This window comes from Sylvia atricapilla, chromosome 3, assembly GCF_009819655.1.
Source record: "Sylvia atricapilla isolate bSylAtr1 chromosome 3, bSylAtr1.pri, whole genome shotgun sequence".
NCBI classification, from domain to species: domain Eukaryota; kingdom Metazoa; phylum Chordata; class Aves; order Passeriformes; family Sylviidae; genus Sylvia; species Sylvia atricapilla.
In genome coordinates, this window is record NC_089142.1 from 96,713,375 (window position 1) to 96,847,074 (window position 133,700).

The window sequence follows — 133,700 nt, forward strand, 5'->3', positions numbered from 1 at the left end:
TTTTTGAACATGCCCAGTGTTGACCTTGCTGATGCTGCTGGAAAACCAGTCTACAGTGTTAGGCAGGAAAAGGTGGTGGGTCAGCTTCCACACCACCTTGGCTGTGGGATTACAGCTCCCACACCACCGGAGCTGAGGACTGCCACAGGGGCTGAAAACATGGAGCAGTACATAATTGTGATTAAGGGTAGTCTGAAGGTGGGCAGATTCCCTTCAGTATATTCTGGGAATTGTTAGCCGTGAGTGCTCATTTTTTTAATGTTTGCCATTTCAGGTGCGTGTTGTTCTCAAATACCGACATTGCGATGGGAACCTCTGTATCAAAGTAACAGATGATGTGGCTGTAAGTACAGAACACATTCCCCTTTCAGAGCTTCTTGTACCACTCACAGACTTGTGTTTTGCTGTCAGTCGGCTTGGGAGCTCTGGGACACTGTGTTGAGAGTGCTTGACAGTTTTCTAAAAACTTGTGTTCAGCCTTCATTCGTTGCTGTGTCTGTGATTGACACTGACCAGTTCAGGAGCATTTTCAAACAGGTGTTTACTAGTGTGAGTGTAGTCCTTTTTATTTGCTCAGAGTGGTGAAAACTTCCAACCATAGGTTAAGTTCTTTCTTTGTGACTATGAGACTGAATGACAGTGATGTTGCAGCTAAGGAGTTTTCTCTGCAGTCTAGGGTGAGCCACAGTATTCTGCCCTATTCTTGTCTTCAGACTTGGAAAAGAATCAAATTTCTTCTTTCCAGGAAAAGTGGTCTGGTGTTGGAATTTCAAGTGGCTGGAAGGGATGTGAAACTCCAGTAAAGGCACTTCTTGATAGGGTAATAGGGTTTAACATGAGTGAGATGTTGAGTGTGGGGCACTGATAAAGGGGAATTTAAGGGTAATTTTGTTGAAGTCTCCCATAGGGGAAGTTGGAGTCAGTTGGTTCACAAACATGAACTCATCTGGGGTATAGGCTGCCTTACCTGCTTTCAGTCACAGAAAGGTCTTACACTGGATGGGGGAAAATGAGGATTTGTTTCAGGGTTTTGGTTGGGTGGTTTTAGTGTTTTAGTTTGTTTGCTTGTTTATTTGGATCTTTTTAATTTTAACAAGATGCTGTGTTCCCTATTTAGGGCTGTCTTAGAAAAACATGTTTTGTTTGGGGTAGGGAATCCCCTTCAAAGGGAAATACTGAAGTTTGTGTCCCTGGCAGTGTAACATAGAAGACTGTGAAAGGCAAAATAAACTTGCTTTCAGAATATAAAGAATTGGAAAGTAACTTCAGGTTTAAAATCTGGTTCTATGTTTGGACAACACAAAAAAAGGACAGCTTTAAGACCCAAGTTTTAACAGTTTTTTGGGGCTAGAAGAAGCTAGGATAAATTATGAGTTCCCCTGTTTTCAGTATGGGAGGATTAAGCAGAAGCTTAAAAGTAAACACGGATACATTTGTGCTTTGAAACAGGGTAGATGTATTGGTGCTGCCTCCTGGTAACTGATGAACATTCAGTGCCCTCCTTGTTTTGTGTGTTCCGAGCACAAATGCACAGCAGCTCCAAACAAGATAAAGTGAACCTGAGTTCACAGCTGAAGTGGAATCTGATATCAGGAACTTTGTCTTGCAGTGTTTGCTGTACAGAACAGACCAGGCACAGGACGTGAAGAAGATCGAGAAATTCCACAGTCAGCTCATGCGGCTCATGGTGGCGAAGGAATCCCGCAGCGCTGCCATGGAAACAGACTGAAGTGCTGCGAATGAGATCTCTGCTCCGGTCATATTTCACTGGAAGCAAATCTTTGGGATTTGAATGAGAAACTGGGTCAGGAGATGCTTTTATGTACTGAAGTGGACTGATGGCAAGTCTGAAGCATTTTCACCCCTCAGACTCCACTTTGGAAATCTAGGAAAATAAGTGCTTTCAATTGAAAGCTTATATTTATTTTTGGGTATTAAGTAACTATTCTTACACATTAGGTATGCTAAGAAGACAAGTAAATATTTTAAATCTACAATATGTTAGTCCAAATTTGAGAGGCCACAGGCATACTTCTGGAAGGTTACTGTAAAATTTCACATAGATTTCATTGTCTTCATATCTTATGCTGATGTATTCTCAAAATGAGAGGGTTTATTAAACTAATACTGTAGCATGGTGACTGGGTCTAATAAATATTTACATACATTATATAAATCTGTTGGGTTTAGAATAACAGATGTTTTCTGAACTAAAATGTTGAAATTGCCAATTTGTATTACCAGTGTCACTGTCAGCACTCTAGCTTTTGGTATTGCTCTTAGTCATGAGATGTGCAACACCATCCATGATGCAGTTTGTAGAACTCTTACATTGGCTAAGTGATTAAACTTCTGTATTTTAGAAACTAAAATATAACTTCACTTGAATAACGCTAGAGATCTGTGAGAAACTGGGAGGGGTTTTTTCTGCTTGTGCAAATACTGTTACTAAAAAACAGTCAGTGGCTTTTTTTACATACTTGAACTATTTTGTACTAGCAGGGCTTCCTTTTCCCATCCTTGCTTCAGGCAGAGTTGAAGTATATCAGCAAGACAAATTCTAGAAGTTCTTGCCTGTTATGTTAATAGAAAATATCCAACCAAACGCTGTCCAGATTCTTTATTCTAGTAGCTTGTTAACTGCATTTTCAAATGTTACATGTGGCAGGTGGGTGCCTGCCAAATGAATAAATGGATGAAAACAGCTTAATAAATACTTTAATACCACTGTCAGACCAACACTCCTGTAGCTTAAATGTGTTTCTCACAGTAACCTCTGGTAGGCTGCTGGAAGCCTTAATTGTCCCTTGTAAGAAAGCTTTTTGTTTGAAAAGCCAGTAGCTAAAATTGATGCTTGCTTTGACTAGGTCTTGCTTACTTGAAAACAGATGAACATTTTCATGTAATTAGGCAATTGGTATAACTAGGTGCTTTCAGAACTGACTTTTTTGGGTTAAACCAAGCCACAAAAGTGTAAAGCAGGACCATACTTGTAGTGGCATTTCTATATAACGAAACAATCTACTTAAGGAGCTACCTGCTGTCACTTACATAAAAATAATGGAGCTACTGGGAAGCAGTGGAGTTTCCACATTTGCCAAAAGCTTGGAAAAAACCCACCAGGCTTGAATATTGCATTAGAGTACCTTTTCAGCTGAACATAGAATGTTGCACGTTGTTGGAGAATATTGCAGCACTGAATTCCTGGTGAGTGCTTAAAATTCTAGTCAGCAGCAGTGACTGGTATGTGTGTAGCATTTTTGTATTGGCTTTTGAAATATAAATAAAGCCAGAGAGAAGGCTGGACTCAGTTCATTGTTAAACTTCCATGAGATACTGTAATACTGGAATTTTTCTTTGGTGCTCCAAATAACTTTTCTAATATTTGCAATATAGTAGTAGAGAGACTGGGTGTACCAAAAGGCTTTGGCTTTGTACTCCAGTGGGTTTTAGAGGAGGAGCCATTACAGCACTATATATTAGAGCAGCAGTTTTCAAGCAAAACAGTCAAGGGAATGCATTTCTACTTTTCAAAATCCAGAAATTATTTCCCTAAAACCCTGGGGAAATACTATTGCTACTTTTGTAGGAGTATGTGTTGTTAAGCTTGTTCTCCATATACTCAGAAAAAAACTAGAGTGGTTCTGTGCAGTCAGAATGGAGAAGAAAATATTACAAAGCTTCTGCTTAAATTTAAATGGTATGAAAACTTGTTTAGAAAAACATAGGAGCTTCATAACTTTGTCCTGGAATTTTCAGCCATTTCCGTGCTGTGTTCACGGGCCGTAGAGAAGCTCTGAATTCCAAGTCCTGTTTCTTTCATGCCTGTACTCTTGCTGAGAGTATGTGTGCTTGTGTACACTGATCACTTCCCTAATAAACATTCGCTGACTTGGTCCATCATGTTGCCAGCTACTTGAATGTGTCCTCTGGTTTGTGATTAAAAAATCAGTGTCTTGTGGCTGCTGCAGCCAAGGAGTGCTCACAGTACCTGAATCCCTGCATTGGGCAGCCCAGCTTGCCAGAGGCTCCTGCTCTCCAGCCAGGAGCTGGTGCCAGTTACAGGCTGCAAACAGGGCAGGAGCACATGGGCAGCCTGTGCAGTGACAGACAGGTGACCTTTGCAGAAGTGGAATGATAGAAAAAAAGAGGATGCTTTTCCCTGCTACAGCTAATTTTGTTGCTGCGTGGTAGTTATCATCAGTAATTGTTCTGTCTCGTGAGAGTAGCTTAATAAAAAGATGGGGGCCTTGTTATTGTTCCAAGAACTTGGCTTAGTTTACCCATGGAATTTATTTTCTCTGGTGTTCTCACCACCTGGGTTCCCTGAGTGTCTTGATTTCAGTTCTTTGTGCAAGGCATTTAGGCTGAGTTGGTGTCTGAGCTCTCCCTTATGTGCAACTACACCACTTCTGTTTCCAATTTTAGGGATTTGAACCCTGCTGCTCCATATGTAATCCATTGTGGAAGTGTATTCTGGAGTGCAGGGAGATTTTTAAATTATCTGAAGAAGTGAGAAGTTTGGTCACAGGACTTTGTTTTAGAGAGCCTTATGAAAGAGGCCTTCCTATTAAAGTCCTGACCTGACTTCTAGGAGTGACAGGTTCATTCTGAAAAACTGGTTGCTTTGGTGCTGGAGTGTGTCAAAGTGGGAAATGGAACCAAAGCCAAGCAGATGCTTTAAAAAATGTTTTGACTTGTCAAAAGAATTATGTTTCATCTCAATAAGTTTCTTCCCACAATATAAAAGTGGGTAATACTCAGCATTTTGCTGTAACAAATGTGAGGAAACTGGTTTATGTCAGTAGGACTGGGATGATCACTTGTTGCTCTAGGCTGGTCTTAAAGGATTAAGTCATTTTAGGTGTTCTTAGGGATTCATCCTGCTATAGGTAGGATGAATCCCCTCACTTCGATCGCCTGGAAGAAGGATGGGAATAGTTACCTTAACCAGCTGTGCTCTCTCACTTCTGGCTTAGAGGGGGACAAGCCTCTCACAGGGATGATACTGTAACCACCTTTCAAATGAAGTTTGGATCTGAAGTGGAAGTACATAGAAAACAAGTGAGTTTCTTTTCTGTAAACTTACCTAGGCTGCAGATGATGCACAAGTCCAGATCCTTCAAGATTCTGTGAGCATTAGTGGGTGTCCTTAGGGAGTAGGAGCTTAGCTGAAAACTGGTATTTGTACAGTGCTGTGTGCTGAGGGACCTTCCAATTGACTGAAGCAGAGCTGTTTTGATCAAATAAATCCAAGGAGTCCTTTTGTTAGGTAACTGTCTTAAAGAATCTTCACTGGTTGTTTTTTTTTTTTTTAGAGGAAAATAGTCTGTGAAGAACTACATTTAATTCCTTGCTTATGTTAATAGTGATTAGCTTTTCAAGATGAGGGTGTCTATTCTGAAGTGCTGATACTACTTTAAAGGTAGATGCTGTGTGACTCAACACAACTTTTGTTTATAAAGATACTATCTGTTAAAAGAGCTTTGAGAGTTCAAGGATTGGTGTTTAAATACAAGGACGGTTGAATTGTCTTTGTTGCTGGGGATGACATAAATACATGCCTTTCATCTCTTATTACTTTCACATAAGCAGATCTTTAGTCTAAGTAGACTCTTCAGGCTGGCTTTCAGATAAAGCTCCCCACCCTGATGCTGGCCTGAAGTGTTTGAGTCACTACAGACTGGAGACAGATGTGGGCTTTTTAGTCTGTAGAAATGTTATTTTTGAGATGAGAATGATGCCGCAGTATTTTAGCAGCAGATTAGTTACTCAGCAGAATGCAAAGCGTGGTAGTTTGTTAACCCCTGCTTATTATGCAAGCCTGTGTGTGTGCCCACTACAGGCTCCACCAAAATAAATGCTCCTGGGAGAATGTGGGCTTAAACTGGACCGTGTAAAACTGAAGTCTGTGGGAACTGAGCAGATAAAAACATGGTCATGGCATGAAAGCAGAGCTAACTGCCTTCATGCAAGCCCAGGCCCATGTTGTTGAACACTACCTTTGTTTCTGGTGAAAGTAAGTTCTTATGTTCTTATACTGTGCCAAGGTAGTTGTAGGGGTGTGTTCTTGGAGTCCTGTGATGGGAATGCAATTACTTTCTGCCATTCTAAAAGCATCTTAAGCCCTGAGTGCCATCTCTGTTCTTGGAAGTGCCTGGTCTAGCAGGAACCAGCGTGCTCGACCCATTATGACTCCTCAAACAGAAGTATTGTGAATATTTGGATTACAAAACCAAGAGTATAGAGTTTCTCTTAAACTGCAATGCTTGTATTTATGGAAGTGTTTTCCATTTAAATCAAGACCAGCTCTGAGGACATTTTGCTTTGTTTAGTGACTTTGGTTTTGTGCTCACATTCTTTTGTCAGCTTTTTGGTGACAATTCTTAGTAAATTTTTAGAACTATAACCATCAGCCATAATGAGAGGTGTGGAATAGGTTGATTTTTTTAAAATTTAAATTTTCTTTGAAGCTTTCTCTCTCTCTTTTTTTTTTTTTTTGTCTTTTTTTTTTTTGTCTAGAAGAAGATGTTGTTTTGTTCATGCAAGGACTGGTCTGCATTGTCCTGCCCTTACAGAGAACCTTCATGAGCTACAGGCTTACAGGCTTGTGTTTTACAGCAAGATTCCAAAGACTGGTTCCTTGCAGAGGGGGTTGAGTTTTCTGGACACCTCCTGAATGGCTGTGCTGGCTGGTAGTGAGCAAATGAGAGTTCGGGTCGCTGAAATATGCATTTTAACTGGGTTGCTCATGCATGTAAATACAGCCACCTCTACTGCCGCTCTGCTATCATTGTGTGGCTGGGAGATGAAAGGCTCGCCTCGGGGCGCTGACAAATGAGCTCTGGCAAACCGTGTGCGGCTCAAAATGTGATTTTCCAAAGGCATCTGCTCCGGTAAGGAGTCAGCAAGGCAGGGGGATGAACTAATGCCTCAGACACGTCCGTGTGAAATTCGGTGTCTTGCACTAAATTGCCTTAAAAGATAGCTTTTAAATTTGGGGGCGAGATGGAGACTGACCTTTCAGTGATCGACAGTTCGGGAGTATTTGGGTTTTTTAAACACATTTGCTGCGGCAGTGCTCCCATATAACTGGGTCAGGAACCAGAGGAATAAACAAATTTCATCAGGGATTGTTGGTTTGTGCCCAGAGGCGAACCTTCTGTGCTCGGTCACACAGCAGAGCCGGGTGACACGGGGGTAAAACCGTGCAAATAAGCAGCCGTGGTTTTAGCAGAGCAAACAGCTGCTTTGCAAATAGCTCCTTACCCACCACAGATGTTGATCGTCCCTTGAATGTGTGGGCTGGGATTCCACAGCAGCCTTGGTCCACAGAGCAGCTGACTGCTGATCCCTCTCGCCTCGAGCACCGATTCCAGTGTGTCTCTGAGCCTCAGCGGAGCTGTTCCCATTCACCAGAGCATCAGAAAACTCCTTGGAGTTCTGGAGAGGTGCTGGTGTGGTGCTCGGCCCGGTTAGTGTGCCGAGATGGCTTCGCAAAAGGTCAGCTGAGTGCTGCCAGGAGAGAAATGGAAGGGTTGAGAGCTCCCGAGAGGGGTGAGGAGAACGATGGGAGTGAAAGAACCAGTTAGATTGGCTTGGGTTGCCATGGAACCACAGCCTAAAAAACTCTTACCTTGGAATTCCCCTGACTTGCTTGTGAAAACCTCCTGTCTGTCGCATTACGTACCCTGCAATGTGCACGCTATACAATATTTACCTAAAAACTAGATGTGTCTGAATTTGTTTCAGCATTTTTCTAGTTCGTGTGGATGATACAGAAAGGGTGGAACCAAAGCCTGTAGATGATGTTCTTCCCAGAAGCCACTCTGGTAGTCTCTCAAACTGAGTAGCCAGACCTGAACACATGGTACAAAGTGTAAATTATACCATGGATTTATAGAACTGTGTTGTAATTCCTAACATTTTTGAAGTGCCAGTGTTGGGGCAGGGATTTAAGCAGGGATCAGCTGTTGAGGGCTTACTCCAGCAGTAATGGTTCAGTGAGCTGTAGCTGCTCCAAACCAATAAATTCTTTAGATGCCTCCAGAATGCATCCAGGTGGCCAACCCTCGAAACACAAATACTGAAACACCTCCTGGATGTGATATCACTGGTGGTGAGAATGGACTATTTTGATTTTGTGGAGAAGAGTTTTCTTTCCTCGTTCTTTTGACTCCTGTATTAAGCTTCCTTCTTTTCTGACTATGCAGTCCCTTCCTCTTTTGCATTTGTTTTAAACTTACTCTTTCTCTTTAGATCTTTCATGCTCCCCTTATTTTCCTCTTTACCGTTGATCATGGTGATGTTATAATTGCCTTAGGGGAAGAGGATTGTTATGCAGTTGTTGCTTTACCTTCGACTTGTGGGTGTTGATTGAGGATTTTGTTCTCAAAGTAGAACTTCAGTAGAGGGACATTCTGCACTGTCACACTTGGGAAGAGTAGGTCTGTAGGTGTCACTGAAGCATTAATATTAAACTGCATGGCCACCTTCCTCGGCCAATAATAGTACAAGAAAATGGTTTTACTGGATATAAACAAATTACACCTGGATTTTAGCAAATAGAAAGATCCTTCAGCTCATACTCTGTGTTGCAGTATCTACATAGATTGTAGCAATTCATTTGCTTTCCTATAGTGCAAATTGCAATCCTCTTGGCATTATTTTATTTGGCTGATGACTGTCTGCCAGTCTACAACTTGTAAAAGATGAGATATCAGCAATTCTCCATAATAATATTTATCAATACCTGTCTTACAATAGAAAGAGTGATCTTTAAAGGTAAAAACCTTTGTTTTGTGTGTTGTTGTCAGTTTCTCTGGGCTTACATGAATTTTAGTTTGAACTCTCTGCAGTTCACCTCCCACCAGTAGTCCCATAAGTTTCTATTGTGGCCACATCCTCCCCTTAATTTCTTAACAAATTCCAGCTGCTTTGAAGGTGGATATTTTGTGTATTGTTCCTCTATGCTGTGTATTCTTCCTCTACCTCAGCCCAATGCTAAAGCAAAAATTACTTTGAGGAGTGCCAGACCATGGAGTTGCTAATGTTTTCCAGTTGTCTTATTTAGAATCACAGAATATCTCAAGCTGGAAGGAATCCTCAAGGATCATTAATTCCAACTCCCTGCTCCTCACAAGACTACCTAAAGCTGAACCATATGATTAAGAGCATTGTGCAGATGCTCCTTGAAATCTGACAGGCTGGGTGCCATGAGCACTTCCCTGTGGCTTGGTCCAGTGACTGACCACTCTGTGAAGAACCTTTTCCTAATGTCTAATCTGAATTTCCTCTGATGCAGTTTCATTCTGTTTTCTTGTGTCCTGCTGCTGATCAGCAGAGAGAGATCAGCACCTGCTCTGTGAGGAAGCTGCAGGGATGTGATGAGTTCACCCCTCGCCTCTCCAAGCTGAACAAACCAAGTGACCTCAGCTGCTCCTGAGTCCTTCCCCTGAGGCCTTTCACCAGGCTGGTCACCTCTTCTGAACACACTCTAATGATTTATTGTCCTTCTTGTGGTGCCCAAAACTGCAAACAGGACTCGAGGTGAGGCTGCACCAGCACAGAGCAGAATTGGGCAATCACCTCCCTCTACCAGCTGGCAACGCTGTGCCTGATGCACCTCAGGGCACGGTTGGCCTTTTGCCTTGAGTGGCATTTGCATTGCTGTGTTCTCCTCTGCTAGGCTGTGGGAGTTGTCTGATTTCCACGATAAACAGCCAAGCCAGTTCACTTAGGAGGGATCCATGTAAAGCTCTAAACCTGGTGTGATCTTCCTCTGTTCCATGCCGGTTTGAGGTACCCACTTTGCTCATTGCTCTTTACTGCTGCTACTGCTTTAATTGCTTAGGTTGGAAAAGAGCCTCTGAGATCATCAAGTCCAACCATTAACCCAGCACTGCCAAGCCCACCACTAAACTGTGTCTTTTAAGAGTTCAGTGCTGCTAAAGCACAGAGAAAAATACTATTAAATGAATTGTCAATTTAAGAAGGTGGACACTCTCAAGAAAACATCTCTGCCAGAGGGATATCTCCACAACAGGGACCTTGAACTACCCTGTCCACTTCAAAAAAGGAAGAACTGGGAGGCCCTCAGTGGTAACAAGGTGCTTTCCTGGATGTCTGAGCACACTTGTTTTCAGAACATGGGCCAGCCTGGATAAAGTAGGACACTACCTCTTCAGCAAGTTACAGAGGCTGGAGTCACTAACTAGAGATTGGAATTGGCATCCTTATAACAAATAGAAGACAGAAGAAATGCATATTTTCATTAGTTAAACTAGTCAAATAGAGTATTGTGTTGGGTTTGGGTGGGGAAATTTTCTTTGCAGTGGCTGGTATGGGGCTATAGTTTGGATTCGTGCTGAAACCAGTGTCGGTAAGAGAGAGATGTTTTTGTTATTGTTTATCAGTGCTTGCACACAGCCAAGGCCTTTCCTGCTGCTCACCCCACCCAGCAGTGGACAGGCTGGGGGTGCACAAGGAGCTGGGAGGGGACAGGGCCAGGACAGCTGAGCCCCACTGACCAAAGGGCCATTCCACACCACAGGGGATTGTGCTCAGCATGTAAAGCTGGGGCAACAAGGAGAAAGGGGGGGACATTTGGGGTTACTGATTGCCCCAGTAACTGCTGTGTGTGATGGAGCCTTGCTTTCCAGGAGATGGCTGAAAACCTACCTGCCCATGGGAAACAGGGAATTCATTCCTTGTGTCGCTTTTCTCACATGTGCATCTTTTGCTTTTCCTCTTGAAGTGTCTTTATTTCCATCCAGGAGCTTTCTGACTTCTACTCCTCCAATTCTCACCCTGATTCTGCTGGTGGGGGAGTGAATGAGTGACTGGTACTTGGCTGCCAGCTGGGGTTAAACAGTGACAAGGATCTGTGTGGTAGCTGTAATACAGGGTTATGACCCTGGCGCACATCACAGTTGCATTTTTAACTTTCATCCTATAGAAGTTATGTTTACTATGAAATTCAACACAGTCTTATTTGTCTGTAAGTGAAATTCCTCTAGTCCTACAGAAGGAAGATGGACTGCTACTAATGCTTTTGATGTCTCAAGAAAAATAGTCCAGAGCAGTTTGTAAGGATAGATGCCCCAAAAGGGGTAGAACTCAGTCAGCACATTTGGTGCGGAAGAAGAAAACAACAAAAAAGGGCTAAACTAACTTACAGAACAGTTTAGGGACTTTTTGCCCTAAAGAAGACTGATTTTTACTTTAGGTACTATTGCTGCTCATAACAAGAATGTGAGAGCTGCACTAAGGGCTCTGAGCAAAGGACTGCTTGAGCAGACTGTGATGATTGGGCTGAGGAGGTTGAAAGATGTGAAAGAAATCTTTATCTGTGATCACAAGTCTGTCTGTTGGGACCCAAACAATCCAAACAGGAGCTGAGATGGTGGGGAGGTGATGAAAAAAGAAGATGGGATCTTAGGAGTGAAGTGATAGCTGAAAACTGAGATTGAAAGGAAAAACCTCAGAGACAATGAAGAATTTAATAATTGCTTGTGTGCTTTTCCTGGTGGCATGAGTTGCTGCGGCTTGACCTTCGGGGGCTTGTTTAGATCTCTCTGCAGAAGTTTGAAAGACAAGTCCTTGGAGAACACGAGTTCAGAGAACAAGCAGCCCTGTTCGGTGCATTTTCGGCGTTTTCCTCCTGTTGGGCACAGTCTTGTGCTCTTTCTCTAGCGTTCTGCTACCGCGAGCCCGGCCAGCAGCCGCTGGGGCAGCTCACAGGCGGTACCGCACAGCGGCTGCTGGCCGTGCCCTCGTTCTGCCGGGCAGCCGGGACCCAGCGTGTGCGGCCTCGGGAGCCCCAGCGCCCCTGGCCGTGCGGGCACAAAGCCACGCCGCCCTGCCCGCAGCGGAGCCTCCGTGCGCCGGGCAGAACCGCAGAACTGCAGAACTACAGAACTGCAGAACCACAGAACTGCAGAACTACAGAACCGCAGAACCGCAGAACTACAGAACCGCAGAACCGCAGAACTACAGAACCGCAGAACTACATCTCCCGGCGGGCTGCGGAGCCGGGGCACGGCCGGGCCGGGCCGGGGGCGGCCCCGGAGGCTCGGCAGGCTCCGGGAGGCGCCGGGAGCGCGGTGCCCGCCCCGCTCCGCCCCGGCCCGGCAGGTGAGAGCGGCGGGCGCGGTCCCGGGATGGGGGGACGCGGGGCGGAGGGACGGGCTCGGCTCGGGAAGTTCCCCGGAGGGATGTGAGCGGTGCCCCGGCAGGGAGAGGAGCTTCGGCTTCCCATGCAGTGAAGGGAACTACTTTTCCGAGCGGTTCCGTGTGTCCGAGCCCGCGGGCGCTGCGCCGTAAATGCCGGAGATGTAAAGAGTGCGCGGTGCTCCGCGGCCGCTGCTCCACGGATTCCTAACAATGGGAATTGTTCAAGTGTGAATATCGCAGTGGGCCGGCTGGGGACTTTGTGTCCATTTCGGGAACAGGAAGGCCCTAATCTGCATTCCTGGTAGGGGAGTGTATGCGGCATTCCCAACAGCTTGCTGGAGCCAGGGGTGCTTTTCCAGGGTAAGGTCCCTGATAAGCGGGACTTACCAGTGCTTATGGAAACAACAATTTTATTTAGAGTTCCTCGGGAATGTGGCCAGGATTCCTTGTTCAGTTAGAGTTAAGTGGCTTTAACTATTGGCATGTAAATGGTTTCGGTTTGGTTTATTTGCTTATCTCTAAATGGGGGTATGAAATTGAAGTTTTATTTATATATGGATAATTTTACCAGACCTGAAAATGGTTTGATTGAGTACTTTATGCATAATACCCTTCTCTGAACAAGCGTTTTAGGCATGAGAAGAACACCTTCTAAGTTTTATGCCTGTATTTTGTTGCATAACTGAACAATCTGCAAAGAGTAAGCAAATTATGCACTCTCTGCTCAAGCTGGGTTTAGTTTGTCAGAATTCAGTTGGAATTTTGATTGCCCAGGAGTGAAAGCATACCATTATCAAATGTATTGCTTAATTTTCCAACTCTATTGAGTTAGGCTGCTTTCTCTTCCCTTCTTTTCCTAGCCTAGCTTTATCTAATATAAGAGAAATTGCCCAGTAATTTTAGGTGAACCTACGAGATAGGATCAGTCTTAGAAGCCGATGTCTCAAAGTTACTCAGAGAGCTACAAAAGCAGGGTTCATATTTTGATTGGCACTACTCTTTGGAGATGCTGTGCTTCTCCCCTGAAGCGGATATTACTCCTGTTTGAAGCAAGCTAAAGCTGAGGCTTGAGTGCAAAGATTGCTAATGCTTGCTGAAAATCGATGGAAGATAGGCCCCAAAAGCAATTAAGCAGCTTTGAAAATCAATCCACAGTTGAAGCTGTCCAAGGACAGGGATTAGATCTTTGTCAGAGCTGAAGTCTTTGTGGGAAAGGTCCTGGCACAGTGTCAAGTTAATGGCTCTTTGTTCTACATCTTTTCCAGTCTGAAATCATATAAAAACTTGTGTGTGATTTGCTTAAACTCTGCTGGCTTGTTATTTTTCCCAGAGTTTGTTATTTTATTTCATGTGATTATAGCGTTGAAATAAATAATTTGAAATAGAGCACTGTTGGTAATAACCAGTGCAGCCAGAATCCACGTGCAATTGCTCAAATTGCAAGGGGCTGTATGAATTGCTCAAAATAGGTTTTGGATTACTGGGTGTTTTAAAAGGCTATTTTTTGCTCCCTGTTGATTTACTGCACTGTAAGTATTTGGTCATTCTGTAGGGCAATGCAACTCTTTTCAGCCTGTTTGTTAATCCAGGGTTTCGACAAAGATTTCAGACCTACCCAGTGTTTTTAGGCATAAAATGGCAATGTTTTAATCTTGTAAGCGCTGTGAAACAAACTCAGGCTCCTTAGTGGAAGGACCATTTTGTTCTGAGTAATTCAACAGGTAAATGAAACGGTTTGAGATTATAATTCTGGAATGGTAATACTCCCAGAAATTCTTGTTGCTTCAGTAATAGTTTGTCAGGTAATTTGTCAGTGGAGAAGTAGCAAAGCAGGGCTGAGGGTGGTAGATGAAGTGCAACTTATAGCTCTAGGCAGAGGAAATCGATTATCTTACATATTCCTATGCACATTTCTTGCATTATAGTTGGAGTATTCAAATTCTGTGGCCAGATGAGCAGAGGTAAAGCCTTACCTTTGTGGTAGAGTGTGCACTATTTCATCGAGCCTGCAAGAGTATTTTCTTCATGCCATACACAATCCCAGAACCAGGGCAGTGTTCTTTAAAGTGCAAGTTCCAAATGTGGCAAATAGATCTCTAATTACTGTATAAGTCCCTGAAGAAAAGTCACTTGGAAAGTAGAGCATCTTGCTTCTCTCTGAAGAGCTTTGGTCTGCTTGTAATTAATGTTGAAAATACTTTTTTCCCCTTCTGAATACTACTGCTGAAAAAGTCCTGGATTCTTCCTCTGAACACATTATTTTTAATTAAAAGCATAATTGTGTGTGCAAATGGGTATTTACATAAATAGTAAAGCACAAAACATCTTCTTCCAAAGTGGCATTTGCTTTAATATCTTGGTCATGCTAGACATGGCAGGATGGCTGACAGTGATTTGAATATACTGGGGTTTATGGTTTTCTGAAGCAGCATTATCAGTTTTATATACATTTAAGCACATTGTTGTTGATTAAATGCTTTCTGATTGGCAGGGCTGGGAATATTTTTGTGGGAATTGTGGTAGCCATACTTTGTTAGTTGTTCTTTTCAATAATGCGTCTGCCAGAATGAAGAGATGACCTGGGATCATGTTTATGGAGGGATCCTGCTGGATTAAAGAGCAGGAGCTGTTTGCTAGGTTTCCTCTCTGAAAAGTGAGCTGTTACCTAACATTCCTCCAGCTTTTTGTTTTTTGAAAGATTATTAGGTGTGATCCGTGGAACAAGAAAGGGCTCTGCAAACTTTTGGGTTTTGTTGTTCTTTCTTTGTCTCATGCAATTTTCCTCACATTTATTGGACCCAGCAGACAAATTTTGTTCCTCTTGTGAATTCTGTAGTGAAGACACATAACTCTTGCTCTCCCTGTTTGTTTTATATCTGCAGCCTGGGTGGGCCTTGCTGTCTGAAAGAAGATAAGTCTTCCTCTCAGGTAGAATGCCCATGTGTGATGAGTCAAAACCCAAGCTCTGTTGGAGGACCTAGCCCTCTTGGGTGCTTCATCAAGAGCGTTAATTGCTCTAATCTGGTGGGTATAGGTAGTGCACTTTTCTAGATGAAGGCCATGAATCCAACCAGAACTTAAATATTGTTATTGAGAGATAAAGTAGCAAGAATTGTTCTTGTTACATGTTTACTCTGGCACATCCTTTCGGTGTTGCAGTTATTTGACAGAAAATGATGACTACCATCTGTTCCCCTCCTCTGGCATCATTCAAAGTTCCTTTCCTCGTTGGGAGTGAAGTCTTCGTAGAGAGATAACAGGTTTTGATCTCTTCCTGTTTCCATAGTCACCTTTAATATTCTTTCTTCCTTTTACACTTACAGCTCTAGGCAAAATGAATTGATTATCTTATATATGATGTTGCACATTTCTTGCATTATACTGGGAGTATTCGGGTTTTGTGGTCAGGGAGTTTGGTGTCCTAGAAAAAGAAGGAAATCTGAAATCACAGATGAAGAGTCTCATCAAAGAAGTAAGAGGGAGTCGGACTTCATCGAGAAAGGAGGAATGGTGGCATCAAAGAAAAAGGAGGAAATGTGGAAAAGTTGGATGTCACAGAGGATTGAGATCATCTCACACTGAGGAAGGAGAGAGTCACACACAGGAAAGAGCGAGTCTGGTACCATGAAGGAAGAAAAGAATCTGGCATCAATGAGGAAGCAAGGAGTCTGGCATCGCAGAGGTGTGATGAATCTGGACATCTCAGAGGTAAGAGGGAGTGTGGCATCAGGATGGAAGAAGAGAGTGTCATCACTGAGGAAAGAAGAGAAGGATCTGTCATCATGGAGGTATGACAGAGTTGGACATCACAGGGGTAAGAGGGAATGGGGGTATCCTAGAGGAAGGAGGGAGCCTGGTGTCAAAGATTAAGGAGAGAGTCTGACATCACTGAGAAAGGAAGAAATCGTCATAGAGATAAGAGAGAGTCTGACATCACAGAGGAAAGAAATAATCTGATGTCATAGAAAAAAAGCAGGAAATCTTCACTAATGGAGGATGGAGTCTCAACCTAAATGTAAGAGGGAGACTGGTGCCCCAGAAGTAAGAGGAAGTCTGGCATCACAGGAGATGGAGATCGTCTTGCATCACAGAGGAAGGACGGAGTTTGGCATCTCAGAGGCTAGAGGGAGTCACATCATGGGGGAAGGAGCACATTTTCATTCATGCTGCCCTTACTACTTGGAGTCACGATCCTAATTTAAATTCACAATGTGCACCTCATCTGTCTTGTTGTTTGCCAGAAAATTCCTCTGGCAGTCTTTATATTCATCATTTCTATCTCCACACCTTCTTTTAACGGAAGGGTTGTCATGTACTTTGTTCTTACATACCTCAAAGTGCTTGCAATCTTTTATTTTTCCCCTCTAAAGCATCACATATACGTCAATTCTGCATGTTTTAATAATTAAAGGTTTCAGTAACACAGTTTTCTAACAGTGCTAATACTGTAAGCTTGTAAATCTGCTAGCTGAAAAGATCTTTCCCTCTCCTCTCTGATTCCATGAAAGAATCTTAAGAGACTTAGACTAATGGAAGATCCTGCAGTAAATAGGAGGTGACATGCTGAGCTGTACCACCAAGCAGTTTGGGATGAAAAAGTCTTATCTGGAGATCAGGGCAAGCAAAACATTGGCAGTAATACCATTGCAGGGAAGGAGGGTAACCTTTTACTATTCACTACTGGAGGATTTGGTGAAGCTAAAAATAGAGACCAAATTTGCCTTAGGTCTGAGGAACAATTACCTTGATCTGATTTCCTTATCTGTAATATCTCACTCTTTTGGCTCTTTTCCACCTCCTCTGTAAAATGCAGATGCTGGCATAGGACAAGGAGGTGAACCTTATTATTGCTAGTAACTCTAGTGGAAGGCAAAACAGAACCATGTGCTGTTCATAATTTCTTTCCAGACGCTAGAATGAAATGTTGAAGTAAAGCTCAAGATGTTGTTTGGACCCTGTTGGACTGTTTCATTTAGTTGGCTGGATAGTGGCTAAGAACTGTTTAAGAAAACTTGTTACTGGCATGGTATCCTTCCCTCTTTTAACTGGAAGATGGGATTTGAGAACTTTCAGTTGTTTTCACCCTCCATTGTATGCCAGGCTATTGTCACCTCTCTGCACCTGTGCAAAAACCTGTTCTTGCTGGGATTTGAGGGTCATTAAATAGAGTAAAGGCTGGATAGGATAAATAGGATAAAATCTTTGCATGATCTAACCTTAATGCATTATTATGGTAGTTCGAACAATTCTTTCACCCTTAATTATCATGACTGAACAGTGCTGATTTAAGAATCCTTTCGTGGCTTTTCTGTCTGCAGAGTCTTAAACAGAAATTACTGCAGATGGAGAGTGCATGTCCTTTCTCCTGAATCATGCACCCAGTCGTTAGATCACAATAATGGGCATCACACAGATCCCAAGCTGGATTCTGTCAGTTTGAGTTTATGTAGCCCAAAGACTTTTTTTAGACTCTTGAAAGGAGGTGGATTTGTTCAAGCATAATAGAAGCCAAACAAGGAAAATTGAGATAAACAAATCACGTTTTTAAGGAGCACAGAAGAATGTATGGGGCATGGCTTTGAAAGAGCAAGTAATGTTGCTTAAATATGTGTTCTTGTATACTGAGTTTCTTCCCCTTAAGAAAGTGGTATGCAGTATTTTAAATAATGATTGGGATATGAGCTTTGACTGGTCAGTGGTTACATAAATATGCTGCCCTTGGGTGAGGCAAAGTGGATAGCAGTGAATTTAGTCCCATACTACTTTTCTTTTATGCTTAGCTAGACAGAGTCTGTGTGCCTGTGGGTTCCCAGTGCAATACTGGAGCGTTAACAACGGATTGTAATTGTAGGGAAAACGAGGTGGGAATGTGTTGTGTAAGGTGCTCAACCACTCCGCTGGAATAATGTGCCTCGAAGGATAAGTGCTGTAAGTGCAAGTTCAGGGTGATGCACAGGGGTACCCCCAGAGCTGAAACTGTTGCTGGTTCCTGTTGTCCAAGGGACAAAACAGGTGAAGAGCTGCACTGGGGGAGCAGTGCCTTAGTGCCGTAGGTGTGAGGTGTTCCTCAGCAGGGTATCCCCAAACCTGTCTTGAGAGCACCATGCCCCACTCCTGGGGGAGGCCTGGGAGAGTGTGGTTTCACTGCTTTGGGGACGTGACCTCACTCCTTGCTTGGAGCCTTCTAATTAAGTTCCTTCTGTACTGGCTAATTTCTGATTGTGAACAGTCAAGAAAAAAAAAATTGTAAAATAGGATGATATCATCTCTTCCTGCTGTTTTGGAGATAGCATTGTGTGCCACCTCCCTGTGGCAATAAAAAATGTAAATGCTAAATTTCTTATCGAGACAAGCCAGAAACTCTGTTGGATTTGTATTTCCTGTCTTTGATTTGCTTTCCTGCGTAGGACGCTTTATTTCATCCGATGCCTGCCTCTCCTCCTCCCCTACAATGTTAATGTATCATTTCATGCTCACCTGGGAGATGTTATCACTTGTAGGCAAAGCAATTTCTGCGTTGCTAAGCTATTTTCAAGCTTGTCATAATGCTCCATAAACTACAGAAATAGGAAGATTTTCTTCTACAAGTACTTGATGGTTTTCTGTCTGCTTCTGGTGCCACATGATGGCGAGAATGTGATGCCTGGAGATGGTAGGACATAGACTGAGGGTGAAGCTGTGGGGGCTGTGCCATGTCTTAGTCCCTTTTAGGCTGAGGCAGTGCTCAAGGACCCTGTTACAGGTGCCATGAGTTTTTGAAGTCCTTCGGTGGGGTTGTTTTTCCTTCTGGTCTTGGGAAGAGTAACCTGCAATTGCTGCTCTTAGGGCAAACTGACGTGTAAACAAAGATGCTGCAGCAGAGAGAGGTCTTCTTGGTAAAGCCTGATGTGGGACTTTATGTAAGAGAACAAAAATAAACAGAAAAAATCACTTCTAAGTTGAGCTGTTATTTCTCCTGCAGAGTAATTATTAATCAATAAACCTCAGTGTGCCAAATGCTCTGAGCTCCCTCGCAGTGTGCTGGTAAACCAGTCTCAGAGAGAAAATGTTATTAACCCTAAGCCATGATTAACTGGGGCGTGTGTCTGAAAGCAACAGAGCTCTTGCTTCAGCCGTGCAGCAGCAGTTCAGCCCTGGCTTTGAGGGTTTGGTGGCACCCTCAAAGCTGTGGGTGTTGTGCATCATTCGTTGCAGCTGGGTTGTGTTTGGGCGTTTCCAGGTTAAGTTGAAGGCCTGCACAATTGCTTATTTCTCCAAAAACATGTTTCAGGTGGATTCTGATGCTGCAAGGCTAAGATGGATGGTTACTCATAGAAAGGAGAGGAGGGGGTTTACCATTAAGCTGTTTCATAGATGACATCTCTGAAAATAAAGAGCACTGTTCTGTGGGGCATCTCTTCCTGTGTATTGATGAAAAAGCAAGAGACAGGACATAGTTTTGATGTAAATAATAATTGCTCCATTCCTGTGGACCCCTTAGCTCTGATGTTAATGCACAGATAGGACAAATCAAAATGCAAAAAGGTCCTGAAGGCCAGGAGTGTTTCTAACAGGGAGCTGTAAGACACTGTAAGGAAGTTTGGGGGTTTTCTTGCAAACATATTTCTCAAGATGTGCTTGGTCTTCTTCAAGAGGAGCTTGGTTTTGGGCTATTTACTGGGCCCATTGTATTTCAACATTTTTCTTTCAAAACATGTTTTTAAAACAGCAAACCAAAAGCATTCCTCCTTGAACTCTTTAGGATAAAACTGCTGTCTAAGGTATTTAAGTGTTGTCTAAACAATATCCACCCTGGGATACAGCAAAGTCTTGGAGCCTAAGGACCATGGAAAAAATGGAAGTATTTCCTTCTAAGGTCTTGCCTTTGGTCACATAAAAAGAGGAAAAAGCCAAACCAAAACATGAGCTCCCTTTGAAGCCGTCGTTTATAAAGGACGCATGCCAATTCGGTTGCATCAAGAGACTTCAGACAATAAACCCACCAGCACTTTGTTGTTGACATCTCTTAAAACTGAGGGTAGAAAAGTGTTATTGTACCTGTTTGTCCTTCCACAACCATGGTGCTGTATTGCTGCATCATGGAACAAGTGTTACGGAGCTGATAACTTTCATTTCACCACAGATCTCAGCAGTGATTAGCAGAGGAAATTCTGGTGCAGATGCGTCACAAGTGAGGCTGCTTTGTGCTGCTCAAACAACACACAAGAGTTCCTGAGAAGCAGCTTGAATAGTGAACTTGGGAAATCACTGCTCTGAGTGGCCTCCTCTGGGCCCAGGCTGGAGCTGTTGGTAGGCACATGCTGCATCCCAGCAGCTCATCCCTCCCAAAACAATCCCCTTGAGTGAACTGGGACAAGTTAAAATACTGGTGACGCACTTGGTCCTTCCCTTCCTGGGCACTCACAGAAAAATGTGACACAATTGGAGCTCTGGGCCCCCTGTTCATTATAATCGGGAATTTTACAAGCACTTTCAAGGGAACAGGGAGAGACTGAATACAGAGAGTCTCTCTGTTAGCAAAAAATAATCCAACCTGTATCAGAGGCAACTTCTTCCACGTCAGGATGACATCTTGTGCAAATCAATTTGTCACCACCCCAACTATCTGCGGTAGAAGACAGGATTTTTTGTGAGACCTGAAGCTGATTTTGGCACTTACTAGTGGATGGTAAACAAGCTCATCCTCAACTCTGTTTGGAATTCACTGTAAAAATGGGCGTGTGTTCTTTCCACACGCGGTCCAGGGCAAATGCAAAATACACACATTTGCTCTCACTCTCTCCCCAGGTCTTCTGCTGCAAAATTTCTGCTTTTTTGAGTGTTCATGAGAGCAGATAGGAGAGAGCAGAAATGGTTCTCTAGCTCTGGGTACTCCAGTGCCTTAGGACACGAGGGTTTCTGGTTGAGGTTCTGCTCCTGGGCAGAGCAGCTGGGTGTTGGGTGCTGTGCCTGTGTCACTGTGCTGGCAGGGGCCATGGTGCTGATGCAGCAGAGGCAGGAGAAAGAGAGCTCTGTTTTTGGAGGTAGCCCAGCCTGAACAAGGGGGCTGGCGCTGACAGCAGCGCTTCTGTTTGTCAGGGGGCTTTGTAAACAGGTGGGAGTTGGCCAAGAGTTTGGATTTTCCCCTGTGGTGTTTACACAGTTATGGTGGTGAGCCTTTCTAGTCTAGACATGGCCCGAGTTGTGTTGTGATTTCAGGGAAGTTGCTGTTTTTCTCCATGAGGGCTTAGAGTAGAAATGTTATAAAATGCTGTGGTAGGTATCATTTCTGTGTAAAGTGCTCTGAGGTTTCTAGAAGCCCCTCCAGTTCTGCTTTGCAGTAAAATTTAATTGTGCTCAGGATGCTCCTAAACTGCATTGGTTTGTGTGCTGAGGCAAGCTGAAATTGGATAAACTTTTTAATTCTGGGCTAAGTTATGGCCTGGGTGTTGTAAAGGTGGGAAAAGAGTGTAGCCTTGCCCTCCAGGTAACATTGTGAAGAAAAACAAGCAGTGAAACAAATAAATCAAGTTTTTTCAGGGCCTATCATTCCCAATAGTTCCAGCCTCTGAGGATTCAGGCACTTCCAAGGCTGTAGCACTTGAATGTGTGAAAAATAGGGGGTTTTTTTTTGGTAGCTTGTTCAGTCTGCACAATGCCTGGCTTCTGTACAACTGTTTTAATGGGTGCTTATCTTGACTTATTTATTTATTGTCAGACATTAGAAAATTAAACTTAAAAGGTTTACTAAAACATGTCCTGTCATATAAAGTCTTAAACAATTTAATTCAGTTTCATTCCTCCTCTAATCCTATGAATTCCTGTTAACTTGTGTTAAAATTCCTGTTTTGATTCAGGAGTAAATTTGGTGCATTCTGATGACTCTTTGAGCCATTCCAGAGCATCGAATTACTCTGCAGCAGCAAAACCAACAAAACCTTCTGGCTCTAGAGAGAATGAAGATGTTCTGGGTCATAAACAATCCTTGCCCTACAGAAGTTTTGAAATACTTGATGTCTTAGCAATTCCCCAGCAAATGAGTGTTTGAAGCACAACATTCTTTAAAACTATGCATTAAAATGATGACAGTTCTGTTTCCCAAACCACCTTGCAAACGTTTCTTACACTTACAGGCATGCTTGAGAATATTAAAGACGAGTCTAAATGTTGCGGCACATAACAGTCCAAAAATATTCAAAATGGATTTTTTTTTTTGTTTTTTGTTGGGGTGTTCTGTTTGACAGAAGCACAGCAGCCCTGCATCTGGGTTATGTGCTGTGAAATCAGGTTGTTCTGCACCTTGACAGAATTTGTCACTTGGCAATGTGATCACATTTTAGAGCATGGGCTTTTTTCCTCTTTAAAACAGTTCACAAGGAGAAGGAAAGGGAAGGTCTGACTACCCTTTGCGCTGCTGTTCAAAGGTTGTGCAAATATATCCCTGTTCTGCTTCCTGGCTGACTGAGAGGTAAAAGGGGCTGCCCTCATGCTGTTCGCTTTTTATTCTGTGTATATGTCTTGTTTTTCTTTCCCTCCGAATCTACAGCAGTAGATGTGTAAGCCTTGCTGAAGAGATGCTCTGCCTTGGGATTTGTGGGGAATCTAGGCCTTCAGAGGAAAAGAAAGCATTAAATGTGAATTACATAATTGTAATTATTGAGTTAGGTTATATTTATGTTATATTTACATTATAATGAGTATTTAATTGCCACATAATCTCTTTACTTGCTTCGACTTCTGTTTTTATTAGGTGCCTTTTATTTAAAACAATTCTTCCTCATTTGAGTAGTTTCAAACATTCTATTTCAGAAATTTCACAGTAGTATCGATATCATGTGAGTGCCAGAACATCCTGTAGCTGGAATCCTGTCTAAAAAGGGAAAAGTCTTCACAAAGAATGTGTGTCTCACTGAGCTGATTGGGCTCACCAGAGAATTCTGTTCTTTTCTTGCAGGCATTATGCTGCTCGAGGTGTTCCTGGTCCTGGGGACACTCCTCGTCTACTTCTTATTCTCTAAGAAGAAAGAGGAGACTCTGCCCTTCAAAGATGGGTGGTGGGGCAGGGGACAAAAGCCTGTGACTAAAGAAGACTCAAGTATTCGGCCATTTAAGGTGGAGACTACAGAGGAAGAGCTGAGTGTAAGCAAATCTCTGTGCTGGGGGAGGGAAGGAAGAAATGGCCAAATAGATGCAGAACGTGTTTAGAGGTAATTTTTAAATTGAACTAACAGAGTGCCAGTGATGTCCAGGTCTTGGGGGAAGGGATTTTTCAGTATTTCAGAAGATATGTATGAATAGGCAGATATCACTGTATAATTTTGTTCTCAGCTGGCTCTTGCATGATTGCTGGTAAAGAAACCTACTCTGCAAAGCCTAATAAACATAAAAATCATATTACAGATTACTCAACTCTGTTTTTCTGTTTGTGCATTTTCCTCAGTTTGTGTAGACCAGAATAAGAACAATGTCTTTTTTTCCCCCTTTCTTTCCAAAGCAATTACAAATACCTCATTTTCTTGACTGCTTTATGTTTGCAGCTGTGTTGGATGCTGATTCTTCTGTAATTAATAGTCTACTTTGGTCAAACACTAAATTACTGTGGTAATTACAGTAAACACATACGTTGCAGAATTTGTTGGATAGAAAGATTTTGATTGTGTGTGTTTAAGCCTGGGATTGAACGATTTCATAGATCTTTGTGGAGTCATGGTTCAAACAATACTCATGGGATTGCTCATATTATTAATTTATAATAGATTCCTAATTTCTCAGCAAGGCCTGGGTTTTTTAACACTTTGATTGCCCTTCTGAGTAATATCAAGGGACATTGGTCTCCATTATGTTTACCCCTTACACTGCAGACACTAAAATGGATAATTTCTAACTTAAAAATGATTGAGCAGGATTAGATTTACAGACCTGCCTTTCAGCTACTCTATGGTTCTGTTGGCAGTAGGAAGGAGCTCTTGGCTGTCCTTCCCTGCTGAGCGATTTTGGAGTGATCTTGCAATATCACCAACATCCCCTGTATCCCTGAAGTGCAGTGGGAAGGTGACTGTCATTGTTATTCCACACTGGCAAACTTTAATTTCAGTCTAGTTTCACCAACTTTCTGTCTGTGCAAAATCCTTCTGAATGTTTCCTGGTGAAGACCTCCCACCACTGGGTTTGGGAAGGAAAGCAAAGGTTTGGGCCAGGTCCATGCATTGACTGTGAGGAAAGTACCCTGGGAAGGCAGCAAGACTTACCCTTGGAAGCCACAGCAGTGCCAGCAGAGCATCTTGCCCTCTGTGGTTCTCAGCCTGGCAGACAGGTTAGGCAGCCCTGCAGAACAAAGGCTGACAACAGCTGGGAATGGAAGAGGAAGGAGGCCATCTGGAGGAGGAAAACAACAGGAACAGCTGATGGAGCATCAGCAAAAGGCACAGGTGTCTAATTAGAGACGTTATTTCCATTGTTCTTGTTTCACGTGGGAATAACTAGAAACTATACACAGCCCAAGACAGCAGACACAAGTGCTTTTAACGTCTCGTCTCTCTTTTTCCCTGTAGGATTTATTTAGGAGACTTGACCAGGCTCGATTTACTGAGCCACTGGAGAACAGTTGCTTCCATTATGGAATGAACTTGGTGCATCTCAGGAAGGTTGTGTCCTACTGGAAAAACCAGTTCAATTGGAAGAAACAAGTTGAAATCCTCAACAAGTACCCACAATTCAAAACAAAGATCCAAGGTTTGTAGATTTCCCCCTTAAAATAAAAGCAGCAACAGGTAAATTTGTCTGCAAGGGAGCTGGGTGGGAAGAAGGCTCTGGATGTACCACAGGGCCTTCCCTCCCTGGCTGCCATAGTCTGGATCATTGGCATCACTGCTGAAGGAGCAGGGAACTCCTTCATTGTAACTGAAGCCTTTAGGACAAGGAATGACAAATGGAATTCCCTGTGCGTGAGCGGGCTGTCAGCTGCTGTTAGCAGGAGCCAAGCACGGGTGTTTGGAAGCAGAAGTGGATCCTAAGATGTACACATGTTCCCTGCCTCACATGCAGTCATGCACAAACTCCCACAGATGTCTCGTCATGCTCTGTGGGGCTGCCCAGCTGCTGCTGTCACAGCGAAGCCATCAGCCTGGCAGCCCTCCTCAGCTGGGCACGGTGTCCCTGCCTGGCAGGGCAGATGTGCTCTGCTGCACCTCTTCAAGCATTCCCAGGCCTAGGAATGCACATTCCCCTGGGGTTGATGTGCTGCCAGGTGTGAGGGAATGGTTTCTTTTCATCCACAGTGCACTGCACCTTTCCAAAGAGTTCTTTCAAGACAAGTTCTGCTGGTGCTGGAGCTTGGTCAGACTGGGCTTTTAAAAATGCCTGATTTAGGGTGGTGCTTGGGTCCAGCTGTAGATCTAGAGCACAGCAGGCAATTGTCTCACTTGATGGCAAAATTCAACCTTAACAGAGTATTTTGTTATGTTTTTAGTTTTTTACTTGCACCCGTAATTGCATGTTATTTCAAATGGTGCAGTTTGCCATAATATTTTAAATGGATTGGGGACACTAAATGGTGCTGTATAGTGGTTAGAGCTTAAGGCATTTATTTAGGTGATGGTTAGTGCTGGAGAAGATAAAACCAGAAAGCCTTCCCTTAAAAATGAAGAAAAAAGCACCATTTGAGACAAGAAAGGGAGAAGCAGCTAAGGACAATGCACTATGTATAGCAATGGGAAGGGAGATTTCTGTGTTGGGAGAGATCACAGAGAGGAGATATGAAAAGACAAGGTCAAACATGCTGTGTATCAGATTCCTACCTTCTGTCATCACTTGAAAGCTTTTCAGAGAATACAGAGATTCACAGAAGTGTCAAGGATGGGGAAATCTCAAGTCAGTGGAAGACGGTGGGATTGCTGGTGAACTGGAGTTGATATGAGTAAAATATGAAACGAGGCATTCAGGCTCTGCTGGGAACAAATTCCTGTTTCCTGGAAAATGAAGCCCTGAGTTAGTTTGAGGAAGAGCAGCTCACCTGAAGCAGGTAGTGCCATTCTGTGTGAAGCTTTCCTGCTGGAAAGAATCAAAATGGGAACCACACTGCAGATTTTACCTTTTACTGAACAAGCAGGAGACTGGTACTAACTAGAACATAGGTTCCTGGTTTTGCTTACTCGCTTAGCGATACTGAAAGCTTTGGGCAAAAGATAGGAAAGAACAAAAATGAACACTTTAATTCTCTTTTAGCAAGGCATAAAATCCTCAATTTGGCATGATTGATTTATCAGCAGTTAAGATGTGTGAGATGATTACAGGAGGCTTCCACAGACAGAATACTTAGTGAAGGCTTTAAAAATTCTTTTTTTTGTGTGTAGGATTTAGAGTCAGTGGCTGGCGACAGAAGCCAGACGTTCAAATGGAAAGTAAGGCATGCACAAAATGAGGAAAGTGACTCATGCCCCCAAACAAACAGCTGCAAGTTGTGATGGATTCTCTATCTCTTGGTGCCTTCAAGGTGCAGTTGTAGGCCTTTCAGGAAGAAAAATCTCTGGCTGACTGAAGCCTATCCTGTGCCATGTAGGGACTATTTGGGTAAAATTTAAGGGCACTTGGACTAAATGATGTAATTGTCTCCTCTGCCTGTAAGCTGTGTGAGTCACTGTGTTACCGTTGGTAGATTGCTTCACTTCTATGTCTTAATTTGCCAATTTATTTTAAAACAGAAATAGCCAACCTCATTTGGCTGCTGTGATACTTAATTACCCATTATAAAGTACTTTAAGGTCCTTGGATAAATGTATCCAGAGAGGTGCAGGATGTTTGCAGGCTCACCGAAAAACAGGACTGGAGAAAAGCTTTATTCATAATCTGCTCTGTGATTAGTTTCAGTGTCATGGTAAATTTGGGCGTGCTAATTAATGATTTTATTTTTACAGGCATTGATATCCATTTTGTTCACGTAAAGCCTCCTCGTTTGCCTGAAGGCCAGGCTGCAAAACCACTATTAATGGTTCATGGTTGGCCTGGCTCATTTTACGAGTTTTACAAAATTATCCCTCTCCTGACGGATCCTGCGAGCCACGGCCTCGGTGACGAGCACATTTTTGAAGTCATTTGCCCATCTATCCCTGGTTATGGTTTCTCAGAAGCACCCCACAAAAAAGGTATGACACAGGAGAAGAAACTGAGCCCCCACGAGCCCAGTCTCACAGTGAGGCAGCCTCTGTTAGCAGAACAGCAACTCGTGTTACACACTTCTTGTTTTCCCACTGAGGAAACAGAGATCCTGAGTGTTGTGTGGGAGGAGGGAGATAAGGGGGTGACTTTGGGTGACATCACTGGCTAGTTTCTGGGGCAATGTGTAGATAATTTAAAAAGAACCATTAAAAGCTATGAAGTGACAACTCAAGAGTAGTAATTGCTTCCATGAATTGTCTGTGAGTGAGCAGGCAGGGTAAATTTAATTTATTACTGTTCCTTTTGGGGGCTTTGCATCCATATTTGGCAGCCTCCATATTTGTACAAGTGGATGAGAAGGAAGAGTTGAAACAAAGCAGTTCATGTATCCACATGGCAGATTGCAGCCAATACCTGCTTTCTCAGCTTGAGCTCTGAGTTATACAAACACAAGCTGCAGCAAATTGGAGCAAGGTAGTGTTTAAAGTGATCCTGAGTTTAGTATTTATTTGCATGTACAAGTGAATAATGTGGGGAAGGTTGGGTTTGCTTTTCTCTGCTTCCCTGGCTACCATTTTCATGGTCAGTGTTCAGAGCAGTGGAAAGGTTGGCAGCAAAGGCTGCAGTTTGTCCTTCTCATGGTTTCTGCTTGGTCTCTACTCTTGGATGCTGAGCAAGGGCTTCCATAGAGTCAGACAAGGAGAAATGGACTTGTAGTGTTTGAGGAACTTGAATGTTGGCCTTGATGTGGAGAATCAGTGCTGCAGGGTCAGAAGAGTGGATGGGATTAATGCAACAGAAGTGTTCTTTTCTTTTCATGCAGACTTCAATTCCGTGAGTGCTGCTTCTGTTTTTTGTGAATTGATGCTCAGACTGGGATTCAATGAGTTCTACACCCAGGGTGGTGACTGGGGCTGGCTCATCTGCACCAACCTGGCCCAGATAGCTCCTAAGTGAGTACCCCCTTGGTGCAGCTGGTTTACTCTGTGAATAGTTATTTCCTGTGCACTTGGGAGTTCCTGCCCAAATCCTCAATGTGTAGTTTCTTTCTTTGATGCTCAGTGTTAAGCAAAGATCCAAAATTACATACCTTAGTTTATATTAAATGTTTTTTCTTTTAAACAGTTGTGCAGTAGTTTTGTAGTGGCCTTGCTGAGGTCTGAGGTGGGACAAGTACTTGCAGAGAAGGAAAAGGAGGAATTGTGGCTTAGTGCCCTGGAGTGTGTGCTGATTACTGACAGTTGACCCTTTGACTTGTCATTTTTGTGTGAAAGGCCACACTGCAAAGGGCAGCTGAGGTCATGAGGCTGGAATTCAAGTATGTTCATTTTTGTTAATAACATTTTAAATGTTACTGGTCTCAGCACCAAGCCTGGCAGAGTTCAAGAAGCATTTGGACAACGCTCTCAGGCACATGGTGTGATTTTTGGGGCTGTCCTGTGAGTCCAGGAGCTGGACTTTGGTGATCCCTGTAGGTCCCTTCCAACTCAGGATATTCTGTGATTCTAAATACAACAACTTTGAACTTTTGTTAACTTGTGGGTTTTTTTTGTTTTTGTCTTTAGCCACGTGAAAGGTCTCCATTTAAATATGGTCTCAGTTTCGAAGCTGGGACTCACTCAGCTGCTCTCCATCCTGCTGGGCCGGTACTTCCCAGGGCTCTTTGGATTCCAGGATGAGGATGTCAGGAGGATGTTCCCCTTCTTGAAAAAAGGCCTCTACAGGATCTTGTCTGAGTCTGGCTATGCTCACATACAGGCTACAAAGCCGGATACTGTTGGTAAAACAAACAAAAATAACTCACAACCTTTTTTGAGTTCGGAATACTTCAGTCTCTTCACTTTAATTGAACTTTCAGAGAAACAAAATGTCCTGCTTAAAATATGCAGAAAATAATTTTTTTTTTGCAGTGTATCTGCGCATCCAAACTGAGCATGCTTCAAGTGCCACTGACCTCATTTTCCAGTTTTCATAAATAAAATAGATTGTTTAATATTTTTCCACTTCTATTATCACTGGGGACTGTAATACCATTTCAAATGCAGCTCTGCTGAGAGCAAAAGATAATTTTTTTCTCAGAGAATGGATCACATTCAAATAATGTAAACTACAAGAAGCTTTTAGCTGTCTCAGCACACAATGTAGCTTATTTATTATAGCGATAAGTAATACCTGAGAAATAAAATCAAATTTACTTTTTACTCATTGTTCTGAATCACTTGCAGACTTCCAAGGGAAAAAAAATGTAGCTATGAATGTTCTTTTTAGATGAGCTAGTCACTCAGATGGTTTAACTACTTTATCTATCTGAGTATTAAGTGTTTCTATTTTAAAAACATCTTTTGTGACTGAATTGGACAACTGAGTCAAGAGTACTGACTACATTTTAGTTTGGTGGAGCAGCAATTCACTGATGGATTTTATTAAAAACATAGCTTAGGGAAATATTTCTTAATGGTTTTCCATAAGCTTACCTACAGAGGCAGGTATGTTCTTAAAATGTGTAGGCAAAAGGATAATTGTATGGATTTAAAATAATTTTGCTTCCGTTAAGTCTTGGTTTCTAAAAATTGCCAGTCATTCATGTTTTAGGAAAGAGAGAGAAGCTGATATCTGAAAGATGCCTAAGCCATACTCCTTCTCAGTCAGAAATTCTGGCTGATTCTTGTCCTCACCAGTCATGTATGGTCTCTCAGAGCAGACTGTGCAGACTAGGAACCAGCAGCCAGTTCATCCTTTGGGAGCTGGAGCATTTCTGCAGTTCTCCAAAAGACAAAGAAGAGAGGAGCAGGGCAGTGGCAGGTTCCTGAAAGGAGAAAAACACTGAAGAAATTTCTGGCAGAAATGCCTGCATTCCAAGTACTCTGAGGACCAGTGTCAGTTTTTCCTCTATGTAAACCGATGCACTCTACTCACAGTGAGCAGATGAGAACAGGCTATTGCTTGTCATGTCCAGCACATCTGTAAAGTGCTCAACAGAACTTTTCCAAACACTTGCCATTTCAGTTATCAATAGTAGTTGCTTAATAATTGAAATTCCACTGCCATGTTTAAATAGTGATCACTGATGAAATTGTGCCAGCTGCAGTGTTAGGCATGTTCCTGGAAGGCTGGGTTGCATGGGTGAAACTTCAAATACATTGCTGCTCCTTGGAAACAGCTTTTTCTCATGTTTTACTGAGAAGCTGGGACAGTTTATGGTCCCTGTATTTCACAGCACTAGGATGTGTGATCGAAGTTCCAAGTGCAGGTGTCTTCTTTCTGTCCAAGAAAAGCAAACCTTAAAATCCATGTGAAGGCTTGTTCTACATGAAAGCAGTTTGCTATTGCAAATTCAGAAGATAGACTGTTTAGTAGAGCCTTGCTGTTCCTTAATGACTTTCTAATAATCCTTAAAATGTTTTTGCTGTTAGATAATGCTGTAAATCCTCCTGGTCATGTGTAGGCATGTGGGGTTTGACTCTGTAATGCTGTTTAATACATGACAACTTCCAGATTAATGGAAGCAAACCCTCCTTGGCACATAGAGCTTAATCTTATTAGCTTACCAGAAAAAAAGGAGAGCCAGCAGAAATCCAATACTGTTACATCAGTTCAAAAATCGTTCAGTGTGAGCTAATGTGGAGCCTGCTCATTTGCAGATACTTTCAGTTTATGATTTGGCATTAAATGGCTCCAACTCATTGTACTATTTTTTTAAGAAAGCAGCTGATGGAACAGCTTTGTAAAGTTACATCCCCTGTGTTATAACAGGCGGCTTCTGTAACACTCTGAGTTCTGTAGTTGGATATCATTCATAGTTAATTTTTCTCCTCCTTTACAGGCTGTGGTTTGAATGACTCTCCTGTGGGATTGGCTGCATACATCTTGGAGAAGTTTTCTTCATGGACTGATATGGAATTTCAGAATCTAGAGGATGGAGGACTAGAGAGGTAAGCCCTTCCTCTCCTGCCATTTTAGATGAGGTGACTAAGCCCAGAGTCACAGCTGAAGAGGTTTGTCTGAAGTGGTCCCCCTCACACCTCAGCGCGCCTGTAGTGACCACAGCTGGTGCAAGGGCTGCACTCCAGCACACAGAGAGGCAAACAGGAGGCTGATGGATTCCCTTCACTTCAATCTCCTAGAAGAGAAATATACCCTGCAACTCCTGGATATTAAAAACTGACTCATTAGAACACAAAATCCAAAAGTTTAACCCACATTAAGATGCTGGCAACTCATGATTCATTGTAATACTAACAATTAACTCTGTGAATTGCCTTTGGATTGATTGTTACTACTTCATCTACCCACCATTTGCTAATAAAGGATTATGTCTAGTGTGCAGCAGAAATCAGAGCTGAAATCCCTTTTGAGAACTACCTGGCAGGAATGAAGAGAGGGAGCATGCTATGGAAAGGCCCAGTGGCAGCAGATTTGCATGGAATGTTTGCACTGCATACAGCTTATAATTAATTTTATATGAAACATGCACTGTTTACAGCACATGTTGGTGTGTGAGGGCTCTGTTGAAGGTTCACAGTAGCATTTCAGATTATCATTAATAAATGGCACAAGCTGTTGCATGTGCTGTTCTGCTCCCACCCTCCCAGTCTGTGGACAGGAGAAACAGCCATGCTGGAGCATAAGGTGCTTGTTGGAATCTGCCTTCTGTGTAGGAGTCAAAATGTGACTTCCTAGTTTGTGTCTGAAAGACTTTAGCATCCTTAATTGGTCACTGGCAGACAGAGGAGGAGTAATAAGTTTACCTCTCTACTCTTAACCACTATTTTTGTCCTGAACTTTTTTTTCCCCCTTACCAGGAAACCAAAGTCAAGTCCCTGCTAAAGTGATGCAAATCAGTTTTCAGTTCTAATTAAACAATCTCTTGGGCTTGCCTCTTCAGGAAGTTCAGCCTGGATGATCTGCTCACCAACATCATGATCTACTGGGTGTCAGGCTGCATTGTCTCCTCCATGCGTTTCTACAAAGAAAACTTGCAGAAGGGGATAGGCACACAGAAACATGAAAAGTAAGTGTGGCTTCTTCTCTTTAAATATTTTGCCCTGATATTAATTTTACAGTTGCATGCCTTACAGATTCTTGAATGCTGAGGAAAAATACTGTTCTATCACAATATTCCTCTGCAAGACAGACCAGGTAGTTGATGTACTGTGCTGGGAAAAGACGGTGCTTAGGTAGGAATCCTGAGCCATCAGAGGAGATCTGACTGGAGGCACTGCTTGAGGGCCTCCCATTCATGGTGTATCCATCTACTTCCCGATTTTATTTCAGTTCCTAAAGCAGCCTGTGGCTGAGTCAGGCAGTCAGTTTTCTTAATTTAGTTGGTTGTACTTTTAGTACTTTTCTGGACACACTTTGATTGTTTCTGCAAAAAAGCTTAAGTCCTTCCTTTGGAAGCAACTTCAGCCTGCTGTCAAACTGCATCATGCAGGAGTCAGTGAGACTGATGTGCCTGCTGTTGCTCAGACTTTTCAGACAGCAGCTTGGTTGTGTGTACTTGTGTCAGCTTGAGTATGAGTGAAGGCTTAAACCTGCCCTGAGGTATTTGCAACCACAGCTTAGTGCCATGGTATTTATTTAGCTGTGAAATGATGCTCCCAGGAAGCTGACTCAGTTCCTGAAGCCGTTGTGGCTATGCTGTGGGCAGTATCTTGCTCTGGTTCTGCCTGCATGAGATGAGCTGTGTGAACTTCTATGTGCCTAAAGGAGAGAGTCTCAGAGTCCTGTATAGAATTCTGACCTCAGGCTTCCAGTGGTTATGTGCCCAACGCTTTTTGTGTCTACATTTTAAAGTCTGTCACTTCTGACAATGCAGCTTATGTATAGGAATATTTAAACCTAGAAAATGTGGCTGTTACATCAAGCACAGATCATTCACACCCCTCAAATCCAGTTGCCTTCTTACACTTCCTAATGTGCAGAATGTTTTGTAGTGTGCATTTGTGCCAGTTAAAAGCAAGAGCTATTTTACAAGGTATAGTCTCACATATAGAAATGTTGCTTCTGAACTAGTCTAGATTATTAATATCCCTCTCTTCTCTCCCCCTATGAAGTAATTCTTCTCCTGCCTACCCTCCAGTTGTCCTACCAGGCTTAGCATATTTGAGTGGTTATCTTTGTAAATCTCTTTCCAGCTCTTATCAAATTGTGTGCTTGCCCCTCAAACTGAGCTCTGTTTGCAGCAAGAGGAAATTTGCTGCCCACCACTTCCTAGGGCTCTCCTCTCCCTTTCTATGCTTCTGAGCCTCGTGTCCTGGATCCCTTGCAAAATTGCCTTAATATCATTGCAAAAAACCCCCCAAACAAGGAGTTTTTTCCCTCAGGAATTAGAGTGTTGTCTCCAGTTTTAGGATCTGGAAGTCAAATTTTTAATGCCTAACAAGGGTGTGCCCAACTGTTTAGGAACATTTCCTTGGTATTTTTGATTCGTTGCAGATTTAAGTGTTTGGAAGATTACAGTAATTCTCTCTCCTCTCTCAGGCTCACAGTACAGGTACCCACTGGCATTGCCTCCTTCCCTAATGAAATCCTGCACATACCCCAGGCTTGGGCCAAGAAGAAATACACCAACATCGTCTCCTTCCACTTCATGCCTCGAGGTGGCCATTTCGCAGCTTTTGAGGAACCTGAACTTCTTGCTAAAGATATTCTGCAATTTGTTGACAAAGTAGAAAAAGAGCAACTCTGGAAAAAGAAAGGGGAATAACTTCCCCAGGAAGTTAAACAGCAGGGTAATTACTTTTAGCTTAGCTCATGTACAGGGCTTACTAAGTCTACTGTAATCCATGGAATTAGATCTTACTGTTGACCAGATGTGAGCAAGGACAGAAAAAAAAAATGCAGTGTATCTCCATGAGATACTGCCATGGGGACCAACAGATTTTGGGTTGGGCTTTTTTTGTGTTCAGCTAGGCTAAGAAAGTAGCATGAGGAGTACCTGTGTATCTTCTAAAGCTTGTTCTGTAGTATTGTTGACTCTTGCTTTGAGATTGAAAAATAGACCTTACAACTACTACGTACTAACTGTCCCTAGTAACAGTTTAATTGTTATGAAAGGCTCTTCTTTTTCATGGTAGCAGTAAAATTTGAGTTGCCGTGAGTATGAAGTTCCTCACATAAAAAGTGGGGAGCAACCTGGCAGGACTTAATTTGCATGAGTGCATCAATTAGCATTGATCCACAGAACCTTTAAACTGCCTTCTGCTGGCTGTCTTTCTCTTCCAGCCTGGGCTGTAAAGCAGTTCCCTGGCTGTGAAGAAGCTGGACTGCCCTGTGCCAGGCTCCTGGGATATGTGAGGAGCACTTGAAACACACAGGTGCCTGTAGCTCAGTCCAGGAGGAGGGGCTGGGTAAGAGTAACTACAGCCCCAGTTACTTCTGCACTCAATTCATGCTCTTAACTTAAATTATAGCCCTAGGTAGGCTCAACACACTGTGGCTTTGCACTGCTTTGGCAGGGTATTGCAAGTACCTCTTAGTAAAGAATAAAAATCTAATTCAAAATTAAAAGAAAAAGTGCATTCAATTTCTGAATAACTCCTGTGCTATTCTTTTAATTATTTTAACAACTGAGATTTTGCTTGGTACTAGCTGAGAGAAACATCAGTTCAGAATCTATCCATTCTGTACTGCATCTGTCACAAAGGTCAGATTGAAGGCAAACTGCTCAAAGAAAATTGAAGGGCCCTATGGCTTTACTAGCTCCTGTCCCTAGTGTGTGCAGCTGAGCTTCAAACAGGTCTTAAACCGTCTCCAGATGACTGATTTCAGTGTGGTTTTTTTCTCCAGTCACTTCTGATGTCCTTCTCTACTTCTGAAAGCACAGGGAAATACAATCTATCAATAACACTTGCATGGATTAGTATTATTTCACAATATTAAGTGAAATGGAAGCTAAGATCAGAAGCTCAGCAGATCCATGCTCCATGCCACAAGGCTTTAGACTCAAACCACATGCATGGTATGCTTGTTTCACAGCAGGCAAGTGGACTCTCCTGCTGGGCACATTCAAATCCTAATGCTGAAAGTCACCACCAACCCTGACAGAAAATCATTATGGCAGATGGGCTGTGGACCAGCCTGGATCGCTTTTCTGAGCAGAAGTGAGACCTCTTGCTCCCTTTCCTCTGCCTGCTGCACCTGGGTGCCAGTAGAGTAAGGCAGAGGAGCTCTCATGTCTCCCCTGGAGATTTGATCCTCTAGCTGTTCTTGAGTTCTTTAAGACAGCTACCTGCTTCCAGAATAGTAGTGAGCACTAATTCCATGCTTACTTGTAAATGCTTTACTTCGCTCAAAATTTGTGTTCACATTTGCAAAACATTGTGTGATGCAAGCCAGTCTGTTTTGAACACTCAGGAGGAAAACACAGAATCATTCCCTTTGAAATAGATTCTCTGTGGAGAGAAACTTGTTTAGGAGCAGTATAGTGAAAGAGGGTTCCTTATTCAGGAGGAGTTGGCTCACCTCTGACAAGAACAGCTGCTACAAGCACCACTACACACCGTCCTGCACAAGTCTATCCTGCCCTGCTCTGCACACCAGGTAACTGCTCTTCAGGGTTAGATAAACTACTGTCTGAATGAGAGAAACTTGGACCTAAAAGGTCTAAAATTTAGGAGCTTAAAAATGATAATTAAACTCTGCTATATAGCAGAGTTTTTGTTCTGAGTTTTGATGTCACGCTTCTCAAACCTGAAGCCCACAGCTATCAGCTGTTGCTCATCACCTACTTACCTACAATTAGATAAAAATGCAGTGAAATACTATGACAAAGTGAAAAAGTATGAAATTAGCTATACAGCAGCTATAAAACTGCCCTCAGTTCCTTTTCCCTTTTCAAAATAACTCTCTGGTTTTAGCAAAGCACAGCCAACCCACCACCTCTAGTGCAAGGTTTAATGAAGTGTCTGTGAGCCAGTGCTAGCATCTGCATCTTTTGCTGTAGTGAGCAACTCTCCCAGGAGCCTGAGACCTGGATTTGACAAGAACCTTGAGTAAATCCAGATTCACTTCTGATACTCTCTGGTACTGGCTACAGGCAATTATTTGGTACAGATTACCAGAAATAGTTCTAACATTTCTGTTAGCAACTAACTGCATGTCAGACTATTGCAGTAATAATAAGCAGTACAAAAGGAATTCCTACTCCATTACAGCTGTTCTTATTTATGTCAGCCAGCTGAGGATCTGCCATTTAGCCAGGGAATATTCTCTAAAAAGGCCAAATGTGATGCTCTTGGGCTGGCTGAGCTGTTTCTGGGGAATAAGGCTCTGAAAGAGTAGCTACAGCCTTCAGGATAACACAGAATCTGGTGACACAAAACTTTGTTTTGCTCCAGGGCCATTTTTTAGTGAAGGTTCAATTTCTGTCCCAAAGTTGCCCAAAAGTCCCTGCTCAAAGAAACTGTTGTCCTCAAAGCCATGCCATATTATTAAGTTGCTCCAAAACATGCATTTATCCCACGCTGAAACCAGAAGTAGCTGACCTAAAGCCTGCTTTTTAATTATCCAGTCATAGCTCATTAAGAATCTTGATAAGGGGTTTGGAACCATGGAGATGCCACTGAAAATAAACAACTGGCACTCTCCTTCCAGCTGAAGTGCTTTGGAAAGTGTCTGCTTCTGGTATGGAAAAATACTGGTAAGGTCATAATCTTCTCATTCAGCTCCAGCTAAACAAACTCCTACTACAACCAAATTTGACTTCTGATTTTTAAGCTGCAAACCATAATGTCCTGAAAAATCCAAGTCACCATATGCATCCTTTGGACATTTTACACAACAAGACAGGACTTCATATACATTAAACAAAAATGTCAAGCATTACTCAGATTGTGAATGGAAAAAAATATGAATAGAAATCACACTTTCATATGAAAAAGGAAGTGAAACCATTTAATGGAAATTAGGATGTGTTAAGCCTAGTATCAGAATTAGCTCTAGATCCATGAAGGGCACCAGTCATCACCACTGAGTCAGCTGCAATTGCTCAGGGGCAGGACTGAGGTTCAAAGCAGTCAATCAAATGCATAATTCTGTCTTACAGCAGATGCAATATATAATATGCACTACATAAAGATACATTTTTGTCTGAAAGAGGAGTGGAAAGCTCCTCCTGGGTGCTGTGGAAAGAGACAAGGAATAAATCCATATTGATTTCAGTGTAGCTTATTTTAAAACACTGAGAAATGATGCTGCTTGTTTTACTTGCTGTAATAGCACTTCAAGGAACATCAGTCACACTAAAACTGTCTTGCTCAGGATTAGTTTTCTTTCAGGGAAGAAATACCCTGTGCAGTGCCAGACAGCCCTGATGGTGTTATGCCAGTGCTGCTAGAAGAATTAGCCCCATTACAATTGTCAGTTGTCTTCTGGAGAGCAGATATTTATAAACAAGTCTGTGCTGAGTGACAGCTCCTTCCCCTGGCTAGGTGTAGTCCAAACCTCAGGCTTCCAAATACCTTCCTGACTGGGCTTAAAGATGCTGAGGATGATTGTGCCCTCCCTGTGTTTAATAACTGAATGTCTGCGGTTTTGAGGAGATGATGAACGATAAAAAAGATTTTAATGATGAGTTTCATCACCTTCTTAAATGAAAGATAATCCTTGGCAGCAGTACTTCAAACCATTGCAGGTGACCAGAGGGAGTGCAGCAGAGGGAAGAGGTGAGCAGAAACACAATAGGACAAACTCCAGTCTAGAACAGTTCCTAAGCTCTTTTTCAGCCAAGCCTGCATTGTTGGGTGGCTTTGTGTGCAAACACATTTGTACCTCATGAGTTCTAGGAATTCTTGTATAGGCTTCAGGGAGCTAAGGTCTACCCCTGCATTTTTGTCTCAGTGGAAGTTTTTTATCACCCCAAGTCTTCTGTGGCTCATAAATGTTTTTGAAGTGATCAGAAGGCAATTCTTAATCTTTCAGAGAAACCAGAGGCAAAGAGGGTTTAAGCAATATCTCACAAAAACTGAGCAGAAGAATCCACTGCAGAACATGGATGATGTCATTCTCCTCATTTCTCCACTCTTTTTCTTTTTGAAGATAAATAACTTAAATGATTCCTCTTAAAGGTGTTCAACTGATTTATTTCTCAATTTTTGCCCTTTTCTTCCCAGCAGATTCTGATTCTTCATCTGAAAAGGGAATAAATTCTTCCTATTTTAGGAACATTTTTGAAGTTTCAGATCTCAAATATAAAAGAACAAGAAAACCCTACTTCATTCTCTAAATCTAGAATCCTATCATAAAGAATTTCAATGCCTGCAACCAAATGATGGTACTTAGCAATTCTTTAAATCACTTGGTTTTTCCATTTTCATCTGTGGAGATAGCTGCTGGTTTTATTTCTCTGTGTCTGTAGATGGAGGAGAAAAAATACTGATAATTTGCCTTAGGGAAAAAATACCTATTTAGAATTCCAAATAAGTTTTGACATGGAACATCTTCACTTGAAAGAAGCAACTCAGTGCTTTACATTTCAGGAGAGCAGGCTATAAAAAAGCCAATCAGTCTGAAAATTCAAGCATAAACCAGCACCAAATGCATGAAAGATTTTCATACAGAAGGTAGGCCAGCTGTGTACAAAAAGACATCTCTCTTACATTTCCTTACTTCTCAGTCTTCCTCCTGTACTGCAACTTTTTTGTTTTTAAATTTCAGTGAACATCTAAGAAGCACAAGAGATAGGTGCTGGTTTTGAAAGGTACCTAACTTCAATCGCAAACTTTTGCCCTTTTGTGCCACTGCATAAAAATGGGAGGTTCACAACCACACAGCAGTAATGATGAGACAGCAACAAAATCTGGCTCCTGTTTTATTCAGGAGCACCTTATGACATACCATACATTAGATTCTAGAACTCTGTCTTCAATATCACTTTTGAGAAGAGTGCTTTCATTAATTATTTACCAGCACTTAGTTAACCACTGAGTGTGGGAGCAGATACAAAAATTTCTCTCTCTCCTTGGCTATTTACAGTCCCACCCACTTCCACTTGAAGTTGTATTGGCTGCAGCTGAGATGCTCCATTCTAACCAACAGGATGTGGGATATAGAGCAAATGCCAGGACTTCACCCAAGAACCAAAAAATTATAGGGAAGAATGTTCCATTATAATGATCCAATCTTCAGTCTCTCCACTTTTAGTTGTTTCCTTTCTGTTTTTATCCTTCAGACAGCTGTCCTCAGAAAGACAAAAAAAACACCTCCTGTACTTCTGAAATATCTGAAACAGGCACTTGCAGCTGTTACAGACAGGTGACAAGCAGAATACTTCAAGAAGTCTTGTCTAGATAAGACAGAGAAGGAATTTGCAAGATCACTTTCAGATAAGACACATGACCCTAGCTATCATTTGGAGTTAAAAGTGTGCATTTCCTTATATTATTGAGACAATAAAGAGTGTCTTTTCTCTGTAGTCAATAGACTTTGGAAAAAGCTCCCTTCTCCCCAAATCTTCTGCCTCTCACCTCACTTTTGCTAAAAGCCAGGTGAAAACTCTGTGGTCTGTTGCTTCTGGGACAATCCCACCTTCTTGAAAGGAAGGCTTCCAAACACTCATAACCAGATTATCTGTAGGACAGACACAAGAAAGCTTCAGTTGTGCTGCCAGCATGTGTGGGCAAGCAGAGCTGGGAACTGGACCTCTGTAAAGAGCCAGAAAGAACATGGCCTACTGCTACACTGGAGCACTTGGAAACTTAGCCAGCACAAAGATCTGCTTTTGGCTCAGGATATGGGAAAAGCCCAGAGGAAAACAAAGCATGAACGTGTGCACCTCATGCAAATGAGAAAATGCAATAATCTGGGTGTTGAGGATGTGTTGTAAGAGGGCTGGAGGTGAGCCAGATGGGCCTGGCACACAGAACCCTGGCACAGAGCTCCGTGTATTCAAGCAAGCCAAGGCTTCTGAGCCTCAGCAAACCATGCAGCTTTTTCCTCACCCTGGAAGAAATTCATCTTCCCTGAAGTCTTTGCAGAAGTGTACCCTGTTGTACAGTATCCAACGATCCAATGCACACTATCCAATCTTCCAAGTGTCAGAGGCTGCTGCCCTCAGCTGTGTCACAGAGAATCCCATCACAGACCTGGCTCTGGAGCTTCCTCCTGTGGAGGGAGAGTGTCAGACTGCCCGGGATTCCTGCACCCGGGAGCACTGCTGGAGGTGCCTGCTGGAATGTCAGGAAGGACCTAGCAAGGAGCAGGGTGGGGGAGGAGCTGCTCCAACTGAGCAATGCAAGGCAAGCAGCAGGCGCTAGATCCCAACAAATATGGCTTCTGGGAGCCACAATCAGCAGCTCCAGCTGGGCCATTTGCTTAGGCTGCCTGCCAAAAGGTTTATAAAAAGAACAGTAAAGAATGTGCCATGGCTTTAAATATGAATTTCAAATACAGTGCAGCCAATATCCACATTTGTTGAGGCGTCCATCCCTCAGCTCTTCTCTGAGGCTCAGTTAGGAATGCAAGGAGTTTCTCCTGTTGATCTAATTTTATCCCCTTGCAGATATCCACCAGCATGAAGGAATGAAGTAGAGCCAGGGCAGTTTCCTAATTACTTCCAGCTCTGTGAGAGAGACCCAAAAGACAACAGTGAAGCAAGCACAACACATCAAAGATGCCAAACCAGCCTATAATTTGTGTGTTGCTGTACACAGATCTTGTGATAATTTACTAATAGGTGACTCCAACCTTTTATCCAGCTGGTGCCTGTCCTAATACCAGACATTTCTATGAGTTTGACTGCAGCAGAAAACAGTAAGTGAAATATGCAGGTGATTTCCCTATCAGGCACATGAACTGGTTGAGGTCCTCAAATCCCAACAATGACTTTTTAGCAAGTTGCAACTTTCCATTGCCTTGGAGGTGGGTTTATTCAAGTTCACAGGAGAGATGGTCCTGCCTGTGTTGAACTTCTGCCAGCCACAAGGAATGTCACCACCAAGATTCAGCAGCCTTCCAGGCACAAGAAGGAAATCAAATCATTAAAGGAGTTTTTGTCCTCAATATGACACAAAGAACCTCACAGCGAGTATCAAAAGTCATCTGTTCAAAAAAGTGAGTTATATCACAGAGCATAAAACCCCACAGCCCCAGCACAGTAAACAATGTGGTAGCTGAATGATTTATTTGATTCTTCAATAAGCACACGCATAAGCATCCACTGCTGTTGCAAACACCTGGATGAGATGAGGGTAGTGCAGCTAGAAATGAGTCAGAACAATCACAGGCTTCTGATCTCATTAACACAACAAGCTGCCTCCTCCTTGTGACCACAGATGTGTATCAGAGACTTATAGATGAGTAAAAAATGTGGGGTCTGTTGGGTTTTTCACCTTCTTGGTTTGAACATCAACCTGAAATGGCAGTGTCTGCACAAGGTATGCACCACCTCGTAATGCCACGATTGCTAAAAATCAAAATGTACACACACACACACACACACACCAACCACTGACTAAACTGCACCACTAAAGTGAGAGTACAAAATGGTTTGACAAGTCCATGCCCCCCTCACTAGACAAGGGTCCTCACCTGCCTTTTAAGAATCAGGAGGTGCATCTTCAGCTAACAGGATGGGCTGGTAATCAGAGAGCTCAAAGCTTCACAGGGTCGTTCTTGCAACAGGCAGGTCTCATGCTCAGCACTTCTCCAAGTGCTGTTCTTGGGAAGCTGGAGACAGCCCTGCAAGACACTGAATATCTGCACACATTTATGGCACAAAGTCTCCTTCAATCTCAAGATGTTGCTGCTTTACAGACATGCTAGAAAAGGTCAAATTCAGGAAATAACAGTTTAACAACAAGCAAGGAAACAGAGGGTGAAAAGCTTCTCCTACCCATAGGTTGCCAAGATTCATCCCCTAGAGAAATCCAAAAGTATTCAAATTCCTCACGGGACATACTGTTATTCCAAGGCTTGTGGCAGTGCTCTTATGAAGAGTTCATGACCATGCTGTGAGGCAGCCAGCAAAAGGAATGTTTCAACACAAAGAGAAAAGACTAAACAAATCAAGACATTGAAATTTTTCTAAACTCAGTGTTTTATTGCTCTGTGATTTTTAGTTACACTTTGACACATTGCACTTCAGGACAGATTAGCATCTACTACATAATTTAAAAACTTAGTATCTTACAACTCATATAATTGGCACTATAGAGAAAACCCAGAGATCTGTCATTTTAACCCAAGACTAAAAGAGATAAAAAAATGTTTGCATCCTTTATTGTTGGCAGGTGAACTTTCATTGTGGAAGGCCCTTAAAAGTAGTGAACAGAAACTAACAACCTAAATGCCCTCCAAAAATATATAAAAACAGTATCAGATAAATCAATCCCTTCTTTACACCAGTCTTTTTGCTTTGGTACTTTTAGTACCCAAGTGCACAGTAATTCCCTCATCTCTTTTCAAGGAAAAAAAAAGTAACATGATCAAAACTATGCTGACTACTTTGGGTGAAAAGAGGAAAGACTCCCACACACCATTTCCAGCACCCACACAAACAGCATTTTCATCAAAAGTGGCATTGTCTCAGGATTTAACACATCCCAAGAGGTTTATAAATAATAAACGTTGGGGGCATTTAAAAAGGGAAGAATTATTTTGAATAAATAAATGACAGCTCTAATAGCTGCATTGGCTTTGGTGACCAGTTATCTATATGCAGCATAAGTTATCTTCATAAGGCAACTGATGAGCTAGCAGAAGTGAAGTCCCTGAGGATCAGCATCTCTGCATTCAACTTGTTTGTTTCACAACGTGTGTAGACAGCCTGGAAAACAATCAGTCCCAAGGCATCTGCTTTTTAATCTCCCAGCACAGCTGCAGACCACACAATGAATTATTTCTGTACCTTTTCTGCAGGCAGGAATACATAAATAACACCGAATACTTAGTAGGAGGTGGCAGGGAGTTAGTTCTGCGAAACCTGGGCCAAGTACTCCACCTTGTGTTCGTCCTCGGCACTCAGAGCGAAGCTCCCGGCGCCTGCTCCACAACGGCGGCTCCAGCGCTGAAGCTCCTGATTCCTTCTGCCTGGGAGCAGGTGTTGTCCATGGTGCCATAGGACTGCTGCTCCGCGGGGGTCAGCACCGTCCTTTCGGTGGCATGAGGACGCAAAACCTGCGGGACGTACATCTGAAATCACAAGTGAAGGCTTTTAGTGGTCTCTCAAAGCACAGTGCTGGGATAACTCACCCAGGAGAATTTTTCCCCTTGTCACTCTTCTTTTCATCCTTTTCCCATTCTTCACCTTAACACCTCAGGCCTTTTGCACCCTGCTGGAGGCTTCCTGGTGCGCCTGCACCTCTTGACTGTGGCACGAAGGCCTTTCCTTCTACCTCAGTCCTACATCCTTCTCAGTGACAGGGCAAACAAGACTTGCTACATGTCACAGCTTTCAGAAGCAAAGCAGTGACAACTGACTGCATTTGGCAGCTATCCAGATGTGAGGCTCTGTCTGGGGCAGGGCACAGAACACAGCACACAGAAGCAGTGTGTCTCAGCTACTCCTAAAACAGCAGCTGAAGGTACTTCTGAACCACCTGGGAGAAGTCAAGGAGCCCAGCTGCAGAGCTCTCTGGTCCCACATGCACATGGGAAATTCCACAGTCCATTCAAACTAATAGGTTCTACACAGGCTCTTTGGTAAGCAGGGTGAGAAATTAAGTTTTTCTAGGAAACGTAAGGGAATATTAATAACTCTCAGCTTCTTACAGAAGAAGTTGGGACTGTTGGTACATCTGTGTCTTTTCCTCTTTCACCTTGTGTGTCTTCAATCTGTAATCAGCAATAGGTGGGGGAACAAAGAGAGAGAACATTGAACTGGTGAGTGAAAACAATACACGCAGATCACGAGCACCCAAAACCTGCACAGACAGATCTTAGTGCAGTGCTGGCACTCTCTCCACCAATCCTTCTACACAGAATCACAGAAAGGTTTGGCTGGAAGGGACCTCAGAGATCATCTAGTTCCAACCCCCTGCCATGGGCAGGGACACCTTCCACTAGGCCAGGTTGCTCCAAGTTCCACCCACCTTGGCCTTGAACATTTTCAGGGATGGAGCATCCACAGCTTCTCTGGGCAACCTGTTCTAGTGCCTCAGCAACCTCATAGCAAAGAATTTCTTACTATTACCTAATCTAACCCTACTGTCAGTTTAAAGCCATTCCCCCTTGTCCTCTCACTACATGCTCTTGTAAAAAGTCTCTCTCCATCTTTTTTTGTAGGCTCCCTTCAGGTACTGGAAGGCTGCAATTAGATCAACCCAGAGCCTTCTCTTCTGCAGGCTAAAAACCCCAAAGACTCTCAGCCTGGCCTCACAGCAGAGGTGCTCCATTCTCTGATCATCCAGGTTGTCTTCTCTGAACTCACTCCAACAGGTCCATGTCCTTCCTGTGCTGGGACCCCAGAGCAGGATGCAGCACTGCAGGTGGGGTCTCTCCAGAGCAGAAAGCATACTCTCCTCCCTCAACCTCTTGGCCACACTGCTGGGGATGCAGCTGAAGGTTACTTTTACCATATTGCTCTTTTCTCCCAAATTCAATTCCTGCAGGCACAGAGACTTTCCACTCTGCCAAGCAGCCTACCTGTGCTACAGGCCCTCTTCAGCCATCTTACCATGAACCTTTGTGAACAGACACTGCCAGCAGGAAGGCAGGGACAACCCAGCAGGAATCGCTGGTGCTCCATTAAGCACACAGGTAGGTACTGAAAGGTCAGGTGTCCATCACTTACCCTATAATTCAGTGGACTCAGGTACTTGAAACAGCCAAAACAAGTGTAAGCCAAGCAAATAACAATAGTGATGTTGACAACCAGCAAGGTAAACATGGTTGTAGGTGCTTTAAAACCTAGAAAAATATCCAGAGAATACAATATAAAAATGCATAGAAGAAGAACCCAACAAAACCAAAAGAAGCTTTTATTTATCCCTCTCATTTTCAGAAGCCTCATGGATTTTTTTCTTTAGAGGAACGGGCAGCCCACTTCCAGCCACAGACAGGAGAATGTCATTATACACTAGGTTCTTCCACTTTTCCTAGAGACTAAGAAATGTTGCTGTAATATTTAAATTATTAACAAGACTCAAAGTGATTCTTCTCCTCCCTCATTCATCCATTCTGGACCAACTTCTTAAATACTTTCATTAATGATCTGTGAAATATAATAATAACTACATTGATTAATTACAATGATGGCACCCAATTGGATGGTTTGCCATCAGCTCAAGAGGATGGAGGTGAGGGGAGAGGAGAACCAAAATGGTCTTGGTGGATAAAACCACCCCACCTGCTTTAAAGGATCAAAACAACAACAACAACAAAACCAACAGCAATATAAAACTGTATGTATAAAACAGCAAATAAGTACAATTTGGAAGGAAGAATAAAATGTAGATATGAGGGATAACAATAGCACTGCAGCACATAACTGCTGGAAAGCAGTTAGTAGTGGGATGGTATCACAGAACATGGAAAGAGAGGAAAATGAAAAAGGACAAGCCTCTGGCACCTATACAAAATAATTCAGTGCTACTAAACCTTCAGCTGGGTAGCCTTGTCTACAATAAAATATGGACAGAACTGGGAAGAATCCAAGGAAAAAGGATCAAGAGAAGAAACAGTAAACACAGACTAGGCTGACAAGTAAGTTTTAGTTCAGAGAGAGTGCAATAAACTACAGGAAATGACATGGTTGCCTAGTATGGAAAAAGTATTAAAGATTACAGTGGCTTCTTATTTTCTAGGTACACTAGGGAAATATTCTAAAGAAATTAATCTCCTTTTGCAGCAAATATGATTTGAATAGGCTATTGGGAAAAAGTAAACATCACTGCAAATCCTAGCTGTTTCCAAGCTTCTTCAGACAAAAGAGGCAACACCAACCTTCAGACATTTTTGTGGTAACCCCACCATAGACAAGTTTTACACTTTAGCAGGTTATTGAAGCCCTGCACCGGTCTGTTCACAAGGGGAAAAACACCACACACATGCAAAAAACAAAACCAAAAAAGCCCTACAAACATATCACTATTCAAATAAAAAAAAAAGGAAGTGAAAAAAACCTCCCTAGGGGTATTCTGGAATGTCCTTCAGAGGAGACTGTTTTTATAAGCACAGGTTACATGAATATTTACCAGATGATGAGGTATGTCTACACCAAAGCCAATGTATGGTGCCAACAGCAGCAGGTTAGTGAAGGAAAAGTCTCCTACATCAGTTTTCCCTGCACTGTGTCCTCAGAAATCCTGTCTGCCAACAGCTCTGGAGAACATGGGACTCAAGTGACTGCCCCAGGAGATGGGGGTTGAACTGCAGATAGGATCTCACCTCTGCGGTGAGAGGCCCAGCAGTGCTGCAGGTGTAGGATGGGGGCTGGATGGAAGGGATGGAATAAGAGTTCAGAAAGAATACAGGCACTGAGGAGGAAAAAGATGAGTACAGCCTCTCACCTTCTATATGCAGTGAGGTGGTTTTTAATCCTGACTGAGAACTGGGGGAGAGGTCTTTCCAGCTTTACATTAATATACAAGGAGTGAGAAATTAGAGTATCATCACTGGACTCTGCAACCAGACTGAAACTTCCATACCAACCCAACTGCACAAGTCAATGACCAAGCAATCAAGTTTTACACCATAAACTGATCTATTTTGCAGATAAGGAAGTAGAGCTCTTACCCTTCCTTCCTTATTTTTGGCACAAGAAGCAGCAATGAAATGAACGGCAATGAAATCAAAGTATCAAATTCCTACCTCTCAGACTGCCCTGTGCACTGACAAACCACTGAACAACATCCTGTAAACAGGATCCTCTACACTGACCAAGCCAAACACAGTAATCCAGTCTGTGTTTTCCATTATTAAGATCCCTGACAAATGATGGTTTTACCATGCAGAACTAGAAAACATTATAATAAAGACTTAATTTTTACTTCACCAGGATTTCCTTTCTAATAATGGAAGAGCTGCATCAGATGCCGAGCACTTGGAGTTGATTTTTCTAAAGAATGCTCTAGAAATGTTCCTATTAATTTAGAAGTCCCAGATTTGTTGGTCTTCCTGGTTGCAAAAGCAGCTCCCAAAACAAGGGAAAAAAACAAGCTCTCAAACATACAGGCAATGCAGGAACATCTATTGAAATCCAAGGACAGCCTGAAGCAATAGTTTCAAGTGCCTCTTGCATCTACAAGAAGATTTCCCTACAGCTTTAGGGAGAGAGAAAGCTGGATGACAGCCTGCCAACAACATGTTTCTGACTACTGGTATGCTAGAAAACACAATGCAAACATGGGCATTTGCCATGAGGGCACAACAGAGTTAGCTATCAGGAGCTTCCTTCCAAAGAAGGGGAACCCAACCCTTCCAGCATCACTGACATTCCATGCCAAATGCTTCCTCCTGTATCATGGATAAAAACCCATAAGGTGCAGCCTACCTTTTCTGACATCTAAGCTGTTGGTACAGCACAGCCAGTACTATCAATGCTAAGTATTTGCAAAAACACAGAATGTCTCAATTTTAAAAATAAATTACACACAAAACCCATGAAGTTTCAAACTACAATGTGGGCAAGAAAATCACCATCTCACTGCAGTCTTCCACGTAAAATTTGATGGATGATGTGCTACTAGCATTAGACAACATTTTAGCATTTTTCCCTAAGTGATGGCAGTACAACCAAGGCAGCAGCCAAGTCACCCAGGAATATTAAATTTATGCCTAGGCTGCACAAATGTAGGTAGTGAAGCCAGCAGCCATCTTACTATAAGGAGCTAATTCTGAATAGATTTTTGTTTTATGCAATGATTTTTACTGTCTGTCACTTCACAGCCCAGCTGGCCAATTCCAGGTGTACTTATATAAGGAATACATAATCTCCTTTGAAATGAAGGAGATTTCAGTTTAATACATCAGCCATCTCCATCAAAGGCTCTTGTGCAAATCTTGTGTAGTTCAGTGCCACAGGCAACCACCATGACTCCCTCTTTATGGAAGGAAAAAGAAAATCCACAAAGCTTATGAAACTTCACATCTAATTCAGGGAAGGTGGCAAGGGAGCTGGCAGCAGCTTCCAGGTGGAAACAGGTAACACTCACCCAGCCGCACAAATGAGTAGAAGTAGAGCCAGAACAGGCAGAGGATGGGAGCTGCCAGGGCCTGATTGACAGCTGCAAAGTGCATCTTCTTCTCCAGCTTGGCAGGGAGATAGGCGTAGTACAGGTTGTGACGGTCCACCATGTGCTTCAGGAGGATGTAGATCAAACCTGGCAGGGAAAACAGGAGAGCCAAGCAGAGGCTGTTGGAGGTTTGATAAACAACTCTGTGAGGAGATCTACACGAACCAAGTGAGTGGATACAGCCCAGACACAGGGAGGGTACAGCTGCAAGACAGCACCTGCTCCTAAGCTTGTTCCAGCCCGCCCCTCTCCACACACTTCCTTGTGGTGCCTCTTGTGCTCCCAGGGAGAGCCCAAAGCTCCTTCCAGATGCTGGCACATGAGGCCAAGCCAGCAGGGAAGACTTCCCAACTCCCCTTCCACTGTGCTGGTAAGGAAGGCATGACAGTGGTTTAACATCTCCCTCTCAGCCTTCACCAGATTCATGAGTGGATTTCAAGTCAGCTATTCCTTATCCAAACAAACAGCCAGCAACTGCTGTGGCAGCCATGAACTGCAACTGCTCTGGGATGCAGCAGCACATTCAGATATTTACAACTGCATACAAAACGGAATGTAAGTAAATATCAATTACATTGTTACATAAAAATTGGCCACATTTTCCCAATAATAAGGTTGTTGATTGAACCAGTTCTGAACAATATCTGATTTAGATAATTATCTCTTATCTAGCTCTGTGAAGTTTTGGATTAGAAAATGAAAATACCAACTATATAAAATTATTTAGTACTACTTATGTCTGATCTAAACCCCTCACCACAAAGCCAGCACTCTCAAATCTGAAACATAAAATAAATACCTAACAGACATTGAATGTACTTTCAACCTCTAAAGGCAGTACAAGAGCTAAGTAATTCATCATGTTTTTCACTGTTCTTCCATAAGAAGGGAAGGAAACTTGGATCCAAGTCCTAAGGATTATCAACATTTGAATGGGAATAAGAATGCAGAGCTGGGCCTTCCACACTTCCCACATGCCCCATCTGACTCCCACAGTGCTCACTGGAAAACTTACCAAAAGGGACAATGATGGGACACGTGATGCTATAGGCCATGATGACAGTGAACACACACAGCATCCAGGCATACATTGCTCCAAATTCATATTCAAATGCCTGTTGCTAGGAACAAAAACAAAACACCCAAAACTCTCAAGTCATCCATCAATGTGTCAGGAGTTAAGAATAGATTCACTGAAGCAACAATTCACCTTCTCTTATTCACTCCCCCGAGAGATCAGTTATTTTCCTAAGAGGCAGAAATTATGTAATTAGATGAATTATTTTGTGTTTTTATTATCTGGACATACAGAAAAGGTGCTGTTTCTTTCCTAGCCTTAAAGTATTTTCTCAGAGAATCTGCATCTACAAGAAGGAGCTCCTCAAAAATCACAAGGCAGAAAACAATTGTGCCTGACTCAGAACCTTCACCTACACTGTGGCAGCTGTATACAGGCTTAAGTTCCCATGGTAACACCTGGAATTTCAAGCTATAGGATGAGACTTCACCTGGAAGTGAAAGTCCACCTCTTAAAATGGAATAGAGGCAAAAATATATATTTTGCTAGGTGTATGTTCAGTTTGAAGCAAGTTGTACACACCTGACAGCAGAAACTACCTCTTGACATATTTGAATTTAAAAAAACCCTGAAGTTCAGGCTATAAGACAAAATCAGAACTATTCTATAAAATCCAAATCATAAAACTCTGACTTAGAGCTATGAAGAGATTGATACCTGAAGCTCAGAGCCTGCGTTTTGATTTTTGACCATCTCTGACTGGAATAAATCCCTCCCTGTTATCTGTGCTGTGAATGAAGGGAATATGAACCTGTCCTGGACAAGCGAAACAAAGGCTAAAAAAAAAAAAAAAAAAAGATCAAGAGATGATAGTTAATGGTATGAAGAATGGGTACTCCCACTGTTTCTGACAAGGATCAGTCATGGAAATGCCTCCTGCTAAGGAGGGGCTCCCATACCTGTTTGATGTTTTTCCTCTCTGCAGTGGACTTGGCCATGATCATGCGTATGGTGTAAAGGATGAGGCCCGGCAGGCGCAGCAGCTCCATCCCATTGCCCACAAAGGCAGAGGCAATCACGTAGTTCACAAAGAAGGCTCCCTGGTCAGGCAGGAACACACATCTGCCAGGAAAGACACCAAACACTGACTGGGAGGAAGGCAAGCAAACGTTGGAGGTGTACAATGTATCCCTATTGCCTTTGGAAATCTCTTACCATAAGAATAAGTACTATATGCTTTAGGAAGTAGCCAGAAGAACTTCTGATAACCTTGTTGTAAAAGAATACTGCACAGCTATAAATGCAGCCAGGGGAGCATCTAAGAGCTTGGCTGAGTCGCAGGTCAGATGAGGAATAAACTGTTCACAAAAAGATGCAGCAGCCTGATAGGTGGCTGACAGCAGACAAGAGCATCCTCTAATGTCTGCAACAGCAACCTGACACAAGATGAGATAAGACTGCAATAGCATAATCATCTCTCCTAACTTAGTAACTCCTAATTGCCTTCCTGTTACTGATTTTGAAACAGCGTTTGGAAATCTATGTCCTAATAATTGCATTCTATTCTTTCCCTCCAGACACAGGCACAAGAGCTTAAAATAACCAATATCTGCAAACTTGTAATGTTAAGTGTGTAAAAACATACATTTTTCTTAAAATCAAGATTCACTGGTTTACAGAAAGAGAACTGCTGCAGCTCCTTGGTCTCACTGTAATCCTTGCAAAGATCCCCTGTCCATGATATGCAACAATCCTCATCCAATTCCAATATCTTATCATCCTTTCTGTGAAGCAATTTTTTCTAGTGTCCAACCTTATTGTCTCCTCCCCTTATTCAGAAACTCAACATCATCCCAGAGTAGCAACCCTGAGCAAATTTTAATAAACTATAACCAAGGACAGTAAACAGCAAAAAAGAAAAAAAAAAATCCTAAATATTCTTTTACAAAGGAATAGCAAACAGAATATTATTTAGCTAATACTTACTCCAGCCTAACTGCAGAATCAGATGATTCTCTGTCAAACAGCCAGCGGAAAAAGAAATCAAGGCTGAAAGAAAGATGGTGAACGTAATTCAGTCTCCCACACTTTGGTACTGTCTAAAATTACTTTTTTTAAAAGTAGCTTAAATCAAGATCGTTGATGAGAGAATTTAATCAAATAATCTGAACACTACTTTTTTAGCTTTATCACAGTTACTGACAGCTAGAAATAAGAAAAAGGGTACAAAACCAGAACAGAACAAAAATATCTACTTCATATTTAAGTTTTAATAATTAATTTTTAGCAATTATTATACAGATAGGACAAATACATGTCACCCAGAGAAACAGTCAAAACTGTAAAGGTGGGAAAAAAGGGATAACTCCAACTGGAGTACAAGATACAGTCAGGAAACTTGGTTTTCAGCTACAGTGGTGAGTATGAGCAACTTTTAATTAGCCATTGATCTTACAAGGTCCTAAATTTGTTAAAAGAAAAGCCAGGCTTTGGAAACTTTTAAGGGCTCTGAGAATCCCAGATGTAAGATGAATATTGAAATCTAGTGTGTAAAGATAACATAACCACACACATTGGAGGGAGTGGGGGTACACTGACTATACCTCACAACTAGAAAGCACAAGTAAGATGTCTCATTATAAAATTACTCAGCCATTATCTCATTAAACTATGATTCTTTACCTGGTCAGACCAAGGGAAGGCAGAATCAATACCATGAAGATCAAAAATATGTAGACTTTATGCATCATTATTCTGTTCTCTGCAGATCTATCAACATAAAAAGGCACTGAGTAACAAACTCATACAAAAAGCTGCCACATATGAAGGATCTTTCCTGGACTATGCCAGCACCTGTCAGACTTCCAGCTTCCCCTACCATATCACATTGCTACCAAGCTTCTTTGAAATATTCACCAATATGGACCAAGCAGACTTTCAGTATCTTCTTGGGCAACAAAAATATTGCTGAATGTTAATCCAGACTCTGGATGAGCATCACTACAGGTCTGCACCACACACCCAGGGATGTGCAACCAGCACAACTGGTCTCTCACCCAAAGACATCCAATCCTGCAACAGCTTGTAAACAAACAGCTCTTCAAGTGTCATGCCAGGAGGGATTAAGCAGTTCAGAAAAGGGCACAACTGCCAAGAAACCAGACACTAAGACAACCTCCCTCCCAAGTGTCAAGTCTTGGGGAAGGAATAACATGACACTACTAATGCTATACTCCTACTACAGTAGCAGGAACAGGGATCCAGTGACACCCTGTAGCCCGAAAAGTGCAGCACTGTGAACACTTCAGACTCTTAGAGGTGGTATCTGATAGGGCTTTAAAGCCAGAGGGGTTTTATTACAGGAACACTTGGGCTCTGTGAGACCTATCAGTGTAACTACACTGAAATCAGACCTGAGATCTCTAGTGACTTCAGAAAATTATTTTAACTGATTGAGAAGGGCTCAAAGTTCATGTGTGTAGCACAGCTACCAAAACAAAGTTGATGAAAAGCATACAACTGTTGCAAATAAACACTAGACTCTGGACATGGTGTTTTAGAAAGGAATTGTACAAAAATTCAAAAGGAAGACCATCAAGTTTACCTTAGAATATAAAAACAAACAATGACTACCAGCTTTATGGATTAAGACTGAGTGAAGCTTAGTGAAGATGGGACTGATTGTGAAGTACCATGCTTTTATCTGTGTTTGGGTAAACAGGGCATCAAATCTGGTACTCCAAATCAAGCTGTAGTGAGTTCTCCAAGTCAGCAGCACATTAATGGGGCTGACATCTCTGGGGTGCACCAGCTCAGTGTGAAAACCTTGCATTGACACATTTGCTGGGCCTTTGGCCCCATAAGTCTTCTCAGATCACCACTGATATCTAACAGATCTGAGCTGTGCACCAGGAGTTACATCCAGACCATTTTGTCATGCCAAATAACAAAAAGATGGATGCCCTTTTTATAAAGATGTCAGCCTAGAGGGGATCCAAACCACATGGCCTATCTTCCCAGAGAGCAAATTAATTATGGGATTAGAGGTACTTCCCATACACCTTGTTGAAGCTACACCTCCTGAACCTGCTCATACAAATTTTTTTCTGATTAAACACAAAGAGGAGTGAGGTGGGAAGCAGGGGAAAGCATAAGCAAATCATGTGGTCATGCTACACTTGCTGTGTGGGTTACAAATTATTCAAACCCCAAAGTGTGGTTATAACACTAGAAAGAGACAAGAACAGGAAATTCCCTGCTACGAGATGTCTGCAGATTTGAGAGCTCTGTCTAAGACCAGCACTTTCATTTATTTCAGTAGTTCAGCTGTTAAGGTAAAAACAGAGAAAAAGGTTGCTTACTTTGTCCAGTGAGACTCCAGCAACGTTGAATAATAGACAATTGTTGGTAGCAAAGCTGAGAAGGACCAGAGCAAGAGTGTTGGGAAAAACTGACTGATGACAGGATTCTAGTGGGGGAGAAAATAAATATTAAAAACACTTTAATGCAGTTGTGGTGGAACAGAGATGCTAATATTTTGCTTTTTGTAAATTATAGCAGAACAAACTGGAGAAATTATGTTCAGATTGTCTTAAATTGAGTAGTGAGTGCTTAGCACTGGCATGCAAGACAAAAAACCAAGTGAAATTGGGAATTAAATTCCATGAGAGTGTAGTCTCACAAGTTTTTATGTAGTTTACACTAGCTTGGGGAAATATTTAAAAAGAACAGCTTGCAAGTTGCTTTAGCTGCAATCAAACTAGGATCAGATATATATGCCATCCTGCTTTAAACCCTATAAACAAAATAAAACCAACATTTTACCTCAGAGTTAAAAATCTGAATTTCCCCCCTTCTTATCATAAAACTCAAAACACAAGTTGGACTTGAAATTCCATTTTTTCAAAGATTTTTTTGATTACAAAAGTCAGAATTATTTAAGATTAGATTTTACCACAAATACATAAATATGTTATAATAATATAAAGCCTCAGCTAAAAATTACTTCAGACTATTACCCAGGAACAAAAGATGGCTAAAGACCTGATTCTGGACTTATGGTTTTAATCAGCAGCTACATAAAACAATCCTGAGAATTTCAACTGAAGGTGTAAGATAGGAATTTCAACTGAAGGTAAGACAATGAGACCCTATCAATTTACCAAAATTTTGGTCTGATCCAAACCAGTTCCAAACATATATATATATATATCCAAACATATGGCAATACTCACATTAAGGTAGTGAATGGGTTTAGTGACATTGAACTTGTCCATGGTTGAGATGATTATGGAAGGAGTAGTAAGAAAAAACAGCACAATAAAAAGAAGCAAATTAATGCAAGCCCATCTAAACCACCATTTCAATCCATGCACTGAAAGATTTTTCCTGGAGAAAGAAGTAAAAATAAAAAAGACATTAAAACAAGTGGCAAGCATTTGCTGTTAAAAAAAAGATATATACACTATCTGTCAAGTAACAGGTGGCACTGCTTTTTCTAAACTGAGCTTTCAATTATATAACAAAGCACTACACAAGTTCCAGTTGCTATTAGAAATAAAGAGAACTGTGCAACCTCTCTTGAATGGTACCATAAATTGTGCTTGCAGAAGAACATATTTATTCTTTCGATACACAATAAGCGATGTCTAATGTAGTTAAGGTTTGGGATGAAACACTTCCACTGTTCAATAATACAGAAGTACTAAAAGAAATGGGATAAGAAGAGACAGAGATAGAAGATACAAAGAATTTCTGCAAGGAAAGAGGCAGAATCTACCAAAAAACTGTAATTTGAAATAAAATTACAAATTTGCAAACTCTGCATCCCTTCCTGCCATATTAAAACAGCAACTATAGTTTTTAAACTAATAAAGTTCTTAAATGTTATTTGAGATGGTTGCCAAAAGGACTGGAGTGATTTGAAAGCCAGGCAAAGCCAAATATTCAGAACAAACAAAACAGGGATACAGAGGCTCAGTAACATCCCTAATTATGACAAGCCTTTTTGTGAACTTGGCATATCCCTGTGGTCCCTCTTCTTCAAGGTGGGGTGGGAAGAAAAGAAAAAGAACAGGAAGAAGACAGATCAGAGTTTAGAGAGTGGATGAAGTTATGCTCACTATGTGGCTACTCAGGAAACAAAAAATATTTTAAGGATACTCAGCACTAACACCAAGTTGCTTCCCTCAGATCTCAAGAGTAGTTAAGCACTAGCCTCAAAAAATGGAAACACTGAGGGATAGACATAAACAGGATTAGGCTATTCTTTTTAAAATTTGGGATAGAAAAACTCTAGTCCATTCCCCAAGGTCAGTGAAGAACACCAGTAATGAAAAAAAGAGGCAAATCAGCCACATTCCAACACTACATAAAGTTCTAGTTTAGGGTTAAAGAATAACACTCTCATCCCTATTTGTCCTGTGCCCATTCTAAACCTACATAATCACGAACAAATGCATGTAAAACAGGTATCTTACCAACAAATATTCTCAGGATAAGGAGCATATGTAACCTTCCAGTTGGATATACACAGCTCCCTGCTGTAGGATGATGGTTGGGGTTCTCCTTTGCACTTAATGCTCTGACATTTGCAGGCATTGAAGTCCTTAAGGATGCTGTAAGGAAGAAGAGGATGATTTTTCCAATTTTTACACCTGAAAACGCTAAATATATAATGAAACAGTGTGGGAATAGTGATAAAGGTTTTTTTGTTTTTTTTTTTTAATTACTTTTGATCAAGATAGAGCTTAAACAACAATGTAACATACTATGCAATAATGACCATTATATAAACAGTTGCTACCACAGGCCTGAGATCTGTTTTGATGGAAATAAAAACCAGTCTTGGTTTAAACTGTTTACTGCCTTTACCAACACGAACAACAGCAATGAGTCATATTAAAAAAAAAAAAAAATTAGAAAAAAATCAAAGCCTGAAAAGCCTGAGAGCATGGAAAAAAAAAAATACAAACCCCAGACAGTTTCCTAAACACATCTTTACATAATACAGCTGTTTTCAAATCAAAGTAGACTAATGAAATGAGAGTGCAGACTAATCCTCTACACTAGTATTAAAACCAGCCAATTTTGCCTTGAGTACCAATTCTCAGAAGAATTTTTAGCATGCTGGTATTCTCACAATTCAAAATATTAGCCTCTTTCACCTACTCCTAAAATAATCACAGTGCTTCATTCTATCTTCCAGTCTTCCAATATTAGGAGTTGACTGACACTCAAAATATTTAAAGAAAATTTAAACATGCCCAGAATAAATGCTTTCAAAGATCTCTCAAAGGACAGCAGTAGAAGGGCGAGGCACTTTCAGAGACTATTTTATTGCAGTAAATATATATTATATTTAAATGGGGAGATTCTAAAATCTCGGAACATGCTTGTTTTTCAGTTGTGGTCTTAACATAAAGAAGACAGAGAACCACACACACAAACACATGAACACCAAACTAACAAAAATAACCCTCAACCCCCCAGATCTTTTCCTTACCAGAATTCAAGTAGTGATGTCAGATTGCCAGCATCTTGCAGCAGCAAGTATTTAAGACAGTTGATTATTCTTTGATAGTTTATTTTTAAAAATACATACAGAACAAGTTTTAACCATCGTTAAAAAGTTTCTACAACCACCTGAGGCCCCAGAACCTCACTTCTGGCATCCTGTTTCTCTCATCTTATTTCAGGGCTCTGCAGAGCAGAGCACCCTAAGGGCACCAAGTAACTTTCTAATTTGATGGGAGCCTCAGCTTCACACATAATTTAATCTAATTTCCCAGGGAATAGACTCCACCATAATAATTCCAAGCTAAACAAACTAAAATATTTTCAGGTCTTGATGATTCAACTCAGAGATGCCTGCAGTGCAACTCAGAACACTTGCTCAGGGAGGGACTATCCCGTCAACATTGTACACAACACACCAGTAGCTAGAGAAGGAATTTCAGTGCTTATTTCTTCTCTCATTTTCACATCTCAAAATGTTAATTCATTACAAATTTAGGGGAGGAGGCAGATTTCATCACACAATTAGTACTCAGTGAAAGAGTAGCAAGCAAAACCTTCTCCAGTATACCAAATTCTTGCAAGAAATTCTACATCCTGGACTTCCTTGGAAAATGGCCTGGAAAATCGTCTCTCTAACATGACTTGAAGGCCAAAAGAATGCAGTCAATTTAAACAGAGGCTAAGAATAGAAAAAAAAAAAAGCATAATGGGTTACAGTGTAATACAAATATTATTCTGCTTCTCTTTACCCACTTTGTGTTAGCAAAAGATGTTCACAAAGTGCCAACAGAACATGAAGGGCCACACACACTTTTCTCTGCAAATGACTGAATAAAAGCACAGAACAACTTCTGCTATTAGGTCTACAAATACATCTATAACAACAGGTAAGAGATATACAGAGTATGTGCATCTATCACCTGTGGCCAGGTCCCTCACTGACCCTACACTGCTGAGATGACTTTACTGGCATTGTAATTTGTACTCACTCTGATAGCTTGGTAATTGGACCATTTGCACAGTAGGAAATGGAGATGTCAGTAACTCATATTCAAGAACCAATTAGTCTGGCCTCCTACTAACCTACACTGATGGACTGGATCCTACGCAGAAGAGAAAGGCTCTTTATCCGATTAAATGTCCCAAGCCTTTTAGTCCCTTAGATAATGTCTTCATTCAAAGCATAGAGGCTAAAACACATTCATGGAAAAACTTACCAGAAAGCAGAGCAAATCCACAGAATGGTAAAAAAGAAGAAAGGAAGAACCAACATAAGCAAACAAGGGACACAAACAAGAGATCAGTTGTACTATTTTAGTAAAAAGAGCACAAACAAGACAACAGACAAAACTTACTAGGTTGCCATGGATTTCTCTTGAAATGTTACAAAAGCCATTCCCAGTGGGTTATTATGAACAGCTTGTTCCTCTTTTAAATATTCTTCCTCAAGTTCATTTCTAACTTCGGTATAATAATCTACAGCATCCTCCTGTGGGGAAATTGATGGCTGTTACATGCAAGTACCAGATGGCCAATATCCTCATTAACACACAGCATACACAAACCATAGTCACCCTTCCTCGTGCCACTCCCACAAATTACAAATCATGTCACAAGGCAAAGACAAATAGGAAGTTAGTACTTCAGTTTGTGCATAAAGATTACATTTCAAAAGTTTCAGGGAATTCCTTTTCTATGCAGTACAAGAACATGGCAGATGAGCTATGGGCAATGAATGAAGAATTTTTCTGAAGGTCAATGAAACATGACACAAAAACCATTTTCTACTCCCACTAATAACCCACTTATCCATAACTAAAAAAGAATACAATCTCTTACCCTTTCACAGCCTCTCATTTCACAGCAACAGAATTGACCACATGGCTTAGGGTTGATTTGGACCCTCTTGCCATACTTCTGATGCAGGTGTTCATAGTAAATCAGGCTTTTTTCTGCCTGTTTTCTGCACAGAAAAATACATCCATAACATTTTTCAAGAAAACAGTATCAAATCAATCTTAACAAAATTATAATCCGCAAGAGGAAAAAAATATGCCAAGGACTGATAGCAAATTAACCAGTCACCAAAGATATTTATATGCAGTTTATTTTGGTTACTTATATAATTTATTTGCAAATCTGTAATACCATTATACAGCCTACACTTGTATGGTGTTCCAGGAAAAAGAACAACCCTATATTATTCTTGAGAGCCCAGAAGATAACACTTGTCTCTCCTGTGATCAGCACCTCTGGCCAAAGAAGCAGGGTTAACAGAGTTAGTTATTCCATAGTTCAGTTTTTCACTTTGAACTGCCTGTCTATAAATAACTAAGTACACACACACACATAAATAATCAGCAAGTCAAAACTTAGCTTAGGCAACACACAACCTATCACACCAAAAAGGGATGGGCTGGACCCCACAAACCCCTTTAAAACACAACTGAATCTAACTGAAGTCTAGACCAGAACCTGAAGAGCAGAATCCATCTTTAGGAGGCACCAGGTTAGTACTGCTGGCACATGTTGATTAGCAAAACATTCATAAAATTAAGCTAAACTCATGTAGGTTACAAAAACAAGTACCTTTTTTTGAAAAGGTTAATAAGCTTGGCCACATCGTAACACAGCTGGACCTCCAGCACAGTGCAGGTTGGGTAGGCATCCCTGAAAGGAAGCAGCACAGGAGGGCAATAAGAACAGAAAGTAAGATGAAGAAACTGTTTCAAAGAGCAGCGTTGGTATCTAACTGATATCTCATCACTCATTTAGTTTCTGAATGAGGTATCAGAGAGCAGAGACTTCTACAGACAGCTGTTGGAAGTTACTTTAATATAGGATGCAAAGCTTTATTCCAAATAAATGCAGTGTGGGTGCATGAACGGAAAGTGTGGATACACAGACACTTTCTTAAACTCTGATTTTAAGATCAGCTAACTTCATTGAAATATAGTCTTTTCCGAATTTTAAACTGTGCAGAATTAAAAAAAATTATCTGCTTGGGCAGGGAAAACTACCAGGACAATTTTACATCTCCTACTCCTAAACAAAGATGGAAAGAAACTTTACAAGGGCAGGTAGTGACAGGATAAGGGAGAATGACTTCAAATTGAAAGAGAATAGGTTTAGACTAGATACTAAGAGGAACTTCTTTAGTGTATGGATGGTGAGGCCCTGGAACGGGTTGCCTGGAGAAGCTGTGGATGCCCCATCCCTGGAAGTGTTCAAGGCCAGGCTGGATGGGGCTCTGAGCAACTTGCTCTAGTGGGAGGTGCCCCTGTCCTGGATGATCTTTAAGGTCCCTTCCAGACAAACCAAATTCTATGACTCCAATGTTATTGCTCCAGTATGGAACTCACGTGAAATGGTTTTGTACCGCCTGTTCACTTGCATTTTTTGGCAGACCTGTTATGAACAATGTGCACTTAACCTGGGAGAGAAAATGCAAGTTACATTTTGATAAAACACATTACAAAAGAGAAAATAAGATCATAAAGAAGGCCAAGGCACAGCACACTTAGCTGTGTAGTAAAGTGGGGAGAAAAGGCAGGTAATTCTGATTTTGGTAGGAGCTTATCTGTTTAAGACAGCACCTTCTACACTGGTAATAGGTTAGAGCAAAATTTCACAAATCCCTCCCCAAACTCCTTCCCTCCATCCATTTTCACAATTCACTCAGTAGAGGGTTGCTTTCAGTCCATCCCTTCACATTTATGTCACATGCAGACGGTGCTTTTTTAGTGCTATCCATTGGCAAATACATTTTTTTTCACTCCAATACAGACACTTACTATGTTTTCTTCTTTATATGTGACATACTTCATGTGATGTCTCATGAAGACAACAGTCAGAATCAGGTAAACAACAGCAAAAACTGTGTGCAGCCAAAGAAGATTATTGCTGTCAGACAAAACATTGGGAATATGAGAAACAGAAAGAATGAATTGTCCAACTGATGCAAGCAGCTATCAAGATGATAATCAGATCAAAACCTCTCACTGAACACAAAACAAGAAAAAAAAAAAGGCAGTTACTGGTAGTCAGTCACTCCTATGCAGCTGCCTTGGACAGCCAACAGATTTATTCGCTTTTTATAAAATTCTATGGGTCATGGAGCTAAAAAGGAAACATATACTCTATGACATGGACATATTTAGGCAGTGTTTGGCTTTCACTTTCTCATTCAGATGACCTATAGCACATATGATACTATTTGCCAAAATGTTTGGTTTTTACTTTATTATTTACTGTGCTGAGTGCATAATTGAACTCTCCTTGAATGTAATCCTTACTCAGATGGAAAACAGCTTCATATAGGGAGTGAATTCTACTTTTCTGATAGCTCCTTCAAAGCTTACAGAAATTCTGTTCTGAGAACAGCTCCTCAGTTTTGTGAAGAGCATTAATAATTGCAATTAAACTAAAATACAGGAACATATTTTACAGATAAAAAAATCCAACAAAGTAAAAAAAATTCCCATTAGTTACTTGGTTTCATAGCATGGTTAAGCAAAACAGAAATTCTACTGCACATAGTGCCAGGAATGGATGTGGATTGATCTAGAATAAATCAGAAGATTTGTGCAACATTGTACTTCAACTACTTTACAGACTTTTTAAAACACATAGAAGTCATTTTAATTGTAATCTCACATGAGAGAGATATGCACACACAAATCTAATGTAAGGGAATTTAAATCATCCCAGCTACACATTCTAGTAAAGCTATCAGCTTTACCTTCCTTCATAAGCATGGTTTCCTTTAATGGAGAAATTCCTGAAAAAATGTCACTGGGTGTGCAGTCATTAGCCAAGAGAAACACGTTGTGTAAGAAGTGAAAGCTGAGAGAGTAGAAGCCCAGTCTCAAAATTTCTTATCAGCACTATAAGTGCACAGCCTGAAGCATAACACATCCCAGTTTCAGACAACGGACAGGGATTAAGTTATTCCAACCCCATGAGCCATGCTGCAAATATCAATTCTTGTGTTTAGAGACCATGGCAGGAAACAGACACCAGCACAGAGGGACTCTGCAAGACTTACTTACCTAGTCTGTAAGTTTACTATAGTTGTTCTTCCAAAACTATAGGGATCTTTATCTAGGAAGGGGGAGAACAAGTAGGAAAATTAACTGGCACAACACTTACTGTCAGAAAATCAGCTTTTACTCTATTTTTTACAGAAGTTGACATATTTCTTTTTAATGCTGAGCAAGTTCATTGATAAAAAAGATTTAGAATCATAATCAATGCTGATTTACTCCATCCTGCATTTTAAAGTTGGAAAAAACACCCTTTAGATTATACCACTTTCAAGTCATGAAGAAAAACAATAGTGTTCCAAAAATCTAAACACTAGGTCTTTGAAGCAGTTCTCTCCCTTCATGTCCATTAACAATATTGCTTAGAGATTAAACATATTTCCTTCACATTTTTCTTTCATCTTAACTGATTTCTTATCTCATGCTTTTAAGCTGCATTAATTCAGTGTTGACAAAGCAGTGCTGATAACCTTGGTAAGGTCAAAAATGGGTTTACATGATGTTATTTCTCTAGACTGTCAAGTATTTTAAAAAATAATAATGCAAGTGAGGGAAAATGGAGTAAATGATCACAATGGAAAAGGAGTTAAGTGTATCTAGAAAGCTAAACAATCCTCCTAGCCCAGACTGTTAAACCACATTGCAAGTTACGTCATCACAACTGAAAGAACTGCGAGTGCATAAAATCAGCTTACAGTGGAAAAGGAGGAAGAAGGGCAGAGAACACTAAAGCTTCAGTTTCTGCTGTATTTCCTAGGTTCACAAAGGTAAATGCAGAAAAACAGAAGCTACATTCTCCTGCTTTAATGAAAAGCTGATATTAATACAGAGACTTGCAAAGAAAGAACTCACAAAAGGGAGGTCAGAGAGGGAAGTTCCACAGGGAAACAATACAAAAAGGAAAAGGTACAATGTATCCTATTATAGACATGAGCTATGTCACAAGGTTCTTAAAAACCTCGAACAGCACTTTAAACATGATCTTGATGAGACTGATACAAAGCCAGGTATGAAACGGGATTGTAAGGGCTCATAATCAAAAATGGAAGAATGTCTAAACAGGGTTTAACTGAGATCTCACTCAAAAACTCAGATTTCCCACCAGCAAACTGAATGGCAGACTAGAGGACATGATTATTTTATTTGTAGGTGCCACACTGGAAGACATAATCAGAGCTACACTGCAAGAAACATGAAATGAACTTTATCTAGTTAGCATTGACAAAGTCTCTGCAAGATTTGTCCAATTTTGAGACACAAATCAAGACATAAAAGAACAATGGGAGACAGTGAACTGGATTAAAACAAAAATTCAAGGCATAGCTGATGATTTTATGATCAGCCAAATGGAAAACATTTCTCATTAAAGATCAAATTAACTGGTTTGTTTACGAGAAAGAGGAAAAAGCAGATTAAAAATGTTTATAATTCTCAAGCAGCTACAAGGATTTTGTAAAGAGGAAAAGAATAATTATCTCTAGTGACAGATAAAAAAAAAATGATTTTAAATTTATTGAAGCAAAAGAGGTTCGTACTGGATACTAGAAAAAGATTTCTCAGCTGTGAAGATGTTTTCCATTGACAATCACCACCCATAAAAACCATAATGATCAATACCAGTTAAGAGAGCATGGGTAAAGTTAATCCTGCCCTGAGCCTTTTAAGTTGTGTCATCTATGTCTGCAATCTTGTTTCTGACAACTGTTTAGAGATCACACAAATTTCACTTCAGACTGAGGGGATGTGTTGGCTTTGTGTGGCCAGGTTTAGGCTACAGGGCTGGATTCTGCGAGAAGCTGCCAGAAACTTCCCCCAAGTCCATGACAGCCAATTCCAGCCAGCTCCAGGACAGACCCACTGCTGGCCAAGGCCAAGCCAATTAGGAAAGATAGTGATTGCATATCACTACATATTTCATATACTTCAGAAAGAGAAAAAAGTTATTGTGCAGATCTAACTGCAGACAGAGAAGAGCAGAGTGAGAATATGTGAGAGGAACAACTCTGCAGACACCAAGATCAGGGCATGAGGAGGGCAGGAGGTGCTTCAGGCACTAGAGCTGAGGATCCCCTGCAGCCCATGGTGGAGAGCCATAAGGATGCAGAGATCCACCTGCAGCCCATGGAGAAGACCCAAACTGGAGATGGTGGATGCCTGAGAAGAGGTTGTAATCCTGTGGGAAGCCTGTGCTGGAGGAGGGTCCTGGCAGAGACCTGTGGACCCATGGAGAGAGGAGCCCATGCTGGAGCAGGTTTCCTGGAGGGATGTGTGACCCTGTGGGAGACCCACACTGTGCATGAAGGACTGCACCCTGTAGAAGAGTGACTTATGGTGCAGCACTTTGTGAAGATGGCATCCAGCCAGAGTCAACCCACTACAGTGGTGAAAGCACCACCCTATAAATTTTACCAAAATAAAATTAAAAACCAAACTAAAGAGTTTTTACTATTATATAAAATAAAGAACTGTTCTAAGAACACAAAAAAAATTATTTCTTACCGAGCAGATCACCCGAGAGATTGACAGGCAGTATCACACACACGGACAAAATGCTGATGGCAATCAGCAGGCAGATGATGTGACGCTGGAAGGCGAGGTAATGGATGGCATCTTCACCACACCTCTCATGAATCTCATCATCACTGCATCAGATACAAAAAGTAAATGGTCAGCTTGCTTAGTCTTCTTGGGAGTGGTTTATGAGCACACATTAAATGTGCAGTCTACTCAGTGACATCTCCATTCCCACCAATCCCTATTGGATTTCACAATGGTTGTGTTCTTTCACATGGAAATTCAGGTTACAAACGTGTATTTTTCTTGTGCAATACTGCCATACAAAATTTAACACTAGGGAACTTAAGATTGAAACAATAATCTGAACAGAAAATATTAATCTAAATCCTTTCAGACTAGAAAAAGACAAAGTCTTTTGCTGTGACCTCCTGCTTTATGCCAGTCACAAGCCTAGCTCACTAAATTTAAGATCAGCGATAGTATTCGCTCATCTCCATAAAGGCTCCCTGTGAGGCAAATTACAACAGAACTCACTGTTATGAGGTATTGAATTACCTCACTCTTATGACAGGTAACAGGAGATATAAAGCTTTGGAATGGACTCTCGCCATCTCTCCACTGTCAGCAGATTAGATTATTAGAATAGGAGAACTTGGAAAAGGAAGGAAATAAACTAGCAAAAATGGAAAAGGACAGGCTTAACCCTCACCCCTGTCATATTTCAATGTAACCAAGAAATTGATTTTTAAAGTCATTATCTACTAAGCCCCAAGAGACATAAAGAACACACATCACATGTGTAACTTTCAGGTTCGGGGAAACACTGGGATAGACTTTCCCTAGTTAGTCAATTTCAGCCTCAACTAAATCACCAGTTCTCAACAGAAACCCTTGCAGGGAAATCCCACTGCCTGCCTGGAGCCCTACTGGCTTCAAACAAGGGACATCCACAAGGCACTCTTTGAAGAGGAAAATCCTAGAGTGTCATCATTAGCTCTGAATCTATATAAATGTTATAGATTCACTCAGATTCACACATTGTCTCAAGATTGGGAGGTTCCTGGGCTGCTAGCAGGAGAACTGTATCCTGAAAAAGTATTCCTGTAAGTTGACCCTGTTTTCACTTCCTTTTGTCAACCAGCCAGAGGCACCTGTATCAGTGCTTGTATTAACATTCTATCTGCTCGAAGGGGAAAGTAACCTCCAAAATTTTTGAATGAAAATCACCTTTCTAAATTAAAAAAGATCAAAGCAAATCACAGCACATTATTTCTGTTTCCAATACTTACTGCATCCGAAAAGCAGCTGTAATCCAAGAACAAAACCCCTATACATTAAAAAAAAAAAAAAAAAAAAAAAAAGGGTTTTTAGGAGCTGACATACAAAAAATAGAGTCTAATCTATCCAATTAAGACAAGCCTTTCTATTAAGGCATATTCAAGACATATTAAGGCAACCTCTTAGCTAAAAAGCTGGTAGTTTGTTGCTTGAATCCAAGTTCATAATTTTAAATGCTTGTTAAAAACACTGCTGTCATTACATTAACCAAAAGGCTTCTTATATAGGTTTACAAATCCTCCAGTGAAACTGGATACAGAATTCAGATCTCACTGAGCATGCCACTATTGTTCAAAAAACCCCTTCTTTCTCAAAAGGGTTCTTCTTTCGAGTGAACATTATCCAACTAAATAGATATGTCTTACTCAACAGATAAAGTTGCTTTAGGGTTTTAAAAAGATGAAGCAAAATACACAAATAGCAGAGCAATCCTGATCAAACACTAGTATGCTTTTGATCCTCACACAAATAATTAATTGCAAGGCTAGATATTAAGTTGATGCATGTATATATAAAATGTTGAAAACTTAGGATGCCACCACTGGACAACTCTTGCATGATTCATTCTGAAGTTGCAACACAAAATTAGAGGTGTACCATGAGAGAAAGACCATGGAGGGAGCCAGTTAATAGTTTGGCCAATATATTACCCTCCACTCCAAACCACTTTGATTATTAAGATTCTATAACACTATTATTAGCCTCACACTTGCATCAAGTTTTCTCAACATTGTGAGGAAACAATGTACTGTAAAGAGCAACTAGGTATTATTTGCAATGTGGACACAAGGTAACTTTTTGAACTGTTATCCCAGTACAAATTATTCACTAGTTTTTTTTTTTTCACTCTCCCCTCCCACTTTGAAACACAAATATATAGTCCCTCTCCAAATTAAAAATACCCCAACAAACTAGACCTAGAAACAATGACACAAGATACTGGGTTTATGATATGGCAATAGTTTGTGAGGAAACATTATGCATGGCTCTGTAAAAACACAGTTAACAATGCATTATTAATTTTTGCATAGAGATGAACTTCCAGTTTAATGATGGTTCATTGGACTGTATGGAAGGGCAAACTACAGCAGATTCCATTCAGAAAGTATTATCAGAACTCCAGAATACTTACCTTATCATATTCAAGATCTTCAGGTACTGATGATGATGTTGACAACCGGTTATATCTTGATTCACTAAAACACATTAAATAATTTTTTAAAGTTTCTTTAACAGCAGATGATGGAGTTCTACAAATATTTCAACTTTAACAATTCTGGCTAAGGGATGTGGCACAAACACACTTTGTCACTTATGAAAGCTGTGATTTTCACCCTGTGGCACATGCCTGATTACAGTAACCTATGTATGTCTCGTGTTGAACAGAGAGGACACAGAGAGCTCCTGACATGAACTTGAAAGAAAATAACATTTTATCAGAATATTAAAACCACAGCGATGTAACAGAATGCAACACAGGTTTGGGAGCCTAGCCAAGATCAGATTTGCAAACTGGCTTCCTGTTTGGATATTCCTCACTACAAGACATCACTTCTTTTCCCTCTACCTTTCTTCCTTTATCATACAGCCACTGCTTACAGTTTCTCCTCACAACTAAATCCCTGCAAAGCCACCTCCTCACACAAACAGTCCTGTAGCAAGGCTAGAAACATTTAGAAACTCTGTAGCCCTCAAAAGTAGCAGAGTGCCTGTTTTCAATTTGTTGCTAAAAAGAAATGTTGCAATGGTAATTACAGGAGAACACTTGTTAGAATGGAGTGTGTTCCTAGGTGTCTCTGTAATTTTGGCCAGCAGGCTCAGCTTACAGTCCAGCAGGACAAAAAACACAGACTCCTGGTGTCTGACTGCTCCAGCCTGTCCATGCTTCCACAGCTCAGTACCAGAGCACCTTCACGACTGCTGCCTCAGCCAGCTGGATTAAAGCCTTCTCAGTTATTGCCCATTCTATTTTACATCACCTATCTTTCACAGCTGTCCATAGATTACACCTAAAACCAGCGTTTGAGTGCTTTCCTGTTGCTCAGTTGTGAATTTACTACAACTTGATTGCACCAGGAAGAGGCTCACTGTTAAAGTTTCCCCACTTTGCAGACAGACAGCTTAGATTTTAAACATTCCAACACATCATCCTACAGAAAAAAACAAAATCAAAAGCTCATTTGAAATATTACTAAAAATCACTGAAGGATTTCAGAAACCTGCAACAGTAACTTTTATTTTTGAACCCTGGGGAAATTTTCTTGCAGAGGCTGTGCAGAGAGCTCTGGGAATACACTGGGCTTGAGCCAACATAAACAAAATGGATAATATCCCTCTGTACAGAAGCACACTGCAAACATCAGTGTGCAGCATGTCAGCAGACAAGCAGCCTATTTCCTTACCTCCACTTCCTTAACTCACAGCTGTAGGATGAAGTTCCTGGCAATGGAAACACAGGACTTATGGCTGAAACCACGGAGAGTAACTCTCTGAGGGGGATGTATTTCACACAAAGCAGTGCGAGGGCATTTTTAACAAACAAGTGCATGTGATTACAAACATATCTAATTGATACAAATGCACCTAATATAAGCCTCATTTACTGTACTTTCCTGCCCACTTCCCAAATGATTTCAACAAGTCAATCTGACTACACATCATTTTTACCTTTCCACTTCTGACACCAGAGCAACACGACCATAGTCCCAGAATCTCTTTCTTATAATGGAAAACAGTAATATTAAAATCTAGAAAAGAAAAAAGAAGATATTAAAATATTTCTTTTTCCCTTTTCATAATAATCATTCTTAGGTGTGTAAGAACTGACAAAAAATGCTGTCCTAGCGCCTAAATCAATTATCATATACCAGCCAACTCAGTGGTGGCCATGCTACAAACCAACTTCTCTGATCTCTGCAATGTGCTTTTAAACTGCCCTCTGTATTTTCCCTTTTTGAAAAAGACCAAGAAAACAAGAAAAAATCTCCATCACTGATAATTCCATAGATTCATTGCCTTCTTTTTGTTTGTTTGTTGTTGTTGGTTTGTTTTTGGTGGTTTTTTTTTTTTTTTCAAGAAACTAGTGGCTCTATAGAAAGCAATGAAGTAACAAGGCCTGTTTTCTGTGCATATGTAGCATACACCCTCATCTACTGGCTCCTCCTCCATCCCATACCTGTTTGGCTGGAAAGTGGTGTTAGTGATGTAACTTACTGGGATCAAATACTGACTGCCCAGTCAGGATACATGTCCAGATTACCTCTGTGTCAAGATTACACAGCTAATTTCCACATTTCACAATGAATATAACATTCTTATGAGAGCCTTCCTTCTAACAGGGAGGATTAATTTAGCTCTTCCTTCTTCATCTGGTCATTAAACTTGGTGCAGGCAGGAAAGTTCTCCAGATTCTTCACAACTTTGGTTGAAATTGGATATAGTATTCTACAGTTTTTAGGCAGGACTGCCAGATAAAAAAGGGAAGACAATGAAATATCTAAACCTCACTTCCTTTGGAAACCAGCCTAGAAATAACATATCAGAAACCCCTCAACTGACAGTTACTAAAAGGATACGCAGTAAAAATGTCATAGAACTAAGAATACATGAGTTGATAAATAATTTTCAGTCCTTGGTACTTGAAGAAGAGAGGAGCCTTCTGCACTGCACCCAGGTCTCTACCTAACCCTGCTTGAGTGCAGAGTTCAACACCAAGGAACTCAAAAGCGGACTCAATATCTTAAAATGAAGCCACAGCTTTAAAAAGAAAAGCAAACACTTCAACTGAATCTTATTAAATGCTGTGCCATTGGTCACAGAGAGCTGTAAAAACTGTACAGCCTCAGAAAATGATTTATGGCAGCATACACCAAATCAACAGCAAAGAATGCCATTATATAACTTTGAGGAATATCCTCTACATTCCTACAGAATGACCAGATCAGACCACAGGTATTTTAAGTTACTTCACAGCAGATTTCTAGAACTCAGAAACTGTTACCCTTTTAGTCTATTTTACTACCACAGACCCTCTTCTCAGGCCAATTTGCAGGTCTGCAGCTCTCTTTCAGGTGGCTGAAGACCACCTAGACCAAGCTTACAAAAATAACCAGAAGTTTTAGTGCAGTTTCAAGCCTGTTCTGGAGCCACCAGATAGCAACTAGTCATATTCCACCTTTTGTCAGAACTGAGCTTTTCCATACATCATTTCATACTCATCTACAGCTTTGGGAAATATAACTTTTAAAAATTTCTTTTTTCAAAAGGCAACACAATATGGAAAATCTGTCATTTCACAACTGAGTTAGTAATGGTGTCCCTTTCCTGAAAATATACCCAGTACTTAAACCCAAATGTTCTTGCAGTTGAAATAAAACATGAAAATTTCAGCTACAACCACAAAATTCAGTGACCCTGCATGCAGATCCTGTAACACTGTACTCTCCCTACATCTACACATCCAATATACAGTGACACCACCATCCCATCTGCATGCAAACATTTATCAACACTTGAAAAGCACTTTGATGTTGCCAGGATGCCCTCAACTCCTTTCTTATTCTGAACATTCTCAGAAACCAAACTCCAACCTGATAAATAAGAGAATTCTGAACAATCTAACTTGTGAGAAGCCCAGAAGTACTTTCAATTCAAGAAACAGAAAACTGGGCTTACAAAAAAGAAGGTTACGTCAAGCAGCAGGACAGTTGGGATTCCACCAAAAGTTACTCCTTGGAGCACCGTGCTGCCCTGGGCAGTGCTGTAGCAGTAAGTCTCATTTGTACTGTTGAAAGGTCCACTCCTGTTCCCAAAGAATCCTAGATGAGAATGTCCAAAACCCAGAAAATAGAAAGGGTTCATTTTGTCTATCCCTTTAAAAGAAAAAGAAAAGAAAAAGAAAAGGTGAAACCAACTTGTGAAAAGCCGCGTTGGTATTTGTGAGATATACTAATATTACAAGTATAAAAAGTGCAGGAAGATGCAACCAGAAAAATTACTTTGCAAAAGAAGGTGCCTTTGACAACCTCTTCCCTTCACATGTGAAATATTTTGCAATAGCTGGCAGGTTCAGCTACCAGCAGTGCCCAGACAAGAATTCCAGATATCTAGTGAACCACATCCTCTACAGAGATCTGAGGACTACTGCAGAAGACCCCTCCCAAAAGAACCTTCTCTATCATTTAATCTATTACATCAAACTACATATTCCAGCCTGGACTGTGATTCTAGGAATCACACAGAGCATTACATATTCCAACAACAGCAGTTCCAAGATTTTGTTCCTACTTGATGAGCATGTGTGAACACATCAGCTTGTGAACTTTGTATTTAAATGTCAAAACCTTGAGATCATTAACAAATTCACCTCTAATTCAACAGAAAAGAACTACTACACAAATACACATGCTCCTTTCTATTATTGGAATATTATGTGAAATTTCTTTTTCAAAATAATTCAACTGAAAGGCCAGCATAGCAATTATCTTATGTCACAAACAAGAAACAAAGACTATTTGTCAGAGAACAGACATCTGCCTCATTTTAGTCAACTGACCTGTTCAGATAGGGTAGTACCATACAAGAGTGCACAAGATTTGGCTATTGATAAAAAGTTCTTTTTAGCAGCGTAGGCAATTGCTCATTTATTTTGATGCTTTCCACTTCAAACATGTCTTTTCTTGGATCTTATGAACTTGCTGATTCCAAAGTACTTTCATGCAGAACACACTTCTGACTGACAAATTCGTAAAAGAAACCACTCCCAGAAAAAAAACCTCAATGGTTCAAAAGCAAGTATTGTTGGTCCTCATCACACAGGTCCAGGGACACTACTTTTTTCTTGTCGTGCCTCTAAGAGGAATGCACATGTCTCTGACGACAGCACTATTCGGGATGCTGAAAATGAAACAAACAAACAAATACGAATAAAGATATATTGTCCTTTTAAACTGAGGGAAAACAGCACGGAGAATACTCCTCCCAAAACAGGATTTTCTAAATGTTGGACAGCGTGACATGGTGAGGAAGAAATTTTGCCTCAGCTGACATGTTTCATCACAGAAAAAAAAAAAAAAAAAGGATAAAAACCCCTACCGGGCCCACGAAAGTTGTGCCGTGACTCTATCCTTGCTTTCTACGGACTAAAATTTAGTGCTGACGGGGAAAAAAGGCATTTTTGAAGAGCCTTCGGGCATCTTCAGCACAAGCCTGCACGCTAAACTCTCTCAGCACCACACTGGAGTTTATCAGGCACTACTTCCAATTCTCGAAAGCTGCTCTTTTTAAACAAGCCAGCTGCCAGGAAGATAGAGGGCAGGGGAAGACCTCCCACGGGAGAGGCTGCGCCGCAGGAACCCAGGGAGCACCGGCACCCAGGGGCTCCAGAAACGGGAGCCGGCTCTCGGGTGGAACCGGCCGGGACGTGGGGCCGCGGCGGGCGGGGCAGCTTCCCCAGGAGCACATTGGAAAGCGCCAGGCTCGCCCCTGGCTCAAGGAGCGAGTCCCTCGGAGCACAGCACGGGGGGCTGGCCCCGCTCCCCGCGGGGAGGCGCCGCCGCTCCCGGCGCTGCCCGCCCCGACCCCGCCGCGGGGGTCCCGCTGAGGAGCGCTCGCCTCGCCCGCTCCCCTCCCCTCAGCCCCTCGCGGCGCCACTCCCGCCCTCCCTTACCTGCTCCGGGGCGGCCTCTGCTACCCCTCCCTTCCCTTCTCTGCCCCTCCCTTCCCTTCTCTGCTCTTCCCTTCCCTGCCGCCCCGTCACCTCACGGGCGCTCCCGGCCCCGGAGTTACGAGCGCCGGCAACAAGTCCCCGGCTCTGCGCATGCGCGCGCGGCCCGCGGTCAGCGCTCCCCCGCCCCCGGAGCGCGCTCCCCGCTCCCCGCCGCGCAGGGAGCTCCGGCCGGGACAGGGCTGGGACCGCCGGGACAGGGCCGAGACCGCCGGGACAGGGCCGGGACCGCCGGGACAGGGCCGAGACCGCCGGGACAGGGCCACTCCGGCCGGGACAGGGCCACTCCGGCCGGGACAGGGCCACTCCGGCCGGGACAGGGCCAGGACGGCCGGGACAGGGCCACCCCCGCCGGGACAGCGCCACCCCCGCGCCTCCCTCAGGAAATGGTCCCTCAAATAACCGAGGGAAAGCTGCTGCTGCTGTCGAGCCTGGAGAAGAAGGCTCCGGGCAGACCATAGAGCGCCTACCGGTGTCTAAAACCAGAACTGAACAGAGCATTTTATAGCACAGGGAAAAAAAAAAAAAACCAACCAACCAATCAAAAAAAAACCACAAACCACGATCCCTAAGAAATGTGAGATATGATTTCCACAGAGATATCACAATTCCCAGGTCTGGTGAAGTAGGCAAGCGCACAGGGGGAAGTGGAGCGGGCCATACATTGAGATCATAGAGTCATGGAATAGAGTGGCTTAGAAGGGACTGAAATATCATCCATTTCCAACCCCCCACCATAGGCAGGGACACCTTCCATGAGAACAGGTTCCTCAGAGCTCCATCCAGCCTGGTCTTGAACACTTCCAGGAGTGGGGCAGCCACAGCTCCCCTGGGCAGCCTCTGCCAGTGCCTCACCACCCTGAGAGTGAAGAATTTCTTCCTACTAGCTAATCTAAACCTACCCTCTTTCAATTTGAATCCGTTCCCCCTTGTCCTATCACTACATATCCTTGTAAAAGTCCCTCTATGCTGTGTAAAAAGTCTTTCTCCAGCTCTCCTGTAGCCCCCTTCAGGTGCTGGAAGCTGCTCTAAGGTCTCCCAGGAGCTTCTCTCTTCTCCAGGCTGAACAATCCCAGCTCTCCCAGCCTGTGTTTGCAGAAGAGGTGTCCTCTGGACTTACTCCAACAGGTCCACATCTTCCTTGTGCTGGGGGCCCCAGAGCCAGACTCAGCACTCTGGCACAGTAGAGGGGGAGAATCACCTTCATTGACCTGCTGGCCAAACCTCTTCTGACAGATAGCTCTGAAATAAATTAATGGTAGTAGCATGAATGTTCCATGAAATATGCATAGCCCCTTGTTTCCATACATCTACTCATATGTTGTGAATTGGAAAAAAAACCCCAAGACCTAGGGAGTTTAATCTAATGAATGTATGACAGATCTGGGATAAGACCAATTCCCAGATATCCATAAGGACATTATCCAAAGGACTATCCTTTAGGGGGTTCACTGCTTCCAGACAACAGGCCAGAAACACTGTACAGCAGGTGCCTGCTGTCCACCTCTTCTCTACCTTTTATCTTAGTGTTCCCTCCACAGCTGTTTGATATGCAGCACTGCCAGCCATCCTCATCTTCCTGTGCCTTCATCCCATGCCCCTGACTGGCAGGACTGACCTCAATGAGCAGCAGGCATATGAGGAAGAAGAAGATTACGGTAATGATGGAAATGTAACTGTTCAGAGGGAACCAGGGACCACTTGCCTTCAAAGGTTTGCACCCCTACCTGCAGTCTTATGGATGAAGCAGGAGTGATGTCTTAGAACAGCAACCCAGTCTAAAACCAACCAAAAATATTTAGGGCATTGCAAGGTTCAGTCTGATGTTACATTGATCAAAACCTCAGCTATCTGCTGACTTTATGTTTAAAAGGAATTAATGTCCCAGCTGCCATGGAGCCTCTATCTGCTCCATTTGACAGTCCTGACCCTGCCTCTCCACCTTTAACTCCTTGTATTCCCGTGTACTCAGACTCCATGGATTACTTAGGGCCCTGCACACATCCTATCTTGCTCCCTGCCATTTTATTCATCCACAATTGTTTTGCTCTGCCAAATCCTTGTTTCACTTTTCAGGAGTGCCTGTTCAGTGTAGAGCAGCATCTGGCTGTACATGTGCTATCTGCCTTCTCCCACTTCATCCCACAAAAAGGGAAAAGTCCTGGTTATCTGCAGTCACTGAGAGACATTTCAAGGCAGAATTTCATCATTTACCTAGCAAATGCATTGTAGATAATCTGTGATTTTAAATTGGCTGTAACAATTATGCTAGTTAGGAAATTACATAAAAGTTCTCAGCTCATAGTGGTTCAGATTCACTGCTGGAAGAAAGAAATCCCACTGTTGTTGAAGGATGTTAGTTGTTTTACCTTTAAACACACTCTCTCCTCTCTAGGGCCGTGTTGGTGGGAAAGTTGTTTGGCATGAGTGTTGTAGAGTTATTGTTCCATCCTGCCTTTTCTGGCACAACTCTTCCTGTGGACAACTTATTTCAAAACAGGATTTTACAGTGGAATGATTATAATCATGTTCTTTTAAATTAAGTTTTACTGATGTATTCGTAGCAGAGTGGATCTACCATATAGGTGAAGTCTCGATGTATGCTTGCAGCTCTTGCACTTCTAGGATGGAAATCTGTTGGTTTTCTTACTGATTTCCTAAGCTGTTTGTACTCTTGATTCTTGCCAGGTATTTCAAAATTAAGAAGGCCTTAGATCTCTCTGGTTAGATTATCTTACTCTGTAGTGTAAAATAGGTAATACTCAGTGATCTCAACATTGTAGTCTTGACATTCTTTAGTGTGATGACTTTTGCCTAGCTGCAAAATAATTTTTCCCTCTCTCGCTCTCTCACAAGAATAACATCAAGCTTTTGTCGTTTGTTTTTGTTCTTCCTCTGTCTAGACAGGCTCTTTAGCTAAGTGGTGTGATTTTGTTTATCTCTAATTTCAACAGCAGAGTCACATTTCTCTCCTCCCTACGTCTTGTAAATAGGGTTTTGTTTACCACTGTCTGTTCTTTTGGTGACAAAAGCCACATACTGTCATTAGTTCACAAACGTTTAATTATGTTGCTACAGCAGATGGAAAACCACCCTCAGGACCTAGGGAGCAGGTCAATAGACTCTGAAATCCTTCCATCTTTCTTTTATTTTGTATCCTCCATATCCACTTCAACAGCTCTTTAGCACCAGGTTGAACAAGTGTGCGGGGTATTTACACTTCCACGTGTGACTCTTCCCTGACTTTATTAAATGACCTTATGGCTGAAGAACTCCCTTGTCACTTTAGTTTGATTTATCACAGCAGGATGTCCCTTGATGGGTGAACTCCCAACAGGACTTCAATAGTCTCTGGAGGTGAGTAGCAGGTGGCCTGAGCTTTGCCAAGCGTGGCAACTCTCACCATAGTTTCTTCTCTGTGAAGAAACTCATCAGCCCAGCTTGCTCTTCCTTACTTATCTGCCTATTCAAATACACCTTAATGGATTTAATTCAGGCTCCCAGCCTGGCAGCCCTTTGCTATCTTTTAATCTTTGCCTTCATCTGCCAATCTGTTTACGAGCCTCAGTATGCCACAGGATGCAGTGGGGGCATTATGGGACTTTCCTTTGAAAGGTCTGAGCATTGAAATGTTTATAATATAAACAAACAAATAGAAAAACCTGGACAGGTACATAGATTTAAATGTCATAGTACCAGTCAGCAAGCAGCAAGTCTTGATTTAAATTGACAATTTACCTTTCTTTTCTCTCTCTTTTACAAAATTGTTTTTGTCATGGTGCTTCTCATTTGTAGACTAGTAAGGAACTAAAATGCTGGCTTTCAATAGCCTTGCATTAAAGTTGGAATGTACTTTTATTAATGAATACAACAGATTTAACCAAATCAATACAACACTGGTCAATTCAACGTATTTAACCAAATATATCTAGCTATATATGATAGAAATTTGCTTTTCTTTCCTTTTGCTTCTTGTGTCAGATAGGAAATAGTCAATGTAGCATTGGTATTGATGTTCGAGCATGATTCATTTTTCTTGTCATCTTCATCAAGTTATACTTGGATGAAAACTGGAATTTTATTAAAGCACACAGGAAACTGCAATCTAAAATAGCAATGCGGAAAAGTATGAGAGGAAAAAGTATGCTTATTGCAACATACTTTGCATAAACTTGATTTATGAAGTGGTGAATGCATGAGGTTTCTCATCACTCACCTCTGGGCAGGGTGAGGTTTTAAACCTTGGGGTTTTTTTTGAGTAGTAGCAGGTGTGGAGAATCCCTTGCTGATACATAGGATTGTTAGGTTTATTGCTAGCTTGTCACAATGCAACTGCTGTTGGTGTGACACACTTTGGTACAAAACTAGGGCAAGGTGGCCTGAAACGTGAGTGACTTCATTGTTTCCTGGATGTACACATTATCTTAATGCTTATCCATGCTTTAACCCCGTGTGTATAGAAGCTGAAGGGACTTAATGCATAGGTGGCACAGCACTAACTGTAATTAAGGCAGCTCCCTGAGAGAGAGAGGGAGATGGAGAAACCATCTGGCACAATCTGGTTTGTCCCACTGAGGAGGAGAGCACCTGGCCACATGAGCCATTGGATTTATCAGGCACCGGGTGTGCTTGTTGCCAGTATGAAATATCAAACCACTCAGGGCTTGTGAAGTTTCTCCCTTCCCGGGTACAATACAGATTAATTTTACTGAACAACTCCAGTGTCCTCGAGAGGCTCTGTGCTCCACAGGTGAACTCACTGCACACAGTGACTCCTGTTGCTACAGTACTGAGGTGAGCCCTGGACAGAATTTAACATCCTTTCCTCAGGTTCTGCTTTCCCTGGAGCACAAAGATGAGTGGTTGGTTGTGCAGGAGCCACGGAACGCTCTGGGAGATCTTGCAATCTAAACCATTGGTGGGTCAGTTCAGCTGGGTTTGCTGCAGCCTTGGATTGAGAGTAAATTTTTGTGAAGCAAGCTCTGAAATCCTAGGTTTAATCCAGATAGATCATAAGAGGAACACTAGTTTTTCCCTTTTTATGTTTTTTCTTCCCAAACGTTACTCAATTTGACAGCTTTGAAGAAACTGCTCATGGTTGATCTGCTGTATCCATGCTCTATCTGCAGAGAGTCCAGTGAGATTTCCAGCTTTTAAACATAAGAACCCTGTTCCAAGGCCTTGGTAATAACACTTCCTGATTTCCTGGCTTGATTTCCCTTAAAATTTTATCATCAAACATCCTGCTTGATCATTTATAAATATATAGATTAAATAGTTTTTTAATGGACTTTTATAATGAGCAGTCTCTTTTTTTTTCTTTTTCTTTTTTTCCTGTTGGGTAGGAATTCCCCCTTCCAGCTTCTGGATTTACAGATGAAAAGAATTCAGTGTCCGAACTGTGAGGATTTCAAAGAGCTGGCAAGGTCTGAGTTACAATTTCCACAGCAGCAGCGACTTGGCTCCTTTGCAGACAGAGCGGGTGAGCACAGGGGGCCACTAATGACAGCAGGATGATCCTGGTGAGCCCAAGCAGGGGGTCAGGTGCCAGGGATGCAAGGGGCAAGTGGCTGGGGTGACTTGGTGTCAGGATGCAAAGTGGCTTAAGCAGGAAGATGTGAAAGGCTGTGGCCATGGCAAACAGCCATGACCAAGGGCACTGAGGCCTTTTCCAGCCACAACCAAGGGCAGTGGGGCCGTTTCCAGCAAGGAAACTCCGGAACTGAGGGAGCATGACTTTAGCAGAGTGTGACTGGAAATGCTGGGGAGCAGCAGCATCCAGCCAGTTCCAAGTGCATGGCTGCTGCTTGAGGCACACCACAGGCACATGGGTCTTTGTTGTGTGCTTTCTGGCACCTGCACTTCAGGGAAGCAAGGTTGTCTAAATCTGTCCATTCCTTAGTGTGGGATTACCTGTAGGACATATTATCACCATACTTTCTGATTTTCCCATTCTTGTCCCTCCCTGTCCACGCTTTCCTTCCTCTTTCTGTAGTATTTTATTTCTTCCCCCAGTCATCCTTTCTCATATCTCCTTACTGTGATTCTTTCACTCTCTCTAAATCACTTTGTTTTCTTTCTGCTTCATCTTTCTCCTTTCGAATATATACAAAGGATATAAAGGTATTTCCTCACATCTCTCCCAGCTGGACTTGGAATTTTGACATTGCCTCGTGGGTGGGAGTGTGACCTAATCTGTGTAAAAAGGGAAAGTAATGTAGTCACTGCAAGCTGAGAAACTTAGACCCACAGGTGATCTATGGATCAATGGAGAACTTTCTTCCTTGTAACAGATGGCAGGAGGGACACGGCTTGTTTTACTGAGATACTTCAAGTACAGTAATCGTTAGAGTCTATTGGTGATTAGAGTTATGTTGATAGAAGCTGTGCTTGGCTGGTGCCTTTGAAAATCAGCATATTTATTTTGGTGTCTAAATATGGACTTGAAAATTTTGGCCAAGGCAATTTGCTCAAGGTCATAGTCCTGACTCAGGGACAGAACTGGGAAGAGAGCCCAAATGTTTTCAGCTCTCCTTTCCTACTGATACTATGTACAGTTTCAGTAAAGCAGATGTTTATATTTAGATTCGCTGAAGTAGATGTTTATGTATTCATGTTATATATCAGATAATGATAGAGTGAGTGGTCAGAATTAATCTGGGAGAAGTTTAGAGCAGGTCCTGTAAAATGGCATGGTTTCTGGAACGAGATGAACTCCAGGGTGGAAGAAAGGATCAGTGTTACAAGGGAGCACCTAGGCAAATTATTCCTGCCTTCACAATGCGGTGCACCTTTTCTTTTCCACCCTGTCTGGGTCAGTTCCTGGGGCTGTACAGGCACAGCTAAGAGAGCAGGTGCTGCATGCAGAGCCCTGGCATGAGCAGACCTGAGGTTTAAGGCCCCAAATTGCCAACAGCTCTGGGCAACAGTGAGCTAGGGTGACTGTAATTCCTTTGCACCATCGTTCCTGTGAAGATTAGAAGAGTTTCATACATCAATGTAAGAGCTTGAAGTTATTATTCAAATTGTCATAGTGAGAGCATTTCTCAGTGGACATGAAATTGTGTTAAGGAACTAGTTCCCATCCACTTAGGAAACAAGACCATTGTGTTCTATTATTGCTGTGGTTTCTAGACCAGTTTCAAGGCAGCCCAAGCAACAGTATATTTTTATGTCCTATTATGAATCACAGCATTTTCTCATTTAGGACAGCAAGTGTTCAATAGTTTACCAGCCTGGGAACATGGTGAAGACCAGAGGTAAGCTTTCCTACCACAAGGGACTGAAAACAAATCAAACAGTGGAGCCTTTAAACAGTTTTAAGAGCCAATTTTCCAAGTCTACTTCACATAAGGATTTTCATATTCCTTCCATCAGATTTGCAGAAACTGAACTTTCTTGAGAATGTTGTTTTCCTGTACTCTGCCTCCAAGTTTTTTCAACAGATCTGGTCAAAATGATCAAGCATTTCAAATTAATTCTCAGGCCATCTATGTCTCTGCTCAAATTGTAGTAATTATCTCTAGTTTTGCTGTCACAGGGCAAAATATTCCTTGCTCTATTTTAGAAACAAAGCAGAGAAAAGGGACTAAGCCCCCAAGTTTTGCTCAATGAAAAATGGACTCTAAATTACTTTTTGTACCTTTGAAAAATCTTCTCCATGTGTATGATTTGTCAAAAGATGCTGGATTCTGTACTGGAACTGCTGAAGCTAAGAGCCATGCTGCATAGATAAAATAAATTTTAGTCACCATGTCTCCAGTTATTCAGATGCAAAGCTGATTTTGCCAGCTTCAAATGCATGGCATTTCCTACAGAATCACATGTCAAAGCCAAAATTAAGGTTCAGAAATGCTTTTGGTTGCTATGTGGAAATGCTGGCCATCCCTGGATTAATGGTTTTGAGAAAGCAAATGGTGAGGTAAGAAAAGAAAAAAAAAACAACCAGAAAACCAAGCAACTGAAGTTTGTGTTTCACGCTTCAAGTGACCTGACCAAGTGTGGCTAAATTCCCTTTTAAAATCAAACGACCATGATGCATCTCCCACAGTGCTGCAGTATGAATGCTAAAAGGATTAAAACTGGTCAGGTCACAGAGCTTTATTTTTTGCTCTTTTAAGGGCCATGTTATATCTGAGACTTTATACTCCTTTTTTACATAGATATGAGTACATGGCAGGAAATTACATAATTTCCTGTGCCATGAAGTAAAATACTCTTTTCTGTTCTGTTTTGGAGTCAAATACACAAAAAATGGTGGGTGTTTTCAGTTCTTTTCTTCTGAATTCTTTTTAATTAAATATGTAATATGTAATGTTATGTAATAACATTCAAAAATGTTAGAAATTAATATCATGATAATACAAATATTTAAGTGAAAACAGCTTTGTAGTAACTGCTTGAGTAGGAGCAGTCTGTCAACACACCCTCCTTTCTGAATATTGCAGCATTATTTCAAAACAAAAGAAAATTAGGGAGATATTTTGATATTTGTTGTTGTGCAGTTCTCAAAGGTGTAACAAATTGCTCAATCTAGACAGAAGGGGAATGTAATGAAGAGGATAAATAATAAATCAGCACTAATAATAACCAGCTCACTAGATTTTAAAAATGAGTCAATGATTTGAAATTTTAATAACAGATCTAAAATCTTTTAAAATGTATTTCAAATAATCTACAGGCCTTTAAGACCATTCTCCAAAGAGACATCAGCACTCTGAAGACAAAGAAAAGCTTCTTGCAAAAGTTCTGTGCAACACTTACAGCCTCATTCTGTTTAAAAAGAATGAACATCAAGCACCAGGATGAGGGAGTATAGTCTGATCCAGATGATAATTTCCAAGATGTTTCTGTACCTCATGAAGCTCCCAGCTTCCTAGAAACCTCTCAGACGTGTTCTCCCTGTATGAGCCCAGCTCACCCAGAGCTCAGACACGCAGGGCTGGCATTGTTACTGGACCCATTCAGAATTCTACCTCACCATCCTTTTGATCACAGCCCTAGTTGCTGTTAACATCAAGGACAAAAGCCACATGCAAGTAATTATTTTTGAAACTAAATACATCTAAGTTCCATGGTGTAAAACCCACTGACATGCAATAGGCCCAGAGTCACTTCAGCAGCAGATGTTGCAGATGGAAAACAACGATGGGAGTAGTTTAACTTATTTTCCTGTTGTTGCAGGTATCTTTTTACCAATCAGTAGATTTCCTAAGGCACTGCCCAAGCTAATTTTGAATATCTCAGTGAGGACTGGCAGGAGCCTTTGGACAGCTGCTCTTCACTCTATCTGATGTACGAGATTAGAGAACTCTAAATTATCAATTGTCTTGTCATCTCTGTGTGTTATCATTTTATTTTGCCTTCTACAGTCTTGCATGGGATTTTGTAATTTTCTGTGCAAGCAACAGCACTTTTTAGAGGTTTTTGCCCTCCACTAACAAATTACTGTTTTGCACAACAGCTCATTATTTTTAGCAGAAGAAGTTGCTTTTAGGTCTCACTCATCTTGGCCTTTTTTCTTTATTTTTGGCCTGTAGAAAAAAAAATCTTCCAGCAAAGTTAGTAATGCAAATTATTCAACTTGCATTAACACGTATTTCATAATCTTTCTGCCTTTACAGCTTCTCCTGGTAATAGAAATAAACTACAGCTGCTAGAATATAGTGTTATTCTTTCTCTATCTGAGTTGAGGAAAAGTGATTCATTTTCTCTCTTTCTTAGTGAAAGAGGACAGTCTGTTCAGTGAAGTGAAAGTTATTAGAGCTAAAATTAACTGGAGGAAATACAATCCATAATTAAGCCAGGTTACTCAGCGCCACAGATGCAGTATGAATAGTATTCCAACTGTATTAGCATGTGAGGAAAATGGGGGCATCACTCTTTTTTGGAAAGTCAAATGCCATACAAACTTGGCACAGAATCAGTAAGGGATATGGGACATTGGATCTTCACATTAGGGCAGAAGAAGTGTACTTTTTAAAAAAGCTGATAAACTTCTACAGCATAAATACACTTGCAAGGAAAGAGCAACATTTTAACTAGGCCAGTAAATGGGCTCTGATTAGAAATTAAGTGGTGCTCCTACAGAATTCAGCTATTTCTCAGTAATTAGGACATTCTTTAATGAAGGGGACTGTGGTGTAAAGCAAGCAATTCAGGGCTGTATGCTTATTTATCTGATTCAACTACATTAGCTAAATGTCAGTGTTTTTGCCAGCAGCCTATGCTGCAGCCATCCAAGCGGTGACGAGTCCTGCTTCCTCAGCTACAAACTACGAACAGACTGGTGTGGTGGGGAGAACACTGCTGAAGGCATAGAAAATGCTGAATTTAAACAGTTGTGTTTGTTTTTCTGTTTAAAAAAAAAAAATCTTGAAGATCTCCTTTCTGCCAGAACACTGGCACTTTGCAAACGCTGCCAACACAAACCCCTGCGAGCGAGCCAGCTGACATCAGCTGACCAAGGACATGGGAAGACTTTGGACATTTCATCCATTCCTCCTCAGACAGACAGCCTTTTGTCCTGGCCATCTGACCAAAACAAGCTCATGATGAAACTGCCTATGGAAGATGTGCTTATGTCAGTGCAATCTGAGATACAGAGCCCCAGAAGAGAAGAACCCAACAGGATATGATCTTCCGGATATTTCCATTGGAGAGGGCCAGTTCAGTCTGGCCTATACTGGTGGTGAGGAAAAACAGTCTTATGTCCTTGCCTAGATTAAATGAGCTGGACAATTTCTGTATAGCTCAAGCAGGTGATTGTTTGGACCACAAAACACTAAGAACTGAGGGTGCAGCATCTTTGCAATGAGATCTGTGCACTCAGAGCAACCACAATTCATCTCAGACACAGGACATAAAGTTCTATTTCCCAGAGTCAGGTTAGCCAGAGCTCACAACACAGACCTAAAGTCCCTTTTACGACTTTATACCCTCTGGAAGGGGGAAGGGAATGCATGGGGGGGCAGGTAAGTCAGGTGATACCTGATTGAGCACAAAGCCTTTTGGCACAAAAATTACCAAGGCCAATTTTTTGCAACAAATCACACCCAGAGAAAGATCAACACAACTGCATTGCGTGGCTCTGCTGTTTTCAGTCTGGCCCTGGGAGACACCAGATGTCTTGTGTTATCAGGCCTTACCTTCTGGAAACTTTCCCATGCCAGATACTTGCAAAGGAAGCTGAGGCCATGGGGAGCAGACTCCAGGAGGCTGTACTGGCCCACAGAAGTCCTGAGTGCTTCTATTCTGTGTTTGTACACTGAGCAAGATATTCATGCTCTCCTATGAAGGCTGAGAGAGATGGGGCTGTTCAGACTAGAGAAGGGAAAGGCTCTGGAGACACTTTAGAGCGCCTTCCACTACCTAAAGGGGGCTTACAAGGGAGATGGAGAGAGGTGTTTTACAAGGGCATGTAGGGACAGGACAAGGGGGAATGACTTCAAAGTGACAGAAGAGAGGTTTAGATTCTAAGGAAATCCTTTACTGTGAGGATGATAGAACAGGTTACCCAGAGAAGTTGTCACTGTCCCATCCCCGGAAGTGTTCAAGGCCAGGTTGAACAGGGTTTGGTGAGCTCCACTCCCTGTCTAGACCCGTTTGACTCAGGACCAGTCCCTGCAGAGCAATAGAGATCCCACCACCAGCACAGGCCATGAGAGCCAAGGAAGAAGCTAAAAATTCCTGTGAAATCTCACTTTGAGGTGTGTAGCCTGTGTTTGCTGGTGGGAATATTAATTTTTGAGCAGTGTTGGGTGGCTGGTGCGTGCACTGGTGAGGCAGTGTGAGAGGGGCATGCCCTCATGCATAGCCTGCAGTTTACTTCCAATTTTGAAGCCTCTAAATGTGACCAGCCTCTTCTGCAGTGTTTTGTTAGCTGTGTAAAACTTGGTGTGCTTGAGGCTGAAAAAGAATGTGAAACAGAACTTGTAGTTGAATTCTTTTTTAACTTGGCATATTTTTACCTGCATCTCCTATTTTTACTGCTACACTCCTAAATCAGAAGGCCCTGACTATAGGGAAAAACAGACCATAATCTAAAGAGAGTTGTGTTCCCATCTCCATACAACAAACATGTTGCACAAACTTGGGCACTTCTTGGAGCACACAGAAATTTTTGCCTTTCACATCACTCAAGCAAGGGCTGTTTTTATATGGACCCAGCTGTAATACAAAAGGGTTATGTCAATTGAAATCTTCAAAAGTTCAATATTCAGACCCTCAATACTGCAAATACATTTCAAATGTTCTTGTTTCCCAGGATAATAGCTACATAATTAGGGTAAGCCTTTCACACTTTCTCTTTGATCCCACTGGACTTATTTACCAAAAATCATTGCACAAATGTGCCCAGCAAATGTCTTACAGAAGTGCTTGTAACAAAATTAAAAGCTTAAATATAGAGATTCTCTCTCCACTAAGTACTGGCTTTTATTAAAACTGGGAGTTGCTCATACTTCACCCCTTGCAGTCTCTTTGAATCCTCTGTTTGACATTTCAAAAGTGCCATGCAGGTTCTAATACACATTACACAGAAAGAGCTATTATAAAATTCCTGACTTTTTCTTGTTTGCACGACAAAGGGGGAATGGCAAATCCTCCAATTGGACCAGATAATCACTCTCCTGTGAAAAGCCTGCAATACACATCCTCTGTTTTCTTCTTAGCTGAGCTTCAAGTGTGTTTGGTCAATAATTTTATTTTGGGTGTGAAGCCCATAAATCACTTTCCAATACACATTGGACAGTGGAGAGTCCTGGTGAATTAGGATTCAGCCACAGGAGAAATCACGTCCACATGCAGGAAAGCTGGGGTGCTGCTGGAGCAATCAGACATTTTCATTTCATCTTGTCATGGTCTTTTGAAGAACACTCACTGCAGAGTAGGACCACTCTCTGGAGCAGAGACTAATTGGATGGATAAAAAATCATGGGACAATGTCTTCTGACATAAGAGAGAGACCATTACAAATCCATAGATTGCAGTTTTATCCAGGTGACCATACAAACCTAACAAATACCCTGCTGGAACTGAGCTGGCCAACACTTAGAGAGCTCATCTGCAGAAAACTTTGGCAGCCATCTGAACATTGCTCAGGTGGTTTCCAAGCCTCTGACACAGCTCACTGTATGACCAATTCTTTTGCCCTGGCCTCTGGGAATCAGTAATGTGCTATTTGGCTGGAGAGACAGTCCCGAGGGAAGGGCTGGGTGTATGGAGCTTTCATATAGGTCTGAGGGGTCACAGAGATTTCAGGATAAAACCTTCCCTCTTATTCACAAGTGCAGGAGTATTTGACATGAGTTGAACTTGAAGCTGACAAATGGATATTTTCCACTGCTGTTTGTGTCTTGGGAATGGATGTATTTTGAATTAATATATAAATGCATGTCTAAAATTCATCTCTGGAGAAAGATGCTACGCAAAGTGCAGGATTAAAGAATGCACTGCCTTGGGCCGTGCACAGGCTGTTACTTTGTAGTCTGTTCCATTTTTGTCTTAAAACTCAATTTAGCTAAATAAGGTGCCCTTTTAACATCTAACAGAGGCTTTATCATGTTTAAGAAGACAAGTTTCTTAAAAGGTTATAAAGACAAAGTGAGCAGTAACAGAAGTGTTGAGTGGGGCTCTTTCAGACTGCTTTATTGCCTTCCCCTGAGTAGAAAACAGGCTGCCTCCCTCAGCTGACACTTGTTATAATGAGGGATGAGCCACAACGGGGTGATTTTGTACAAGTTCATTACATCCAATCCTCCAGCCAGACTGTCCTCAGGGCACACCATTCAGCCTGGGCATTGGGTGAAACTGGACCAATTTTAAATCATTTACAGAGGCATATAAAATCCAAAGCACCTTTGATGCTGAAGACATTTGTATGTAGGCTCAGGTATGTGGCTGCTGGAGAGGGTGAGATTCTGACCCAGGTGCCATGGTCCTTCACGCTTTTATCAATCACATTTTATTTCTTCACTTCAGTTCTCCTGGGATTGGTGCCAAAAACTGATTTCCACATCTTATGCCAGCAAAGGACAGGGAAGAAAAGGGTGTAAGTTTCCAGTTTAAATGTTACTAGGTAAACATCCAGCTTCCTCACCCCAGCCTTCAGATCAGCTTCACTCTTCAGAGCCAGTGCTCTATTGTGGCTGTTAACAGCATTCAGAATCCTGATATTCTTCTTCCATGCTGGGGAATAGTGCCGTGGTGTCTCATGTTCACTGAGAAGTGATCTGCCTTTACATAAAGCTGCCTTCTTCTAAGCATGAGTATTATGAAACTCACAGGAATCCATAAAGAGTGATTTTCTAAAATGTCAAACCCGTACATTTTCCACCTTCTGTCATTCAGAAGCAGCATGAAAGACCTTAAATCATTCGACTGCTGTGATTCACTGCCCTGATTTGTACACTTGATACAAATATTCAGAGATCAAAGTGGAATATAACCTCCTCCACCCCAAAGATTTAAATTATTTTTCAATGCTTGCCATAAAAACGGACTTCCAGCTAAAGCTCAAGCTTCTCCTGTTTGGTACTGGCTGCTTTAGGTAGCAAGTTCTCTGCAGTAAAGATTGATGCTGCCTTTAAGAATCATATGGCATAGTACATAAAGCAATGTATTCTGCAGTTGTGCTTCCTCCCTAGCAAGGCTGAACAAGGGACACTGATTGCTTAGGGGGCTTCTATGCAAATATTTACAGGGAATTAAGGAAAAAAATGGAAATTTCTTCCCTGTGAAGGAATCTGGGAGCCCCCTAAACCTTCTTCTATTAACTTTGCAGTGGATGAAGGTGTTAAACTGGCATGTATCTACCAACAGGGGAGTGATCCTTTTAAGTCCTTTGCTTCGTCCCCACTTGTGAAATTTGTTGTGCCAGTGGGACGAGGCTGGCTATAAAACCCCAGCACCGGGGACCTCCATCCAGCTCGGGCAGCCTGCCAGCACATCTCTGCCGAGAGCAGCCCCAGGGAGATCCCCCACTTCATCCCTGCCAGGCAGGGAACTGCTCTGCTGACGGAGGAGGATGGAGCTGAGGTGTGCCTGGATGCTCTGCGTGCTCTGCCTCGTCCTCACGGTCCAAGCGTTTACCCAGGAAGAGTTCAAAGAGGTGGTGCTGAAGCAGCTGGGGCTGTCCGAGGTCCCTAAACTTCACAAGAGAGACTTGGTGGATCTGGTTATCCCAGAGCACGTCAAGAACAAGTACCTGTCCATGCTGAAACGCCAGAGGGTGAAGCGCCGAGCTCTGCCGAGTCTGGCTGGCATCCTCAGGGGGATCCCGGGACACACAGGTAACGTTTCTGCTGCTGGGAGCATCCTAAGCACCCAGCTGCCGCACGCGGAATCTGCCAGGGCTCTCCCCGCCCGCCGCAGGATGGGCAGAGGCTAACCCTCGAGGGAAAAGGGGAGTGAGGGTCGGGTTTGGCTCCGAAGCTCAGCTGGCCAGAGGAGGTGCATGCAATAGCATTCTAAAGATCAGCACGCACTCTTTGCACCTGGAGAGGAGGTCCTGCAGTCCTTCCAAAGATCAGGATGCTGCTGGAGCTTGAGAGAAGCCTTGGTACCCTGGGAACAGTCTGGGCAGGTGGGGGTAAAACAAAAAAAAGTGCAGGCCATGTAGGTTTTGAGTGAAATCTACAGCAAGTCCTCTAATAGGAATCACACCTCTTGGAGGACGTTTCAGTGTCTCTCATCTCTTTTTTGTCTAGGGTGGTGTGCTTTTTTTTTTTTTTTTTTTTTTTTTTTTTTTTTTTTTTTTTTTTTTTTTTTTTTTTTTTTTTTTTTTTTTTTTTTTTCCCCTCAGGAAAAAGTATGAAGGAGGAAAATAGCCATATAGATACAATAGTAGCCGCACAAGGGCGCTTGGAACTTAGTGTGCTTTCAAACGACATACACAGCACCCTGGGCAGCAAATGAAAATACTTTTTCATTCCAAGTGGTGCAGTTTCCTGCTTTCATGCCCAGCACTGGCACAGCGGTGCACACCTCTTGAGGTCTGCTCAATTTGAGGCCATATTATGTCAGAAATCTAGTTCTTCCAGGCTGCAGAGACTCAGACATCGGAGAATAATTAGGGCATTTGCAAGACATTGATTCAAGTATGCATTAGAAAAGCTGTGTTTAGTGCCTGTCTCTGCCCAAAGGGCTCGGCTGGGAGCATGGAAGGAGCGTGTTGTGATGTTAATTGTGCACGAAATGTGGTGGCTTTGCTCAGCAGGATGGCAGTGACAGACCATCCTTATTGTCCCCAACTGCACAGGTATGACGGGAGAAGTCCTCTACTCCGACACAACCACACGCCAGAAGCTGATGTTTGACATGGAAGGCAGAATACCTAAAAACAGCGAAATCACAATGGCTGAACTGAAACTCTTCAAAAAGCCTCTGGACAAAGCAAACCTGCCTGCCAAGCAGTCTCACAGGCCTGTCTCCAATGCCAGAGTCAGCGTGTACTGGGTGCAGCGGCAGCACGACGGTACCAACAGGACCTCCCTGATAGATTCCAGGTAAGAAAGGGGTCCCTGCTGGAGTTACAGACTTTGGGTCCTCTTGGATATTTGAGTATCATGTGGTTGTGCCTCAGCTCAGTCTGATGGGTTTTATATCTGTACAACCCGGTTATATGGCCTCTAAACCCAGAATGACCTTGTAAGAGCAGATATTGTGCTAAGATGGCAATATATGATGATTCTTTGAAATAATCTATGAAATTATGCCACGTACTGCTGCATCTTCCCCTCTAAAATCCCCCACCTGGTTCAATTCTCTGTCACTAACTCAAGTGGGTTAGTGGCTGCTGGTATCCTTCCCACGGGCTGTTTCATTAGCTGGTTTAAACAAGTAAATAATGCAAAATGCATCTGATTCTGTAATGGTGAACTCTGTGGAAGTTTTGCAACCCTTGAAGGCAGAACTGGACTAGACTAGAAACTTAGGATCCTAATGCAGCTCAGACAGGAGCAGGTGGGAGCCTGGTGTTTACCAGCCTGTCGTCACCAATACTGAGGCTACACATGATCCTGCACTGCCTAATTTTTTTGTATGAGCATGTAGAGAGGGTTTTTTCTGTCCCTTCGGTGTCTGTTAGATCTGCATGCTTCTTTTTGAGGTGGCAATTAAGTGCTGTGGGTGGTCACCCAGAGCAAAGATGATCTTGTAATCAAGGCACGTGACAATCTACAGGAAGTAAATTATCCCGCTGCAATAACAGCACTGTGAGCCCAGGATTTATCTGATGGGCTTTCCTAATGCTAACCCTTGTCATACAGGCTGGTTCCTATTCGTGAGTCAGGCTGGAAGAGCTTTGATGTGACCCAGGCCGTGCATTACTGGCTGCGAAACAAGAGGCGGGAGCCGATGTTCCTGGAAGTGTGGATTGAAGGGGAAAGGGTGGGCAGCTATGCCTCGGAAATGGCCAAAGCCGTGAGCTTCACCTCGCAGGACCCCAAGGATAAAGCCCTAGGCAAGCCTGAGCTGGTGCTTTACACCCTCAACTTGGATGACTATGGGTATGTATGAAACCTAAATCTGTACTCTCTGGTGTAATTTTGTCCCTGAATTATTGTGGAGGGGGGCAAATCCAGGGTGGGCAAACCCAGGGTAAGCAGCTCTTACAAGTGTTTACCAGCTGTGAATGGAATAGTTGGACAGCTACTGCTGAACCTCACCTCTCCTCTTCCCGTATCTGTTGTGTGAATACTCAAACAAACCCTGAGCACGTCCCATGTTTCATGTCTCAAAGACCACCTGTGCTATTAGCAGCAGCGATGATTTCTCCCAGTTCCCAATTCCCGCTTACAGCACCCGTCCCTGTTTCTCCCTTGGTGTCCAGGAGCCCTGGGGACTGCAGGGAGGAGGCGGTGACGGGGAAATCGACCTGCTGCCGGCAGAAACACTACATCAGCTTCCGCGAGCTGCCGTGGGCGCAGCACTGGATCCTGGAGCCGGCGGGGTTCCAGGCGTACCGCTGCTCCGGGAGCTGCCTGCAGCTCCCCCGCGCCCTGCGCCGCCCCGGCTCCGGGCAGCGCTCCTGCGCCGCGGCCGGGACCTCCGCGCTGCCCGTCATCTACCTCGTCAAGAGGGGCAACCACACCGAGATTGAGGCGGCCGAGTTCCCCAACATGATCGTGGAGAGCTGCAGCTGCGTCACGGATGGCGTGGCGCTGGTGTGACCAGTGGGTGGCCTGGGGTGGCACCTATTCCCCGCAGCCCTGCCCCAGCCCCGGGGCCAGTGATGAAAGTCCTGGGGGTTCCTGCCTGCAAGGGTCAGCAGCACTGGGGCTCTGCTGCCCGGCAGAGAGAGTGCACTTAGAAACACTGCCCGTGTAAATGGGCTCAGAGGAGCATACATTTCACATCTATGAGGGCTACCAAAGGAGCCTAGTGCTTCTCGGAGCCTCCTTGATGCCATCTAAATTTCAGTGAATTTATTTCATCCGCCACCCTGAAGTACTGCAAACAGCTCCAGGCAAAAGAAGAGAGCCCATCACCAGGTGAAGAACAAATGCATGGGCTCAGCTTTTCATCCTTAGGCTGCTGGGTTTGGTCCTTGTCTGTTCAAGCTGTGTTTTTGGTGACCTGGAGAGCGGAAGCACTTACATGTATATAATCTGTACACACACACACGTGCACACACATGTGCAGAGTATGAGTAAATGTGTGTATTGTCTACATACTGGATATCTACATATTGATTGGACACATAGATATATGTACATAAAATATTGCCTAGACCTCGAAGGAACATATTTATGTGCATATGTATTGCATGTACATATACATATCTACATGTACATAAAATATAATCTGAAACTCAAAGAATTATATTTTTGGCCTCTGCACCACAGGCTTAACACAGCTTTAGGCAGAATTTAGAGTCCTGAAATCAACAGGACTTTTAGGACTTAGGTTTGCTTGCATGAGTAACAGTTTGTTTTTCCGACCCTGTATACAGTTATTTCAGTTTAGAGATATTCTTCAAGTTGTGTGTGCTTTCAAAATCAAGGAAACAATAAAATACAAGTATTAAAGTCACCGTGTGTTTGCTTATATTTATTCTTCGATCTAAAAGTGGAGGGGAAAGGATCTGTCATACTTCTGTGAGTATGCAGTGCCCAGCTCCTATAAACATACACACAGTAACAGCTCTTCTCAGCTACCTGTGTGATCCCACCTTCTCCTGGTGAAGCTTATCTGCTCCCCCAGGGACTGAATCAGGGCTGAATCAGCAGGCAGAGCAGAGCCAACACTGCCAGAGCTTCATCCTGAGCTGCTGTGGAGTTTAAGCCAACACTTTGTTAAAGAGAAAACCTAGAATCTTATCTGCCAGCAGGAGGTGATGCTCTCCTCGTGAGCCGCAGCGGTGGCAGAGCCTGCAGGGGTCAGCTGGAGCTGTAGTGCAGGAAGGAATGAGCTGCCTCCAATGGTCTTCCTGCCCAGGTGAAGCGTTTTAACCCCGACCCTTCCTGTTGGACATCTGACCAACATAGGCGCTGGACAAACGCTATGATAATGTGGTTTAATCCCTTCGTGAACTGTTCTGAACTGCTGGCCAGGGTGTCACCCATGCTAGCGATTTCCACCTTCACGTCAGACTTGTCTCCTCGTGTAGGTGAATCCACGGATGGCTGGGACAAGGAATTCTGCTGACTTGTATGTTCTAGAACACGTGGTTTTATTGCAAGGGTCGTGGGTAAAAGGGCCTTCCTTCAGCCACCAGCCTCGGCTGAAGGGAAGTCCCAAAGGGAGAGGGAGAAAGAACAGCAGGGTGAGAGCTGAGAGAGAAGGGAGCGAGAGAGCAAGGGGGCAGGGGGAAGAGAGCAGGAGAGTGAGAGTAGGGGGAAGAGGAAGGTTAAGAGTTAAGAGCTAAGAGGAGAGGTAAGCGAGAAGTTAAAGAGAGGAGTTAAGAGAGCGAGGTCCTTGTTACAATACATTATATCTCCTTTTGTGATGAATATTCTAATTTACAGTGACCAACCAATACAAGACACAAAATCCTATAGAGTCTACATACAGCCTATAAGAACTACTATATTACCATACTGTGTTATATTTTAAACTCTAAAAACTACTCTTTAGACTTCTGTTTTGCTACATTGACCTTTGGATCCCTTAGCCAGGAGAAAGGTATTGTTCAATCTAAAGGGATTCTCCTTCAGCTAGCTAGGCTATTGTTTTCAGGTTATATAGTAACTAAGACTCGGTATCCTACAACTCAAAGTAAGCTTTCATTTCTATTTCGATCATAGGTTTCATATTTTCAGAATCTTTTGCTAAGCAATCATATTTATAAAGTTTCCTTGATTCATCTTCCCCAACATCCTCAGTTCATAACCCGCTGAGATGGCAGTGGCTCTGGGGATGAAGCATTTGCTGCTGACCTTCTCTGTTGGACTGTGGGATGTGGTCCCTGAGGCTCTGGCTGAACCTGCTGCTGGTGCAAGCACCCTGAAATGTGTTTGTCTGGCTAGACAGGGTGACCATGGACTGGGGAAAAAGAGGGACCTGCTTGACTCGGCAGTGTCACCCTGATCTTTTTCAGCCTTCTGATGTTTGCATTTTTATAGTGGAGTTTCTCATAGGTTTTCATGTAAACAAAGTGATGTTATAGTAAACTGTCCTTTTTGTTTATCATTGCTCTCTTGAGGAGGGACAATTGATGGACTTCTAGTTTGACCACTGTGGTTGGAGAGGTGGCAACCTTCATCCTCCAATCCATGGTCGTTGTCCAAAATCAATATAAACCCAATTAGAAAAAGAAACTTCTCCCTTTTTGCCCTGATGACTTGACTGCGTGCACGTCATCCTTTTCATGTCCTATAACGACACTGCAATGGCTGTGTGTCATCCATCCTGCTGCTCTGCAGGACCCCAGGTCTGAGGTCACCCAGGCATCTCTGCCGTCACCTCATGGGTAGGCTGGCACCTCTCACTTGTGTGAACACCCGTGGCAAAAGAGCTTTAAGGGGAGCAAAAAAGGCAAAAGCACAGAGTCACCATTCACCAGCGCTGGGCTACAGCACTATGGGTCGCTGGAGTCAGAACTGGATGAGCCGGAATGATCTCTGGCCATTCACTTCTCATGGCTATGCAGCATCTATCTTAATGGCATTGGCATTCAGCCCCAGGTGCTCTCCACCCAGCTCGGCAGGGCATAGCCTGAAGGCCAGGAGGTCAGCTATCATCAGCAAGAGATGATCCAGCCACACACCGAGCCTGGGGAAGAAAGTGTTTGAGCTGGTTGCCGCCTGAGAATGGAGAGCATTAACCCTGGCTTCCCTCCAGCCTCCAGCACTTGGACTTCAGACATCATTCATGCTTCATCCCAGGAGAAATTCCATGCAGTGCAATTTGAGGCAGGCTGCTGTGGGAAACGGGGAGCAGAGCATCACAGGAGCAGCGGGGTGGACGAGGCTCCTCCCCTCCACCAGGATCCTGGGCTGCGTCCGGCGCCCCTTGCTTTGCATCTGGCTGCCTCCGCTCGGGTGTGCTGCGGACAGGAGGTACACAGAAGGGAGCCCTGTGTGCATGTCTGTGACACCCGGAGGGCGGGGAGGGGGAGGCGGTGGCCAAGGAGACCTGGTGTTACCGTGGGGAGAACTGTGGGTATTGCAGGGTGCAAATCTGAGTTACAAAGCCCTGCCTGCCCTGCCGCCTGCATGGACACTTGGATTTACTGCTAGGGCGGCTGCACAGATGTCACAGCATCTCTGCTGGGGCCGGTTTTGAGCTTACATTTGGATTGAAGCTCCCCACTTTTGGGGAGACAGGACACTACTCCTCTAAACTCCAGATGGCTGTGCAATGAAAGTGTTGCAGTCTTGGCGACTGGGCTGATGTGGAGGAGGCTCCAGAGATTTCTACGCTGCAAACTCCTGGGTAGAAATACTGCCACGCCTGGGGCTTTTTCAGACACCAGCCCATGTTACAGGTAATTATCTCCCAGCCTGCCATCTTCAATCCAGGCTGCATTTGCTGTGACACCTTGTGTGTGCTGCTTGCATGGGTACAACTTGTAATGCACACAAAGGCTGCCAAGCTGTCATGTTCTCCTTTCCGTCTGAGCAGCACCACAGTCTCAGAGGAAAGGCAGAACATCTCACATACCTGGCAGCAGCGTGCTTCAGCATTGTCACTGGTGCTGTGCTGTAATAAAGTAAAAAAGAGGAGCAGTGCAGGGGTGTAATAAACCACATATAGCCAGAAAGTATTTATAAAAATGGAAAGGTGTTTTAAGGCAAAACCAGCATTAAATTGTCAGGCATCCTCCTGCACTGCTGAAAGCACAGAGCACCCAAGTGCTGCTTAAGGAGCAGGAGGTGTGTCCTCTTCACGTGGAGCACTTGCACAGCCCTGTTAGACCCACACTCCAGGTTAGGTTCTTGTGTGAGCATTCGCGTGGCAGCACCTGAGTTGAATCTTATCAGAAGCATGAGCTTATCATGAGTGTGAGCTCTGGCCGGCCCTCACGGCACTGCTCAGAGGGTGACCTTTAAGGGCCTGCAGTGGTTAGTGGAGCTGGACATGGGGTCTGGAGCTGGTCCTATCAGTCTTAGGAAAGCTTTCCTTAAGAGAGAGGCCTGGGCATACCAGCAGCATTTTCCATTATCTCTCCCTGATATCTCCATTCTAGGAGAGAGTACAGAAGTTTCAAGCCACATTAAATGCAGCTGCTAACTGCATTGCCCTGTGTGATCTTTCCACAGTTTCATTTAAACCAAAGCTGCTTTCCCATTTTCTTTCAAAATCCATGAGAAGTTGCAGCTTTTCCCAGCTGGTGAGACCTTATTTCCTTTCCCTCTCTTGTTTTTTCCCTTTTGCATTTCACAGACTCCTGCCAAGGGTGTCTGACACTTTGCCTTTCAGGGCAGCCTTCTAATTGCCTGTGTAAGTGGAAAGTCAGATGCCCAATCCACATCCCAGCAAAGGTGATAATCAAGGAGCTCCTTTGGCTTTGGCTGGCAACAGCTGGAGTCTGGGAAAGGGGAATCCAGGACAAACGGGGGTGAGGAGGTGATGGGAGTGACAGGGATCCTGCAGGACTTTGATGTTTTTAGACGACCTGGGCTTCTCCACTCCTGGAGCAGGTGTAGAAGAGCTGCGTGAACAACATCTGCACATTTCAGAATAAAAAACTCATCATGACTGCTGCCTCTGGCCTGTGCTCTGGAGATGCTCAGGCACCCCAGAGCTGTTGGGGTGCCTTGGTTTCCTGTGATAAAACCAGCAGGTGCAGAATGGCCAAAAAAGAGGGTTTTTTTTTTTTAACCATGGCAGGAAAGAATAGATTATCTGAAGATGCTGGGCACTGGAAAGTCATGTTAACAATCCACAGCTCTCAGTATTCTTTTTTTTTTCTTTTTTTGATAATTGTCAAATCGGGGTGGGGTTTTGTTTGTTTGGCTTTTTTTTTTTCCCAGGCCATTTATTAATTTTGTTTTAAAGCTTCTCCTAAAGTTTATTTAAGATTTTTCTGTTTACATTTTTACTTCTGATTTTCTCACTTAAGACAAATCTGCCTCTTTGGAAGCTCGGGACGCCTGTATCTCCTTTGAAAGTCTGTTTTCTGAAAATGAATGCAATCAGTTCATAATCATTACTTACCAGGTGACTGCCAACTCCCCGCCCAGTGGTCAGTAGCCCTGTCACCCTTGGGAGGTGCCAGGTAGTCACTGGATGCTGGGTACAGCATCACACTGGCCATAAGGTGCCATCTATAACCACCAGACCTCAGAGAATTATTTAGATTGGGAAAACCCTCCAGGACCATCGAGTCTAACCCTTAACCCAGCACTGCCAAGCCCACCACTAAACCATGGCCCACATCTACCCAGCTTTGAAGCACCTCCAGGGATGGTGATTCAATCACCTCCCTGGGCAGCCCGTTCATGTTTTCTCTAAGGTGTAATATTCCCAGCAGATGTTTCACAAGCTGGCTGGCTCCTTATGAACACTCCTTTCCCTACAGCCCAGACAGGTCTTTCAAGAGCTCCTTGCTCCTTTTCTGCCCTGCAAGTTTTGTGCAAATTCCTGATTCCTGGTGCGTGGTTAGAGGCACCCAGTGAAGGCAGCAGGGAGAAGCAGGACAGGCAGCTCCTGCATTCAGGCCACCGGCACGCTTTCCAAGCATGCACAGCTGCTGGCTCTAACCCCAGACTAACTACCCTGGATTAGCCCAGCGTTCAGCAAAGCTGGAAAACAGTGGTGTCTGTCCAGCCCCTCCTCTACAGCTGGGTCAGGTCAGAGTTGTCACCTCCCTCCCTTCAGGTGTCACTAGGCATGTTAATCTGCAAAGCCACCCTAATTGCTCAGCCAGAGCAAGCCAAGCCAGCTGAGGTGGCGTTGCTAACGGGGGTGCAGGCATTACCATTTCCAGTTCAATGTCTTGGAGAAAGCTTTAGGATTTAAAAATAGCACCTTCCCGAGAATAGGCATCGCTACAAACAAACTTTCCAAATGCCAACATTCTCCAGAAAGCAAAATGTAGGATAAGAATTGCGGGGGGATCAGAGGGTGGATTGTGGCTGTTTCAGGAACAGGCAGAGCGGTGTGAAGGTGCTCCGGTGTCCTTGTCCCGCAGCCGCACTCGGGGCAGGTGCCCGGCGCGGAGGGGCGAGGCTTTGTCAGCGCCGCTGGAAGCGCACACGTCCTCCGCGTCAGCCCAGTGCCACCTACAGCAGCCAGAGCAGAAGCTGCAGCACTCAAATCCATGGAGGCAATTCCAGCAAAAGGGCTGTTTACGTGAGTGGCTTTCGAGGAACTTGTTTATTAGGGCCGTGCAGTGAGGACAATGGAAAGGAGCCGGCAGCTGTTGTTGTGTCTGCTGGTGGTGATATTTCTAAACCTCCACCAGTTCCTTCTCCCTGTGACCTGTCCTGTTCGCTGCTGTTTCGTGTATTGGATGTACTTATCTTTCTTTCCACGGAAGGGATGGATCCGTATGAAGGGAGGAAAAGCCCTCCTCAGGCTTGTGCCAGTGTTTTCATTCATTACTTTTTTTTTTTTTTTTCAGTCAGTAACTCAGAAACGCCAGTGAAACATGAGGCAGTGCTTAGGTGTTCGAAAAAAACGCATTTAAAATGACACTTCAGAAGTGTGACTTCTCTACGTTGCACCACTTGCTTTTTGGGGAAGCAGTTCTGTGGGAGAATGAACCTTTTCTCTGGGAAGATATTCACCGTTTTGATGCATTTACAACCAGAAACATCTTTGAAATCTAAAGCTACATAAATACTCAGGAAAAGACAGACACAGGCTGCAAACTGAATTATCCTCTGGCCCTGGACTAGAAAGATCACTTCTGTTCTGAAGCCATTCTCTCCTACAGAAATAGCCCATATAACACTGGAACTGGTTCAGTTTTCATATATATATATATATATAATTTTCAACTTTCCAAATTCTTGAAAAGGTTCAAGCACTTCACCTACTTATTTCTCTTCTGTTGAAGGACCAGTCCAAGTCCTGTTGTTATCCAGCTGTTTTCAAAAGGATACCCTCTGAGCATGTGAAAATCCTGAATTGCCAGTGAACACCAGGCACAATAATGCTCTAGGCTAATCCTTGATGTGGGAAGATCCTAGAGCAAGTGCTTGTTCTTTTTTTAACTCAGCAGGAGCTAAACAATTCCCAAATAAAGTTGCCAAAATGTGGAGATGGTTCAAGGTACAGCTGTTGGCCTTTAAGATAGATGTAGGACATTCCTTCTAATTCTGGCAGTACTGCAGTCAATAGTGTTTGGTGCTACTGGTGGTTTAAAATATTCCAGTCCTTCTTCACCAACCAGTGTTTTCATGTAATCCTGCTGCTGTTGAGCTGGCACAAATTTGTTAGAGCCATGTCAGGGAACTGATTTGGTTTAACAAGGAACCCACAATATTAAAGGCAAGTAGGTGGCAGACCTACTTGGTAGGTTTGGAAATGGTGGCATCAGCACAACTGGAGCCAGAGAACAACTGCAGTGAGAGCAAATAACCTGGGTAGGATTGTTGCCAAAACACACTATTAACATGGTCAATTCATTTTTGTCCCACCCTCCCCACACTACCTCAAAGAGCCAAAGGGTCTCTTGTCCCACACACTGTCCCTGCCTTTTAGAAAGCCAGTGACATCAAAGGTTTGCCACCCAGGCAGGGACTGCTAGCATCTAACATCCCCACCCAGTGAATTTACCCCAGCAAAACTCCAACATGCTAAGATGACCTCCCAAGCATCCTGCATCCCAGTTTCCTAGTGAAACATTCAGTAAACACACCCATTTCCTTTCCACACAGAGTCCACTTGTCCCGTCACAACGTCCATGAGATGTGATTTGCAGAGCTTCAATCTTTCTCTTCCCCAATACACTGTGGAACAGATCCCTGCTGTGCAAGCACTGTGTCTGTGATGAGATCCTTCCCACCCATCCATCCTTTCCATAACTCCTTGGGATGCTAACAAAGATTGTGGATGTGAGTTCAGAAGCTGGGGATACTCAGTTGAAAGGATACCAAGAGCTTTTATTTAATGACATCAAATACGCATGCAAAAAAGGTAAATATTCCCAAATCTAACCAGGGGTTTTTCCTTTAGGGGCCTTTGCAAATAGGGATGGCTTGATCTGGTCTCTAGACAGACCCTTCACTGAAAAAAGCCTTGCTGCTCTTTCCTTCAAAGTGCCTCCACATTTCAGTCCCAATGACATCAATCCCATCTTCAGCTTCTCTAAACCCAGGGCTTCCAGTTCAGCAGCAGAGTTGAATGCCAGCAGGTCTATTGGTTCTACCTCCTGAAAAGAGAAAAACATTTGAGAAAAACATGAAAAACAGGAGTTCAAGCAGCACTTGGACAATGCCCTCAAGCACCTGATGTGATTCTTGGGGCTGTCCTATGCAGGGCCAGGAGCTGGACTTCGACTCTTGTGTTCCCCTTAGACCTCATAAAATTCTATGATTATCCCCAAGAAAGTTCAATACTCGCAAGAAAACAGAATGAAAAACAAGTTCACCATCTTGCCCAGCAGTTCAGTAGCTTAACCTCAGATCCCAGAAGCGCAGCAAAGCTGACAGCCCCTTTTTAGCCTGATGCAGAATATAACCAATATACCTCCAGCGGGAGCAGGGAAGGAGAATGAAAAGTTATTTCTGATGCAGTTATGTTGTAATTAAAGAAACTGATTTAAAAGCATCTCTGCTTAGAAAGATTAACCCAAAAAACCCAAGTTGTGAAGTTCACATCTCATCCTGCCACTAAAAGACAATATGGATTAAAATTTCATCTTCAAAGGAAATTGGTATATTGGCAAATTGACTGAGTGTAAAAAGGACCCCAACAGATAGTCTAGTCCAATCCCAGGGCCTTGTCTACAAAAAGACATGGAATTGATAGGGTAATTCAAATGCTGGAATTTACTAACACACTATAAAGGACACCAAAATTTAAGCCCATTTTGTTCAATATTTAAATGCACATACTGGTCTTATAGTCTGTACCAAAGAGACTTCAGAGCAAGTAACAACAGCAGTGGGAAGGAGAGCATTGCCCTTATGCACTCAGCAAAAAACAATTCTTGCCAGCAGAATCAGAACCTTTGTCCTGGTAAGCATATAAAACCCCCACTGGTTGCCTCATTATTCTCACCCTACTTCTAAAAAAATATATATATTCATTAAGGACTACTATAAAAATATTTCCACCTGCAACAACAATCTGCCACAGCATTGGTGGAGTTTCCTGTTCTAGGAATAGAAAGTCTTGCAAATACTGAGCAAAAGGTAAACAGCAAAGAATGGTAAACATCCTGTTTAAAACTTGCCAGCTCTAATAGTACAGTAGATTACAAAGTTCTAATTGATCAGATCACATCCTTGGTCTTTTCCCTGTTGAACTGCAATAAACTTTCACACATCAGAGTTCAGTTGTTGCCAGTGGCAGACTTTCCACCCAAGGTGAAAAAAGGCAGAAAATCCCACTAACTCCCTAGCCTGAAAAAAAGAGCTTTGTTTTATTGCTAGAGTAAGTCCAGATTCATTACCCCAACAAATCTTTAACAGTAATTTTATGCAAGGACCCGTAAAGCAGAAGTATTGGCACCCTCTGCTGCCAAGTAGCAGTTTGACTTTCATCAGTCCAGTGGTAAAAGCTACACTGCGGGAGCTTGTTTGCTTCTTCAGCTCTAAAAGCAGCTGAAGACATACCACATTTTGTACTGCTTCATACTTACTGTGCTCTGTGACTGGTTTGTTTCCTGCGCCTTAGCAGGAATATTTTCTTGCTCTCCTTTCTGAGCTTGAGTAACATCGTGCTTTCCTTGGGCCACTTCCTTTGGGAACTCTGTCATTTTGCTGTTTCCTTCAGACAGCATTTCAGCCTGCCCACCTGTGCACACCTCTCCTTGCAGATCTCTTCCAGGACCTTCTGGCTGCTCCAGTGGTTTCTCGTTTGCACTGGTAGATGGACTGTCCTCTGCTGAAACCACAGAGCTGCTTGAACATTCATCTGAATTTCCAACACTTTCATTAGCACTGCTGCCTGATGAACAGCTTCTGTCAGATGCACAAGGGGAGTCATCCTTATTGTCATCCTCACAGCCAGAGCCTGTGGCCTCATCCAATCCTGGCCTGGCACAGGGAATAAGTTACAAATTAACATGCATCTATCTTAACTTTTTTCTTGTAAATAAGTTTTCTTTAATTGCCACATTTCTCTTTCCAAAACCCACTCGAGAGAGATATAAGGAGCTATTCTAACAGTTATTTAGGTTAGTTTAGTAAATGGAAGAGCCGTTGATATTGAAAAGGACCTAGAAACACCCAAAACAGGCATTACAGCATTCCCAATACAGAAATTACTGGAATCTTTGACTTCTCTGTCATGTTACATTAGCTCAAAGATGCCAGGGGAGAAAAGTAATCTTTTTAAGTTCATTGTAAATATAATTAATTTATGAAGAAAAGGACAATAGGAAGTAGTAGAATATAATAATTTAGAAGGGGGGGGGGGAAGTGTCTATTTTTGCAAATGAAGTTTGCAAAAATTCTGTCCATCTGGGACAGAATTACAGAAATGCAGAAATGTTTACTTTCAGTTCTTTGATTTTATCCGTTGAGTTTTCTTATTTCTATATCAGTCTACATCTCGGGCTAGACTCTGCTTACTTGTGTGTAACTAACTTTTCATCCTTTTTAAGGCTTAGGACTGGAGTATAAAAACAAGGTACAACTCTTACCAAGGACATTTTCTTTTTTCAGATTTTGTCTCGTTCTTTCCAGGCTCACCCAGACGCTTCCGACCCTTGCCACTTTCTGATGACACTGCTTTGCTGGCAATAACCTGCAGCCCTTCAAAACAAATATGAAAGTGGACTTCATCAGCACGATTCATACATGGTGTAAATTCTACTTATCTTTTCACTTCAGGTGCAATTAAAAGATGAATGGGAAAGAATCACTATTGGTGATATAGACTCAAAGCTTGAACATAAATTCAGTAGCAGCAAAAGCTTTCCTACATGGATTTACTAAGGCACTGAGTCAATTAAAACTGGATTCCTGAACTGAACTATCAGGTTCTTCATCCCATTCAGCCTCAAGTTTCACTATGTAGCTGACAGCAAGAGAACAATACAGGGATAAATAAAGTAACTACAGGACCAGGAAGTGAAACAAGGTATTCTGCAGTTGGATCCAATGTCTGGTTTTTATAGCTTCACTGTGTAACTCTTACAGCTCAGCTAGCAACATCACCTTCACAGAACCTGGCTCTTATCAGGAGGTGACCTAGCAAAGCAAGGTGAAGCATCACTTGTGTCACTGCTCAACGGAATTTAACGGACACTGCAGACAAAGACGAAAAAACTAAATCAAGCCAATTTCACTGAAATTCAAGATTTCATTGACTGGAAAGAAACCAATGCACGGTTAGGTTTCCCTGCCGGCATGAGGCTCGGGAGGCGGCGGGGCAGTACCGATGCGCAGGGACTCCTCCTGGCGCTCGGCCATCTCGTGGTACTGCCGCTCGTACTCGGGGTCGGTGAAGCTGTGCCGCGGCTCCGCCAGCTTCCGCTGCAGCCGCTCCAGGCGCCGCTGCTCCTTCTCCGCCTCCCGCTCCGCCTGCTTCTTCACCCACTCCGCCATCCTGCAACGACACAGCCGCCCAGCGTCAGGGCCGCCAGCGCCTGCAGGAACAGCGGCTCCGCACTGACAGAGTGCTGCCACCACCTGCCAGCGCGGGACGCGGTGGGAAAACACAACAGGACCCAGCAGAATTACTGAGGGGAAAACACAACAGGACCCAGCAGAATTACTGAGCAAACAGAGATTCTGCTACCGAGGATACAGTAGGGTTTACTTTGAAAGCCAGAAACAGCAGTTAAGGTCACACATGCCCAAGACTGCGGTCTTGCAGCTTCAGAGAGAACGGTGAGAATTCCATACAAGGAATCCAAGAGGGGCAGAACAGTCCCTCAGCCTCAGGCTGCAGTAAAATCACATCTATTTTTGCAATAATAGAATTACAGTCAGGAAATCTCTTTTGGCTTCCAGTCCACCTACACTTATGATTTCACTTTTGCTCTTTATAGTATTCAAAACACTATTTCGTTGCTACAACAGGCTGTCACCTGACCTCTTTCATTAACAGTGAGCTACAGGATGAGGTTACTTTATAATTTCAGCTTCTGAGGAAATGCCTTACGCTTTCTCGTGGTTGACATCCCGCAGTCTCCTTCCACTGAGATCTCGACAAGCCTCTCTGTTTGTTGTCTTCTCAATCTGAGCACCAAGGGCTCGCAGCATCGACCCAAAGCCTTCCAGAGAAAAAAGCAATCAGGAATTAGCTAAACAGAAACTTCTCATCAATATAAGGGGTCCAGCTTAGGTTAAATTCTTTAGTTCTTTGGCCACAGAGACCTTGGCATTTATGTCTTTTGGTTTTTTATAAATAAGAGAAGATAAAAAGTCAATGAGGTTACATAACACACTCAAATCACAGACTATTTGTACCTGAAATATTTGTCCTAAGTGACCACTGAATGGAACTTGGGAGCCTAAGATGACAGATCCTTTTCAAAACAATTTCAACTCTGAAGTCACTTTGGTACATGTTACAGACTTCTACTAACAGAGACAAACTGAAAAGGGATGTGAGGAAGATCTGGACAGCAATCAGATCAATCCTCAGCTTTGCAGAAACATTTTGGTTTCAGCTCAGAGACTTTGCATCAGTCATACACACAACAACAGACCTGCCAGTATCTGAGGACTCCTGCTATGAGTATGGACTATGGCACAGCAGAAGTTTTAAGCCTAAGACTCTAACCACTAACAAGAAGATTAAACAACAAACCTCCTTTTCCACCACAAAGCCTTGGCTCCAGGCTATAAACGACCCCACTCTGCAACTCATCTTCATCATTGGCCAGTCGCCCATTACACTTCACAAACAAGCTTTCTTCTGGGATGTTCTAAAAAATGCAGCAAAATTGAGTCAAATCATTGAGCCAGAGAAAATAAAACATTCTGACAAAGAAAATAATTAAGCAGTCATGTTTAATTATTAATGTTTAATGTCTCCTTCCAGAAGACAGGCAAAAAAAATCAGATAATCTGAAAAGCATGAACATTCTCTAACGGTGCTTGTTTTAATTCTTGGTTACCAAAGGACTGAACGCAATCTAAATCAGCTTGTAAACATGAACGGCAAAAAGCTATACTATGGGAAAAATTCAGAAACATTGACCACAATCCTCATTCCCTGTACTCCAGCGCCACTGGTGGGGAGAAGATAGGGCCTGGGAAAGAGGGAGGGGAGGAGGGACGGTGTTTTTAAGATTTCTTTTACCTCTCATAATCCTACCCTGATACTGGCTGGTAATAAATTAAGTTCATTTCCCCAAGTGAAGTCTGTTTTGCCCGTGACGGTGATTGCTGAGAGATCTCGCTGCCCTTACCTCGACCTTTGACCCCTTTTGTTACATTTTCTCTCCCCTGTACAGCTGAGGAGAGGAGGGAGAGAGCGGCTTTGGGGTGCGCCTGGAGTCCTGCCAGGGTCAACACACCACAGTGTGTATGTACGCACATACATAAACACACATATATATAATGTAGATAAGAAGCTACAGGGCTCTCTTATAGCAAACTCTCCTGCTCAGCTAAGCGACAGCAAGGACAAGCAAGGCGCGCACAGGTGGGCACCGCGCCCGCCCGTCCGTGGGTGCCGGAGCGGCCTCACGGCGGGCCCGGCCCGCGGGCGGCCTGCGCAGCGCCGCCGACACCGGAAGCGCAGCGCCTCCCGAGGCCCGAGGGCCCCACACCGGCATCAGCCCCCCGCTCCCCCGGCACTCACCAGCTCCCGGGCGCGGTCGCGGCGGAGGCAGAGCACGGAGCGGCCCCCGGGAGGCAGCAGCAGCGGCCGCACCCGCGGCCCCAGCGGGTCCCGCACCCACAGCGGCCCCGGCCCCGGCGCCGCCATCGCTGCGGGCCGCGCGGTCACGTGACGCGGGAGCGGGCGGGGCGATCGGGCCGGCCCCGCCCCCTCGCCCCCTCGGCCCCTCGGCCCCGCCCCTTCGGGCCCGCGCGGCCCGGTTCTGTCCCGTGTTGTCGTTCGGGATCCTTGTGTGAATGGTTAAAGGCGAATCCAGGGAGCCCCGCCGTTCCAGTTCGCGGAATTCGCGCAGCCCGCAGGGCTGTGCAGCCTTTCCAGAGCCCGTCGCGGACGCGGCAGCGGGGAAGGCGCGCCGTGGCTCCCGCTGGCGGCGGCGGCGGGAGCGGCAGCGGGAGAGCGGGAAAGGGAAAGGGAAAGGGAGCGCTCGTGCCCCCGCAGGGAAGGAGGGCGCCGCGTTGGCACCGCCGACCACCGCGAGTGTAGGAAATGCCGCCGAGATGGGCAGCCCTGCGGTGTTCCGGCCAAACGCGGTGCGAATTTAACGCGGGGATTTGCAGGGCGATGGGATCCGATTCCGTGGATTCTTTGCCTTCTTTACCCCCACATGCGGATTGGCATAGGGACGGGAACAGGCCCAGAACTCTGGTATCTGGGGGTGATGTGCCTGACCCCAGACATGAGGACAGACTGGGAGATAGATTCATTGGGAGCTGCCCTGCGGAGAAGGATTGGGGGTTCTTGTGGGTGAAAGGCTGGACAGGAGCCAGCGGTGTGTGCTTCCAGTCCAGAAACACAAACACATCCTGGGCTGCATCAGAGGAAGGAGAGCTGGCAGGTCAAGGAAGGCATTTCGGCCCCTTTCCCCTCATGACACCCCACCTGGAGGGCTGTGGCCAGCTCACCCTCAGCACAGGGAAGGCAGTCTATTGGACTGGATCCAGAGCAGGGCCAGGAAGAAGCTCAGTGGAGCTGGAGCACCTCAGCTATGAGAACAGGCTGAGACAGCTGGAGCAGTTCAGCCTGGAGGAGAGCCAGCTCTGGGGAGGCCTCGTCGCAACCTTCCAGTATTTAAAAGAGTCTTACAGAAAAGAGGCAGAGACCAATAGTGATAGGACAAGGGGGAACAGTTTTAAACTAACAGAGCAGAGATTTAGATTAGATGTTAGGAAGGAGTTCTTTACAGTGAGGCTGGTGAGGCACTGGCACAGGTTTCCCAGAGAATCTGTGGATGCCCCATCCCTGGAAGTGTTCAAGGCCTGGTTGGATGGGGCTCTGAGCAACCTGCTCTAGTGGGTGGCATCCCTGCCCATGGCAGGGGCTTGGAACAAGATGATCTTTAAAGTTCCTTCCAACTCAGGCCTTTCCATGATTCTATGATTTAATTACATAGTCACATAAAATGTATTTAAATCAGAGTGAAAGTTGATCTGGAGCAGGAATCCACAATCAGCTCTTCATGACATGTGGTGACTACCTGTAAGCAGGAAACTGGAGAATTGGTTAGGGGGAAAAAAAATAAAATCACACTTCTACCTGTCCAGGAAAGTATGTGTACAGAGGTATGGTGGACATCCAGGTAGTGTAACCACTGCATTCTTTGGTGGTTTCAAATCTCTTCCATGTCTTCAATATAACCATCCAGATAGAGGGCATTTGAAGGCAGATTGCTCCCAGCTTTCTCTGGTGGGAATTGTTCCAAACACTAGCAAAGATGTGGTTGGGCTGAGACCTGCAGTGTGATACACCTGTCACTTTATCTCCAAATAACAATGTTAGCTGCAGTGCCTTTTTGTTTGATAGCAGCATGGGCAAGGACTATTGCTCACAGTGTCATCTGCCCACTTCAGGCATGCCCCCGGCCGAGGTGGGGACCTTCCCTGCCAGGGTGGCACCCTGAAAATCCCTGTTAGCAAGCAAGATAGGCTCCTGTGCTGGAGCCTGCAGCTGAATTCAGCTCTTAAACAGGGTCCTGTTTTAGAGAGATGGGGGTTGTGTCTGAGCTGCTTGGCTGTTCCTGAAAGTTTGGTGATGTGGCTGTCCCACCCTTTCAGTCTGCTGAAGAGCCGTGCTGCCTGGCCAGGCCTGTGCCAGCATGGATAAGTGGCTCTCATGCCTGGCTGTCTTAAGCTGATGTGATAAAGGAGGAGGAAGCTGGGGAACAAAGAGGCAGAGAGATGACTTGAAGTGGAGACTTCAAAATGTAAACAAATGAGTAATAATTTAATTAAGGGGATCTCCTGATGGGTTTGTCTTGGCCAGCTCACAAATCAAACATCACCCACCATTTCTTTCGCTATAATTTTAGCTAAAATATTTTTGTAAAGGATTCCGACCCAGTCCAGACAATCTCTTACTGTCTATTTGCTGCAACAAGTTGATATTTCTGAATTATGTGTCATGTTGACACAGTGGAACCATTCAAACCCTATGTGTCCATAGCCTGCAAAAGCTGTGGTTATTTTTTGCTGGATCAGACCCAAATTCGGTTGACATTGTATTTTAAGTGACGTGGTACTGCTTGTTTCATGCCCTATCTGCAGCATGCCACCAGATGTTAATTTCCAGATTTGGGGTATTTTTATTCATTTGCAGTATCTGAAATGTAATTGGTGAATGTGAGTTATGCATGTATACATATGCAGATGAATAAGTATTTTCTTCGATCTGTGGGATTTCAGTTGCATTCTGAGGGCATGAATCATTTCCTCCTCTGAAACTCCTGTTCTTGGCATGGAGGGTGTGGAGCTTGCCAGTACAGGCCAAATAGGTGGAGTTGTCCAGGAAGGAGTTGGGCCACAGAACTCCCCTGTGGATGTTTTGAATCAGTGTAATCCACAGGTTGCTTGATCCGTGTCTTTTCTGAATGTTTCAGTCTACTCTTTTATCTCTGAGGTTTTGTATCATCTCAGTAGAAAAGTGGACCTAAAAAGAGGCCCCACGACATCCTGAGAGATGTTCCCCCATGTGAACAGCAACCTGTCATTCCTAGCTCTGTCACCTGGATTCTGCCTGCAGGTTAGAGCTGTGATGCCCTGTGAGCAGGAGAGCTGACAGCAGTGGAGTCGTGCTGACATGGATCAGGCCCTTTGCAGATCCTCCTTGAATCCTTACTGTGGTTTTGGGCTACTGATGCCATTGTCTGTCCAGTGCTGGGGTCTGCGGTTGGGTGATTGTATCTATCAGACTTGCCCTGATCCTTGCACACAGTCAGACTGCGAGCAAGCAGCATTTAACAAGCAGAGGAGTGGTTTTCTCTCAGCTCAGCCCTACAGCAGACCCTGCTCTCAGGATTTATGCAACGCCGTTTAGCTGGTTCATGTCAGTGGGCGAGCGTTCCTGTGTCTCTTGTTCCTGATTATGCTTCTATTCCTAGAACTCATCAAAAGTCTATTGCCTTGCTCCTCACAGAAAAGTCTAAATAAGTCAAAAGGGCTGTTATTATAATTTCCCATTTGAAATGTATTTTATGAGAAGTGTTATTCTCTTGGTAAAACAATGAACATTCTCTGATTCTGCAGTGGTGCTTTAGACTTAGTTAATAAATCATGCTTGCCACTTTTCATTTAGAAAGGATTTCACAGACATAATTAATTAAACCTGACAGTATCCTTGTGGGATAAGTAAGTATTCTAACTATTTCAGTGGTGACACTCAGGCAAACTGGTTATTCTACCTTAACAAATCAGTCAAAGGATCAAGTCTAGAATTTAGAACTTCCTGCTATCCTGACATAATTTAGGAGATGAGACCACCCATCCTTTTTGTATTTCGTCCTGATATCCATGTGTATGATGCTTTGGACAGCAGATGGGGTTCTGTGGCCTGCAGGAGGCAATGTGGGAGACCAGGCTGTGAGCTCTCCAATTCTATTACTTCATTTGACCTGGAACACAGATTTTTCAGTCTGTCTGGAACCATCAGGCATGTTACTGTCATAACAGAGCTATTCACTCACTTGTTCATTCTCTCACCCTCACTGTCTCCTCCAGTGTGTTCCATTTAAATGGTGGTGTCAATGCTTTCCGGTGTTCTCTAATGTCTGTTGAGACCAGGATCACATTATGCAAGACTGTAATGAGGAAAGAGTAGGGTTCTCACCGGCCCTTGTCTTCTAGTCTGCACCTGAAAGATGCTTGTGGGAGTGAAGAACACAAAACCAGCGAGGGGCCCAGATTAGCAAGGATGGGTCAAGAGTTTTTCTGGTAAGAATTCAGTGTTTCTCACTTCTAAAAATGCTTCTAGTCACAGGTAAGAGAAAGCATGGAAGACTTCACTGACAGTATGAAACGAATGTGTACGTTCCTTTTAAAATATTCTAAGTGTGCAGAGATATTAATGAAGGTGAATTTTGTCGACTGAGGTCACTTCTAAAATTTGAAAACACTTCCTTTAAGTGTGGGGAGGGTTTTGTCTACTAGGCAGTCAATCAGGTACTATCATAAATATATGGAACTGGATCATCTGGTTGTATTTTCTTTTACATTTTAATGGTATCTTAAAGGGTAAAATCCACATAATGTAGTTAAATGTGTTGCGTGCTTTCATATTATTTTTATATGGAGGATAAGGACAGGATGAAAAGAAACCTGTGTATGCATGTTCTTAGGACAATAACTAAGAGGTTATATGACATGAGGGAACGTTTTTTACTTCAGACAATGTGGCATCATATAGTTTGACAAAAATGTAATTAACTAATGAATCTAAGCTGATATTTGCAAGTGCAGTTTCTTGCCAAATGTCAACAGTTAGTTGCTTCAGTTTCTGTGTCGTCAGCACAATGGGGAGAGACAGGGTGTTAAAATACCTGAAACTGGGATGGGAGCAGGTGGGGGAGAAATAGAAATGTTACTTATACATTGCATGAATGCAATACCTAAATGTTTAATATTCTTGTTGTCTCACAGGGAATGCCTGGATTTCAATCTCTGAACAAGTCTGAAGTGAGTAGCTGGATTTTTTTATTCTTATTGCCCATAGTTGTTACTAATGCAGATACTTAGAGATAATCAAGATTTTAAGGTAACTTTAAACCCAGTTTTACCCTCACATTGGTCCTTTGTTGTGCTTTACACCTTTGTCTCCATCCTATGCAGGGATATTTAAACTGTGAGTTCTTTCAGGGGAAAACACGCACTGCTCTGCACACACACATATGTGAAAACCTGAGAAACCAAGGTCCCTCTTTGGCCCAAAATATCACCAGGGCAGTCAGCCTTGTTAATGTTCTTAATAGCAATTTGAAATTTGGCATCAACAGCTTGAAATGAATTGGTTAATTAGACACCCAGGTAACATTGTGGAAGGTAACACTTGAGGTTCTAAGAATTCCTTTACCTTATGTTTCCTCTGCTTTGCTAGTCTGAATGCCTGGATTTGGTCTGTTCTGGTTAATTCTAACCAAATACAGCTGGGGAGTGCTGAATGGGTCACTTGTAGTAAACAGTATATTTCATAGGAAAACAAACCAAAACCAGGTCTCTGCCTCTGCTTTTGCTCTCCCTCTAATGAAGCTTTTAATTACAGCTTGCAGAGACACTGCAGAGACATTGCTTAATTACTAAATCTCTGTGTAGGGACTGGATTCTAGTTTCCTAATTGGCACCTCTGTGTGTGACAACTTCATAAAAATCCAAAGCTAAGACTGAGCATAAGGTATGAAATTTGTATATTATATACAAGGTAGATCTCTACTGTCTGTCAGACCCCTATGCCTTAAAGCTTTTAAGAAACAGGAGAGCGAGAGTGAACATTGTATGGCTTGCAAGGTGGACTTTTCATCCCATCATGACACGGTCTTCAATAATTAGACCAAAGTTACACTCTTCTTCAAATGATCAGCTGAAGGGAAAAAAAAAGATCAGGTATCCTCATTTGTTTTTCAACTGAGATGAAAATTGATTTGGAAATGTTCCTTGCTAGAACTGAAGTTGCATTTCCAGTAGCTGGGAGGAGCTCCCAAATTATACTACCCCACCCATGTCTGCCTGCTTTCGGTTTACCTGAAGAAACTACAAAGGAACAGAAAGAGGAAAAGAGGACAGCAACAAAAGGGAGAGCACACAGGACAGGTCTAAAAAGACAGAAATTTCAAGCAGACTGCCTCAAGTGGGTAAGCCCTCATTTTGGGTTGTGTTCAGCACAGATATCACGTGCCCAGCAGCCTGTGGCATGGTGGTGTTAATAAATCCTGTTTAAAGCAGATTGTGACACTGATCTTTTGACCTTTGATCAAGTGTTATGAGTCAGATCCCCAGCTAGTGTAAATTCTCAAAGGTCCTCTGGCTTGAGGGAGAGATGCCCCAAGTTAAGGATCCAGTCTGTAGTGGAGAGAGTGCTGAGTTTGATATGGTTGCCTTTTGACTGGATCATACTAGCCCCACTTACACAATACTCTTCTAGTACTAATATATATCTTCTTGTGTAGAGAATGTTCTGCCAGCTTGCTGAGGACCTATGAATGAATACTAACACACTCAGATTTATATTTGTTTCTCTTAGAAAAAAACATACAATTATTGATTTAGGGAAAATGTGTGAAGTTTTTTGGTTGTTGTTGTTTTATACCATAAGTTTGAGTTGGAGAATACTGACATTATAGGATTACAGATGTGTAGCTTCTTGTTGATGTGATATTGGAATAATTTGCCATTTTCTTTACACAATGTCTTTTTGCACCCATGCAATTGAAATTAAATTGTTAGTGTGATGTTCAGGGAATACCACTGGTTGGATTCCCCTCCAGTATTTCTTCTAATCCTTTCCAAAACAGAGGTAATTAAGTGTCATCTATGAGGAATTTGTAATACAGCTCACTATGCCCCTTGAGGATCTTTCTTAAGTCATGTGTATGTGAGGCCTGGAAAAATCCTGTCCTCACATGGTTATATTTCAGTATTAAGAGCATGATGATGATACAGCTGTGCCTTTGTTCCTTCGTGTTCCTGTCTGACTTGGGCTCTGGCCTAGGAGTGATGTCGGTGTCAGAATATGCCAGATTGGTTGTTTCTCAAAGCAGGGCTAGGAAGAAGTTCTTGCCAGTGTGTGAAAGTCACAGTTGGAAAATCTTGTTGATGATGATTGTTTTGTTGTTGTTGTTGTTTTGTATCAGGAAGTTACAGGAACAGTTTGCGAGGAGAAGCCTTCATGCCAGTCGTACCTGGGCACGGCTCTGACGTGTGTCCACTCCTGGTTTGTGCAGGTGGCCCTTTGCCTGTGAAAGTTCTAAAGGTGACCTTGTGCTTCTCAGAACCAAGAACCTTAAATATTGCAGACGTGGCAGGAACAATCTTCCTGGCCCTCTGAGCCACTTCCCAGAATTCAGGACTGCCAGACAGCCAGCTTGTCCTTCAGGTCACCACGGGAGAAGGGTGCTGTGTGCTTTTAGCAGGGGGAAGTGACAGTGACTCCCAGGAATGCTCGCTGTCTATTGGGGGTCAGGGCTAGGCCAGGGGGTGTAACTTCATGACGGAATGAAGTGTGTAATGTCAACTTCAGTAGCATCTGATAAATTACTCCCTCTCACAGTGGGGGTTTATCCTGCACAAGCACAGCCCCTCTGCTGAATGTGGGACACAGTGTCGACAGGGAAACTGTGCCTGGAAGCCTTGTAGCCCAGGGGAAACAGGCTGGCAGCCTTTCCTCTGGTTCTTTGCTGCTGAGGTTTCAAGTGGTGCTGCTTCTCTTCCTCTGTCCTGAGATCTGTGCCCTGTGGTCCATGTTTAATCCAACTGATATTCTCCACTTTAGTTGCCCAGGCTGTGGCTTGTATTTTAACATCACCTGTACCCTGTAAAAAACTAAAGTTCCAAGACTTAGCATGCAAAAGTTGTAGTGAGTCCCCAGAAGGGAACATTTGCTAGAATCATGCAATGTTAGCACGTGCTAAATTTGTGCATTCTCATTTACCTTCTGTTTCTTGTTTGTTTTGATGAGTTTGGAGTTGTTAAGGGATCAAGTCTGTGCCTGCAAACACAACTGTCTAACACTTTCTTTAGAATTCAAAAACAAGAGATAAGATTTTGATGTTATCACCTGTCTGCAGGGATGTAGGACTTTCGCTAAAACTCCCCAGTCTCACCGTAAAACTTGAGAGAGAATTTTGTCAGGAGCTGAGTAAGACATACAAGTCGTATATAACGAACTGGTGCTGCCTGACAAACCCTTCTCATCACCAATGCTCCCTTTAGGGCAGCTGGGCCCCATGAAAGCAGCTTTGTGGCACTCAGAAAGCAGGTGAGGCTTGACAGGCACTGTTTGATCATAAGGAACCACCTATTGCCACATCGTTCCTGTGCACCCTCGCTTCCGGCCCCCTGCTCTGACACAAGAGATGTGTGGTCAGAGTGTGTTTGGGAGACAGGAACTGCTAATTCTGGCTCTGGTACTTTCTCTTTGTGACGTGAAAGCAGCTCTATGGGCATTTTAAAGGAGTTTTTAAAAAACAGCCTCTAATTAGGGTGCCCACACCTGGGTATGTAGTCACAGGCACGCTAGGCCTCATTTTAAGAAGTGAATCTTTGTATTCTCAGCTGGAATTGTGGATACTGAACGTTGAGTAGTCAGGGCAAATTGTTCTTCATTAGGCTTGAAGATGAACTGTGTTGCAGAAGTTTCTGAGCATTAGGAAACCAATGAGAAGTGCTACTATAAAGTGCTATTCTCAATAGCAACTGCAGTTTTCATACTGTGATGCCTTGTGAGATGTGAATTTGAGAAGAAGAGGAGGAGAAATGAAGAAAAATAATCTAAAAATATGGTACAGAGAAGTAGAGTCTACAGCGTGTAACTTAAAAGAATGTTGGAAAATAAGAAGCTTTCATTTCTTTAAAAACCCCCAAAGCTCTGTAGTCTCAAAAGACTGAAAATAACTTCATGTTCTTTGCTGATGCTTTAAGATGTAATATCTGCTACTCCATCTTACTTCTCCCTTTTCTGCTCTCAGGAGACCACTTTCTACACAAGTGGGTTTTGAGATTTGGGAATACTTGCTAAGAAAGATGGGATATGTCAGAACACTTCTCAACTGTGTTAGAGCCAGACCTCAGAACAGTATTTTGATTTTTGAGACCCTTCCTCAGCTGAGGAAGCTTGAGGAAGCATCACAAATGAGGCTCACAAAGCATGAATGCCATTTCAAGACAGTCTTATATTTTTACGAGGAACAAGCAGATCTATTTTGAAAGCAACCAGCCTACAGAATATTGTTCCAAATAAATTAAGATATAGGGTGTCATAGCTGGTATTTTGGTCTGCTGTTTGCTGTTGGAGCCTGAGCACTTTGGTCTGGGCTGTTTGCATTGTACTAAAGAGTAGCTGAGTTTCATTCTGGCTGCTATCCCCAGGGCCCTCATGAAGACGAGATTCATATCTCATGAGATTACCCCACTGAGCAAAGAAATGAAATAAATAATATTATCTTTCAGTTCTGTCAAGTATAGTAGCTCTCGGAGCCTTTCAAGGCAGTGTCAGCAGGGGCTGGATCCTGCATCAGTGTGTAAAAAGCATCCTTCACAAGCACAGTGCTGCAGAGTGAAGGCAATGTGAGCCTAATGGGTGGTGGAAAAGAGGGAGCCTTCTTTTCCCCTCCCTAATGCAAGCCCACAGGGGTTTATTTTCCAGCAGGTGTGAGCCTTGGGGCAAATCAGCCTGCTGGAATTCTACAACAAGGGCTCTTAGGAAATCAGTGTAGTTGTAGTAAGGATCTTGTTTGGGAGCCAATTACAGCTTGTGTTGGTTGTTTCTCCTTGGCAGCTTTAATGAAGCCATAGCACAGAAGTACTGGAAATGAAAGATTTTGCAGTAGTCTCTGTTAGAAAACCATGGGCTACCCAGTTCCTTCCACAGTACAATACAGTGCTTCAAAAGACAGCAAAGGTTGTTATCTTAACTTAGTCATGTGTGAAGAGCCAGGAGAGCTAAAATAAGTTAAATAATTTTATTGTGCTGTAACGTTTGGAAGAAATATTCCCCAGAACAATTGTTCTTCCTTATTCTGCAGAAAAGTCTGCAAAAACCCACTTGAAATGTGTCTGTCAATGCAAACTAACTCAGGAAGCTACAGTAAATTTCAGATTCTTGCATTATCATTACAGAAGAAAATCTCCCTTTTCTTTTTACTTGTCCACCAGTCCTTTCACTCAATGCATTTAACATATTTCTGTAATTAAATTTCACATCGTATCTCTGAAATATGTTACCACATTTGATCATACTTTATCTAAGAAATCACAGATACTCCTTGTCATACCATACAATTTCTAGTCTTTGGCAGGGCTGTACAATAACCTCACAATTATCTGTTGTGCCCTATTCCCTGTCGGATGCTAGAACTTGGTTTCTGTTTCAGTTAACCCTTTAGTGCACTCCAAACTGGCAGTATCTAAGAAAAAAGCATAATACTGTCCTGAGAAATAGAAGAAGAAATGACATGAGCTTAGAGAAGTCAATAAGAAGCTGAAGTTCTGACAAGGGGTTTCTGTTTAGGATTTTTTACAGTGACAGTGTAATAGGAATTCAGCTTTTTTTTGGTGTGACATTGCAAGTCCTGTTTCCACCTTATGATACTGAACTGTTGCATGCCAGCCCTTCAAAGCTGATAAGAAGAAATGAAGACTGTGGTTACAGCTACAATGTATTGTATGTACCTGGAACTGTTCTTAGCTCTGGACGAGGCAATTAAAGATATTTTTAACTTCTAGTCTTCAAAAGGTAATGGACATTCTTTTAAACTTTCTATTAGAAAGTGTACTAAAATATTAAGCATATCTAAAAGGCTATTATGAACAAACAAATAAGCAAACAAGATAGGAATAGGAATGGAGTTTCAGGATGTCATTATAGGGTGCTCATTCAGGATTTTTATGACTCTTTCCAGCAGAAGAAACTCAGTAGACCACAGAACAGAAAGAATTAGCACTATTTTATGTAATATTATTTACTCTTTCATGTTCCATGGGAGCTCAGTAGAGGGATGAGAGATGAGTTCCAGCAGTGCATGTGTGTTAATAACAGGCCATACAAATGAGATTATAATAAAAGAATCCTGGATGATACATAAGGAATTAGAACAAGTGAAACTTGGTAAGTCTTTGTAGGAGACGATCCACAAAGGTGAGTCAAACTCATCAAGCCTCCTAAAAATTAGTGGTAATCCAAAAAGAGAAGGAAAATCCAGAAGTCCTGAATCTTTTTCTCTGAGCTATTGTAGTTTTATTTTCACTCTTTTAGAACTTTGTCCTTGAAATACCTTTTGGGAAAAAGTCTTCATTGAAACAGTGTTAATTACCAAAAAAGGTTTGGAGAAAAAAACAGATTTACTGCTTTTGGGTTATTAGACATTAGAAAAATGCACTTGTGTCCAAAGGAGGTTGTCCTGAATCCTCTGGCCATATCTAATGCTCTAAGTGTGGCAAGAAGTATCTTTGGATGTGAGGACTGATGGTTTTGCATTTTAAAGTAGCTGTCTCTTTCAAGCTTTCCTGAAGAACCCAGGAATTCCAGTGTGGCACATGTACTCTTTTGTTGTTATTTAAACAGGGAGACTTGCCTTCGGGCTCAGTTTTCAGGGATACACTTTAGCACAAGCTTAAATTAAAAACTGTGAATCCTCCACAGCAACCTGTGGAGCTTGAGAGTTGTTTCAAAGTAAACACATGTGTAAGAGTTTTCTTTGAACAATGGGGCCGTAATGTCTGATGTATGCGAAGCATTTCAGAGAACTGCAAAAGGCAAAAGACACTTCTAAAAGACATGATAAAGTGAGGGGAAAAGTAGTGTCTACTACTACTCCTACTACACAACTTCTTATCTGTGTTTCCAGTAGGTGCCAATCTCTAAAGATAGGTGTACTACACAGCTGCTAGTTCTGGCCGGTGTATTTTTGGTGTCTTTGTATTGACAGAGAATATAAATATTCCAAAGGATAGAAATGTGTCCTGTGTGATGGGCAATCCAGCATATCAAACAGTTATGCAGTGCAATGGCTGCTGTTACAGTGCTGTAACTTCTGTGCTCTACAAACCCATGACATAGAAACCTTCAAAATAAATACTAATAGAAAGCTATTTACACAGAGGCAAAATTATTGTAATTCATTTTGAGGTTTTTAGGTGACTTGTACTTTCCCTAACAAGTGCCAATGATTGCCACCCCTAGTAACTTCCTAGGAAAAACCAGCAAACGTGTATTTTTGTCTTTTATGTAGATGATTACTTATGAATACATTTAAATCTGCACCAAATGTACTGTTAATGCTAAGTTAAGGCTACAAATACTTTAATTCTGTCAAAATGCATTTTAAGAGGAAGATCGTTTTAAAGCTTGTGAGCATTTTGTGCTGACATTTAACTTTAATTTCCAGGAGAAATTTTAAATGCATCGCAGCCATAACCACAAGCTGGGTGGCAGGCCTGCCTGGACTGGAGTGAGGATGAAGTAACACAGTGCAGTGTTTTTTAAGGATGGAATTGAAATTGGCTAGCAAAGGCTGTCCAGCCTGGGAGCTGCAGAAGGGAACACAGCAGGTATGGGACTGGTGCTGGCTAAAAAACTAGGGGAAGGTGGGAAGTGTTTGGCATCAGTATCAAGAGGATGAAAGATAAGGATAGGAAAAACACCAAACCAACCAACCAAAAAAAAAAAACAAACCCAAAAAACCAACCAAACAGAAAGAAGAGAAAAATGCAACTATCTGAGCAAATACATTGAGTCAAAGAGGTGTGTAGGGAATGTGAAATAAGGAAATGGCCACCAGGCTGGGAGCTGGGGCAGGCAATAGATGAGAACTTGCAGATCTGGAGTGCAAAGGTTGATTGGAGGTTCAACGAGTTAAAGAAGGGAGATGGATCTGATTGAGAACAGGAAGGGAGAATTGGGCCTGGGAGGAGATTAATGAAAGTAGGAGTCAGGTGAAGGCTGTAGAAAAATAAAGGTAGTCTTTTATACTCCTTCCATCACCAGAATGTCTGAGTAGCTTTTTAGATAAAACTAATAGCAACCCCAGTTTTCCCTGGGTGATAGGAGAGGACCTTTATCTGTTGAGCTGGAATGAGACTAAGTCATTTGGATGTTTAGTTTGTGCTTTTAGGGGGTTAGAAAAGAAATGTTTCTTCTTTGATCAGAGACCCTTTGGAGTTTGGTGACAAACTGTGAATGTCTTCTGTAATGGGAAGCCTTTCTCAAATGATTCTGAAAGATTACGTGCAGTGTCACTTAAAAACAGCCATACTCTGATCATATTCTGGACTACTTTTTTTTTCTTTTTTGGTCCAGTTAACCTCAAAAAAGGCAAACTTCATCTGCTCTGCTGGGTTTTGTTTGGCTTGTAATCTGTGCTGTTGCAAAGGGGAGCAGCTGCTGCAGATGTTTGTAGTTGTTCCTGCAGTCTGTGGTGTTACTGGGGTTGATCTGGTAGCTCTTCCTCCAACTGGGCCAGTGTGTTACATTGGCATTGGAACCTGACTAGGAGCTATTTGGAAAGGTCCAAATCAACAGTGTGCTAGTTTTGCTTGGGGGTTTTTTTTTGTTGTTGTTTTTGGGGTTTGTTTTGTTTTTTTTTGTTTGTTTGGTTTTGGTTTTTCCTAGTAACATTTTAAACTCGATATAATAGTTGCAATTAATGCATGCTGATGGCAGAAGTGCCTGCCTTCCTCTGCCCAGTCTCCCAGGCAAGATGCGAGTTTCTCAACAGGAGAAAGGTGAAAGAGATTATTTTGAAAAATATCTGCTACTTGGACAGCCCAAAGGAGTATAAGCAGTGGAAATCTACCTCTTTTTTTTTTTTTTTTTTTTTTTTTTTTTTTTTTCTGAATGAGGGCTGCCTACTTTCTGCGAAAGGTGCTGAGAACAACTTCTGATTTGAATGTTCCTCATTTCTATTCATTATCATTTGAATCTTCTTTGGCTCCATTCTGCACCAGCTGTTTTCCACCCTAATCTCCTTTCCCGTAGCAATCTGGCGACGTTTGCAGCAGCGGTGGTTACGCTGGGTGAGGATGAAGCACTGCAGTTGTCCTTGGCATGTTATTGCCGGCTAAACCAGTGGAATCTCATTAGGTTAGATTTCTTCATGGCCGCTTATGGATGCCTTAGGGTGAAAGATGCCTGTGGTCTGCAGAGATAAAGGCCTTCGGAAAGGAGGAGCAAAGGTTTATCGGTGCTGCCAGTGAAAGATGAACGTCTGGAGTCTTTTCAGAGTTGAGCTCTCTCTGTGCTGTCCTGTAGGTGCTCAAATAGCATTTGCGGTAAAGCTCAAAGGGCCGTACCTGTTCCTACAGCCCTGGAAGAGCACGGGTCTAATGGCATTAATCAACGACGATGAAGCGAAGGCGCAAACCCTGGTAATACCGGAATAGTTTTTCCTTCTCTGGGCTTTCCCTGTGTCCCGCTGTGGGCAGTGGGCAGACAGCACCCTGTAGTCCTGCCTGCGGCGTTCCTCACGCGTGTGAAACCAGCCAGAGCCGCCGGCTCCAGGGGACACGCGAGCCCGCTCCCCGCCGAGCTCCCGGGGGAAAGGCTGTGGGAGGGGGCAGCGCCGGGGCCGGGACAGCCCGCGCCCCGCCCGCCTGGCGTCATGGAATTCCAGGGCGCTCCCGCCAATGGCGGCCCGGGCCGTCCGCCGCCACCCGCGGCAGCCCCGGTGCGGGGGCTCCGCGCCCGCCGGTGACACCGGGGCTCGGTCCCAGCCGGCCGGCAGCCGAGCGCCTCCTCCGCGGGAACAGCCGCACGGAGAGCGCTGGAAGCGCGGCCGCTTCCTCCGCACCGCCGGCAGCGGGCAGAGCTAAGCTGACAGGGAAAACCTATGGATTATTAACCTCCGGGCAGCTTCTTGCGGCTGGAAGCTAGTGCTGCCCTCTTTCAACTTTTCCAGCTGCTCATCACGGGTTGTGTGCTGTGTGGGGAATTGATGCCAGTTTCGGTGCCTGGCTTTTAGGGTTTAGAGAGAATTTGCAAATACTCTTATTGTATGATACTGAACAGCTCGGAGTTCACTTCCGACTGTCCAGTAAGGTGCTGTTCTCTCATGAAATACTATCAGTATATAAGTCAATCCACCAATACTTCTGTAAGTGTAAATAAAAGCCTTTGTCGTTTCTTTTTCCTGACAATCACCTTTCATAAACTTACCGTAAGGTCAGAATTGTATGTGTGACATGTCTGGTCATGTCTGTGTAGTACAGGCCGTTGTTTTTATCTGAGCACTAATGCAGCCTATATCTATTTTAGCAGGGCGTTCTGCCCACGATAACGTTCTCTTTCTTGTCAGGTTTGATTAGCCCCAAGTGAAGGCTCACATGGCTAAAACACTTCTGCTGCTGGAGGTAGTTTGGCTGTCTCTGCACAGAGCTGCATTACATCATCATCTGTAATAAAGATTTTGCAAATCAAATATGGCTCCTTCTAATGCCTAAATGACAGACAAGGTGGTGGCACCAGTTTGTGTGAGCAGAGGATCTTACTCTGTAGTTGAGATGTGCTCAAGACAATTGCCAGTGACTGTTCAGTTGTATTAGAATGCAGGTTAGTTTTCCCCCAGGGCATTTTGATCCTGACATTAATAGAAAATAAAGAGCACATTTTCTCACTAAACATCATGGCAGTTGATACAACCGTTTGGGATCTGCTGGCAATGGCAGTGCTAAACTTATAGTTACTTTTCCAGTAGCTGCATTTCAAACTCCAAACAGTGGGACAGCACTGATGCAGGAAATGAGGCTCATCTTCCTTCCCTACGGTAGATTTTCCTTGTGAACTGCTGTGCCTGCAGTGTGGTTCTGAGATAAAAGTATCGCTCCTGACACTCAGCTCTCATTTTACAGACTAAGTATGGCCCTTCCACAGCAGATCCTCGCTGGGTGGGCTCTGATAGGCCAACTTAGAGGGAGAAATTTTAAAATTTTGCTTCTATATATAGCGGGAAAAAAAAAAAAATCACAGAATCAATTAGATTGGAAAAGACCTCTAAGATCATCGAGTCCAGCCTTTGTCTGAATACCACTTGTTAACTAGACCGTGGCACTAAGTTCCATGTCCAGTCTTTCTCTGAACACATCCAGGGGACAGTAACTCTAGCACCTCCCTGGGCAGTCTGTTCTAATGTCCAATCACCCTTTCTGTGAAGAAATTCCTCCTAATGTCCTCCCTCCGCAATTTGAGGCCTTTTCCTCTTCTCCTGTCACTGGTTGCCTGGGAGGTCAATCCCCACCTGGCTACAGCCTCTTTTCAGGGAATTGTAGAGAGCAATAAGGTCATTCCTGAGCCTCCTTTCCTCCAGGATAAACATCCCAGCGTCCTCAGCAGCTCGTCGTATGACAAATGCTCCAGACCCTTCCCCAGCTCCGTTGCCCTTCTCCGGACACGCTCCAGCACCTCCACGTCCTTCCTGTAGCGAGGGGCCCCGAACTGGACGCATGCCTGGATGCCCGGGCTGGCCAGTGCCGAGTGCGGGGTGAGGAGATCCGTGCCCTAGCCGTGCCGGCCGCTCGGTGCCCCCCAGCGGAGCAGAGCCCGCGGCAGACGCAGGCCGGCCGCGGGGAGGAGGCGGCCGGGGCCGCGGGCCCGGGGAATCCCCTCGCGCGCGGCGTGCCTTTTGTGTTTGTACACACGGCCCGGGGGCGGGGCCGGGGGCGGGGCCGCGCCTTCCCTCCATTGTGCGCCATTGGCGGCCGCGCGGGCCGGGGCGGGGCCTCGCGCGGGGGGCGGGGCGGCGCGCGGGGCCGGCCCTCGCCGGTCAGCCATCTTTCAATTGTGCTCCGAGCCGCCGCCAGCGCCAGCCGCAGCAGCTCCGGCTCCTCCTGCGCCCGCCCGCCTGCCCGCCCTCCATCCCTCCCTCCTTCCCTCCCGCACGGCAGCCGCGCTCGCCCAGCGGACGGGGTAAGTCTGGCGCCGCGCCCGCCGCCCCCCGCGCCCCGATACCCCCCGCCGCTGCCCCCCGACCCTCCCCACAAACTTTTGGGGGGCTCGGGAGGCGGCGGCGGCTCGGGTTCCCCTTGGCCGCGCCGCCTTCCCGGCGCAGCCGGAGCGGCTCCCTCCGCCGGCACCCCCGGCCCCGTTTCGCGCGGTCGTTGCCCCCCTCTGCTCCCCTCGCCCCCGCTCCAGACCCCCAGCAGCGGCCTCCCCAGCCCCTCAGCTGCCTCCTCAGCCCGACATCCCCCGGATCGGGGCTGGGAAGCGGCCGCAAAGAGGAACCGCTCGCCAGCCCAGGGTAACTCTCCTGCCTTCCTTCCCCTGCTCCCCACAGTTGTTGCTCAGCTTCACCATCTTGTCTCTTTTCTCTGGTCACCGACCATATTTTTTTTCCTATTGCATAAAAAACAATAAAAAGGGAAAGAAATTCGCCGAAGGAACGACCCAAACGCAACGCAATTTTTTGGTTTTCGAGTGCAAACTTTTCCGCTGCCTCCCCCTGCATCTGCACCCGCATGGTTTGGAGTTCCTGGCGATATTTTTGGCGTTATTTTTTGCAATTTATTTTTTCCTCCTTTGCAAAAGGACTAGGGCTGCGTTTCGTGATTGTTTCCATTTTGTTCTGGCTCTGGGAGCTGAGTTTGCCTGTGAGAGGCGCTTGGGAGCGAGGCAGCTCTTGGGGAAGCAGTTACACAGAAAGAGAAAGACGGCACCCAAAAAACAACCCCCCGAAAACAAAGTTTGCTGCTTTCTCGCACTTTATCCGGCCCCTTTCCTTTTCGCACGATAAACGCCGGGTTGCCTGCGGTTGCCGGCGGGTCGGGGAGCGCCGGCGGGCGGCGGCGAGCGCCGGGCAGCCCGGGGAAGGGCCGGCGGGGGCTGCCGCTCCGCTGGCCCCTGCTCCGCAGTTTCCGAGGAGGTTTTCCGCCGGGTGGGAGCGGCGGGTCGGTGCCAGCCCCCCGATGTTTGCCGGGCGGTATTTGCAAACACTTGGCAGGTGACGGGCGGCCGGCGGGGGGGAGGCGACAGCCGCCTCTCCGCGCCTGCTGCCGTGCGGCTCGCTCGGCTTCAGCCGCCGCCGCTTTGATATTGAATTCGTGGGCAAAAAAAGCTGTATTTTAATATTCCGCGATCGGCAGGCGTTTAATTTCTAATTTAATTTTTTCCTTTTTGGGTGTGTTTTTTTTTTTTTTTTTAAACTGGCTGTCGGAGGCGTTCGGCCGCCGCGGGCTCGGGGCTGGCGGGGCAGGGACGCGTTGCGCGGGACGGGGGCCGCGCTGCCGCCCGCCCCGGGGGCAGGTGCCGGGGGGGCACACGCCGAGCGGGGCCATCACCTCCCCCCTGCCCCGTCTGCCCACGTTCCCCCCGGCAGGTGTAAGGCAGCGACGTCGGCAGGAGCATGGCCCGTACCAAGCAGACCGCCCGCAAGTCCACCGGCGGCAAGGCGCCCCGCAAGCAGCTCGCCACCAAAGCCGCCCGCAAGAGCGCGCCCTCCACTGGCGGGGTGAAGAAGCCGCACCGCTACAGGTAACGCAGCGCCGCGCAGAGGCGGCCGCGGGGCGCTACCGGGCAACCTCCCCTCCAAAAAAATCCCTCCTTCTCCCCCCCACCCCGCGGGACCGATAGGGCGGGGGGCGCTTCACCCCGCCTCCTCCGCGCTCCGCTCCCCGAGGCCGCCCGCCTGTCGGCAGAATAAGAACAGCAACAACATAATAAAATAAAATAAAGGGAAAACACCCAAACCCGAAAAAACCCAAGCGCCGGTCCCCAGCCGCAAAAAATAACCAGGAATTCCCAGGGCGACACCGACGCCCGGCGTTTGTCATCAGCCCCTTTCCGGGCGTTCCGATGCTGGTGACTACCAAATCGACACCCCTCCCCCCCGGCGGCGCACGCGGCTCGGCGGTTCTTTTAAATTTTTAAATTTTTTGTACTCGCGGTTCTCTAGAGGTCGCCGCGGGGCTGCGCCGCCGCCGCCAAGTTTATTGTTACCGGCGCGCTCGGCGCTGCGCTCGCGGCGCCGGATCCGGCGGCGGCGCTGGGCGGGCGCGGGGCCCTGCAGGGCGCGGAGCCGCCGCCAGAGGGAGCCGCGCACCCGCCCGTGCGCCGCGGCTCCAGCACCGCCCCGCGCCCGTCCCGCTTCCCGGCCTTGGGACCCCCCGGCCGCAGAGGGTACAGCGGCACAGCTGTCACACACACAACGAGTCCTGGCCTTTCCCCTCCCGGCTCGCCGCAGAGCAGCGGCAGTCGCACTTCAGCTTGGAGGATTGCGTTGGGCTAGGTGTAGGTATTCCGTGGGGAAAACGTGGATTGGGAAGAAGTGGGTTTCGAATATGGGACTTAATCTAAAAGTCCAGGAGGGATTTTATTAATGTATCGGGGAGTCTGAAGAGGATGGAGCCAGGCTCTTTGTCAGTGGTGCCAAGCAACAGGACAAGAGGCAATGGGCAGAAACTGATGGACAGGAAATTCCACCTGAACAAGAGAAAGAGCTTTACTGTGAAGGTGACTGAACATTACAACAGGTTGCCTAGAGTGGTTGTGGAGTCTCCTTCTTGGAGATATCCAAAAGCCGTCTGGATACAGTCCTGAGAAACCATATCTGGGATGATCCTGTTTGAGCGGGGAGGTTGGGCCAGGTGACCACTGTGGTCCCTTCTAATCTGACCCACTCTGTTAGTTGTGCTCTGGGTGTGAGGCAGAATTAATCAATTGGGAGAAGCGTAATAAAGCTGGAGCGGGAAAAGATAAAGCTTTCACGGAAATAAATGTGGTATTAATTTCACAGATGGACATCATGCTTGTGAACATATGTTGCTAATCTGAGTTTGTCATTCTGACACCAAAGCTAATGTGGGGAAATACGCTGGATACTTTTGACTGACAGTACAACAGAAAATACAAATTTTGTTGTTTCTGTGAATGTTGACAGTAAAGGAAAAGAACCGGTTTTCCCTTGAAATCAAGGTTCCTGTCAGGCCTCTTGCTGGGAGGTTACCTTTGGTACGGCCGAACTTGGGGCAGCTTTGTGTTTGCCACATCTGCACTGAGCTGTGTTGGTGTCAGGTGGACAGCACATTGGCCAAGTCTTCTCTTGGCGACGTCAGGCCTCAGGAGTCTGCCTGATGGATCCCTGCTGAAGCCAAGAAGATTGGTGGTGAGAAGACAGTGACCCTTTCCCAGCAGAACTGATTTTTTTTTTTTGCAAATGCTGGGTCTCTCCTAGGGAAAACAGAAGTGTATGGTACTTGGCTTAGTCTGGAGGATGGACCCCTATTTTTAAGGTGACATAGAATATGTTTTCAATGCAATTTTTTTTTTTTTCGTTGTATTTCATTTTAATAGGCCGGGTACTGTGGCTCTGCGTGAAATCAGGCGCTATCAAAAGTCCACTGAACTTTTGATCCGCAAGCTCCCCTTCCAGCGTCTGGTGCGTGAAATTGCTCAGGACTTCAAGACAGATCTGCGCTTCCAGAGCGCTGCCATCGGTGCTTTGCAGGTGAGCCTTGCCAGGGTCGCGGCTGTGCCCCCGCCGGGCTTCCCTGGAGCCCCGCCCCGCTCCCCCATTGGCCGGGCTGTTTCCAGGGTTAGTTTGGGCCCCCTCTGATTGGTGGGAGTGGCGCGGTGGGCGTGGCCCGCGCCGGTGGGGAGGGATGCGCACCTCAGCCTTGCCTTGCCCACGGGGGATCTGGGAATGCCTGTGCGGGACCGCAGGATAACCTTACAGAGCCTATAAGTGTTTTTTGGGGGGATGCTTTGGTTTGGGCTGGTGTGTTGTGTTTTTTTTTTTTTTTTTTTTTTTTAAATAGCCCCTCAATTTGTTAGAACAGTACTTAAGATGCTCAAGAAAAACACAGTTCCTCTGCCTTTGAGCTCTGCAGTTGGAAAGAGAATATTGTGTAAAACGTGTTCTAGGGTGTCCTAATGGGGAGGTTGTGGTGTCCTCAAATGCCCTCTAAAGAAAAACAGCCAAATAAACCACATCTAAGCCCAGTTAGGGAAATTGCTGCTTTCCTAGGATGTAGTTGATGCTAAACACATTTTTTAATATATATTAGTTATGTAACTTAAATTATATAGAGAGAAAAATACTAATTGCTCTTTCTGGCCCAAATTCCTGAATCTAAGTTAAGACCCCCCCACAAGACTCAGTTCTTATCATGGGGACACCTCCCTGTGATAAAAGACACTCCTGATTCAAGATAAGTCTTTACTGTTCTTTTAGCTGTTGAAAGATTGTTCCAGAGCATATCTGTAATTGTAGTTTGTCTGACATACAGGCAAAATGGTCTCTTTCTAGTTAATGACTTCCACTTGATAAGGGGCCAATGAGAGCCCATAAACTTGGGCATATGCTTAGCTTCAAAAGTGCCTCTGTGTGTTTGCAGAGTTGCTACTTTTACTTTTAGTAATTCTGTGTAGTAGTTCTTAAGTCCTGAGGTTTATCTGTATGTCTCTTTATCTAGAACTTCCTATGAAAATGTAGTTAATGCACTTTCAGAAGGTTCCTGCTTTGAAGATTCCTGGTTTTGCATTAAGGAGTTGTTGGTATAGAACTTGGTCACATACAACTCCTGGTGTGTTCTGCTTGCATATTTGAAAAAACAGACTCAAAAAAGTAAAATAATTTTTTTTTTTTATATAAAAAATTACCCCCTTGGGTACCACATTGTTCGGATATTTGGCGAAGTGTCTTAACTTCTCACATAGTGATTTGACAAAACTTCATTAGGGATTCTTGTATCCCAATGCAAATGAAACGACTTTAGTAATATCTCAGTCCTCATCTGTTGTAGTAAATATTGTTCTTTCTTCATATTGGATTATCTTATGTTTTAAGAGAGAATCTTTGAACCTAATAAGTTGATTCTTGGAGTTCCTGGCAATGAAGTGGTTCACACAAGTTGTTCTCTTGCATGTTTTGTAGAAAGGGTGACCTCGTCCTCCTTTCTATAATTGAGCTCCATCATTCCCACCTTCTCAGCCCAGGTGTTGCTGTGTCCAATACTGGCACACTAAGATGCTTCCTAGGAGGTTGATAGGTGTTAGAATTCCATGTCAACCCAAAAGTGTTTAAACAATTACCATTGCTGTGCTGGGCTTAGCAGCAGCTACCTTAACGTGAGTCAGGAGAATGTTTAAGTCCAGCTGAGCATCTGTGTAACTCGGAGTCCTGTTTAGTAACAGGGAAAACCTCTGTGGTCAGTGTTGTTCTTGTGCTGCCCCTGATTCTCTCAGGTGTGAGGTGAGAACCTTCTGTGATAGTGGGGGCCAGTGCTGTGTCCCCAGATAAGCAGGAAGAAAGTACAGGAATGAGGCAAGTGTCTTATGGTAATTCCCTGACTGATCTCCTAGTTTTGATGGTTCAAGGAGTTCCTGAACTGAAGGAATATTTCTATGATATTTCTAATAGTTCTCAGGGTATTTTTTTTCTGCTTATTTTTGAGTTAAGCCACCTCTTCAGTATCTGTGGAAGGAGCTGTGTGCCTGACCTGTGTGTTGGGAAGGAATACATGTTCTTCTTTTCCCTGGCACCTGCCAATTTCACCTGATGCTCAGTGACTCTTACTCTGGAAGAGGCAGCAAACGAGTCTCTCAAACAGTGTAACCCAGCCTTTGAAAAGAGAATTTCCTAAACAAATTAACCTGTTGATAATTTAACCCCTTCCTGTCTTGCGAATGTCCCATGGGAGTATTAGTTCTGTTGTGTTCTGGAGGATGTCCTTACCAAATGGCAACAGTACCCTGCTTTAGACATAGAAAATTGTAAGAAAGTGGAGACTTTTTGTTTCTGAAAGTCTAAAACTTTTGATATTTGTGAGTAATAAGGATCAAAACCACAATGCCATGTTACACTGTACTTTTAATTCTGAACTATGACTCTTGTTTTTTTTTTTCCCTGGTGTTCAGAGAGTGAAAATCTTCTTACCTCTTTTCTTCCACACTAGGAGGCAAGTGAAGCCTACTTGGTTGGCCTGTTTGAAGACACCAACCTGTGTGCTATCCATGCCAAACGTGTCACAATCATGCCAAAAGATATCCAGCTAGCACGCCGCATACGTGGGGAGCGTGCCTAAAGCCTCACCATGATGGGTTTGTCATTCTCGAAGCAAAATCTTCTTCCTGTTATTGGTAGTAATGAACGTTAGATATTTTTTCCATGGGGTTAAAAGGTACCTTAAGTATATGGTTGCAAGTGGAAAAATAGGGGACAGAATCGGGTATTGGCAAGTTTTCTTTCCATTTTCATTTGTGTGTGGATTTTTAATATAAACAAGGGGACATAAAAACAATCAATGTGGTAAAAAAAAAATAATAACATGAATTGTTGAAACTTGTTCACCAAAACAACTTTATAAAAAAAAATTATAAATAAACCTGTCAAATTTTTCTGGACAATGCCAGCATTTGGATTTTTTTAAACAAGTAAATTTCTTATCAATGGCAACTAAATGGTGTTTGTAGCATTTTTATCATACAGTAGATTCCATCCATTCACTATACTTTTCTAACTGAGTTGTCCTACATGCAAGTACATGTTTTTAATGTTGTCTGTCTTCTGTGCTGTTCCTGTAAGTTTGCTATTAAAATACATTAAATGATGCCTGTTTTTAGTCTTGATTTTTAAAAATTACACATGGGTTATATTGATTAAAAAGTGATAAGCCTTCCCTCCCCTTTTGCTCTTCAATGCATGGCCTAATTCCTTGGGGCATATCTAGGAAATACTGGGGGTACTGCCTTGGCTGAAGTAGTGTATGTGAGGCTCTTTTAATAATGTTCAATTTGTCTGCTCCACACAAAAGTGAATTTGGTGAGTAGAGTACCAGGTAGAGTCTGGAGCTGAACTGAGCTCTCTAAGCTACAGTGCTAAGAAGCAGCAATTAGTTGTCATTTAGATTCCTTTCTTATTTGATTTAGTGCTGAATTTGGAAGCATTTCTGATTTTCAGGTTTTTTAGTATGGTATAAGCGGGGGAATGTTTGGGTTTTTCTGTTTGGGGGTTTTATTTTTCTTGGGTGTTTTTCATTGTGTTTTTTTTACCCTTTTTCACTCTGTTAGTTTCTTGGTTTGTAGATGTTCCCTTTTTGGTTGACTACCTTTCTGTTTCAGTCACACCCTCGAGCATTTTTGAGAGCTTAGTCCACGTGTGATTAGTTTCAGCTTGTACACTCCAATCCAAAAGACACTTTTGTACCATTTTTGTGACAATTCTTCACAGAAGCAGTACTTGGACAGGATCACACATTTAAAGCTTACTGGGTTTTTATATTCTCCTGCAATTGCTGATGAAAGTTCACGGGAAGAAATTTACTGCTGAAATTCTGCCCTGTGAAAAACTTGGTTTTAATTTTTCCCCCTGAAATTTGTTTAAGGGTTCTGGCAGACCAGTCTGGAAACTAGATATGTGCTGTAGTTCTTGATAGGTCTTGCAGATAATGAAATGAGCTCCACAGAAAAAACGTAGGCGGTGAACAGATTTCACCTCCATGCTAAGGCTCCTGCAGAGCTTATTTGCTGCTTACTTCTTTCGAGAGGTTTTGAGTGAGCTTTAAACATGAGTGAAGTTGTCTGAAGATTTCCAAAGAGGATTAATAGAGATATATTATCTGCTTTGGTATCTTGAGCAGAGAGCCAAAAATTACAGAATAAATCGCGTTATTCATAACTTCCTCGGCTTTGGTAATGAATGCTGTCTGCCAGGGTTGTGCAAAGTAAAGTCTATTTAAATGGAGTAACTTGTCACAGGCAAGACTGATGCTAGACAAAATGTGATCACATCCTTTTGATGCCAAGCAGTTCATAGCTATCAACTAAAAATTAAGGAAGACTTGTCTTGAAGAACCCAGAACAGCAGAAATATAAAAGGTGAGCAACTGAGATTTAACTGATTTGAGATGTCACTTCTGTCTACTTGATAACAAGCCTGTTAAACTTGCTATCAATGCATTTCAATATAATTAACTACTTGTTTTGTCCTGTACTTCAGAATTCTGTTTCACCTATCAGTCAGCACTGCTGCAAGCACCTATAGGAAGAGGTAATTAGGCTGGGAGTTTTTTTTATTAAATAATCTGGAATTGAAGTATTGATAAGGAACTTTTTTTTCTTTCTTAGGAATATTGGGAAACCAAATCTTGTATACTCAAATGAAACACTGAGCTCTTTCTCTCTGAGAGAATTGGGGGAGGAATATCCCAGTTTAACTGACAGTGCAGTTAAATTGTTCAAGGCAGAGGAAATCCTAATGGAAGATGAGGGGGTCAGGAACCTGAGCAGATGACAACATTTTAGTGTGCAGTGCTTCATCTCCAGGTTAGGAATGAACTTGGCCTTTCTGAAAGTTGTGGTCCTAGAGATTCCATGTGAATCCTGTTAGTGATTAGCTGCCTGTACCTGTATCAATGCTAAGAAACTTCAGTTTACCTTTCTTCCACTCCTTTCTCCCCCATACCAATTTTGCTGTTTCCTGGGCAATTCAGCTACAGCTGAGATTTTGAGTATCAGAAACAAATTCTGGTCCTGTGAATGTAGTTCTGTGGAGCAGTTTATCTGTACTGAGTGGAGGGATGGATGTGAGGTGGCTCCTGGCCAGTAACAGTCATATTCAGAAGCTGAACATCTCTTTAAAACATTGTTTGACATATGTCCACAGCCCAATTTCTGAATTATTTTGGTGAAGTCCTTTATAAAGTGTATGTGATAAGTTGGTTTCTAGGTATCTGTTTTATATTTGTATTTTAACAGCTGTATTTAATTACCATTTCCTCCAGAGTAAGTGCAAAACCTTATTTTAAGTTGGTTGTTTTGTATCAGCAACACAAAAAGCCAACTTACTTACCAGAGCCAAAAATTAATGTAGTGGGAAATAATTTCAGACACAAGGCGAGTCCCTCTTTTGTGGCTTTATCAAATTCAGCGGGCAGTTCTTGAGAGCTTCACTAACATGGAGCTTAAATGCAGCATTTCTGATTTTATTTAGGAAAGTAACTTGCTGAATGTAAAGTAACTAATACTAGAGTTCCTATGTTTCAGTGTTGCCTCTCTGGGCCCTGTTCCTCCAGCCCTTTGTTCCCCCTGGCAGTAGCTGTTAGGTGATCCTAATCCAGGCACCAGATTCCACTTTTTTAAGTGACTGAAACCAGCGTGTCTCACATCCATACTCTCAGTGCCGCTGTTTTTGGTCTATTATACAGAGTCTAGATATGGCTATCTGTTTGCTCTGAAGATCTGGAGCTTAATTTTAAGATTCAAGGTTTAATAAAATACAAGCAATGTTCTGGTCAAAGATTTTGTTCATTGCAATTTTATTTCTTGCTCTGGCAAAAAAAAAAAACCACACGACCTTTCTTGACCTTCATAGGAGTGAGAATTTAATAACACTTTTCATATAACTTGGTTTCAAAGGCTGGCATTAAGGGGAAGAATTCTAGTGTCAGGATAGTTATTGGGTTCTTTTGTTCCCCTGGTCCAGATCAGGAGGCTATTGGGGAGCTGTCAGCTCTTACTTGTGTCTTACTCACATGGATAATGAATCATCCTCAATGATGAGATGTTTTTGCATTAAGTGGATGTTGCAGACCTGTTTGTGGCAGGTTGGCCTCTAAATATTTTCTAGAACAGAAAGCCACTGTTAATGTATTTCCTTTTTTTTTTTTTTAATCTATGAGGAGGCTTTGATCATTTGACCTTGGTAATACAATGCCAAAAAAAAAAAAAAAATAGCTGAGTGTGTAAAAAGCTTTACGTTTGTCAATAGTAGTGTTAAAAAGGGATTGTTAGGACTGCATAGGCTTATAGGATCTTAATGTAAGGTACCTTTTTCATTGCCTTCCTGGGAGTATTACCTGTTACATGATCACAACTAAATAAATATACAAGAAGTTACTTATTTTAAATGAAGAGACTTGCCTAATTCTGAGAAATGGCTGCAAAATGCTGAGGCTCAGGAATGCTCTCAGTTGCAGCACACCTGGGCTGAGGCTTTCTGCTTTTCCCTTGATGGTGATCCTTACTGTCCCTCTGCAGCAGTAACACCAAAGATCACTGGGGTAAAGTCCCACAAAAAATGAGGTTGGGGTCAAAGGCAGGGTATGTGTGCTCTCCAAGTCAGTATCATAGTTGCTCTTCAGTGAGAAATAAGCCTGGATTTTCTGTCCATCTCTCTTGAGGACACATTTTATAGGCTTATATGTAGCTCATGGTTTGAGACGTGCATGCACATTCTCTGCTGGTTTGTCCCCTGCCAGCAGCATCCCCCTCATCTCCTTCTGCAGGCAGGCTATTACACACAGCAGGGTCTCTAGCAGCAGGGGTGCTTTATGTTACTGAAAGCTCCTGTGATGTCAGAAAGATTTAAGAAATAATAAAAAAAAATCCTGAAAAAGAAAAAAAAAATCCCTACAGCTCTCGAAACCACTTCTGTCTCCCGATGGTGTCAGGACTGAGGGTTCTGGCCCTATTCCCTGGAGAGGAGCTCCTTCACCTCCTCTTTGTGTTCAGGTATGTGCTGTTTCATGGAAGCAGCCCAAGCAAAGCCCAGCTGGAAAACGTCTGGTGCCTGTACATCCCAGAGTGAGTGAGGGCTAATCCCATGTGCCTTGGTGATAAATGTTTGACCCTTGGGTTTGCCCCTACCACTCTTTGCTCCTGAGCAGCTGCTCTCTGCTCCTGCCAACCTAAATTTGCAGCAAATTGTGATTTCGGCTACTTTAGTTTTCCTCAGCATCTGTCGCGTTGGTGAGGGGTATATTCTCTCTTCTGCCTTCGTCTTGTGCCTGCCTTGAGGAGAGGCAGAGACACCACCACACTCATCATCAGGTGAGAGACATTCCTTCCTTTCCCGTGGCCTGGAGGGGAGGCAGCCTGAAGGCTCGCTGTTCCCAGGCCTGTCTCGCTGCATCCCTCGCCGGCAGCCGGGGCCGTGTGGGGATGTGTGGCCGCCAGGATGGGCGGCCCAGGGGATGCGGCCCCAGACCGGGTCCCGCTCGGCGGCTGCGTGTCCCTGCAGGAGGGCTGGAGCCGCTTCGAGCGCCTCAGAGCCGGCTCACTGGGGGCTCGGGAGAGCTGCCAGGCTGGGGCGTGCAGCTCCCAGGGACCTCGGGCTTTGGCTGGGCTGTGGAGCCGGGCAGGGAGCTGGCAGGAGCCGCACGAGTTCCGTGCGCTGCCTCGCTGCCGTGCTTTGCCCAGAGGGGTGATGGCTCTTCCTTTGTGCCTCCTGCCATCTGCTCCCCGTGGGCCAGGGAGGATGCTCAGAGGAGGGGAGACTTCTCCAGCAGATCCTGGGGCTGTGGACAGCATTTGGAGCACGGGGGCCAGGCTGATGCCGGCACTGCTCTCCCCGGAGGACGGGGTGTGAGCTGCGGCTTCACCAGGCGGATGCGAGCAACAGGAGCAGCCCCAGGTGTTGGGCTGAGGGATCCTGTTGGGGATGGATGCACTGCCTTCCTGGCGTGGTTGGGGTCTGTCGTTCCAGGAGGGTTTTGCCGTGTCCCCAGGGCATGACCTGAGCCAGGGTTTGCGGTGCTGGCTCTCGGAGCAGCCGCTGAAGTGACACAAGGGAGTGGTGACTTGCTCTGACTGGGCTGGAGCTGAGCTGGGTGGGGAGCTCAGGTGTTTCCTGAGACAGCACAGCACCATCCGAGGGAAAGCGCTTCACAATGCGTGGACATGCAGTAGCTGTTGGCTCCCTCCGGCCTCCTCTTTGAGTCTGTGTGTGCAAAAAATGAGCAAAAGTGTTTTTCTTTGCATTGTTGAGGAAGAGAGACTCATTTGGTGGGTTGGGGTTTGGGGCTTTT

At 43.5% G+C, this 133,700-nt stretch overlaps 6 protein-coding genes across 8 annotated transcripts in view; 4 read left to right on the top strand and 2 right to left on the bottom strand.

Moving 5' to 3' along the window:
• The window catches only part of SRP9 (signal recognition particle 9), a 6,354-nt gene extending 2,439 nt beyond the window's left edge, over positions 1 to 3,915 (top strand). Inside the window, exons 2-3 of the mRNA XM_066316277.1 lie at positions 275 to 343; positions 1,610 to 3,915. Coding sequence (XP_066172374.1) covers positions 275 to 343; positions 1,610 to 1,729 — 189 coding nt within the window. The 3' untranslated portion in view covers positions 1,730 to 3,915. The remainder of the gene's footprint in view (positions 1 to 274; positions 344 to 1,609) is intronic.
• Positions 3,916 to 12,090: 8,175 nt separating this feature from the next.
• On the top strand, positions 12,091 to 34,834 carry EPHX1 (epoxide hydrolase 1). Its single transcript, XM_066316287.1, has 9 exons — positions 12,091 to 12,135; positions 23,108 to 23,292; positions 24,705 to 24,885; positions 27,066 to 27,293; positions 28,130 to 28,259; positions 28,872 to 29,086; positions 31,130 to 31,238; positions 32,192 to 32,317; positions 33,790 to 34,834. The coding sequence occupies exons 2-9, from the start codon at positions 23,113 to 23,115 to the stop codon at positions 34,013 to 34,015; spliced, it is 1,395 nt and encodes a 464-aa protein (XP_066172384.1). The 5' UTR covers positions 12,091 to 12,135; positions 23,108 to 23,112; the 3' UTR covers positions 34,016 to 34,834.
• Positions 34,835 to 42,325: 7,491 nt separating this feature from the next.
• On the bottom strand, positions 42,326 to 72,708 carry TMEM63A (transmembrane protein 63A). Of its 3 annotated transcripts, none has more exons than XM_066316290.1 (24): positions 72,673 to 72,708; positions 71,470 to 71,810; positions 70,590 to 70,786; positions 68,583 to 68,662; positions 67,048 to 67,111; positions 65,867 to 65,904; positions 64,560 to 64,702; positions 62,067 to 62,118; positions 60,810 to 60,918; positions 60,378 to 60,448; positions 59,605 to 59,685; positions 58,855 to 58,978; positions 58,371 to 58,504; positions 55,977 to 56,114; positions 54,732 to 54,885; positions 53,859 to 53,965; positions 52,180 to 52,266; positions 51,484 to 51,546; positions 50,457 to 50,619; positions 49,495 to 49,600; positions 48,399 to 48,566; positions 45,038 to 45,153; positions 44,017 to 44,079; positions 42,326 to 43,437 (listed from the first exon to the last, which is right to left on the bottom strand). In XM_066316290.1, the coding sequence occupies exons 3-24, from the start codon at positions 70,773 to 70,775 to the stop codon at positions 43,267 to 43,269; spliced, it is 2,418 nt and encodes an 805-aa protein (XP_066172387.1). In that variant the 5' UTR covers positions 70,776 to 70,786; positions 71,470 to 71,810; positions 72,673 to 72,708; the 3' UTR covers positions 42,326 to 43,266. The 3 variants fall into 3 exon arrangements, with proteins under 3 accessions (XP_066172387.1, XP_066172388.1, XP_066172389.1); XM_066316291.1 differs by lacking the exon at positions 72,673 to 72,708 and adding an exon at positions 72,009 to 72,260; XM_066316292.1 differs by lacking the exons at positions 68,583 to 68,662; positions 71,470 to 71,810; positions 72,673 to 72,708 and having other exon boundaries at positions 70,590 to 70,719.
• Positions 72,709 to 87,293: 14,585 nt separating this feature from the next.
• On the top strand, positions 87,294 to 90,809 carry LOC136358484 (left-right determination factor 1-like). The gene is made up of 4 exons (XM_066314375.1): positions 87,294 to 87,929; positions 88,898 to 89,144; positions 89,907 to 90,146; positions 90,470 to 90,809. Exons 1-4 carry the CDS (start codon positions 87,665 to 87,667, stop codon positions 90,807 to 90,809), a joined length of 1,092 nt encoding a protein of 363 aa, XP_066170472.1. The 5' UTR covers positions 87,294 to 87,664.
• Positions 90,810 to 99,113: 8,304 nt separating this feature from the next.
• On the bottom strand, positions 99,114 to 105,137 carry SDE2 (SDE2 telomere maintenance homolog). The gene is made up of 7 exons (XM_066316293.1): positions 104,959 to 105,137; positions 103,960 to 104,077; positions 103,309 to 103,420; positions 102,581 to 102,750; positions 101,843 to 101,954; positions 100,838 to 101,234; positions 99,114 to 99,403 (listed from the first exon to the last, which is right to left on the bottom strand). Exons 1-7 carry the CDS (start codon positions 105,082 to 105,084, stop codon positions 99,185 to 99,187), a joined length of 1,254 nt encoding a protein of 417 aa, XP_066172390.1. The 5' UTR covers positions 105,085 to 105,137; the 3' UTR covers positions 99,114 to 99,184.
• Positions 105,138 to 121,710: 16,573 nt separating this feature from the next.
• Positions 121,711 to 128,504, top strand: H3-3A (H3.3 histone A). Its single transcript, XM_066316294.1, has 4 exons — positions 121,711 to 121,869; positions 123,275 to 123,429; positions 125,248 to 125,401; positions 127,851 to 128,504. Exons 2-4 carry the CDS (start codon positions 123,302 to 123,304, stop codon positions 127,977 to 127,979), a joined length of 411 nt encoding a protein of 136 aa, XP_066172391.1. The 5' UTR covers positions 121,711 to 121,869; positions 123,275 to 123,301; the 3' UTR covers positions 127,980 to 128,504.
• The last annotated feature ends 5,196 nt before the right edge of the window (positions 128,505 to 133,700 follow it).

Coding starts and splice junctions, on each gene's coding strand:
- EPHX1 (XM_066316287.1), top strand. CDS start 23,113: ATGCTGCTCGAGGTGTTCCTGGTCCTGGGGACACTCCTCGTCTACTTC. Junction 28,260..28,871: donor CTGGCCCAGATAGCTCCTAA/GTGAGTACCCCC, acceptor TTTTGTCTTTAG/CCACGTGAAAGGTCTCCATT. Junction 31,239..32,191: donor GAGGATGGAGGACTAGAGAG/GTAAGCCCTTCC, acceptor TTGCCTCTTCAG/GAAGTTCAGCCTGGATGATC.
- TMEM63A (XM_066316290.1), bottom strand. CDS start 70,775: ATGAACCCTTTCTATTTTCTGGGTTTTGGACATTCTCATCTAGGATTC. Junction 65,905..67,047: donor AAGATCTTGAATATGATAAG/GTAAGTATTCTG, acceptor TTTAATGTATAG/GGGTTTTGTTCTTGGATTAC. Junction 62,119..64,559: donor TCTCTCGGGTGATCTGCTCG/GTAAGAAATAAT, acceptor CCCCCTTCCTAG/ATAAAGATCCCTATAGTTTT.
- LOC136358484 (XM_066314375.1), top strand. CDS start 87,665: ATGGAGCTGAGGTGTGCCTGGATGCTCTGCGTGCTCTGCCTCGTCCTC. Junction 89,145..89,906: donor ACCTCCCTGATAGATTCCAG/GTAAGAAAGGGG, acceptor CTTGTCATACAG/GCTGGTTCCTATTCGTGAGT. Junction 90,147..90,469: donor CTCAACTTGGATGACTATGG/GTATGTATGAAA, acceptor CTTGGTGTCCAG/GAGCCCTGGGGACTGCAGGG.
- SDE2 (XM_066316293.1), bottom strand. CDS start 105,084: ATGGCGGCGCCGGGGCCGGGGCCGCTGTGGGTGCGGGACCCGCTGGGG. Junction 101,955..102,580: donor GGAGGAGTCCCTGCGCATCG/GTACTGCCCCGC, acceptor TTTGTTTTGAAG/GGCTGCAGGTTATTGCCAGC. Junction 99,404..100,837: donor CAAACCAGTCACAGAGCACA/GTAAGTATGAAG, acceptor TTCTCTTTTCAG/GAGGTAGAACCAATAGACCT.
- H3-3A (XM_066316294.1), top strand. CDS start 123,302: ATGGCCCGTACCAAGCAGACCGCCCGCAAGTCCACCGGCGGCAAGGCG. Junction 123,430..125,247: donor AAGAAGCCGCACCGCTACAG/GTAACGCAGCGC, acceptor TCATTTTAATAG/GCCGGGTACTGTGGCTCTGC. Junction 125,402..127,850: donor CTGCCATCGGTGCTTTGCAG/GTGAGCCTTGCC, acceptor CTTCCACACTAG/GAGGCAAGTGAAGCCTACTT.